This window comes from Alligator mississippiensis, chromosome 1, assembly GCF_030867095.1.
Source record: "Alligator mississippiensis isolate rAllMis1 chromosome 1, rAllMis1, whole genome shotgun sequence".
NCBI lineage: Eukaryota > Metazoa > Chordata > Crocodylia > Alligatoridae > Alligator > Alligator mississippiensis.
In genome coordinates, this window is record NC_081824.1 from 245,758,850 (window position 1) to 245,903,028 (window position 144,179).

General features: G+C 46.4%; 1 protein-coding gene across 6 annotated transcripts; it reads right to left on the minus strand.

Moving 5' to 3' along the window:
* Positions 1 to 1,909: 1,909 nt before the first annotated feature.
* ST3GAL6 (ST3 beta-galactoside alpha-2,3-sialyltransferase 6) lies at positions 1,910 to 83,167 on the minus strand. Of its 6 annotated transcripts, none has more exons than XM_019476336.2 (12): positions 82,949 to 83,155; positions 78,027 to 78,166; positions 61,219 to 61,321; positions 52,427 to 52,517; positions 51,371 to 51,448; positions 45,609 to 45,712; positions 41,536 to 41,599; positions 26,406 to 26,501; positions 21,310 to 21,496; positions 19,890 to 20,027; positions 9,156 to 9,308; positions 1,910 to 7,775 (listed from the first exon to the last, which is right to left on the minus strand). In XM_019476336.2, the coding sequence occupies exons 3-12, from the start codon at positions 61,283 to 61,285 to the stop codon at positions 7,695 to 7,697; spliced, it is 1,059 nt and encodes a 352-aa protein (XP_019331881.1). In that variant the 5' UTR covers positions 61,286 to 61,321; positions 78,027 to 78,166; positions 82,949 to 83,155; the 3' UTR covers positions 1,910 to 7,694. The 6 variants fall into 6 exon arrangements, with proteins under 6 accessions (XP_019331881.1, XP_059576425.1, XP_019331882.1 ...); XM_059720444.1 differs by lacking the exon at positions 1,910 to 7,775 and adding an exon at positions 19,671 to 19,753 and having other exon boundaries at positions 82,949 to 83,167; XM_059720442.1 differs by lacking the exon at positions 78,027 to 78,166.
* Positions 83,168 to 144,179: the final 61,012 nt, after the last annotated feature.

A 144,179-nucleotide genomic window follows, 5' to 3' on the forward strand; every position in this document is an offset into this window, starting at 1 on the left:
CCCCTCCACCACCATCAAGCATGCCTAGGCCTGCCCCATCCCTGGCATATCTGGTCAAAGTACATTTGCAGGGCCAGGTCAAAGGACAGGGCACATGTTTTACCTACACACAGTTTAGGCGCCCTGAGAGAAAAGGATAGACAAAAGAAACAAAGTTTGCAGGATGGCACCAGCATGTCTGCTGTGCAAAGCTTTTACATCAAAACCGGGGGGGCGGGGCGGGGCGGGGCGGGGCGGGCAGGGGAGGTGAAACGTTCCTGATTCCTATGGTCTATGGTTACTGTGATCTTGTGAAAAAGGTCCTGTAATGAAAATTGTTATATATTGCCTGAGATTTACAAAGGTGAAGAGTACTGCTTCTTGATAATGGTTACCTTGACTAAAGTGTAACGGTTGGTTGCTTGTTTAAGCAAGTTGGGCTTAATAGATCAATCCCTGTTAATTATGTGCACCCCCATGACCCTTATAACACCCACCCATGCAGCAGGAGGTGGATGCAGAAGGTAACACAGGTGGTGAATTTGCTACTGACAGAGCGTGCCCTGGTCCATCATCATGTTAGTGGTAACTTGTGCTGCTCCTTAAAATTACAATTGCCTTCCAGGCACACCATGCACAGTGGACTTGTTTTCCCAGACCCCTCCCCCGAGATATGCTGCTGCCAATCCCCAAGTGACAAGCAGCAACAGCATGGCATGGCACATGGCAGGGGGAAAGGAGTTTTATGAGTGATGTGCTTTGCCAGGGCCAAAGGTGCCTAGATTTGAATTAAGGCAAGCAGGATGAGATGAGACTGTGTAATTGTGACTGGCACAGCAGTGCAGGGGTCCATGCTGATTATGAGCTGGCTCCACTCAGTGCTAGGAGCAGGCAGGCACGAGTTGCTTTAAGAGCATCTCATCTGCTGCCATGAGTCTGACTTGGTGGGGAAGGGGCTGGCCTTATGCAATCATGAATGGTGTGGCAGTCAAAACAAAAAGGCAGCTATGGGCTGCTTGCACTCATAGCTGTGAGAAGCCGTGCACCATTTATTCGGTCTTCTGACTGAAAGTCAAATGAAAGCAGTCCATGGCACCCCCCTGTAGACATGCAAGCAGTTCATTCCTGGACTGAACCTGAAGCAGACTGTGTGTTAACGGTGCTGTTCTCATTAAGGGCTGCCACGGGTCTGGCTGTTGGGTGATCTTGTGCAATCGCAAATGGTGCAGCAGGCAGCACAAGAAAAAAAAGCAGCAGCTATGGGTTATGTTCAGTCAGGGGCAGATAATGGGGTGATGTCGCCACTGTCACCCTGGCCAGGGCATGGCTGGGATATGAGTGGTGGAGGTGCAGGGGTCCATACAGGAGAATGAACATTGATTCATGTTGGGCTGGGTAGACCACAGCATCTGGCATGTGACACCTGGCATCCAAAGAAACACAGTTAGACCCAGTTATCCAAATAGGGCAGCTAACCTTATGCATTAGTAATACCCCAAGTATTTGAGTGCATTTCTGTTTACACATAATGAATCCATGAACGTGACGCTTTAATTCATAACGACCCAAACTAAACTATGTCTGGACGCGTTTCACTTTAGTGCACAAGAAAGACTTTTACAGCATCAGGAAAGCCCACATGTGCAAATGGTAACACCACTGGAAAGGGCAAAAATCATGAAGTGTACATGAGTCCGAAGAGGCAAAAAAGGCACTAATTCTCATAGAACATAACATTTTTGCACCATGCTCAAGGAATGAGAAAACTAAGACATTTCCTCCCAGCTCCTCTGCCCACCAAGTGTGCTCTGAAATTTGGCATCTCACTTGCTAACTTAATGATAGGCCCACAATACCTGGTTTACTTAGTGCTGTAATGGATCTGGCTTGTGTAGCATTAAGCTTGCTAAGACAAACCTGAAGAGATCAGTATTTTTAAAAGTTTTATTGTATAGAAAATAATCTCTTTACAATCTGCACTACTTTAACACTCCATTGTAAACAACAGTTAGTAGGCAACTGTCGATCCTCTGGATGATGGTGCACCTGTAACAGGTCTAGTCATATGTCTAATGAATCCATTTGTGGCTGACAAGCCCAATTTGAGAGCAACAGAACTTGTTACAAGTTTCACAGATCCTTATGTAGTTTGAGTTGGGAGTCCAAGTTTACAGCATATGCTGCTTTCTTCTTTCTCATTTTGCCTCCATCCTTTGGATCAAAGTTGCTTCATGTTGAGTTGTACCTAGTGCCAGATGTTCCCTCCAGATTGGACAGGATTCTTTGTGCTCCTCCCAGCTCTCTACATTGATGTTGACAATTTCATATTAGTTTTGCACATACTGTAGCCCCACCATAGAGGGTGACTCCACTTTCTGGAGCCATCTTGAACTTCACTATACAAAATATTCTTGGGGATACGGTCTCTTGTTCTCCTGATGCAGCCAATCCCTCGCAACCTCTGCTTCTTGATAGTGGTTTCTAAGTGGGCCAGTCCTGTGCACTCCAGTACCTCTGTGTTTGGTATTCTGTCTTTCCATTTCCCAACAGTTAGCTTACCTTCGAAACATAACTTGTACTCAAAGGCACGTTAAATTCAAACCAAATAGCAAATAAAATTGCCAAATATATCCTTCAGCAAAAATCCCATTGTTTTTCTCATCCTCTTAAAAAGTACATACTTTATGTAAAAACAAAACAAAACAAACCACAAGTATTTTAGGTGAAGAAACATTTTAAATGCCCTTTTAAGGGGATTTCAGATGAAAGGAAAAAGTATATTGTCTATATAGAAAACACGACATATTACACACTAATACTTTTTTCATCATTCTATAGTATAGTTAATACAGAGTCACTTGAAAGATAAAGGTAATCCACTAATGCTCATTAGATACTCATGGATTCATCCTTAATACATTAACTCAAAACCCTCTTCCTTTGTAGGATCCCAGCATCTCCCACACTTGCCACAGCAAAAGAAATTAGGAGCAACTTCTATAATGGAACAAAACTGGTCTGAACATGAAGAAGGGCCTGTTGTTGACTTTAACTGAGCTTAGATTGGGATGTTCAGTCCAAACTGGTTAGTGGAATATGCCACTGCTTTTTAAAAAGTTACGCATTAAATGTAAGATAGCTAATTTATTTTAGTATCTCTCACATGAGAGAATAGGAAATGGGAGGAAAAAAGAATGAGACCTTTAAAGTGGCGTTGCAGTTGACAGAAGGAAAATCGAGATTAAATGTATTTATATCCTTCACCATTATGATGGTGCTGTATGTGGGAATACAGTCTGAAATACCCTAGAATTCAAATAATAAGTGCTGTTGCAACCATGGAAATAAAAAGCAGCTTTTAAAAGACTGGTAAGCATAGATATGGAGTCAAGACCCAGTGGAAATGAAATATGCTCTCAGAAAAGCTGGCCTCATTGTTCAGGATTTCTTTAAAGTAGAAAAACATCTTAAGGCATGTTGGACTAATACTGGCTTATGATGACATTTAAATGTATGTCATATTTAAATCAGACTGCATAGATGTAATCCTTTACTATTGGACACCCATTGTGGTTATCTGCAGCTATGCAAATTTCATGTTAAATGCGACTATGCCAATTTGAAATCAAGCTGTACTGACTTTGAATAGGTGTAGAAATAAATGACTTACAAGATGCATGGCAGCGGGGAATTAGAACTGTTGCATACATAATCCTTTCAAACGTATCATTGAAATAAAACTGTACCAATGATTTCACCTCCTAGTATCACAGATAGAACTGTATACCTGTGGATGATACCTTCTGAAGATATATACCTCCTCCCCCCACCAACACCATGTACAGTGCCTATGGGACTTCTGCAGATTTAATCTTTCTCCTTATATCCCCTCAGTGTCATTTCACTTTCTCCAGTTGTCAACCTTTGGCAAAATGAGAGTATAACCAAGAGTGCTGCAATGCCCAGATATAAAGTTAGATTGCAGACAAAAACACTGACAAGGCATCAAACAAAATAAAAGTAAATAACAACGACAACCCCGAATAAAAAACCCCCCCAAAGCCCTGAACATGGCAGGAATTCGAGAGACAGAGGGATGAGGGTAACTTTATGAAGGATTTTAATTTGAAGAACTAAAGCAGAGGAATGCATTCTATATAGATGCTTTGATGCTCATGATATTGGACCAGCCAGAATGTTTCGAGCTTTATAGGATGGGTTTTCCTACTTTGGCCTATTAGGCCTATACTAAGTACTTTTTGAGAACTGCACCCACAGATTCTTTTGTAATTTCCATCTATCAATGGCTCTCCCACATTAAAATTATCAGTGTGGCTCTGGTGGCCAGAAGTTGCAGCTTTCTTTAAACAAACTTTTTCAATTAAGGGAAATGCATAGATGCAAGCCAGTTTAGAGGGGTGTAGGTTGTAACCCCTCTAAACTGGCTGGCATTTATGCATTTCCCTTTTCATTCCGTCCAGGAAGAGCACACATCAGCTGCTGAAACTTCCTTAGCCTGATGAAGGGTTTTTGCACCCGAAAGCTTGCTTAATAACTATACTCCAACTATTTGGGTCGGTCTAATAAAAGATATCAGATTCACCCAAAGAAAACTTGTCAGCCAGTTTAGAAAGTTTTTGCAAAAAAATTATATACTCAATTTAAGCCCAAATTTGAAGCAAAGCTTCCCTCAAAAGGATGGGAATGTGTACACAAGAAAAAATAGTGGAGACAAGATTCACTAAGATGGAGCACTGACAGCACTGGAAAAAATAATTTGGAGTCCTTAGACTCCCCATGTTCTTGCAGTTTCCTGTGATATGCTTCTTTCACAAGGGCCTAGATCCAATTAATCCAACAAAACTAAATCAGAACTCAGTCATTTATAGTCTTGTACCAGAATCAAGTATCTAAAAAATGGCAATACCCATTCAAATATGCTTACGTATTTGTAACACTCATGAAATAGAAAATATTAGGCTTCTCCATTGTTATTTGCCCAATGATTTGCTTATTAAGTTTATGTCAAGGGAGTCTGATTAATGCTCTACAGCAATCTTCAATCATGTGTTTTATGTTCTTTTTTAAAAAAAACAAAACAAAACAAAACAAAACAACTACTTGCCTGGTATACGCTACTATTAATATATCTAGGTATCTAGATCTATATGCTGCTTTAGAATACTCAGCAATAAAGGCATTTTTACAATGCATTTATTGTAAAAATCACCACCAAATTATTTTACATGCTTTCAAAATAGCTCTGATGCAGACTTTTTGGTGATTTCTCTAGAATATGGGCTCAAATGACCAATACAGAACAATAAAGTGCTAGAAATCTGGGATGACTAGAATGGTATTTACTTCCTATTTCATCTTGACAGTGATGTATGTCATCCAGCAGATTTCACGTAAAGCAGTAATGCTCAACTTCTCTAGCCCCCACTCCTGGGCCAGATGACTGATGCAGGGCTGGACTGTGATTCCTACGTGCAAAGCCAGTCTGCAGGCTGGATCCAGCACAGAGTCAGTGCACAGGTATAATCTGTTGTGTGGAGTCATGTCTTCCTCACCACAGGGCTCCCCAAAGGCCAGAAATTTGACAGTGGGGGAGTGGTAGCAGAATTAACTGCCACACTCTGAGAGCAATTAATGCTGCTATCGCTTTCCTGCCACCAAATTTCCAGGGAACCCTATGGGCCAAATAACATGGCTCTGTGGGCTGATTCCAGGCTATGGGTCAGAACTTTAATATCACTTAAAGCTTTCACAGACAAATTGGAGACAATTAATTCATGACCTGACTGTCCAACCAAACATGCTCCAGCAAAATATCCTGGGTAAACTTTTCAAGAGTATTTGAAGGTCAATTTATATTGCATAATGAAGTGCCACACTGAGATGCCCAAGGTAGCTCTGAAAGAGCTAGCTAAAGTATCGGAAGCAGGCTAGCTGCATTCACTCAGCACTGTTTCCAGGCTACTACCCTGCTTCTCAGCCAGAGGTCTACATGGCACAATGTTATACTGTGTAGAGATATTCAAGCTAGCTCTAAACAAGTAAGCTCTCATGTTGTTAAATACCATAATGGCCTTCTGCTTCTCAGCAGAGCTAAATCTCAAGTGGCCATCATGCTATTGTGGCTAAACTGATTCCAGGACCTAAGCTACCTAACATATCTCTGCACTGCACTGCAATAGACATACTTTAAATGTATATGGAGCCTAAATACTAAATCACTTCTGAACTTGGAGCTTAAGTCACTGAGATGTAGGTGCCTGCGCCCTTTATGAAAATAAAATTTAAGAACATCTGTGATGTTCTAAAAAAATGTAACTGGTTCTTTCAGCTCCCCCCTCACTCAGTTCTGTGTGTGCATGCGTGTACATCCAGAAATATGTGCTTAAAAATAAAAATTAAAAAATCAGGAAAAAGAAAAAGGGGAGAGGAAGACAAAGGACATCAAGCCAAAGACAAGCTAAACCATAATTCCCTGCATTGCTTGACGCAGGGTCTCAAAAACTCCTTTGTATACAAGATCAAGAAAAATGGAAAATGCTTGTGGTGATGATTGCTCCCTTGAGACCCTGCACAGCAGCGGGGAAGAAGGTGTAGGTTTGTGGGCAGGCAGAGGGGAAGTGAGGCAAGGAAATCATGCTAATTTGGAAAACGTATCTTAATCCTTTGAGAACAGAAAAGTATCACTATCCCCTGACAGGAGAATCAAGACATTCAGTAAGTATTATCTTAGAGAAACAGTAATTTGCACACTCATGATTCTGCATTTCCACTCATCTGTGCTGAATAGTGAGACATTGTGGTTTGGGGTTCTTTTGAAAAAGGTTGACAGTTGTGACAAGATAACTCCCGTCTTTAAAATTCTTTAAATTATTCCACATTTTAAAGGACATTCTGCTTAATTCTCTTCGAAGAGTATTTACCCACTTGTACATCGCCAGTGATGGAAAATACTGGGAACTATCAACTCCAGTGCTTTGCACATTAGATACAGCATAAGCAACATCAGTATGACTTTTACACTCTCTGGCCAATGCAGTCTTCAACCTAGGTGTATACAGAATACATTCAATGAATGCTGTCCAGTCTATGAGCTGTTGAACTAGCCTTAAAAACAAAAGGTCGACCTCTGTGAATAGTCGTGGCATTTTCTAATATGCGAACAGCTGACCTTCACATACTATCATATCTATCCAATGCAGTAATAATTATCAAGTGCTGCCATTCTAAATCATTTTCAAACCCAAAATCAAGAAATCAAAGACCTGGTATCCCTTTACAGATTACCTCAGGATCTTGCAGCGCCGTGGACATCATATATAATTCTTGAGGATGATGATGTAGGAAAGGAAGATAGTAAAGAGAAATTATTTGAAAAAAATCTTATTGTTAAATAAAGGGTGTGCATCATATTCTTACATATCCCTGATCTTTTTAGCTGAAGGTTGCAGTTTTCTTCATAATTAAATAAATTTACAGAAATCAGTTCAGTCTGGTTGTATGACATGAGAGAGAAGAGTTACTGTCCTCAGTCTTGGTTAGGGGCCGTCTGCCACTGTCACCTTTGTGAGGCTTCTGTGCTTCTTTTAAATATCTCAATAAACAGATACAGCACTTAAAAAATAAAAATACAGTACAAAAAATACAATTATTTCTTGCTGAACATAGTGATTGCTCTTCAGTTCTCTTATCAGTCTTTATGTCAGGTTGACCACAAAGTTCTTGTCTCTAAGCATTTTCAAAAACCTTTGCTCAGCACTGATGTTGTGGTATTCATTCTAAAGGGGAGGGAGGAAAAAAACACAGATGAAAATGAAAACATTACTATAAGCAACACAGATGCTAATTTCCAGCAATCAAATGGGTTTTTTAGAGAGTGCTATAGTCAGAAATTTGTGGAAATAACTCATTTGTTAGGCTGAGTGGAATAGTTTCCCAAACCCTACTGCTACTGACCTGAGTCTACACCCTAGACTCTATTTTAAAGCAAATACTGCAAGAAAGAATCCCTCAGCAGCAGAGAGGTAGCCTGGATGACCGTATAGATATTTTCCATGACTCACTCCCAGGATTCTAAACTATGCTGCTGAGAAAAATGAATACATATACTCTTAGAATATTTCTTTTTAAAGAGGGAATCCAGAGAGCAATTTATTTTCAAAGCCCTACTTGATTCTCTTCTCCAGCCTGGAAGACAGAGGAGGGAAAGAAGTGAACCCACTGGCAATATCTCCTATTGTAGGGCCTGGGGATAAGGAGAAGACTTTGGTGCTCCATTAAAAGAAATGGAGAACAAATTGAGCCACTAGGAATGCAGAGAGCTGAGGGGAGCAGTGAGACAGGCGCATACATGAAAAACTGGAAGAAGAAAGTCACTGAAAATGGGCAAAACCCTTCCCCCATAGCTGGAGGAGAAGCAGGTCCCACAGTTAATCAATTATTTGCCCCCTACCTCCACAGAATCATACATAAGCATAATTATACTTCATTGCTCCTCAAATAATTGACCACATTCCTCCTCTGTCTCTTTCTGTGGCTTTTCACCTTTTGATACCCATCTCATTTCTGCCTCTCCCTCTCCCTCCCCCATTTTCTCTCTCTGCATTGAGATTCAAGAACATGTTTATGAAATTTGGCAGTTTTCCAAATTACACAATTTTTGCCAGAAAAGCAGATTAATGAAAATGTGAGCACTGCAGGCTTCTGCTCAGAAAACTGTCAGTTGATATGCCACGGTGACAGGAACACTGGATTCTGAAAGCAAAAACAAAGCCAACCAGTACATGTAACCAACTAAAACTAATGCAAGAACTACAGAAGATGAAGCCATGATTATCTTTCAAACATTTATAATAATAATAATAATAATAAGTATTTATATATAATTTTACAACCACTAGCCAATTAGCCCTCTTAACCCCATGTGAAGTAGGCATGTATTAATATTTCTGTTTTGCAGAGAGGAAAATTAAGGAAACAATGAAGTGATTTGTTGAGGTCAACTCTTCATTCAATGGTAGCACTAGAAATGTAACTCGGGACTTTTTCACCCCAATCCAAGTACATTCCTTCAGAATACTCTGCCTCCTAACTTGTTATCAAAATATTTTTTTTTCTTTAAACATTTCTGTAAAAAAAAAAAGAGAACAGTACATTACCTCAATCATTAGAGACATAGTCTCATTGCCATAATAGTGCAAAGAACTGTTTCTGTCAGTGAAGTCATACTTAAATCCTGCCAGGTGAACTTCATGGCAAAAGTGAAATGCCAAAGAAATGGCAATTAGTCCCGTTGTGGGATGCTTGGGTTTCTAAAAAAAGAAAAAGAGGACACACAAATTATAATTGTCATCTTGACAGACAATGAAAACCTGAAAATAAGGGTCTTAATAATAACAATTACCACTAATGACTCTGCAGTACCAACAGCTGGCAAAACTACTGGAAGTAGCTTGGAGCTTTTTTGGAGTAGAAGAATTTCAGACAGAAAAAAATTACTTCATCTGAAGAAGAGGTTAGAGGTGAAATGTTTCATTTCCTACATTAAAAAACCCAACAATAAATATCCGCTTATCTTACAAGATAAGATATCACTTCATGAGACGAGTATCCAGTGTTTAACTGTGCACAGCTACCAGAAATGAAGTTTAAATTAAGTGTATTACCAAAGCTGTCCTATTACTATATGTCCTATCAACTACTACATGGCTAGTTCATATCCATTTCAAAGCATGCAAACACTAAAGCCGTTCCAGTCAAAGTTAAGCTATGGCATAACTGTTTTGGTGGAGTACAGCCAGAACACACAGCTCCCAAGCCTTTGGGAACAAAATTGGTCCACACGGTAGTGAACAATTCTGCACAGGCAGGGAGATAGACTGGATAATGTAACTACTTTTTCTCCTCTCCCATTTCAATGGCTCTAGAAAAAGTTGGATTCGGTGAACCAAATGGTTACACCATCATGTAGCACATCACCGTGGCATATTTTAATTTCTTGAGCATTTGGTTGAGGGTGAGAATTGACCAACCCCGACCCTGCCCCACTTTTTCTGCTTTATAAGATCAGAACTAATGGTAATTTCTTTGAGAGGGTATCACAGTTATTTAATCACCTTTGGGGATTTTTACATCTTTATAAGAATCACAGTGTACCTTGTAAATAACATTGACCAACCACATCAAGAGTATTTGGCTGAAAGGCCCCACAGATTACCAAGATAGCGTTCTGCCTTTGAAAATCTAGGGCATGAGTTCAGTGGTGTGATCCTAACCCCTCCTTGCTATCTACCTCTCATATTGCCTACACCACGTGACACAAGGTGGCAAAAGCTTGCAGCAAGGCAGCAGCCCTGGACTTCAGGAGGGCAGATTTCAATGAGGTAAGAAGAATAGTTGGGGAAGTACTGAGGTCCTGGAGGGGAGGGGAGTCAGGTGTCCAAAAAGACTGGTCGTTCCTTAAGGAGACGATCCTCCAAGCCCAAAGGGAAGTAATCCCAACAAGGATCAAAGGGGGCAAGAGGACGCAAAAGCCCCCATGGCTCACCAAAAGCATACGGGTACGTCTTCTAGCTAAAAGGGAGGCATACACCCAATGGAAGGGAGGGGCCATCACCAGGGAGGAGTATACCTCGGTAGCTCGGGGCTGCAGGGGGGCGGTCAGGAAGGCCAAGGCGGAGATGGAACTGGGACTAGCTACCTGGATCAAGGACAACAAGAAGTCCTTTTTTAAATACATAGGGGGCAAAAAGAAGGTACTGGGTAATGTGGGGCCTCTGCAGGACACGCTAGGAAATCTGGTTGTTGCACCAGATGACAAGGCTAACCTATTTAACGATTTCTTTGCCTCCATTTTCCTCAACAGGGACCAGATCAGCCTGTCCACCGGGACCCACTCAGGCCCCAGGGGAGGCGCACCCAGGCCTAGGGTCAGTGAGGATCTAGTCAGGGAACTTTTGGAGGGGCTGGATGCATTTAAATCAGCTGGTCCTGACGACCTCCACCCCAGAGTGCTGAGGGAATTAGCAGGGGTCACTGCAGGACCCCTGGCACAGCTTTACAAGCACTCGTGGTACTCTGGTGTGGTGTCAGAGGACTGGAAAAGGGCCAATGTGGTTCCCATTTTCAAAAAAGGGAGGAAGAAGGACCCAGGAAACTACAGGCCTGTTAGTCTTACCTCGATCCTGGGTAAGCTTTTTGAGAGAATTATCCTGGCACATGTCCACGAGGGGCCAGCAGGGAAGGTTATGCTTAGGGGCAACCAGCACGGTTTCATTAGAGGCAGGTCCTGTCAGACCAACCTGGTGGCCTTCTATGACCAGGTCACCAAATCCTTAGACGCAGGGGCAGCAGTGAACGTAGTCTTTCTGGACTTTAGGAAGGCCTTTGACACTGTCTCTCACCCCATTCTCATTAAAAAACTAGGGGACTGTGGTGTCGACACCTACAGTCAAATGGGTCGCTAACTGGCTGGAGGGCCGCACCCAGAGAGTGGTGGTGGACAGGTCATTTTTGACCTGGAGGGATGTGAGTAGTGGGGTCCTCCAGGGCTTGGTCCTCGGACCTGCGCTGTTCAACATCTTCATCAGTGACTTGGATGAGGGGGTAAAAAGCACCCTGTTCAAATTTGCTGATGACACTAAGATGTGGGGGGAAGTGGGCATGCTAGAAGGGAGGAATAGGCTGCAATTGGACCTAGACAGGTTACAGGGATGGGCAGATGAGAACAGGATGGGTTTCAACACGGACAAGTGCAAGGTGCTGCACCTGGGGAGGAAGAACCAGCAGCATACCTACAGGCTGGGGGACTCCCTTCTTGTTAGTGCACAGGCAGAAAAGGATCTTGGAGTCATTACTGATGCCAAAATGATCATGGGCCGACAGTGTGGGGACGCGGTCAGTTAGGCCAATCGCACCTTGTCCTGCAGCCACAGACGTATCTCGAGCAGGTCCAAGGAGGTGATCCTCCCCCTCTATGCGGCACTGGTCAGGCCGCAGTTGGAGTACTGCGTCCAGTTCTGGGCGCCACACTTCAGGAGGGATGTGGACAGCATGGAGAGGGTCCAGAGGAGGGCCACTCGCATGATCAGGGGGCAGCAGGGCAGGCCCTACGAGGAGAGGCTAAGGGACCTAAATCTGTTCAGCCTCCACAAGAGAAGGCTGAGGGGGGGATCCAGCGGCCTGTTACAAACTAGTCAGAGGGGACCAGCAGGCACTGGGGGAGTCCCTGTTCCCCCAAGCACTACCAGGAGTGACTAGAAATAACGGTCACAAGCTGGCAGAGAGTAGATTCAGACTAGACATCAGGAGGCACTACTTCGCTGTCAGGGCGGCTAGGATCTGGAATCAACTTCCAAGAGAAGTGGTGCTGGCTCCTACCCTGGGGGTCTTTAAGTGGAGGTTAGATGAACACCTTGCTGGGGTTGTTTGACCCCAGTACTTTTTCCTGGCATGGCAGGGGGTTGGACTTGATGATCTGCTCAGGTCCCTTCCGACCCTACCAACTATGAAACTATGAAACTGTCACAATGTTCTGAGGAGGACCCGGACAGATATGATAGGAATGCCTCAAATCAGGACTGAGGTGACCCAAAAGGTGTCTGGCAAATATTCCACAGAATTTCACGGAGTTATGTTTGGTGCTCTTTGCTTTTGACTTTTATGGGCAGGAAATCCAACTATGATCGGCATATTTTTTTAAAGCATAAATCATATACTATCATGCATTTAAAATGCTCTCACATCCCAGATATACACGAGGGAAATGAAGTACTGGTATGATTCAGCTGTACAAAGTGTAATCTTTCTGTAAGTAAAACTTTTCTGTGGACTTCACGTAGCTACAAATTTTGTCGGTTAAATGATGTACTGGCAAGGCTCAGAATCTGACCTCCACCATAACACTGCTCAGGAAATTCTTGAGAGATTCTAGACTTTGTTAACGAAGTCCACTGAGATCATGACATTTAATGGGAAAAGATATGTAGCCTCTGGGTGACCTGTAATAATTCTGCTTTACTGCTGACAAGGCAGTCATGCAGAGAGAACATATATGGTTTCAAAAAGGATGTTCCCAGAACTGAGCTAACATTGAGGGTGAGACTGATAAACAATTTGTTGAAACGTTCAAAAAGAAAAAGAGGGAATGCAATGATGGCTTAATGGAAAATTCAAAGCTAGTTCACATGAACACCAACAAAAGAGGGACTAAAAAACTGGACATTTAGGGCCCAGATCACTCCCTGTTGCAGAGGTACGGAGGGAAGAGGGCCCGTCTGTGGGATAGAACACTCCAGAGGAAGTCACCAAAGAGTTGTCCTTGGACCATTTTGTCAGAGATGAAGGGTACATATGTTTACTCTCTTACTTTCTTAGAAAGCAAGTCTGTGTTCAGACCCAATGGAACCTCTTGGGATCCACGGAAGACTAGGGCCTTTTGTGCAGAAGATCTGGGTCTCCATATCACCTCCAAGATATCACCCACAGTGGTTTAATTGGAGCACATGTCTTTACTAGTGCTTCAGCTATTGCTTCTTTCCCTGAGTCTTGTGGGGAGGGAAGGACACAGTAGTGGAGGGGATTTCCTATCATGGAGAGTATAAGGCTGTAACAGGGGCTGACAGGATGCCCCTGCTATGGACAGTAGAAGCTGGCCAAACCGGGAGGAAACTTACTTGAGCCCAAGGGAGTCACAAGGCCACTGGTGCACACGGAAAAATGGGTCTGGAAACAAGCCCCAGAGAGAAGACATACTTCCAGGAGCACGTGGTCATGTGCCAGGTGGAGCTTGCCCCCACTGGCCTGACAAGGTAGCAAAAGGGAGAGCTGTAAGATGGCCAGATATCGGTGTGGGAGGGAACCTTTGGGTGCCTGCCACTCAAAGGGCCTGAGTAGGCAGAAGAGGCAGCCTGCAGGTGGCCACACTCCCCAGTCAGGAGTCTCATGGCCAGCAAGAGACTACTTGATTGGGGAAGAGGGCTCAGTTGCTAGAAATAAGAGCAGGCTTGAGCAGTAAAGCCAGCAGCAGTTGCTGCGAACAGCTGGAGGCAGAACACCACCTGTTTGGAACTGCTGCTCAGGAACACCCGGAGGACAGGGTAGGAACTATGCGGATAGCAGGAGGTTCCTGGTCCTGGGGAATGACCTAAAACTACACCCTGCTGAGGTTCGATGGTGTGGTGGGGCTGCTTCTGGCGGGGAAACTTCCAGGAAATGTCACACCTGTGCTTCCTCAGTGAAGGGCAAGTATGGGGAGCCAAAAAGCCTCAGCCCCCACTGCCTTGTGGGTTACCCTGTGGAGGGGAAAACACCCTCCATCAGAAAAGCAACAGGGGCCCAGGTCCATTGCATGGGGCCTGAGGCAGGGTCCAGGTAAGTCGACAGACGCCCGAGGTGCAAAGGGGCTTAATGCCCAGAAGGGTCCAGGTACGTTGACAGATGACTGAGGCCTGAATAGCTGTAGGCTGAGTTAGGGGGGCCCAGGTAAGTCATCAGATGCCTGATGTCCAGAGGCCCTAGTGATGGGTTAGAGTTGTAGGGACCCTGCTGCTGTGTTGAGTAGGGCCTAAGACAATCCAAAGGACTGCACAGGTGCTGACTGGGCTAGCCACACCTGACAGCGATGTAGAGTAGGACCCGAAAACGATCTGAAGGGCTGCACAGAAGCTGACTAGTGCAGCTGGAGTAAAAGCCCCAGTGAGGGGTGTGAGTTAAAGATCCAGGCACATCCGAGGATGCCGAAGGGCTAGTTGGACCAGATGCCACAACGGCACAGAAAGGCACCTGGGGAAGTAGTGGAAAATTTGGGTGCCCTCTGTGAGGCAAGGGACACAGTATAAGGGGAGGTTCAAAGCTGGGTAATACACCCTTGGCATTGGGCTTTAAAATGGGCAGCCTCCTGCTTTAAAAATAAACAACTTATTATTTACATCAAGGTGTTGCAGGAGTGTATAGGTGGGCAAACTGCCCAGACAGGGTGGTAGGCCAGCATGGTATTTGGCCCCGATAGTTACCCTGTTACAATCGGCCTTCTGACAGAGAGGGGAAAATACAGCAGAGCCAGGAAGCTGTACGGTCTACATGGAGATGAAGGGCCCAGATGCCCAAGCCAGGGAGTGAGAAGTGAGACCAGACTCAAGGAGAATCTCAATAGAGGCAGAAGAGAGAGATACGTAAAGTGGGCTGCTGGGATAGTAAGGACAGGGCCAACAGTACCGTGGATGGGAAGAGCTGAGTGCCACATCTCGAGGCACCTGATGACTGCACTGTGATTGTAAGTGCAGGGTGAAAGTACATTACTGCATGAGAAGGGAATGAGCTCATCAGGGGATTGATTTGGGAAAGAAGGAATGAATGAATTTATGGGTATTAATCAAGAAATGAGAAGCAGATGAATTTGTAGATGTTTATGTTGAGAAATAAGTGAATTTACGTACATTTTGAATGAATTTATATGACTGATTAAGCAATAAGAAGTTAATTGATTGGTGGATATTCTGGGGGAATCTGAATGATCAATTGAAAGATAAGGACCGACTTAATTCATAGATATTTGTTTAGTGGAATAAGGAATGAGTGAGGTCGAAAGATGAATTGAGAAATCCAAAGGCGACCAAGACAGGCTTAAAGTGGTAACACAAACATGTGACCAGTGTGAGTCATACACCACACACTTGAGAGGAAAGGGGCAGAGTGTAGGGAAAGTGAAGCTCTGTAAAAGAACAGGCAGTTGAGCAAAACAGACCTTCTCCCTGAGAGCCAAACCTCCCCAAGAGAATTGGAACAAGGCACGGTGAGCGAGCGAGGGGACAGGGCAGAGAATGGACAACTTCCAAGAGAGAGTGGTGGCTTGAGAATTCTTGCCTGCTCATAAAAGCCCACAGACTTTTTGTGGGGGGTTCAAGGATCTTCAGGCTCTCATCTCTACCTGCTCCTTTTTCTCCCACTTGACCTCTTAGAACTGTTTTGTCACACACTGCAGGTCTTTCCAAAGCAGGCAGTTGGACTACCATGCCCAGACTATGATTTGACATGGGAGAAAAAGCAAGAGGAACAGATGCACTTTTTTTTTCATGGAAGTCAAACCTGCTTTGTAAGGGCAATTAAGAAGGTCAAATTAGGCAAATATGGTGGCTGATTTACAAAGGATACCTGTGAATAATATCCAAGGAATGTTAGCTGCACTTTCACGATAAAGCACTCTGTGTAACAGCTGTGATCTCCTGGTAAATAGCCTCATTTTCTGCACCTGGCATTACATTTGCCTGGGCTGCCTACGTAGTATTTTGGCTATACAGAACAGATCTACATGTTAAAATCTACATTTCCCTCAGGGTGTTCTTTAGTAGGAAACTAACAATGTTTATATATAAAAATAACAGCTTGGTCCATATAAAACACTCTGTGTATCTATTTGCAAATAAGACATTGCCATTTTCATTAGAATGTCAAATGGCTACTGGAAAAGTGGAATTTGAAAAATTCCCTTGTGGCAGGACACCACCCCAAATTTAAAATGACCATAATTTTATTGCATACCACATGTACCTTTCCCCAATAAATCAGCTCTCCAAAACTGAAGCGAGTGTCTCAAGTGGGGAAGCTAATTTTCTATGCTGGGATAGAGGCATGGAGATGTTATAAAATGCTTTTCCCCCTTTCAGCCTCATAGGGAGGGGGCAAAGCTCATCCTTTAGGGTCACAGCTATGTGTTAACTCTTTCACAGCTGCTGCAGAACTGGCAGTAGCTTTTGGCTGAGCAGCTAACCCAGGGGTGAGCAAAATACAGCCTGTGGGCCAGATCTGGCCTGCCAACTAATTGAATCTGGCCTGTGGGTGGGCACCTGCCAACTGACTGAATCTGGCTCATGGTTGCCCCTGCAGTGCTCTATATGGGGCCAAGCCCTGTCCACTCCCACCAGGGGCAGCCTGCACCATGCTCCTGTCTGCACCTGCTGGAAGGTCCAGACCCCAGCCCCAGCCAGCATACACAGCTTCCTGGTGGGGCTGGCTCTGGTGCAACTGCAGTCGCCCAGGTACTGCCTGGTTCCCTCTGCCTCCAGCAGCTCATCCCCCTCCTCCTGTTCTGCAGCACCATATCGGGCAGCAGATAATGCAGGGAAGCCATGGGGACATGTGCCCAGCAGCAGATGCCCAGCCAAGTGAGGGGTGGGGTGGGGTGGGGTGGGGTGGGGTGGGGTGGGGTGGGGTGGTGGGGAAGGTGCAGCCAAGGGGCTCTTGCCCAAGTGCATGGGGCTCCAGTTCCAGGCTGCCTTCCACCTACTCCACCCACCTGGCATTACGAGCAGTTACTTTTGCGCAGTCAAGTGGGTGAATGGCCACTGGGAGCTGGAGCCCTGTGCACTGAGGCAGGAGCCACCTGGCTGCAGCTCCCCCCTGTCTGGCTGGGCATATGCTGCCCAACATGCATCTCCATGGCTGCCCTATACTGCCTGGTGTCAGAGTGAACCAGCAGGGGCAGGTGGAATAGGAGCCACTGGAGGCAGGGGAAGTAAAGCAGTGTCTAGTCAGCTACAGCTGCACTGGGAACAGCCCCACCAGAAAGCTGTCTGCACTGGCCGGACATGCAGCCATTGGAGGGTATGAGCAGGGCTCAGTCCCATGTGGAGTGCTGTGGGGACCATCATGGGCTGGATGGGGGGGCACAGACCATACTTGTATCTCCATAAGCTGATGGAGAATAAGTTTAGGTTGGAGATCAGAAGGCAATATATTTTACAGTTAGTGTGGCCAAAATCTGGAACCACCTTTCCAGGGAAGTGGTCCTCGCCCCTACCCTGGGCATGTTCAAGAGGAGGTTGGATGATCACCTGTCTGGGGTCTTGTGAACCCAGCATTCATTCCTGCCTGTGGCAGGGGGTCAGGCTAGATGATCTGTTCAGGTCCCTCCTGACCCTAGCTACTATGAAACTATACTTGCCCTGGAGTGCTCTGCTGCATGCACCCCCTGTCCTCCACTCCCACCCCCAGCCAGCCCCACAAACATCCACATAACCACTCTGCCCCGATGCCTGCACCTACACCAACACCCCCCCCCACACTCCCACGGCCCCCCCCCCCCCCGCCCAACATACAAAAGTAGACCTTATTTTAAACTATTATGGAATCCCCTCTACATACACTACTCAAAAAAATATATAAATCAGGACAAACAATAATTTTTTATATTAAATTGAAATATGTTATAGTAGATATTTGATTTTTAGTATTTGATTTGGTTTTTTATCTCTAATTTGTTAAAATTATATCTTCTGAAATATTTTGTGTGTGTAGCCCTTGATAGCTCACCAAAACTCGTTAAGTGGCCTTCCAGCCAAAATAATTGTTCATCACTGAGCTAACCACTGCTGGCAATTCACTAGTGACTGTGAGAAGGTTATCACTTTAATTTTTGCCTGAGCAGCACAGGTCAGGATTCAGCCCTGTAGTCAGGATCCCCTGCAGTCAGAATTCAATCATGAATCCAGAAAAATCTTTTTTTCTTCACTCTGCCTTCCCAAAACAAAGTTGTGTGTCTTATTTAAGAGTTTGCAGTATGTGACAAAATACAGTACAGGTTTCCCTTGCCAACCACTGGGGTTAGGTTCCTGAAAGTTCCTGTGGTTGGCAAAACCGTGGTTGGCAAGACAAAAGACTTATGGGAAAAAATGGCAGGTGACAGGCTGATGCGTGGCCATGGAAAACCGTGGTTACTCAAAACTGTATACTGTGGTAGCCAAAATGATATATAGAATATTAAGCATGGATACTCAAAACTGTGGTTGGCAAAACTATGGTTGGTGAGGGAAACCTGTACTCACTTTACATTACACTTAAATCATGTATCCAAATTTTGGCCTGGTTTAGCAATACTCTGCATTGCTCAGCCCGATATACAGCTCAACCCAAACAAGAGAAAAAAATCTTTCTAATGCCACTAGCTATGACAAGTTCAGTCTGCATTGCAGACAACATGTATTTTAGAAAAGTTTTAAGCAATCTATGAATTTAAATACACCCTCCCCTCCCCCACTTTTCATATTTCTTCTGCCAAAAAAGCTTTAGAGCCATGGAACTTACCAGGAAGAAAGGAAAAAAACCAGAGCTTTTTGCAAATTCTGCATAATTATCTAGGTAGCTTTTCCCTATCACGCATGGAAGGTGTGATATAGTATCAAGGAACATTTGGAGCTGAAGGGTATCCTATGTCCCACTGAAAAGTTAGGGTAAAGGCAATGGCATAATACTTTTTCTCTAGTCATGTGATAATATTTTGTGTTCAGTCATGAGATGAAGTATAATGCTTCCTATCTAGTCATGAGATCTTAAAGCCGTAATTTATCTTGTTCCAGGGACTAGTGGAATCACCCCATAGTTATTACCAGAACATTTTTATAACCCTTCTGTACTCAAACACTTTTGTCTCTGTAGGTACATACTAAATGAATACATACGTACAAACGAAGCATCTTCACTCTATGATTAAATGTATTTTCATCATGTTAGCTAATGCTGTTGGGCTCACCAGTTAAACACATGTTAAAAATACTAAAATTCTAGTGTAGAAAAGGTAAATTGTACGTGCCAATTAAGATGTCTTAGCTAAACATATTAAATTAGCCGTTTTTCTCTAGTAAAGACAAAACCACACAGTACAAAGTATGGACAGTACCTACATTAAAATATCATGCAGAAGCACTTGAGAGTCAAGAGATTTAGTCTTGCTTACAGAAAATTTCAACACACCAAACCAAGATTCCTATTTAAAAAAAAAAAAAAAAAGATATATAATGCAAATCTAAGTGTTTCAATATAGTTAAATGCAACAAAAGGATGATGGTAACCATTTTCTATGGTCTGCAAATGCATAAAGTGTTAACATCAAAAATACCTACTTCCTTTTTGAAATATCTTGTAGGGAAATGAAGCCATTCATGTGCAGTTTTTCTGATAATACTAGGATCAAGTATCCTGATTTGGTTAGTCTTATATATCATGTTCAAGGCTGGTTTCTTCCAAAAACTTTTAGCATTCTGCAATAGTCAAATACATATTTAGAGTTAGTCAATTTTGCTTTCATAGCCTTCCTAATGTTAACTAGGAAATGAAAGCTGGGGGCACAGTGATGCAGTGGGAGTACTGTATGAAAAGCTGAAGTGGAGATGACAGGAGATGAAATGATGAGAGAGAGAAATGCTTCCTGGAAACCAAGATCAAAAACTAAATTGGTTTAGTTCAACCACTTGTTTTAGGTCAAGGACTGATTAGCTGTGGGAACGGAATGAGACTGATCTGAGTTTACAGTGGGGTCAGTAAAACTGTGACCCAATTAACTAAGACAGCTGTTGCTTTTCCCAGCTGGGGGAAGTAATAGAAGGTGAACAATCCCTTCTCCAGCCTTCCAGCTCTGATTTACATTTAATCAAAATGACCTAAATTCACAGACTACGCGAATCTAGGACCTGCTGTTTGCTCCCACAGACTACTGGGAGGGATATGGTTATCCTTGACTAAGCATTCAAATACAGATACTGCTTACTTTGGTAAAAGTCAGGAATCATGCCAAAAAGTTCACAGAGAGTTAAAATTAAGATTTTTTTTTAAATGAATAAAAGTAGTGGAACCATTGTGACCATGTAGTCCAACTTCTTATATAATTCAGTAAGTATGGAAACAGACCCACTGCCCTCCATCTATGACACCACAACTCCCTTTAAAGCAATTATCATATACTTTATTAAAAAAATCTCTCCCTGAATCTGTAGTGTACTCATTCCTTGATATAAACTATGAATCAAAAGAATTCTCATTTATTACATTTTATAGGGGGAACAGAGAACAGATGGTGGTGAATACTTAAGGAAATCCAAGATCACATCCATAGATTTCAAGTGATGTAAAATTGTGCAGGAAGGAACTAAAAGTGCGTGACAAGAGTATTCTAAAAATATACGTGACAGCTAGAATCATGCAAGTCATACATTTTGCCTCATGCGAATTTCTGATGTCCTGTTGATTTCAGTTATGCTGATTTATACCAGCTAAGGGTCTGAATTATAACATTTTCCAAATTTTTTCTTCAGGTGTGGGCTGCTCTCCAACTATACTGCAGAAATGCAACAAACACTATGCTCACACCAGCAGAAAGCTCCTGTAGACCATTAGTTCTATTTCCTAAAGATATCTGTTCTACTCCTTTGATTTGTTACAGCATGTTATATCTGAGATGATTAGGAACAGCATAGTTTGCATGCTCAGCTATGACAGGCAATCAGGACAATTTGAACCAAAACACAATAAACAAACAAAACTTACTATTTTCTGACCACCCAGTAAGCTCCAGAGCCACTTTAAATCATGTGGTTTGAAAACAACAAGAACAACAGTAGTATTAGGATCGTAGTGAATTGGGTCTGAAAAAACAGACTCTGGATAAAAAAGTCGGAAATCTGTCTTCCTCCCAACATCATCTTCGTACCCTATTATGGGACCATTATTCATTCTGTGGAGGGTAAAAAGAGATATCAAGGGCATTGTCATAAATCCATTGAGTGCTATGGCTGTCATGTCTAGAATTCTGCAGGGCAAATGGCATAGCTGTAGAGTAAACAGCATGACTGTATTCATACTAAATTAATGGGAGACAGACAGTTAGGTGATGGGTCCTGGGCTGACAATTTACCACAAGGACTTCAAACTTGCAAGGAAATTTTGTCAAACTGTTCAAAATAAAAGTGCAATATTGCCTAACTTGCAGCTTTATCTCCCACTGACTTTGGCCCCTAAACACATGATCAGCAGGGATCCTGGTTTTCCCTGATTAAAAAAAAATCACAAATTCTCTGGTAAAAAATTGCAAATTCTCTGATAAAAAAATCCAAAATCTGTGATAAAAATTAAAGACCCCCAATGGACCTCCCCCCCCCCCCAGCCCTGCTAGTTCCCCTCACTCCCCCCACAACAGCCCCCCAGCCCCACACATGCAGGCACAGGGACAGGCACAGGCACACAGACATACACCCCCCCCCCCCAAAAGGTAGGTATGTGTGGGGGGACGGGGGGGAAAGTAAGGGGTTGGGAAGTGCAGATTGAGAATGAGGGGAGGAGTGCGTCTCTGTTCCTGCTCCGGGGGGGGGGCAAGAGCAGGGGTGCCCCTCTGTGGGCCGTACGTGCGCCGCCCAGCCACAGTGTGGGGGAAGCTGGCTGTGGTCTGAGGAAGCAAGGATGTGTTGGGGGAAGACATGGAGTGCCTGCCAGCCAGCAGGCATTCCTGGTGGGGTTTCCCCAACACTTGCCCCTCCCTCAGCCCGGGCACATAGGTGGACAGGTGGGGAGGGGAAGAGAATGCACCCCGGGGCACAGTGGTGGAGGGGCATTGCCAGCCCCCCACCTCAGCAAACTCATTGGCCACTCCCAGGAGCAGGGCCAGGGGGGCAAGGGCAGCAGTGCCCCTCTGCGGGCCACACACTGCTGCCCAGCTGGAGGGAAGGGGAGCTTGCACCCAGCAGCCACCATCACCACTGCACTGCCACCGCTGCACCTGTGTGGGAAAGCCACACAAGACATGGGATGCAGTGGCGGTCTCTGCTCCCTCCTGGCTGGGCGGGCATGTGCAGCTTGCAGAGGGGCACTGCTGCCCTCGCCCCCCTGGTCCTGCTCCGGGTAAGTGGCATGGGACACGGTGGCAGCAGTGTAGTGATGCTGGCACACAGTGGCCACCATGCTGATGCTGGCAGTCATCACTGCACTGCTGCCAGCAGCTGCCCCACTGCACCTTTGCTCACGTGGCGGTGGCCGCCAGCACCACTACCGCTGTGCCCTGCGCCACTTGCCGAGAGCACGGGTGAGGGCAGCGGTGCCCCTCTGCAGGCCGCACATGCCTGTTTGGATGGGGGGGCGGGGGTTCGCACGCGGCAGTCACCACTGTACCCCACATCCCACGCAGCTTTTCCGCTGGCAGCCGCAGGTAAGCTACATGTGAGATCCCCCTTCCCCCCAGCTGGCCAACATACGTGTGGCCTGCAGAGGGGCACTGCTGTCTTCACTCCCAGGAGCAGGGCCCAGGGGGGGAGGGGGGGCAGTGCCCCTTGCCCCTCTGCCACCCCACCCTGTTCCCCCCCAACCTCCCTGCCTGCCCCGGCTGAGGGAGGGGAAAGTGTTGGGGAAAGCCCCACCAGGAGTGCCTGCCTGCTAGCAGGCACTCCATGTCTTCCCCCTGGCTCCCTCAGCTCCCAGCCGGCTTCCCCCCCAGCCCTGCCTGGCAATCCCCAAGCCCCACTTACCTCCAGGAACAAAAAAGACTGATCTTCCTCCCGCAGCAGCCTTCGGTAAGTGATTGCATTGGGTCCTGCCCTATCCCCCTCTCCCTCTCCCTCCCCCTCCAGGCAGGACTGGGGCTTTCCTGCCCCTTTTGCAAACACCACTTGCAGGCTGGAACTCAGCCAGCCTGCAGAGTTCTTTCCAAAAGGGGGAAATTCGTGAGTTTCCCTGCTAAAAGGAAAAATCTGCGTTTTCTCCAGTTAAAATGGGAAATCCGGGGTTTTCTCCATTTTTCCATGGGAAATGGAAAACCCGGATCCATGGTGATCAGCATATTCCATACTTATGTGGCTCCTGAAACACACTGAAAGCACCCTAAGAAGGCTCAAGTTAGAGTTACATGCATCTAAATGTTGGGTGCAGTTTATGTTCTTCTGTGGCTTCCTGCTGTTAAGGTTCAGATTATGTCTGTTCACCTAGTTTTAAACCAATCTAGTTATATGCAACCTTTCCTCTCTTAGAACATGCTGAAGGACTGCTGCTTTGAGAGCCATAGTTAAAAGAAAGATGATCAGGTGAGATATTGGGGGCTGTCTTCTGCCCTGATTAGTGTCAGCAGAAGCAGTATGAATTGCATTCTCACTTTTTGTGGTTTGTAACTGTTCTGCCTTCCTTTGGAACAATCTGGCACCCCCATCTGTAAATAACACTTCCTCTCTTCATTGAAATCCAATGTTTCCATGAAATCACTGCTTTAAAAAAAGATGATCCCCTCCCACATCATTTCATACACTCTCTGAAACTTTATCACATTTCTCAGAGTTATCTTTGTAAGTTCCTAGGCCCTAAGCTTCATCAAGTGCTTTCAATTTTTTTTCTTCAAGAAACTATACAGATGGTTCCTGCATTCAAGGGAACAGACTGTAGTGATACATGACCATTTATTTCTGACCCCAGAAGAACAGCAAATTGAATAAAAATGTATATGCTGCCGTATCTATTATGACTTTAAATCTTTATTGATATTAAAAATCTCCCCAGGGACTTAGCTGATCACTTGGATCTGGAAACCTCGGTCCTACAGATCATTCCTTATTTTTTTTTAAGGTGGGGAGGGAAAGAACAGGTTTGGGTTACTGTGGTGTTACTTCCTTTCTGCTAGTCCTCATCTCACCTCTTTCGTTTTCTGTCTGTGTTCTAGCTTTGTGCCTTTTTTTCTTGCTCTCAGTACTTAGGACACTTTCTGTCAGAGCTCTTAGAGCAGTCTTTGCCCAGCCCCACCACCTCTTCTTCAAATGCCTCATCACAGGCTAGTTCTTCCAGGAATTCTGTAGCCCTCCTTCCCACCTGGGGCCTCTTTCCCTGAATTCCTGCCCTGTGTCTGGTTTTGTGCTTCCCAGGGTCCAATCTTCAACATTTGTTCCCAATCTAATTATCCCTACTACAGTAGGTCCAATTTCTTCTGAAGGGATTCACTATTTATAGTAACAAGTAGTGGACCTTATTTGAAATTGAGAGCCTCTGTTAAGGCCTGAATTTATCAAAACCTGAATCTTTTTAATCATCTAAATAAAAACAATATGCTATTATCAATATCAGCAAGAAATCTAGAGCAAGATAATGAATTGAACCTGAAATTCATAGTAGAGGGAAGCAGTGCTCATCTGATACTACCTTTGCCAAAGACTTAGCCACTGTGCTGTATGCTGCAACAGTGCTGGGCAAATAGGAACATGAACTATGTTCATTTGCCCTAAAAAGCTCACAATCTAATGTATTTAGTTTGCAAATATTTGCTACAAGTTAATTCTTGAAAAGAAAGCACTGTGTAAGTTAAACTAAAAGAATAATTAAAACATCATTTTTATCCACTCTTGATTTCAGACATTGTGGAAAAGCTGTTCACTCTTACACTGGTGAAGTATGAAATGGGTTTTGCATATTATATGTTGATAATATTTTGTCTATGTGTGAATAAAATATCCTCCTGTGTTATCATTCACTGCTGCCCTTGGCTGTCACAGGGACTCAGTCTCTCTCGTAAGAGCTTCCTATACTTGTCTCCATCCTTCCAGGGTTGGTTCTTTTACTGCCTTTTACCTGGTTTACTCTGGCAAGCTGATGAACTTCATGAGCTTACCATCGAGGGTAGGGTTGCCAGCAGAACACTGAGCACTGTTCAATTTAGACTTTTCCCAAAGACAATTTTTTTTTTTCCATCCTTACAGATGGCTGCGGTGGCCAAAAGAAAGTAACATTTTGGCACTTGCTAGTTGCTCAGACATTTTGAGACTAGTTGTCACACACTGGGAAGTTACAAGCTTCAGCCACATACTCTATTTTAGCAGAGATGGGGGACCCAGAAGGAGGGGGAAGCACAGCAGCAGCATGTGCCCTACTGCTGTGCAACTGTTGGTGATGGTGTCCAACTTGCAGAAGAGGGCATGACATATTCTGATAAGTGGATGATGATGCTGGCTCCTCTAGAGAGACTGCCTGTCAGCATTAAATCATCATTTGCACTCTCAAAGACAGCCTTGATGATAAGCTCAGCAATATAAAAACAGAAGGGCTTAATGAATGGACTACATGAGCCAGACCAGTTGATCTGTTTGTGAGAGGGAGGATGAAGTCACTTTAAGGGCGTACATTGTGAACAACTGTCTAGGTGACATGCAGATGAGAGGGAATGCTAGAAGCACTTCCTTTTGCTTCTTATTTCCATCCTATCAAAACATTTTGTGGAGTGACTTGGGTCCTATGTAATCCTAGATTTCACTCAATGCTAATACAATTTATGTTTAGAGAAAGGTAGTTATCTGTGTTAGTCTGAAGTCAGGCAGAAAGCAGCACAGGGTGCCATCTTATAGATAATTCAGAGAAGCACAAGCTTCTGTAAGCAACAACATACTTCATCAGATTTTATAAAAGCTTATGTATCCCTGAATTAGCCTATAAGGTGCCCTGTCATCCTGCCTTCTACAATTTATGTTCATTAATCACACAATAAAATATCATACAATTTACTGTTTGAAATCAGGAGTATCCAAGCAACCGTGTTGTTAAATCAAAAGGTTTGATCTATTTTCATTTATAACCACTGAACTATTCAGGGGGAACTTTGGCATAAATGAGAAGAGAATACAGCTTACCTTATTACCACATGATAAGAGTTAATTTTTTCCCCTAGTGTCTTGTTTCGAAGAACTCCTCCATTACCAACAACAATGCACTTTTTACAGGGCTCACTGTTGAACAGATATTAAAGATTTATACATTTCAAAACATGATGAGTTTATGATGTTTCATTTAAGTTTGTTCCTGTTTCATGAATGCTCAGTTTCAGAACAACAGAATGTGTCCTGGGGTGGGATTTACTGTTCAGATCTCACTGTTTGGTTCAGTAGGTAGCCATTAGCATCCAAAGCTATATTAGACATTCCATATCATACTATAAACATTCCTAACCCTAGCTGACAGTTTCTGAATTAATACAAAGCTATGAAACAATTCCTTTTTTTTTTTTTTTTTTTTTTATAGAATACTGCACTTACAGAGATCATACTTTACCTGCAAATTGCAAAAAACTTTGCAAAGATGGTCCTTGGAGTTGGTGTTGTGCAATCCCAAGGCACTCCCTTATCCACAAAGGATGAATGAACATCTTCCATACCACTCACAAACTATTGCCTTCATGAGTAGTAGGAAACCCTAAGATGTGTCAGGATTCCCGCAGGTTGCAGCACAGAGCTAACACTGGTCTGCAACCCCACCCTGGCAAGATTTGGATTCAAAAAGTTTTATTCTAGGCATTTTTAATAGAAACATGCAAACCTGAACTGTAGCTTTTCTGTTGAAAAACAAGGTAGTGGTGGGAACCATTGAGGCGTGTCTATACTACACCCCTGGTATGTCTCTGGAAGGAAGCTCCTAAACATGCTCCACCCACCTGCTTCAGCTCAAGCATGCCAAAACCAGAAATGTGGCAGTGAAGTCACTCCAGGCCACACCACCACATTTCAGGGCAGTGCTTGGGATTCTCGCGCCCTGGACAGGCAGAGGATGCAGTGTAAACATGTCCTAAGCAAAAGCAAATTTCTGATGCTAATTCCTGACAGATAAAATTGAGTCATTTTTGAAAGGCATAACCTCTCCAAGCACTACACATCAGCAGTTAGTCTATCATTAGAAAGCTCTAAGCCTAAAATATAAGATTCCTTTAAAAATAATAAATGATAATCATAATACTATAAGACAGTGTTTACTGAGTGCCAGACTCTCACCTTAGACCAGACTGTGGTATCTTACTCATATTAAATATCAGCTTTCTCTTCAAACTGACCTATTCATTTCATTGAAACCTATCACAGCATATGAACATGAGCTAAGATAGCAGAATCCAGCCCACTGAATAGTGTATCAAGCAGTCCCCTATATGACAATGAAAGTATTAACATAGTAAAAGTAGCACTCAATATGAGCACAAACCATATAATCATGCTTAAAGACAATATAGGTTTCCCTTGCTTTATGGGGGTTCTGTATGTGCAAAATTGCTCTTATGAGATGCCCCTTTTTATATAAAAAATTTGTTATTGTGAGGTAAATTCACTCTTAAGTGATTGCTATGGTAGAAGCCCGCAGTCAGCTGCTTTGTGCAGTGCACTGTGGGAGTGATGTGCACCAAAATACAGTCTCCTGTGTGGATCCATGCTCCTTGCTCATTGTCTGTGACACATGTTTCTGTAGCTGCCATCCCCATTATGATAGTGCCCTGTGCTTGTGTGTACCATCTGCTGTTGGTGAGTCCCAAAACCGTCTTGTAAAAGTGGTAGAAATGGGTCTGGGCGTCAGTACAGTTGAGGTCTTGGAAGGTATCCCTATTTGTTACATTGTAAAGTGGGTTCCCTTTATGCAAATTTAAGTTATGCACCATTTTCCAGGAATGAATGTACAGCATAAAGCGAGGGAAACCTGTACTAAATCAGGAAAGGTGAAACAAAAATCAGTGCTATGACCTTCAGGCCTTACTCAAGAGGTCATTATGGTCACATTTCAAAATAAATTCTGGTCTGCAGGCTTCTCAGCAATAGCTCTGTGGTCACATCTGTACTAAAACATACCCTTTCTTTACTAACAGATTCTTGCTTAGCCTGTTGAAGGGCTAAAATATCATTACACAGGTGCCTAACAAAATTAAACTGGAAGTAAGAAGGAAAGGGCTAGAATACCACTCCAGCACTTATCAGGTGGACCCAAGAGTTTTTCTTACAGAGCCTAAACTCTTATTAAAGAAAAAAACAGAGTTTTCACTCATGATGGTTTTAAGGGGAAATTTCCTGAGTGTGAACTGATTCATGATCACTTCAATCATGTTTATACTTCCGTAGAGGGTGGGACTGCCGGCGGGCACTTCCGGGAACACCGGAGTGCCTGATTGGCTGTTGGGCCAGCAGCGGGAATTTCAAACCGTGGCCTTTAAAAGCCGTAGTTTGACGTAGCCCCCGGCACTCGGGAGCCAGGAGCAGGGAGGAGAGGAGGGAGCTGGGCACACGTGCATCCCGCACACACGTGTGCCCTCTTACCAGACCCAAGGTGGAGGCGGACGCAGCAGCAGCAGAGCCAGCAGTGGGGGCAGCAACAGCTGATCCCCCAAAGGTAAGTGGGACGGAAGGAGCTGGCACAGCTGAGCCAGATCTGGAGGGGAAGCCCCCCGGATCCCTTTTAGCTGAGCTGGTAGGAAGCTGCGCTCCCGAGCCACGGTGCGTGAACAGAGCGTGCCAGCACAGGCAGGAAGGGCCAGGAGGGAGACTCCTGCAAGTGTAGGGCAAAGGCACCATGCAAAACTCTAAATAAATAGCAACTTATATAATGGTGTCCATGCGGAGTGCTGCTAGGGCCCCTGCCTGGGGGGCGCCACCTACCTGGGGCTTGTCTGAGGCCTCCACCCAGACAGAGCCCATGGGGGAGCTGGCATCCCCCTGTCCCTCGGCCTGCAGGGGGCAGGGATTGGGGGTCCCCCACAGCTATCCTGCAGGCGCCTGTCTTAGGGCCTTGGAGGCACAGGTAAGGAAGCTCCAGGAGGAGGTTAGCAAGCTGAGGGGAATCAGGGAGGCGGAGGATGAAATTGATGGTTATTTCCTTTCCCTGCAGGGCCACACACCCAAGGAAGAAGCACCTTGGGAGGTGCCCTCCACTGCAGAGTAGCAGACGGTCACCTCCAGAACCAGGGCTGCTCGCAGCAAAGCAGTACCAGTTACTCCAGTCCGGCTGGAGAACAGGTACGAGGCCCTGGTGACGCTGCAGGAGAAGGAAGAAGAGAAGGAAACCTCTGGAGAGGAGGCAACTCCACACTCTTCATGCTCCGAACAGGCCGAAGGAGCTAAGCAGACCTAGAGGAGGAAACGTTGAGTGATCGTCATAGGCAACTCCATCCTAAGAGGTACAGAGGGTCCCATCTGTCGCCAGGACCCCTCAACACATGAGGTCTACTGCCTGCCTGGAGCAAAGATTCAGGACGTGACGGGGATGATCCAGGCTGTGATCCAGCCCACCGATTACCACCCCATGGTCCTAATCCATGTGGGTATCAATGATGCGGGCAAGAGAAGCCCTGATCACCTGATGACAGACTACCGTGCTCTGGGGGGCGTGCTGAGGGAGACAGGGGCACAGGTGGTATTCTCCTCTGTCCTACCAGTGAGCAGACGTGGAAGATGACACAAGACCTGCATCAGTGACACCAACTGGCAGCTTCGGGAATGGTGTCTCAAGGTGGGCTTCGGCTTCCTAGACAACGACCCGCACATCATGACGAGAGACACGCTCGGGTGGGATGGGCTTAACCTTTCCCCCAAAGGTAAGCATGTGTTCTCTTCTAGGTTGGCGGATCTCCTCCAGCGGGCTTTAAACTAGGCTCATCGGGGGAAGGGGAAGATGAGGGCGGAGGAAGCCTTGGACCACTAAACCAAGCGACACCCACAAGAACAGCCCAGCCTAGATCGACAACGAGCAGAACAAATACCCAGGTAAGCAACAGGGGCCAGGGCAGTACTGAGAGTAGGGGGCCAGTGCACACATCTTCAGGAGGCCTCAAATGCCTCTACACAAACGCTCGTAGTATAGGGAACAAACAGGAGGAACTTACCCTCCTGCTAGCTGAAACCAACCCAGAGCGGGCTCACAGAAACGTGGTAGGACCCAACACACAACTGGGCAGTGAATATCAAGGGCTATAGGCTGTAAAGGAGGGACAGGACAGGGAGAAAAGGAGGGGGTGTGGTGTTCTACATCAAGGAGGAATACACATCCTCATCAAGTAGCACAAGGTCAGATGAGGGGCACTGAAGTGCTCTGGGTTAGAATACAAGGAAGTCGAGGGGAAAGGGACTTAACGGTGGGGGTCTACTACAGACCACACAACCAAGGGGAAAAGCTAGACCGGGAATTCTTAAGTCAGCTCACGGAGGTAGTTTGGTCAAAGGACATGGTCATCTTGGGTGACCTGAACTTTCCAGACATCTGGTGGGAAGAGCAGTCAGCCAGCTCTGACCGCTCACGTAGGTTCCTATAAAAGATACAGGACCTCCGTCTAACCCAGGAGGTGCATAGCCCCAACCAGGGGAGATGCCTTGTTGGACCTGGTGCTGGCCATAGGCGATGACTTCGTGAGGGGGCTGCAGGTGCTCGACCACCTGGGTGATAGCGATCGTTGCCTGCTGGAATTCATCATCCAGCGCAAGGTGGCAAAAGCTTGCAGCAAGGCAGCAGCCCTGGACTTCAGGAGGGCAGACTTCAATGAGGTAAGGAGAAGAGTTGGGGAGGCACTGAGATCCCGGAGGGGAGGGGAGGGGAGGCAGGTGTCCAAGAAGAGTGGTCGTTCCTTAAGGAGACGACCCTCCAAGCCCAAAGGGAGGTAAATCCCAACAAGGATCAAAGGGGGCAAGAGGGCGCAAAAGCCCCCATGGCTCACCAAAAGCATACGGGTACGTCTTCTAGCTAAAAAGGAGGCATACACCCAATGGAAGGGAGGGGCCATCACCAGGGAGGAGTATACCTCGGTAGCTCGGGGCTGCAGGGGGGCGGTCAGGAAGGCCAAGGCGGAGATGGAACTGGGACTAGCTACCCGGATCAAGGACAACAAGAAGTCCTTTTTTAAATACATAGGGGGCAAAAAGAAGGTACCGGGTAACGTGGGGCCTCTGCAAGACACGCTAGGAAATCTGGTCGTCACACCAGATAACAAAGCTAACTTATTTAACAATTTCTTTGCCTCCATTTTTCTGAGCAGGGACCGGACCAGCCTGCGCCTGGGACCCCCTCAGGCCCCAGGGGAGGCGTACCCAGGCCTAGGGTCAGTGAGGATCTAGTCAGGGAACTTCTAGAGGGGCTAGACGTATTTAAATCAGCTGGTCCTGACGACCTCCACCCCAGAGTGCTGCGGGAATTAGCAGAGGTCATGGCGGGACCCCTGGCACGGCTTTAAAAGCACTCGTGGTACTCTGGTGTGGTGCCAGAGGACTGGAAAGGGCCAATGTGGTCCCCATTTTCAAAAAAGGGAGGAAGAAGGACCCAGGAAACTACAGGCCTGTTAGTCTTACCTCGATCCTGGGTAAGCTTTTTGAGAGAATTATCCTGGCACATGACCGCGAGGGGCCAGCAGGGGAGGTTATGCTTAGGGGCAACCAGCACGGTTTCATTAGAGGCAGGTCCTGTCAGACCAACCTGGTGGCCTTCTATGACCAGGTCACCAAATCCTTAGACGCAGGGGTAGCAGTGGACGTAGTCTTTCTGGACTTCAGGAAGGCCTTTGACACTGTCTCACCCCATTCTCATTAAAAAACTAGGGGACTGTGGCGTCGAACCCTACTCAGTCAAATGAGTCGCTAACTGGCTGGAGGGCCACACCCAGAGAGTGGTGGTGGACAGGTCATTTTCAACTTGGAGGGATGCGAGTAGTGGGGTCCCCCAGGGCTCGGTCCTCGTACCCGCACTGTTCAACATCTTCATCAGTGACTTGGACGAGGAGGTAAAAAGCACCCTGTTCAAATTTGCTGATGACACTAAGATGTGGGGTGAAGTGGGCGCACTAGAAGGGAGGAATAGGCTGCAATTGGACCTAGACAGGTTACAGGGGTGGGCGGATGAGAACATGATGAGTTCCAACACTGACAAGTGCAAGGTGCTGCACCTGGTGGGGAGGAAGAACCAGCAGCATACCTACAGGCTGGGGAGCTCCCTTCTTGTCAGTGCAGAGGCAGAAAAGGATCTTGGAGTCATCATTGATGCCAAAAGGAACATGGGCCGACAGTGTGGGGACGCGGTCAGGAAGGCCAACCGCACCTTGTCATGCATCCACAGATGCATCTTGAGCAGGTCCAAGGAGGTGATCTTCCACCCCTATGCGGCATTGGTCAGGCCGCAGTTGGAGTACTGCATCCAGTTCTGGGCACCACACTTCAGGAGGGATATGGACAACTTGGAGCAGGTCCAGAGGAGGGCCATTTGCATGATCAGAGGCCAGCAGGGCAGGCCCTATGAGGAGAGGCTAAGGGACCTGAACCTGTTCAGCCTCCACAAGAGAAGGCTGAGGGGGGATCTAGTGGCCGTTTACAAACTAGTCAGAGGGGACCAGCAGGCATTGGGGGAGTCCCTGTTCCCCCAGGGCACCACCAGGAGTGACTAGAAATAACGGTCACAAGCTGGCAGAGGGTAGATTCAGACTTGACATCAGGAGGTGCTACTTCACAGTCAGGGCGGCTAGGATCTGGAACCAACTTCCAAGAGAAGTGGTGCTGGCTCCTACCCTGGGGGTCTTTAAGAGGAGGTTAGACAAACATCTTGCTGGGTTCGTTTGACCCCAGTACTTTTTCCTGGCATGGCAGGGGGTTGGACTTGATCTGCTCAGGTCCCTTCCGACCCTACCAACTATAAAAAAAAAAACCCCAAACCCCCCCAATCAGTTTGCAGATGATATTATGAGTTTTAAGTGGTGGGCAGCCTCATCCATTTTAATTGAAATGGGATGAGAAGGCTAATACTTATTTTCAAATATTCACAATATTACATTACCTCTCACGGCTGAGCCTTTCAAGCAGGAACATCCATTTTTGGAGCGTAGATGGATCTCACAAAAGTTAAAAGTGGAATAGACCTGTTTAGCTATTTTACTTATCTCCTCCAAGTCTACTTCAGGATTGCTCTCCAGGCTAATTTTTCTATCATTTTTCTAATCTAGTGTTTTGAAGCAAGAGAGTGTAATCTGAATTTTCTTCCAGATTCTTCTGGATTTCTTTACATACTCTTCTAGACTCCTTTGAACATACCAGTCTTCTCTCTCTTACTTTCTGAGATGCCTCCACTACCTTCACCTCAATACTTACATCAGAGGATCAGTGAAGTTAGTGGAGGCATCTGAGAAAGTACGAGAGAAGACTGGCATGTTATAGGTGTGTTCAAAGGAGTCTGGAAGAAAATGTGGGAAAAGAAGTTACCAGAATGGCACTACCAGGAATAAGGAGAAGAGGAAGACTGGAGATGAGATGGAGAGATATAGTGGGGAGGCACATGAGATGGGAGCTGAAAGAAGAGGATATGTATGACCAAAGTCAGTGGAGAGCCCTGATCTTCAACAACAATCCCATTTAGATGGGACAAGCAAAGAAGAAGAGTGCAAGCTGAGTCTGACAGATTGATAGAAACTTTGAGAAGGGAAAATGAGGCTGCAGCTGGAGTACTGCATTCAGTTCTGGGCTCCACAATTTATAAAGGATGTGGATAAGCTTGAGAGAGTCCAGAGGAGAGCCATGCACATGATTAAAGGGCAGAAGAACAGGCCCTATGATGAGAGGCTGAGAGCCATGGGACTTTTCAGCCTGGAAAAGCGCAGGCTCAGGGGTGACTTAGTGGCTGCCTATAAGGGGTGTACATCAGGATCGGGGGAGAGCGCCTGTTCACCTGAGCGCCCCAAAGGATGACAAGGTCAAATGGTCACAAACTTCTCCAAGACTATTTTAGGCTGGACATAAAGAAAAACGTCTTTACTGTCAGAGCCCCCCAAGGCCAGGAATAGACTCCCTCCAGAGGTGGTGCAGGCACCTACTCTGGACTCTTTTAAGAAACGCTTGGACGCCTATCTTGCTGGAATCCCTTGACCATAACTGACCTCCTGCCCCTTGGGTAGGAGGCTGGACTTGATGATCTTCCAAGGTCCCTTCCAGCCCTAATGTCTATGAAATCTATTAAAATGAATTCCTTTTTCTCTGCCCCACTGCTCCTCATTAGGGGTTCAAAGTGAGAATCTAGGTGGTGAGGGAACAGTAACCAAGGGGGAAGGTGAAAGGAAACAGAAATGCAGGCCTTGATAGCACAAAAGGAAGGGAAAAAATATCCGAAAAGGGAGCAGGTTGAAGAGGAAGGTGAAAAGGAAGGAGAAAAGGAAGGGGCACAGCAAGGGAAGTGTATGTAGATTTCCACTTATTGTTCTTCCCTTTAACTGCAAGCAGCACTAGCCACACACAAACAGTTTTAAAACAATCCAGCAAATAATCCATTCTTCAGTCACGTTTTTTCAACAGTCAACTGCAGCCAGGTGTCTGCCAGAAACAACTGCTACTACCATGACACAAGTGGGTGAATGTTACGAGAAACATGGACAGCAGCATGTGCATGAAGATAAGAGCTACTTTTCCCATTGCTGTGTTTTGCCATGCTGGTTTTGCAAACTTATCACCACTCAGAATCCTGACTTGTACAATTCTGGCCACTCCCCACCCGATCACTTAGCCACTGATCATCTTTTGACCACACTAGTAGGTTTCTGTGTCTTTAAGTTTCATGGCTTTACCCTTTATTTTCTTGGGTTGTTTGATGTGAAGATGTAAGAATTAGAGACCTCTGTCTCTGTCCTGTTAGTTGCTTTGTACTGCTCTGATGGGAGGAGGAGCCCTGGACCACACTTAATCTGCCTGCAGCCAATCAATTCTTCTCACGTAAATTCTCTAATGATCTTGACCCACCTAATGATTTCTAGTCTACCCACTTTCCAGTGTTTGAGGGGTAATGGCCAGGACACTTTTTCACCCTAGTCATCCCTGATTGCTGAAATTATGTTAAATGGGCTGGCGTGAAATTAAAACAGCTCTTAGGGCTGCTCTTCTTTACACTATGAAACTGTGTTGGTGGCTGGGTACTGTCAGACTTGCAGGGATGGGAAGCTGACTTTGTAGTTTGGCTACAGCTCAGGAAGCAAACTGATGTGGCTAGACAGTCTGAAAGATTATTACATACTCCTTCACATCACCAGCATTCTGAGAGCTTCTCAAATTCTAAACTAGGAAAGTTTGATTTTAGTTCACATACTTTATTTATTATAAACAGCTCCTTTAAACTGTCCTGTTTGCAAATACATATATTAAAATAAAAGTTAGGACTTTAAATGCCTTATGAGAAGGTCCTTTCCTCAGCAAGGGATTCAAAACAAAGGGAGGACATTCCTTTCTTAAGAAAAAAAATTCTCTGAACAGGACATTGTTGAGAAAATTATATGATTTTCTTTGATGCTATATTCCTTTACCAGGAAACAGTGGAGAAGAAACTTTCTGTTTATCCATTACTGCATATTGCATTTACTGCAGTTACTCGTAATACCTAGTGTAAGCCAAAATTTGATGAGAGATTTCCAAAAACATCATAAACTTTACTGAAGAAACGGAATATTTGCTAGGATGTGCAACGAATCATTCCAGTGCTAGGGCCCAGTTTTGTGAATCTCTCTCTTGTAGATAATTTAATTGATTCTGATGGAAACACTCACTTGAGAAAGTTTCCAAAATTGAGCCTTTACACTATATGCACCCTACGTTGGACCGAGTCTGAAAATTGTATCACTAATAACCCCCCAACCCAAATTTCCATTGGTTTACCCTGTGTAGTTTTACTGGCACCCCATGTAATGTGGCTATTTTATGCCATTTAGAGGTGTGCACATCTTAATGGTCCTGAAAACTTTAAGCGTACCTAGGTCTCAACTAGAATGGGAAAGGTTATAAAAAATATACCCTTTGTGCCCTACACAGTTATCATTGACTGGAGACTAGGAAAACTAAGTAACTTAATGGATGTACAATACAGGGTTTTTATAAGAATTCTTTCAGACAGCACTTACTACTGTAAAACACATCTTGATAGTGTATTTTTATATGTTTACCCAAATACACACAGTTTCTAGGTATTCTAGTGACTCATACTCTATAAATCCAGGCCAGGATCAAGCCCACCGATTATTACCCCATGGTCCTAGTCCATGTGGGTACTAATTATGCGGCCAGGAGAACCCCCGATCACTTGATGGCGGACTACTGTGCTCTGGGCGGTGTGCTGAAGGAGTTCGGTGCCCAGGTGGTTTTCTCTTCCATCCTACCAGTGACCGGACGAGGAAGACGGCAGGAGAACTGCATCAGAGAGACCAACTGGCAGCTTCGGCAGTGGTGTCTCGAGGCAGGCTTCGGCTTCCTGGACAATGACGCGCACATCACGACAAGGGACATGCTCAGCTGGGATGGGCTTCACCTGTCCCCCAAAGGTAAGCATGTGTTTTCTTCTAGGTTGGCAGATCTCCTCCGGCGGGCTTTAAACTAGGCTCGTCGGGGGGAGGGGAGTACGAGGGCAGGGGAAGCTGTGGACCACCAAACCATGTGGCACCCACAAGGACAGCCCAGCCTGAAGAAGGAGAACATTGGGAACCTGAAAGCCATGGGGAGGCCAGCACTACAGAACAGGTAAGGAACAAGAAGGTAAGAAACAATGGGCCCCATGGGACTGGGAGCGGGGGGGCAGCAAAGGCACCAGTTGCAGGGCTCAAGTGCCTATATACTAATGCTAGGAGCATGGGGAACAAGCAGGATGAATTAGCGCTCCTGCTTGCACTAAACACCTATGACTTAGTGGGGCTAACAGAGACCTGGTGGGATTCATCCCATGACTGGGCGGTACATATTGAGGGCTATAGATTGTATAGAAAGGACAGGTCGGGGAAGAAAGGGGGGGGGGGGGGTTGCACTTTATGTCAGTGAGCAATACACATCAACCCTCATCAAGACAGAATCCGAGGTTGAGGAAGTAGAAGGATTGTGGGTTAGGCTACATGGGGGGCAAGGAGAAAGGGATTTGGTGGTAGGGGTCTGTTACAGACCCCACACCAAGGGGAAGAAATAGATGCGGGGCTCCTGAGGCAACTCTCGGAGACCATAAAAGCTAAAGAGGCGGTAGTCATGGGGGACCTAAACTACCCGGACATTTGCTGGGAGATGCAGACAGCAAGGTCCCATCGCTCACGCAGGTTTCTAACTTGTGTACAGGACCTCCACCTGACACAGGAGGTGCATGGTCCCACTAGGGGGAATGCCATACTGGATCTGGTATTGGCAACGGGAGATGACATGATAGCTACCGATCTGGAGGTCCCCTATCTGGGAGACAGTGATCACCTTATAATAGAATTCAACATAAGATGGCGAGTGGGTAAGGTAACTAGTAGGGTGAAAGTGCTAGACTTTAGGAAAGCTGATCTCATTGTACTCAGGCAATTAGTCAGGGAAACACTGCAGAGTAGGAGTTTTGATGGGATGGGTGCCCAAGAAGGGTGGCTGTGCCTAAAGGAAACGAGCCTTTGGGCACAAAGCAAGACGATCCCCGAGCGAGGCAAAAGAGGGAAAGGGGCCAGGAGGCTTCCATGGCTGACCAGAGAGATCCAGGGCAGCCTAAGGGCCAAAAGGGGAGCACATAAAAAGTGGAAACAGGGTGAGATCACTAAAGATGAATATACCTCCTCTGCTCATGCTTGTAGGGAGGCAGTTAGGCGGGCCAAAGCTACCATGGAGCTGAGGATGGCAACCCAAGCAAAGGACAACAAGAAATTGTTTTTTAGATACATTGGGAGTAAAAGGAAGGCCCAGGGAGGAATAGGACCGCTGCTAAATGGGCAGAAACAATTGGTGACAGATAGGGGGGACAAGGCTGAACTCCTCAACGAGTTCTTTGCCTCAGTGTTCCTAAGCGAGGGGCACGACAAGTCTCTCACTGGGGTTGTAGAGAGGTAGCAGCAAGGCGCCAGACTTCCATACGTAGATCCTGAGGTGGTGCAGAGTCACTTAGAAGAACTGGATGCCTTTAAGTCGGTAGGCCCGGATGGGCTCCATCCGAGGGTGCTGAAGGCACTGGCCGACGTCATTGCAGAGCCACTGGCGGGAATATTCGAATGCTCGTGGCGCACGGGCCAAGTCCCGGAGGACTGGAAAAGGGCTAACGTGGTCCCCATTTTCAAAAAGGGGAGGAAGGAGGACCCGGGCAACTATAGGCCGGTCAGTCTCACCTCCATCCTTGGTAAAGTCTTTGAAAAAATTATCAAGGCTCACATTTGTGAGAGCCCGGCAGGACAAATTATGCTGAGGGGAAACCAGCATGGGTTTGTGGCGGGCAGATCGTGCCTGACCAACCTAGTCTCTTTCTATGACCAGGTTACGAAACGCCTGGACACAGGAGGAGGGGTGGATGTCGTATACTTAGACTTCAGGAAGGCCTTCGATACGGTATCCCACCCCATACTGGTGAACAAGTTAAGAGGCTGTGATGTGGATGACTGCACAGTCCGGTGGGTGGCGAATTGGCTAGAGGGTCGCACCCAAAGAGTCGTGGTAGATGGGTTGGTCTCGACCTGGAAGGGTGTGGGCAGTGGGGTCCCGCAGGGTTCGGTCCTTGGACCGATACTCTTTAATGTCTTCATCAGCGACTTGGACGTGGGAGTGAAATGTACTCTGTCCAAGTTTGCAGATGACACAAAGCTATGGGGACAAGTGGACACGCCGGAGGGCAGGGAACAGCTGCAGGCAGACCTGGATAGGTTGGACAAGTGGGCAGAAAACAACAGGATGCAGTTCAACAAGGAGAAATGCAAAGTGCTGCACCTAGGGAGGAAAAATGTCCAGCACACCTACAGCCTAGGGAATGACCTGCTGGGTGGCACAGAGGTGGAAAGGGATCATGAGCCGGCAGTGTGACGAAGCCATCAGAAAAGCCAATGGCACTTTATCGTGCATCAGCAGATGCATGACAAATAGGTCCAGGGAGGTGATACTTCCCCTCTATAGGGCGCTGGTCAGACCGCAGTTGGAGTACTGCGTGCAATTCTGGGCGCCACACTTCAAGAAGGATGCGGATAACCTGGAGAGGGTACAGCGAAGGGCGACTCGTATGGTCAAGGGCCTGCAGACCAAGCCCTACGAGGAGAGACTAGAGAAACTGGACCTTTTCAGCCTCCGCAAGAGAAGGTTGAGAGGCGACCTTGTGGCTGCCTATAAGTTCATCACGGGGGCACAGAAGGGAATTGGTGAGGATTTATTCACCAAGGCGACCCCGGGGGTTACAAGAAACAATGGCCACAAGCTAGCAGAGAGCAGATTTAGACTGGACATTAGGAAGAATTTCTTCACAGTTCGAGTGGCCAAGGTCTGGAACGGGCTCCCAAGGGAGGTGGTGCTCTCCCCTACCCTGGGGGTCTTCAAGAGGAGGTTAGACGAGTATCTAGCTGGGGTCATCTAGACCCAGCACTCTTTCCTGCTTATGCAGGGGGTCGGACTTGATGATCTATTGAGGTCCCTTCCGACCCTAACATCTATGAATCTATGAATCTCCTCCTCCATGACCCAAGATCTCTGGTTGCTGGCAAGAACAGGGGATGGATTATTTTTTTAATTGAGAGTTCCATTGAACTTTCCAGAGGTGAAAAGTGTAGGGAGAGAGAGAAAAACCAGGTACCTTGGCCCAACATATGAAAACTGACCACTCAGAAAATTATAGGAAAACAATAGGTCCTAGAACAAGCTAAAGCTTGGTTTTAAACTCTAATTTCTTCAGTAGGGAGTCCATGATCAATAAATAAATAAATGCAGTTTGTTAAAAATAAGGCCAAGCACAATAATTTCTATTTGGATTGCCTCAAGGATAAGGGATGGCATACAGTTAGATTTAGTATCCTGTGTGGCAAATTTTACAAGGCAATTTGCATGTGAGCTATGCTATATCACTTATCTGTTTGTGTAGCAGGCACATTTTTTTTAATTGTACTTGGTAATTTGGTACTATTGCTCAATTGCAAAACATGCTACCCAACAAAGAAACTGAAGGCCAAGGAACAGTAGCTTCTACCTGGAAAACTGGTGCCTACACTTTCTAGCCCTGTGAACTGGATGAATGATGCAGAACCAGTCCACAGGTCAGACCCAAGTTCACAGGCTTGATTCAGTACAGAATCAGCATGCAAGGTTGGTCTGCAGGTGCAACCCTGTGCACTTGTTCAACCCTGCATATCAGATCTAGCTGTGGGGTGACTGTTTGCCAACATGACCTGGTGCACAGGGCTATGTCATCTGGATCATTGGACTCCCCATGGGTCTGGAAATCCAGTGCCAAGGGAACCATGGCAGCGTTAACAGCCACAGCTCTGGGAGCAATTAATGCTACTTTTCCTCTGCCCCCAAATTTCTGGATCCATGAAGAGCCTGACAGGCCAGATGAAATGTTTCTGTAGGCTGGATCTGGCCTGCAGGCTGGAGGATGAGCACCACTGATCTAGAAGATACCAAAGGACTACACCTAACATACCACAATCAGGCAGGGTACACTCCACATACCCTGTAAACTATAAGTTTATCAAGGATAATATTTTATAGCTTAACCGCCAAACTGGATTAGAGGAATATTCCAGTCACATAAACATGAAATTGGATCTACATTACGGGATTTTTGCTTTTTTGTAAAATATTCCAAGCATAGAAAAGGACACCAAACAGATGAACGCTCCTCTCAAGCACATCTTCTGAAACAGGATTACAATCAATTTAGCCTGATTTACACTAATGTTGGTTGTCAAAAGGGTTTTGGGAGTATCCACAGTTTATTAAGGTTCTCAGGACTTTACTGGGGAAAGGGGCTGGACTTGTAAAGCATTCGGCCTCCTTCAGGAAAAAAAAACAAGCCTCTAAATTCATCTACAGGATAATGATTGAACTGTGATCCTACATATATTTAACACTGGGATAAATTATACTTTGGGATCACTTGCATAGTTCTTTTTGACAGACTGGGTCAGATTCTCACTTTGGTTGTGTTTATGCAAATGCAAGATAATTCTGAATATCTTATTTTCTGAATATTTAAATTAATTTTAAAACAGTAATTACATTTTAAAGCATGACAACTGTAATACAAACAAGCAAACAACCTCACCCATCATCTTTATGGAAGAGTTCACAGCTTTCCAGTCTTGAAAGGGCTAGGTGAAAATTGCTCTCTGAAAAGCAAGGAGCAAGAAAAGGATTTGAAATGAAAACATTTAGTGTTTCGTGCTGCAAAAATAGAAGTGCCACTTTGAATATAGCATTTTTAGCAACAACAAAAAAAGCTTTTATCCATTTACATTTTCTTCCTAGAAAACAAGTTATAGCCATGTTGAGATTTCAGAACCATATGTTAGTCAGCAATCAAACCAAATCAGTCTTATTATAGCTTCTTGAAAATAATCAGCTGCCCTATCCCTCCCACACATGCCTTGGTCTGAGATCAGAACAAGTCATGTTCAGACATTATTGGTCTGAGACATGCACTGCTACAGTAATACAATAAACCACTGTTGTATCAAATGGAGCTAGCATTAGTTATTTTATCTGTCCACCTTAGGCACTTATAATTACTCCCTATTACTATAATACCTGGATGCCTTGGTCTACTCTTTAAGACTCCGATCCACTGAGATAACAGCATTTCCCCATCTCACAAATGGGGAGTGAGGGGCTAAAAGAAACTAAAACCAAGATTATAAACTTAGCGCCATGCAGGGCAACACCTAAAAGGCCAAAGGACCCTAAGGAACCTACGGAAATGTCTATACAAAGCCTTATCTTCAAAAGGTCATTTAGGCACTTAGGAACCTAAGACTATGTCTGGACTAGGAGTGTAGTCCTGGTATAGTAGCAGCATGATACTATCCTGCAAACTGCTTCTTATGTGGATGCAGGTATACAGACAAAACTGTGCTAATTCTTCATCTCCTTCTCATGGAAACAAGTGGTAACCAGCCAAACTGCGATTCTTCTGGTATAAGCTGTGCCTGCGCTGGGAGTTTTTGTCAAAAGAGCTTAACTGGTCACAGACTGCCCATTTTCACCCCAGACCTGACACAACAGTGCAAACATTGATATAGCTTTAGTTCCAATAATGGTGCAGACAAAAATGCAGCTCCCTGCTGTAACTGAGAATGCTTTGCAGGAAGTGCACCAAGTGACAACAATGCTCTGAAACAAACAGAAGTTCAATGTTAGCTGCAGCCTGCAGCTGGTTTCCCCTAGCAAGGGCCCCTGCAACCTACAAGGCTGCAAAGTTTTCGGAATGGGAGGGGAGGAAACGGAGCAGAGGGAGCTCATTCTAAAGTTTCCGCAGCTAGCACTGGAGGGTTGGGTGGGTGAATTGGAGGACCCCGCCTCAGGGGGGAGGGTGGGGGGGAAGGGCGGCTCCAAAACACCCAACCCACCCCACCCTCCAGCGAGGGCTGAAAACCCCCCGGACTGATTCCCTACACTCCCTTTACCCTCTCCCATTCGGAAAACAGCTCAAGGCTGGCAGGCAGCACAGACAGAAGTTACAGAAGATGCTCTTTTTTTAAACCTCTCCATTAAGGGGTTACCCTTATGCACAGATTCATAGACATTAGGGCTGGAAGGGACCTTGGAAGATCATCAAGTCCAGCCCCCTGCCCAAGGGCAGGAAGTCACAGGGGTCATAGGATCCCAGCAAGATAGACATCCTAATGTCTCTTGAAGGTGCTCAAAGTAGGTGCTTGAACCACCTCTGGCGGCAGTCTTTTCCAAACCTTGGGGGCTCGGACATTAAAGAAGTTCTTCCTTGCCAAAGCTACCATGGAGCTGAGGATGGCAACCCAAGTAAAAGACAACAAGAAATTGTTTTTTAGATATATAGGGATTAAAAGGAAAGCCCAGGGAGGAATAGGACCCCTGCTAAATGGGCAGAAACAATTGGTGACAAACAGGGGGGACAAGGCTGAACTCTTCAACGAGTTCTTTGCCTCAGTGTTCCTAAGTGAGGGGCACAACAAGTCTCTCACTGGGGTTGTAGAAAGGCAGCAGCAAGGCGCCAGACTTCCATGCGTAGACCCTGAGATGGTGCAGAGGCACTTGGAAGAACTGGATGCATTTAAGTCAGCAGGCCCGGATGAGCTCCATCTGAGGGTGCTGAAGGCACTGGCAGACATCATTGCAGAGCCACTGGCGGGAATATTTGAACGCTCGTGGCGCACGGGCCAAGTCCCAGAGGACTGGAAAAGGGCCAACGTGGTCCCCTTTTTCAAAAAGGGGAGGAAGGAGGACCCGGGCAACTATAGGCCAGTCAGTCTCACCTCCATCCTTGGCAAAGTCTTTGAAAAAATTATCAAGGCTCACATTTGTGAGAGCCCGGCAGGGCAAATTATGCTGAGGGGAAATCAGCATGGGTTCGTGGCAGGCAGATCGTGCCTGACCAATCTAGTTTCTTTTTATGACCAGGTTACGAAATGTCTGGACACAGGAGGAGGGGTGGATGTCGTATACTTAGACTTCAGGAAGGCCTTCGATACGGTATCCCACCCCATACTGGTGAACAAGTTAAGAGGCTATGTGGATGACTACACAGTCCGGTGGGTGGCGAATTCGCTGGAGGGTCGCACCCAGAGAGTGGGCAGTGGGGTCCCACAGGGTTCGGTCCTTGGACCGATACTCTTTAATGTCTTCATCAGTGACTTGGACGAGGGAGTGAAATGTACTCTGTCCAAGTTTGCAGATGACACAAAGCTATGGGGAGATGTAGGGTACAGCTGCAAGCAGATCTGGATAGGTTGGACAAGTGGGCAGAAAACAACAGAATGCAGTTCAACAAGGAGAAATGCAAAGTGCTGCACCTAGGGAGGAAAAATGTCCAGCACACCTACAGCCTAGGGAATGACCTGCTGGGTGGCATGGAAGTGGAAAGGGATCTTGGAGTCCTACTGGACTCCAAGATGAACATGAGTCGGCAGTGTGACGAAGCCATCAAAAAAGCCAATGGCACTTTATCGTGTATCAGCAGATGCATGACAAATAGGTCCAAGGAGGTGATACTTCCCCTCTATCAGGCGCTGGTCAGACCGCAGTTGGGATACTGCGTGCAATTCTGGGCGCCGCAATTCAAGAGGGATGCGGATAACCTGGAGAGGGTCCAGAGAAGGGCCACTCGTATGGTTAAGGGCCTGCAGTCCAAGCCCTACGAGGAGAGACTAGAGAAACTGGACCTTTTCAGCCTCCGCAAGAGAAGGTTGAGAGGCGACCTTGTGGCCGCCTATAAGTTCATCACGGGGGCACAGAAGGGAATTGGTGAGGATTTATTCACCAAGGCGCCCCCGGGGGTTACAAGAAACAATGGCCACAAGCTAGCAGAGAGCAGATTTAGATTGGACATTAGGAAGAACTTCTTCACAGTTAGCGTGGCCAGGGTCTGGAACGGGCTCCCAAGGGAGGTGGTGCTCTCCCCTACCCTGGGGGTCTTCAAGAGGAGGTTAGACGAGCATCTAGCTGGGGTCATCTAGACCCAGCATTCTTTCCTGCTTATGCAGGGGGTCGGACTCAATGATCTATTGAGGTCCCTTCCGATCCTAACATCTATGAATCTATGAATCTTATGTCCAGCCTGAAACTGTCATGGAGGAATTTGAGACCATTCGATATTGTCATCCCTTGGGGTACTTTGGTGGCCAAATGTTCCATCAGATCCTGATGAGCACAACCCTGATAAACGTATAGGTGGCCACCAGATCACCCCTGAACCTGTGCTTTTCCAGGCTGAAAAGCCCCATAGCTTGCAATGAGGGGGTTGGATTTTCACCCAATCAGTCATTTTGGAGGATGTCTCCAGTCATGCACTTGTGTTTGGTCACAGGTATAAACTGTGTTCTGTGGCCAGCTTAGATGAAAATTGTCACTACTGTCTGCACCCTATGACTTAACTCCTAAATCACTTGTACATTGTACTGGAGAGCAAAGCAATGCCTAAAAATCTGGGTTTATGTGAGCTGCTCAATTTCACAGGGCAAGTGTGGGGCAAAGCCAAGATTAGAACTCAACGTCTCTCAGCTCCCAGCTCTCTACAGCATGTCTCCTCTCTATTAATAACAGATTAAAGCCAGGTAGTATTCCTGAGTAAAAAAGGGAAAGATACATGTAGTAATTGACCATAAGAAGTAGTTTTCATTTAAAATCTGACACATCCCTAATACTGACCTGCTCTCTTTATACCATATGGTAATTCAAATTTATCACTTCCATGGAATGCTGCCACTTTTAAGAAGTCATTAGAGCACAGGAATGGATATATTTTATCAGCACTGAGGGGAGAAAACAAAGTTGACGGTTAATATTTTAAAAACCCCTGCAACTATGGCACATTTGAATCATGCAACAATTCCTGAAATGCCTTTTAACTTTTTAATCTTACTTGAAATAATAGGCAGCATCAGTTTTGAAATGAACACGTGGGAATAGTACAGCCCAAGAAAAGCATTTTGCAATATAATTATATCAAGTGTTCAGAAAAAGGAACAAATTCCCTGCTGGTGTAAGCTGACAGTGTTCATTAAAACTAACAAGAATGAGAAAGTTTATTGCAGCATGGAATTTGACCCAACCTTTGAAAGATTTTTTAAGATTGTGAGACAACCACAACTGCTGGCTTGAAAAGTAATTATTAATCACATTTGGGGGGGGGGGGGGGGGGGTTGGGATGGGACAAAGGACACCTAACAAAAATTTTGAAAAGAGAAAAAAAGAGACAGGCCAGGTTCTAAAAGAGGAACTGGATGCTCTGGTTTGACAGACAAGCTGTCCTTGAATTCATTTTAATACATGCTAAAGATGCCCAGATTACAGGGTGAGAGAGACAGCATATGAATCCAGATTAAGGAAACATTAACCACTCACACTGGAATTCACTTAACTTCTAGAGGTGCACCAATATATCAGTTGCATATTGGATAAGCACTGACAAAAGGAAAATCTATATTATAGGCTAAAGGTTTTTTTTGGCTGGTGTAGCCCATAATGTTCATCAATAAATATAATCAATTATGCCTTCTGACTGGGGTCCCTGGACCCTGTGTGCATGTGTGTGACCGTATGCATGTATGGGGCCAGGTACACAGCTGGGCAGCCAGGAGAGCAGCTCCCTGCAGGCAAGTCTGTGGAGGGGAAGGGGCATGGGGGGAGGGGGAGGGGCCAGATTGAGGCACCCATGGTGAGGGGGGAGCAGGGCAGGAGCTGGGGCAGCTGCTCAGCCGGGGCAGTGAATGGGACCTGAGGCCAAGGCGGAGAGTGGGATGGAGCTGCAGGCAGCGCATCGAGGGGGCATGGGAGGGGCAGCTCCCCGCTGCTGCATGCACCCCCTAAAAGACATGAGGGGGGGCATGTGTCCCCCCAGATTTGTGTGCAGAATGGATGTAGGCTGCTTGCCGTGTGCTTGGGGCTTTCTGCCATGCTGCCTTTCCTTTGGGAGCCCCGCACTGGCTGTGTGCCCCCTGCCCACCTGGCAGCACTGGGGGTGGCAAGTTGTGCCTCCTGCTGCCTGGTGGGCAGGGGATGCATGGGCAGCACAGTGCTCCCGGGGCAAAGGCAGCAGAGTGGGAAGCCCCAAGCCTATCATGAGCAGCCTGCATCTGCCCTCGCCCCATTAGGTTCTGCTCCGGTTAAAAGCATCCCTGTGCTTAAAAATGGTGGCAGTGGTGCTTGAATTAAAGCTCATTTGGTGAGCGCCAGGACACTGATCTCCTCCCACGCTCCCTGGATGAGCCACCCATGGCTCCATCCCACTCCCCACCCCAGCCTCAGGTCCCAATTCACCACCCTGGCAGGGCAGTACCCCCAAGCCCCTGCCTCACTCCCTCCCTTACCGTGGGGGCCTCAATCTGCACCCCTGCCACACCCTTTCCCCTCCACAGACTTACCTGCAGAGAACTGCTCTCCATGCTGCCTGTCTGTGTTCCTGTAAATCAGTTATTGGATCGGCATCAACCAATACGACTAGTTAATAATCAGCTATTGGTACTGGCCAAGAAAATCTTTATTGGTGTACCCCTAATAACTTCAAATGAGAATTAGTCTCCCTATGGAAAGGGACTCTCTGAAAAAAGCTGTCATGTCCAGTCAAATTTGCAGTGTGTTCATCTAAGTCTGTAATATCCACTGACTCCCAAGCACTTGATTTCACTTCAAGGACTAGTTTGACTTCAGTAAGAATTGAGGATACTCAGCACCTTACACAGAACTGACTGAATGTGTTAAAGTACTAATGTGGAAATGATTTATGAAATCATTATACTTGGGTTTAAGTGCATTCATGGGAACATTGTTTTAATTCTAGTCAATAAAATGACTGAAAAGCAAATATTTCACCTTTCACAGTATCCTGAGTCAACACTGCTACCTCTGGAAACAAATACCTCTCACACTAAATTAAATATGTACTCAACAGATTATACTAACAATACATGGAAAACTGGTTAATTTTAATAAGCCACCAAATATGAAAATCAATATTAATAAACTGCTTTAGTAACCTTCCCTGGTGTCAGAGTCAGATGATAACCTTAACTAAGATAAGGCATTTGGGTCTTAATCGGGTAATGAAAATGGGTCCTTAATTTGTCCCTCTGTAAGTCGGAAGGTGCCCGGTTCCCTTGTTTGTAACCCAAAGGTACACTGTACTGTACCTTTGGGTTACAAACTCTTTCCCCCTCCCCCCCAGTAAAGGTAACATCAACCTATAAGGGCTAGATCTTCATCCAGAAGATCAACCTGTAAGGGCCAGATCTTCATCTTTATCTTCATTCCATAATGGGGCTAAGGTCAACCACTGGTCTAGTACCACAGTTATTTTCCTCTTGTATCTCTCAGGCTACAACCAAATGAGACTACTTGTATAAAAACAGGAAATGGGAAATTTTGTGTTATTCTTGAAGTTGGAGTTATTCAAAGTAATGTCCACAAAGGGGTCATAAGAATATCATCCATGGTAAAGATGTCATTAGGAGAGAGAGGTATTTGGATCCTGTTAGTCTGACATCAGGCAGAAGGGAGGGTAGATTTACACCTAATTAAATTACAGATGTATGAACTTTCATAACCAGCAGCCTGCTTTATCAGTTAATATAAAGATGCCATTACCCTTCTTGACTGATGATCTTTGAACATTATTTAAAAATAAACAGGACTGAATCAAACTCTGATTTCCCTGTATGCAGAAGGAATGAAACAGAAGACTTGTTTCTGGCACATGGTTCTCTAAGCCTTGTACAACTAAGACTTAGCATAAAAATCTCTCTCTAGGCTTTTTTTTTTCAAAGGCCATGCTCTCTCTCAATGGTTGTTCAGGCCATGCCCTTGACTTTTTGCTCCTTCTCTGCCTCTTTTAGTGTATTTCTTCAGTGCTTCTCTCTCACAAACATATGCTTCTACTAAAAGCATACTCTGCAAAACCTGTGTCCCTGCCCCAGAAATGCCTTTATTTTGGGTGGAAGCTCTGCTTGTTTCAGTTACCTGATTTCACAGAGGAACTCAATAACTTCTATTATAAATAAGATGACTGTACTGGCTGTTTACAGATGGGGGGGGGGGAGGGGGGGACGGTGGCGGGCAGCACTTTACTTTCAGCTTGGTGCACCCCTGCACCGAGCACAGCACATGCTCAGAAAAGGAATCACATCAATATGACCTGGCTCACCCAGTGTCTATATAGCTCACATGCTTCAATGGGGATTTTTGGCACTTTATCTAATAGCTGATTGAATCAGCTATTAAATAAAAGTGCCAAAAAGCCCGGCTGAATTGTACAAGCTATAGAGATGCTACAGAGTAGATCCAACTGACATGATTCCTTTTCCGGTAAAGCACTGTTTTATTTTTTCCCCCGTGTTTGTCATGGGAAAAAAACTAATAATGCACCCATTATTTTTAAGGATATCCACGACACTGCTTCCTGCCTAGCGCGCCCCCACCTCCATGCCACTCTGCCTCCCTGCTGGCCAGCCGGGGAAGCGGGAACTACCCATGGGGAAATGGGGTTAGTGATGCCAGAAAAACAGGTAGCTGGTGCTCTGCTGGGCAAGAAATCAGGAGGAGGGCTGAGCTGGAGGCTCTTGCTGAGTTGGGAGAAAGTTGAGTAGATTTGAGACTTACAGTCATTTATTGGCAGTAGGTTTTCCAGGATAGCTAATGCAAATCAGCTAAAGATGTGAATTTAAGGGGCATAAATTAAAGTACATGAAGCACCCAGATGGTTGCTCTCATTCAGATGCAAGGTTAATATACAGCCAGTAGCCTATTTTCTATAATACGGGCAGTATCCACAGACAGGTAAAACAAGTTTGGGGAAATTCTGAATAACAATTTACCCAGCAAATTGCATTTGTTTTTATTTGTAACTCTCTGGGTTGATCACAGTCAGCCCTCTCCCAGGACTCACTATCTATCCCAGGGGCAGGCAATTATTTTGGGCAAAGGGCTACTTATTGAGTTTTGGCAAGCTATCAAGGGCCGCAAGACAGGCAGCCAGGGGCAGATAAATACTAATTTTCTCAATTTTTTAGGGGCGTCGCGGGCCGGACAGAATGGCCTGGCGGGCCGCATCTTTCCCCCAGGCCGCATTTTGCCCAGCCCTGATCTACCCATTTCCTAAAGGGTGAGCTGAGCGCAAGGCAGTTATGACTACCCATCAAGTTTATTTCTGTTTCCTAATTGGATAAGCATATTTGTGACGTTTAAAATAGACAAAATTACATGGAATAGCAGGAATTAAAAAAAAAAAGTTATACTGTCTCACAGTATTAGGCTTCTACAAACTGAAGTAATGTCAACCCATTGAACTCAACGGCAATATTCCCACTGACTTCAGGCCCTGAATGCATCAGATTGCCCTGGCTTACTGTATATATAACAGCACAGATCAAATTCTGCCCTCAGATATACCTGTGAAATCTCACTTCAGTGAGGGTAGAATTGCTGGAGAAATGTCAATTTTAGTATATAGGAGCTTGATTTTCAGAGATGCTGAGGTCTGCAGAAGCACTAAATCAGTGAAAATAGGATTCTTTTGAGTCCCTGAATGAAAAAGTTTTAGACATGCACTATATAAAGCCTCAATTTCCTGTACAAACATGAAAAATGGTATGTGCAGCCTCCTTTGAAGATAAATTCATTATTACTTAATAATATACAATTACAATAGCTACGTATAAAATATACATATCCTCATTTACTCACTACAGATACATATGGGAGCTCCTGCTGCTTTGTATTGCCCTGATGGCAAGCAGCCAGAAAGCTGCTTTTTACTGTCAGAGCAGTGTGAAGCAGCTGGAATGTATCAAAGAAGCTGAACCCAAGCATGAGATCTGTTCTACTGGAGAAGAAAAAGGAGAAATAACACACAAATGGTCTAAAACCCAACTCCGACTCCACCTTGGGTGGGTAATAAGCACTCACACAACTAGCTTTAGCTGCATTTGAGACTGCTTCCATGGATTTTAACTCCCACTCCTCACTGTATAACTTACATTGTCCTTCTAAGCAAGTTCAGAAGGGATCCACTCCAGCCACTCATGCTCTCTTGCAGTTCCATTCTACTCATAAAGGCATGCAACTTCACTTAAATCCCTGAAATACCGCTTTTCTGAGACCTGATGATGCCAGAGGAGGAGGCATTACCCCACAACTATTTCATGGAAAAAGCAAAAACACTACTGGGGCCAGTGGCATGAAGCAGGGTTGAAAACCCAACACAATCCCCTTTCCAGGCATTGTTACTCAGTCAGAGAGCCTAGTTCACTCTCGCTTCCTCTCTCTTTACATTCACATAGCTTCCCTCGATTGTCTAGTGGTCAGTTCTACTTCTCTGACTAAAGTGGAGTAGACTTTGGGCCTAAATGTGTAGATAACTAAGAACTCTCCTATAATTAACACATCCCCCACAGCCTCAACACAGACCTTGGACTTACTTCAATAGTGATGCAAAGGCTGGCTTCCGCAAACAAGTGTTTAGTACATTTTTTCTTTCCATCGTCCTATATGACAGCCTGAAAGAAGAGAATTTTAAAGAATCAGTAAGTGAATGGGGCATCTAAAAGAGGTGGCACCAACCCTGTTGCTACAGAAATATTTTGACATAAACTATTAAGTTCTAATAGCCTGTCAATAGATCCTGCGAGTGAATGAAGTACATGTGCATGAAAATTAGAACCCCTACTTGCTTTTGTGTTCATTTTGCTATGCATTGCTGGCAGCACATTTATTATGCAGCACAGCTCCAAGATATCCATCACTATCACCTGCTAGCTATTAAAGCATCTATAACTAAAAATCCTGCACTAGACCTCTCTCCAAGAAAGCAGAACATCTCTCTGCTGCCAAGTGGAAGCTTGCTTAGGTAGATCTTTTTAGGTCTATCCAAAGGCCAACACTGAGTCCTTCTCAGAGAAAAGAGTAAATGAGATCTTATGTAGAAATCACCCTCCAGAATTAAGCTTAAGAGCTAAGGCTTCTACTCATAAGCTCATTCCCAGCTCTGGAGTTTATTCATGTGCAGCACATTGAGCTGGGTCAGAGCAGCCCTAACTGGCCAGGAGTCCGGGGGGGGGCGGGCGGTCAGCCTCCCAACCTGGGGTTGCTCCTCCCAGTTCAACATGCTGCAGAGGGCTGGCTGGGGCACGAGGGTGTTTCAATGCAGGGCTAGCCAGCAGCCAGCCCCACGCTGAAGCAACCTTATGTCCCAGTCAGCCGGGGAAGTGTCTTCATATGCACTGCTGCAGAGTTTTTCATTCTGCAGCAGGATAGTACTCATGTTTACAAGTACTATCCTGCTGCAAAGTAAATTAGTTTACTCCAGCCAAATAGGGGTGCACCTGTAGAGGCACAACGTTTGCTACACATTAAATGTCTCATGTAGATGCAGCCAGTAGGTAGTGGGTCAGAGAGATGTCATAACCTTAATGATCCAGGGAACATACATGAAGCAAGGTATGTTTGGACCAACAGAGACCAGAGATTACTCTTACCAGTAGTCATTTGTCTTCCACACATTTGTGTGAAGCACAGCATACATAAGAACAGCTACCAGGATAATCACCAGCAGGAACCGTTTCATGACTGGCAGACAAGAAATGCAAAAAGAAAACAACAACAACAAAATTAGCTTTCAATTCCAGACTTACTTCCACAAACTTATCCCAAGATGGACAGGAAAGTGCTTATTATCATCACTTGTCACCCCTCACAGCTTGATTGCAACGGTTGCTCTAGCCTTAATATCCCCAAATAAGGTACCCCAGTCTCTTTCAGCGAGTCATTCAAGATGTCAGTGACAACTGAACACTATGCTGCTTTGCATCTATAAATACACACATTTGGTTGTGTCAATTTTATATGTAACCCTGAGCATGACGCTTCCCATGCCTTCACCTGAATAATGGGATCCTGGGGTACCCCATAGCCAGTGGCTCCGCCCAGCTCCCTGGGTAGCTGTTGCAGGGCCCCTGAGCAGAGAGCCTCCCCTTACAGTCAAACAACCTTGCAGACCGTTATAAAACTATTTACAGAATTTAGTTATTTACAAGGTAACATACAACCAGTGCAATAGAACAAATGTTATACCACATGACCTGGTGATGGTGGCTTAAAGGTTAATGCTTCTTGGATACACATTACACAAGGGGAAAGGTATACAAATTACCCACAATAAATAAAGCACCAATACATAAATACATTGATACTCCAACTAATAAACCATTAAGAACTTATTTACACAGTCTGTAACTTGTACACAGGTTACTGAGGACCGTGTCTGCAGTGCCTCTGGCTGGCTGTCTCAGGGAGCAGAACTGAGTCTGTGTCCCTAGCACAGGAACTGTGGGCAGTCCTTGGTGCTGGCATCCCTCGCACGAGTTCCAAGGGTCTCCATGCAGCAGGTGGTGGCTCCTCCCCTGCAGTCCCCACAAGAGAGCCAATTCCTGCCCAGACCCCTTCCTTGGCTCTGCAGGGAGCAGTGTCTGGGCTGCAGGTTGTAACCGTTTCCCCTGCCCAGCACAGCCTCACAGCACCTGGCAAAATGCAGCCTCCCTGGGCCCTGCCTGCCCCAGGGCTTCTGGTGGCTGGAGCAGTCCCCGCCCCTCTAGCCCAGGGCTCCCTTCAGCACCTGAGCCGCCCCTTAGGGCTGTGCAAAATTTCACCAGGTGTTTCGTTTTGAAGCTGCTTCAATGCATTTCGAGCTCAAAACAATGAAATTGAAATGATGCAAAAGGCTTCGAAACAGGTTCAAAATGGAACAAGGGCACTCGAAACATTTTGAAAGCTTCAAAACGTTTCAAGTTTCAAAGTTGGGCTTACTTGGCTTCAGCACTGGTCTCAGGTGGCAGCGGCAGCCTCCTGTCATCCGACGCACAGATCTGGGGGCTTGCAACCCTGAGAGGAGTCTAGCACAGCCCCACAGCCCTCCTGGGGGTGCAAGCCCCCGGATGTGCACAATGGATGACAGGAAGCTGCCGCTGCCAGCAAGTGTTAGGACTTTTGGCTTGATCACTTTGAGGTGCAGTTTCCCAGAAATCTCTATACCTATCTCCTTGAAACCTGGCAGGCTTCAAGCTACCATCCTTGCAATTTTCATCCAAATCAGGCAAGAAATGACAACGTTTTAGGCACTGTCCTGATTCCCCATTATAGCCTCTGGGCAAAATGGCAAAACTCATCAAAACAGCGAAAGTTTCCACGAAACAAAATGGGACAGTGCTTTGAAATGAAATGAAACAATGAAACAAAACACTGTTCCTTTGAAACGTTGAAATGGACGTCAAAATGAAACGATGGCGTTTCGCACAGCCCTACTGCCCTTCCCCAGTGCCTTCTCACAGAGGAAAAACCAAGGCAGTCTCAAGCAGTCTCCGCATGGCCCTGCATCCCCCTCCCTTCCTGCACTCTCCCAGCCACACAGGGGCTTGCAGAAGGGTCTTCCCAGGCTTGGAGTCTCTTCACAGGCAGCTCCTCTCTTCTCTTGCCCCAGCAGGGCTAGGGGAAGGGAGGGATAACGGACACAGTGTGGCCTCTCGCAGCGTAGCACTCTTGGTGCAGCCTCTGCTGCTACTTCTGCAAGGCTCTGCCAGGGGCTCTCAGGGGAGACAGCCATGGAGAAATCCCTTCCGTGGTCTCTAGCCTGTCTCTCACCCCCTCTCTCTCTCTCCCTTGTTCTCCCCACCGGGAAAACTGCTCCCCTCTTTTAACCAAGCCTCTCAGCCAATCCCAGGCCAGGACTCTTTCCGGGCTTTTGCTAATGTGTCTCATTCAAACCCTGCTGGGGTTACATCACCCCTCCCACTTCCAACAGGGCTACCTCCAAAACAGCTTCATTCACCCTCAGGGCAAACAGTGCCTCTCCTGGGAAAAACTTTGTCTCTTCGCACTCTGTCCCTCTGCAGGGCAGCCCTTCCTATTCCTTCAGATGGGTCCATGTTTAATGCTGCTACATGTATTTATGTAGCTAAACAAACAAGTTATTTTTCTGGAAAATATATACTGTTTGATAGGATCTCTTGTTTCCTCACTTTTAATCAACAGTCTTTCACCATCCTTTTTCACTGTTATATGTTGCTAAAGTCGGACTCTGAACAATGGAGGGTTCTAAAGTACATTATATCTGACTATGTATTCCTTTTTGAAGGCATGTTACACTGATGCTCTACTTCCCAAGAGTATATGGAACAAATAGTTGAACAAAACAAAAATATATGCTAACAAGCAATTGTGTCAGGAGAAAAGAAGTGCTGGAGGAAGAAAATGATAGTTTCAAATTACCCCCTCTCTAGCACACCAAGCTGCCTTTTCCATAGTTATAAATTAACTGCCAGTTACTACACCCTATGAAAGTTTAAAATACTTCGTCCTGCCATAAACTGCCAGGGAAATTTGAGAGGAAGTTATATACCCTTTCATTAATTTTACTCATCTCTCCACTATGCAAAATACTTCCTTGCAGGCGGATATGCTGCATATCCTCCCTACCACTGTTTAAATATATCTTTTTCAAAAGAAAATTTAACTTTACTGGCCACAGGGTGAGAGAGGTGGATCACACCAAACCAAAAACACTAGTATATATCCCCATGTAATTGAAAGCAATTGCCTTTGGCTGTTATTTTGTGCCAACTGTTGACTAAATACAGTGTGTTATAGCTTATTTGCGGGGGATGTTTTTAAGCAGCCTTACTCTTAAACCACTGAGCAAAAAGCCCAAGACATCTGAAGTTAGCTCTCATGCCCTGCCACAAACATAAGACAGGTGACTTTACAACACTAACGCATATACTACCACACCTCATTGCCATGTCCAGATTAACAGTGAAGCAGCTTTGTGTTGTTTCATCGTATGTTAAATTTAAATCACAGTCTTGCCATCTGATCCTCAATGACTGACCCATGTACCTGCTTAGAGCCCTATTGATTTCAAGGTACTTCTGCATGGATCTAATTTCAGGAAATTAAAATCAGCATATGCAAAACAAGGTACAATCCACAAATGACAAATTAACACTATAAACATTACACAGCACTATAAATATTATGTAGCACTAGAACGGTACTTTCAATGTTATCTTGATCTGTTATAAGACAGCTATAGCACTGTAAAGTTACTGTAAAGTCATTGCATCCTTCCATTCCAACCTCAGCCTCTCACACTTTCTCTTCCCCCTAATGTGTTCTTCACCAATTTAGCTTGATTGACACTGCACACTTTTTTGCATGTCCCATTGGGGCAGACAGTGAAACTCAGCAGATCTGCACAACCCCTTCCTTAAGACCTCAGAAAAGCTATCACCAACATAGTTTGTTTGTCAACAATGCTTGATCTTGACAAAAGAATGTCAGGTATGGGACCTCTTTCCAAGTAAGTGGACACCTAGTCAAAACAGAGGCTCTCCATACCCATGCATTGCAGAAGACAATGGCACGTGGGCTTAAGAGTATATAAATGAAAAGTTGAAATCTTCCCAGTTTGACCACTCCCAAGCAGGAGTGAAGATAAAGAACATCATCAAATAGAATAATTGCCTAAATTGATTTTACTTATTTCAGTGGAGCTCTGCCAGGTTACATCATCTGAGAATCTGGTTCAATAATCACCACCGCATAAAAGCAGTGCAACTAGAAGGCAAATCAGACCCCTCAATACTTCAGCCCAAGCAGCCAGTGTTTTCTTAAACTGAGAATTAACTTTGGTATGTTTAAAGAACACAAACTGGGGCTAAATTATACATTTTCTGTTGCTTAAAATGTAAACACAGTTTTTGCCTAGCTACTCATTATCTCCTTGCCCTTGCAAAGAAATTCACCCTTACAAAAGAACGTAACTCATTTCATTTTTCAAGTCAAAGACCACGGTTATGATACTTTTGTTGTTACTAACTGTTAGTATTTTAATCCATGTAAAATTCTCTATTTAAAAAAAAATTAAGCTTGCATGTGAAAGTTAGGAAATGTCAGAAGTAAAGGCTGCTCATGTAACTGTAACCTTGTTCTGTGTGTATGTATTTTGATACTATCTTTAATGATAATGCCTACATTTTCCCTCCTCCTCTGGTTCCTGACCTCACTCAGTGAATCTCACAGGCAGTTAACAAGGGAGGTCTGTGTAGTGAATAATGCTGTCCCCTGGAGGAGTATTACCTCATTTTCTGGAGAAATCGAGAGGAGTATTTTTAACACTGATGGCATTTGCGGATTTCCGTCCCCTCCCCTCCACCCTCTTCCATCTAACCTTCTTGACAGCCTCAAGGGGGCCTGAAAAGACCCAGGATAAAGCAGGCCCCAGTACCATTCAGTCAGTTTTGTTCAGCCTGCCTGAAGATTGAAATGTTGTGACCTATTAGCTGAGTAAATGGAGGGCATTGATAATAAAATCCAAAGTTTACAAGCATTTAAAAAGGTCCCTAAAGCCTGAAACAAAATGTAATAAACCAAAGTCTGACATTTTTTGAATTAATTGGTTACAGTCCTTTGTCAAGTGTGGTTCAGCCATGAAGAGAGAATCATGAAAGCACAGAGGCAGAACGGGATCTTGGAGTCATTATTGACTCCAAGATGAACATGAGCCGCGAATGCCAGACTGCAACCAGCAAGGCCAGCCATACCTTGTCATGCATCCAAAGGTGCATCTCAAGCCTGTCCAGAGAGGTGATACTCCCCCTCTATGCGACTTTGGTCAGGCTGCAGTTGGAGTACTGCGTCCAGTTCTGGGCGCCGCACTTCAAGAGGGACATGGCCAGCCTGGAGAGGGTTCAGAGGAGGACCACCTGCTTGGTGAGAGGGCAGCAGGACAGGCCCTATGAGGAGAGACTGAGGAACCTCCAGGTACTACTGCAGAAAGGATCAGAACCTATATTTTGGGCTAAATTCTTAATTGTACCAGTGTAGATTTGGATAACTCCACTGAAGCTAATGCAGTTATCTTGGATTGTTATACCTGAGAAAGGGATTATCTCTGATTTACTGATGCTGCTCAGCAAGAGGAGGCTGAGGAGGGACCTGGTGGCTGCTTACAAACTCATCACGGGAAATCAACAGCAAATAGGTAGAGCCCTTTTCTCCCCAGTACCACCTGGGGTGACGAGGAACAATGGTAACAAGCTGATGGAGAATAGGTTTAGGTTAGAGATCAGAAGGCAATATTTTACAGTTAGGATGGCCAAAATCTGGAACCAACTTCCCAAGGAAGTAGTCTTCTTCCCTACCTTGAGCAAATTCAAGAGGAGGCTGGATGATGACCTGTCTGGGGTCTTGTGAACCCAGCATTCATTCCTGCCTGTGGCAGGGGGTCAGGCTAGATGATCTGTTCAGGTCCCTCCTGACCCTAGCTACTATGAAACTATGAGAACTTTTTAATAGGAGATTAACCAATCCTTTGAAGATGAATTTAACATCCTATCTAAGTTTATTTGAACTAATCTAACAGATGCCGTTACAGTATTAGGATATCTTTCCACGTCTCCAAGAACACTGCAGGTCAGCTCCCACCAGTTTCAACCACAGATACATTCAGGGTGTATCATATACTATACTTTGTAAGGAGGCAGGGCTGTCACTGGGGGGGATAGGGGGGCCAAATCAGGGCAACTGCCCCACACCCTGTACCCTGGGCCCCATACCCTGCTCAGGTCACCTCTGTAAGGAAGAATCTTGTATGTCTTTTGGCTATCCTTCCTCCTTGAGAGAGTGGACCAGTATCTCTGCTGGAGTCATATCTTAGCCTTGGCTTTGCTACTTCACTAAATACAGCACCAGAAGTGCGCAGCTATTTTATGACAACTATGCAACCATTCATGCAGCCTGACACTAATTTACATATACAGTGGTGATAATCCCTTGTACAACAAGGATGCAGGAACAGCTATATTAGCAAAACTGACTAAGAGCATGATTTGGTGGCAACCATCCTGTTCCTTCCTCAACCCTTTTCCCCTTGCACACATTTATTACCCTTATTCATCTCATTATATCTCTACTTAGGTGGCAACATGCACATGGGATAGAAATCTTTCACCTTCTATCCTATTTGTTCTGTAAAGTACCTTTGTGTGCTATTAAAGAATAATACCAGCAGTACCAACTCTCTTGATACTACCATGGTTTTTGTGATGTTTGTGTTCCTTCAGACCCTGCAATTAAGAGACTGTCTGAACCATATCAGACAAATCTCTTCTTGAAAAAGTAAAACCCTTGGGATGGATCCCACTTACCAGATTAAGTCCCTAAGTGGACTTGGTGGGCTTATACTGCGCTGATCAAGTCCCCGGGGGGAAAAACGCCAAAAGGTGGGTAGGTTTACTGCTTTTTTGTGGATTAGTTTTAAAGCGAAGGGGGCAGCATGTTACAAAAGTAGGCAATTCACAGTTTTTCAAGGACTTGCTCAGGCTGGAACAGGATCACACAGGCAGCTAATAGGTGGAAAGGGATTAGGTAGTTTGTGGGTTTGGAGATTCATCTTGAAAATATGAAAGGAGCTACCCTAAAAAAATACCGATAATACTGCTTTAAAATATTTTTGAGAGGCCTGACTCATGACTGTTTTTAAAATGTGTGGGGTTGGCAACACTTTGACACAAAACTATGTGTTGTTTCTGTATGGTCAGAACTTCAGTAAATTTCCAATTGGCCTATTGAATGTTAAGGTAGCAAATCCTGGAAGCACTAATACTAGGATTTATTGACATTCAAAATAAAACCCCAAACACTTCCTCTTATAGGAGATTTAAAAGGATATTTATACTGCCTTACCAATGCACTGTGTTATTGCTAAAATTCTTTTGATAACTGCTGCAAACTGTCTTTGACCAGTTTGGTATTTTCTCTCTGTTTCAAGAAGAAAACACCATGTTGAGCACAGCAAAATAGAACTGTGCCAGACTTAACTTGCTAATTTTGGGTGTGTACAGAAGTGCTCCATGCACATTTTATAGTGCTGTAATTTATAGCACTTTTTATAGCACTATAAAGTTACAGCATCCTTAAACATGACAGAAGTGCAGTGTTTCATGTGGGTAAGGGGGGGGGGGGCACGGCTCTGAGAATCCATGCACTTTCTAGGCTAGGAGGCAGGAGGCGCTCCACAGAGAAGCAGCTCTGGGCAGGCTTCAGTGTACAGAAGTTATTTAAAGTGCTACAGGTTGCTAAAGTGCTATAAACTATAGCACTTCAAATTTAATACCTCATTTAACAAGGGTTAATTTAAAGTGCTGTACCCATTTTTAAATGTGCTGTAAAGCTGTGCACTTCTGTTAAGTCACGGCAATACAGCACTTTAAATGGCGAAAAAAGCAACGACTGTACACACACTTTACATTTAGCCTTGTCCTGTATTCTTTCCTCTTTTTTGCTTTCAGTGCCATTTTCAAAGTTGATTTAGCAAGAGACAGAAGGCTTTTTTTAAAGTTTATATTCAAATGAAGCTGGCAGATGAATTGGATATTAACAATGTGAACAGAAGAGAAAAAGCCCGCTTGAACTCAAGGCAGCCAGAGACTCACCTGCTGTGCCAGAACGAGTGACACTGAAAGAACAAAGGACACCATGGAAACCTCAGACCACCCCGCAGCTGTGCAAATATTTCAAGCCCACTGCCAACAATGCTGAAGGAGCGAAACTGGCTGCAGGAGGAAGATGAGTGGCAGTAGCATAAAGACGTTGGAGAAGAGGCTCTGGGGGTCAGGGAGCAGGCTGTGTGCCTGTGTGGAAGCTCCAAGGAGCTCCAGTGAGCTGGGAGACACTGGTACTGAGCCCACCACAGGAAAAGCAGTGGGAGCTGGCAGGAAGCTTCGTCGGGAGACGAGCCAGCCATGGGAGAAGTGGCTGCGCTCAGTTAGGATTCTGGGTTTTCTTTTTTTTTTTTTTCCTTCTTCATGGGGGTTGCTACTCAGGGGACAGCTAGCTAAGCTGAACCCTGACCCCTGGAACTAAAAAGGGGAAAGGACAGGCTGCAAGCCACAGGAAAAATTAAAGACACTGGCTGGATGCCAGGCACGAGTGTGTGCACGCCTATAACCTGGCAAGGCCAGAAAAAGGCCCATGTACCAGGGGCTCAGACCCAGCTAGGAGACATCAGTCCGGCACAGAAGCTCCAGGGCTGAAGGGATCCTCTGCGTGCTGGCAAGACAAAGCAAGCCCAGCCTGGATTCCTTTATTTTCTTTATCCACAGAGGATGGGCCCTGGGAGGAGAGGGGAGATGTCTGCACCCTCTGAGCCTGAGAGAACAGTGGTAGATAAACTCTACTGGTAAGCTGCAGGGTCCCAAAGTTTAAAGAAACTTACCTGAGTTCAAAGTAAAGATCCTGAGTTCTTTATTTCTTCTGACCACTACCCTTTGCCAGTGGTCCATCTTAACAAGGGAAATGGGACTGAAATGACCACGAGCCTATAAGGCCAAAGAAAAAAGAAAGACGTAGCCTGTCAAGAACCAAGGGCGAGACCAACGCTGCAACATCTGGGTGGCACACAGATGGGGTATAGGTGAGGTTGAAGCCCTAGAAGAAGGATCTAGCCTGTTGTTTCCTTGGCCAGCCATGGCTAAACTAAACACCTCCCGATCAAAAACATCACCTGACATCAGGACATGGTAGGTGAGAGTTAGGCAGCTCCACATCAAAGCTGAGGCAAGTGTATTTGTGCCCCACAGCCCAGCCCAGTCAGGCACAGGACTGCCAAGGCCTGCAGTCCTATCCTATACTGTGCAGACATATAGTACAGTGTATAGGTTGAGCCTGATTTTCTGATGCGAAAAGTTAAGGTTTTCATAGGCACAGTATATAAGTCAGAGCTGGGCTCAGCACTTGGCTGGTGCGGCCCCATCCCCTGCAAGTGGCAATGTCTGGGCCGTGCCAGCCAAATGCCAAGCCCAGTCCCTCACAGGGCACAATGATACAGTGTATAAGTTGAGGTTGAAGTTTAAGACCTAAAAATTGGGCTTCAAACCATAACTTATACACTGTGAAGTGTGGTAAATGTTTCTGAATTAAAATTGCATTTTGTGAATCAGGGGCACAGGAAGACAAAGTTTTCTTGCTCCCCAACTGTCCAGGTCTTATTTTGACTAACTTACAAAATATTTCTAAAACAAACACAGTATCCTAGAACTCTTTACCCTTGGTGTTCTATAACAAGCCAAGACCACTGGAAGGGGCAGTTTGCTTTGTAAAAACATTTTTGTCTTCTTGTTTGCTAAATATTCCCCTAATTGATTGTTCCCCAAACATCCAGCTTTCACCAAAGAAAGTACATGTTCTCTCTGGAGAGGGTTTTTTGCAAGGGAATTTCTCCTAGGGACATATCTGTTTAGTCATTTATTTTGCAGAAATGGAGTGCAGTGCTTGGGAAGATTTCTTAAGCATGAGGTGCTACCCATGGGTACTTTCCTCTCCTTCCCCACAACCAGCAGTGGGATGCAGGTCTACAAGAAAATTGCCAGCTGTGGGGCAGACAATTTCCTTCTTACATTTCATTTGCTCTCATCATCAGTAGCTTAACTGCTTCCTGTTTAGCTGTTCAGTGTATTTGGAACACTCCAGAAAGGACAGCAGAGCACAGGTCTAACCTTGTGCCGCCCTGCCCGGCGCAGCAAGCGGGGGAGCCGCAGCCGCTGCCACCACAGAGCAGCCCGGATGGGCAAGCCCAGAGGCAATACGGGACCCAGGCTGGCTGCAGGGGCGGGTTACAAGCTGGTGCTGAGCGCGGGAAAAGCAGCCCCTCACCCACCTGGTGGCTGGCGCCATGTGGGGCTGCCTGTGCCTGCTCAGGGCAGCCCCATGCAGGCTGCGAGCAGCTGCAGCAGAGAGGGGAAGGGAGGGGCCACTTTTCCCCCACGCTCAGCACCAGCTCATTCCCTGCCGGGGAGTAGAGCGTCGGGGCTGCACGCTGCCCCCAAGCCTATACCGCAGGGCTGGGGGGACACTAGGAGTGAGCGGGTGCATGGGGCCCACACCAGTGTCTCAGAGCCAGCACCGGCAGGGCCCAAAGCAGGGCAGCAGGGGTACAAAGGTCCCGGCCAGCAGCGGCTCTATGAAGCCAGGCCAGATCCCCTCTCTCCCTACTGGTGCAGCCCAACCCAGCTCCATAGACCCCTGCCAACCTGCGCCCCGCTCTGGGCCCCACCAGTGCTGGCCCTGAGACATTGGTCCTAAGTTGGTAACCAGGGAGCGGGGCACCTGTCAAGGGACAGGGCTACCCATGTGGCCCAACAGCTTGCCAAAACTGGGTAAGCAGCCCTCCACCCGAAATAACTGCCAGCCCCTGCTCTAAATTGTCAGTTTCAACTAGCTTGAACTAGGGTAAGACTTAAAAAATGATCATATTCTAGGTTTCAGAAGAATGTGATATAAAAAAAAATACAAAGACTTAAAGGACATAAATCCATGTAAGTATGGATCTGCCTCCCCCAATATGTCAGGACTAATTTTCTCCCCCTCCAGCCTGCCTCCTTCTTCTTTAGCCACTATTCCCCCAAAGCCTTGGAGAATTAACAAGCTTTGCCACATGCTCTGGAGGTCAGGGATCAAGGCAGTTCAACATTTTTTCATAATCTGGCATGCAACAAGCAAGCAAGCCCCAGTCCATTTCAGAAGGTTTTGTCTCTGAATCAACTGGCATTTTTTAAGAGAAAAAATAGGATACAACAGAATAAGTGCAAGTCCCAGAAGCGGATCATTTATTCACACATATTTATGATAAAAAGCTGGTCTGTAGAGCAATTAGCACTTTGGAAGAAGGAAAATGCTCTTAAGGGCAGAGTTGAACCTCCAGTTCAAACAAGCACACTTCTGCTGTTCCAGGGGTAGGCGCTAAAGGGGAAAACTAAACTGAACCCAGCTGACCCCGTTTGGGGTCATAAACCATACAAATGCTCTACACTTCCACCAGAAACCACAAATCTACTGGAGTTCACTCAGGAAGCTCTGGACCCAGGTACTTCTGCCTGATTCCCATGTGGATGTTGCTAGGGCTGTGGGAAAGAAATAGACAAACTGATTTGAAAGAGGACTGTAAAGTTTCTCTTTAACTGTATCTATAGCTGGAAATGTTTTTAAGAGGGCCAAGGGATTTAGACACAGAGCTCCCACTGATTTTAATGGGAGCTGGGCATCTAGCTTCAGCTCTCCTTAAAAGGAATCTGAAAGATGTGGCTCAATCTCCAACTCAACTTCAAATCTCAATTAGAAATTGTATTTGAAAATAAAACAAGAGTGGTGTTAATTTACTTGCCTCTCACTAGCAGGCAAGAAGGTCAACATTGCTCAGCAGCATCAGTAAATCAGAGATAATCCCTTTCTCAGGTATAACAATCCAAGATAACTGCATTAGCTTCAGTGGAGTTATCCAAATCTACACTAGTACAATTAAGAATTTAGCCCAAAATATAGGTTCTGATCCTTTCTGCAGTAGTACCTGGAGGCTTCAGTCTCGGTCAGGGTCCTAAAACAATAGTGCATGCTCCAAATACATATGATGCCAGGTCCTCTTTCGCAGGGAATGCATAGTCCAAGTTTAAATAGGGACATGTTATGCTTTGTTAATTCTGATGGGATAAACTGGCTCTAAGTCAGATGTACTAACATAACCCTCTTTCTGTACAATATTAACCTTTTAAATGGGGTTAACAGGCCTTCACTCAGAGACCTTGGCTGTTGCCATTCCACAACAAATGGGGACATTCATGCAAGGTTAAGCCATATATTTTTTAAACAAGAGAAAAAGAATCAAATAAAAAATAAAGGATTTTGCAGTTGAAATTGCAAGGTTATGCAACATAAAACACAAGACCTATTTGATTTCCTTTGATAGAGAAAGGGTGTTTAGTTCAACTGTCTTATGTTGAAAGGGTTAGTTCTGGCATTGATTTTTGAGCATATTGCTGTAAGCAAGATAATCATTTTTTGCCTGCTTTTGATAAAACAAGAAGAAGCAAAAAGGGAGGAAAAACAGTGTAATAAAAGGTGAGGGACAGTATGGCTTTACGTTGGTATGTTGCTCTGACCCTAGCTCACTTTTCTGGTCTGAAACATTACCTGGCAGAAACTCCCTATTTTTCACTGGTTATTTTCAGGCTCAGCAGACCGGATAACCTATTGTTAGGAGTAGCTGGAAAGACAAAGGGGGATTGTGGGGGAGAAGGGGGGTGCAGGCGGGCAAGGGTGAGAGAAACAGATATAAAAAAAAATGTAGGAAATCCAGAACTCCTGTTGAGATCCCTGCTGGTGATAATCAGGCATCTTCACTGGTATGCTGGTCTAGACTGGAGCTTCCGAAGGAGAGAATCCTTTACCTGGAGCAGAGATTTACCAGCCTTTTCCCTGGTCCCTCTTTTTAAAGCTCTGACAGGGGTGGCAATCACAAGGGACCATGCCCTCCTTCAACAATGAGGCCTAATTTTGCAGTCCAATAATTTTGGTCCATTTGTCCATTTTACAAGTTTCCCTCGCTTTATGCAGGTTCTGTACACGCACATTTTTTCTTATGCAATGATTCTTTTTATACCAAAAATTCATTATATGCAAGGTAAATTCACTCTTATGTGATCGATGTGGTGGAAGCCCGCCGTCAGCTGCTTTGTGCGGTGCACTGTGGGAGCGACATGCGCCAAAACATAGTCTTTTGTAGAGGTGCACTGATACATCAGTCCAATATCAGATCACTACTGATATTAAGAAAAATGTCTATATTGGATATTGGCCCGATGGGGCTGATAAATGCCTGTGCTGCACACAGTTGCAACCCAGCACGGAGCAGCGATGGCAGCATGGAGAGCTGCCTCCAGCTGGTAAATCAGAAGGGGAGGGGGGAGGGAAGAGGTGTGGGGGAGCAGATTAATGCCCCCTGGGATGAGAGAGGGGGCAGGTGCTGCCCAGCAGGACAGTGGGGAGGGGAAGGCGTGCAGGACAGAGGTGCAGCTCATGGGGTGGGGGCAGCTCCCACTGCTGCTTGCGTCCCGGGAAGGCGGTGCCCCCAGATCTGTGTGGTGCAGCTTGGGCTGCAGCTGCAGGGTGGAGCTGGAGCCAGCACTGCACAACTCTTCTTGGCAGGTGCTGGGCTCAGAGCAGACTCTGGCAGCACTGGGAAGAGACTGTAGCCACCCCAAATTTCACTGCAGCTCTCCTCCCAGGCCCATGTCGCCACCTGGCACAGCCCCAGCTTTTCCCAGCATTTGGCTGGAGATGGGGTGTTCAGCTGGGGCTGTGCTGGGCGGCAGTGCAGATCTGGTAGCGGAAAAATGTGAAGTGGCTGCAACTTCCTCCCAGTACCACTGGCGTCCGCTAGGAGCCCAGCCCCCAGCAAGAAGAGCCCTGCGCAGCACCAACTCCACCCCGCAGCTGCAACCCACCCTGCACCGCACAGATCTGGGGGCACATGCCCCCCCATCCCCACCCTCCCGGGGTGCAACACAGTGGTGCGAGCCACCCCCACCCCATGAGCCAAGCCTCCGTCCTGTGCCCCCAGCTGGGCAGTGCCTGCCCCACCCCCTCTCTCAACGCAGGGGGCATTGATTTGCCCCCCATTCTCCTTCCCTCCCCACTCCCGAATTACCACCTGATGGCAGCTGTATCAGATATCAGATTGGTATCAGCCAATATGCCTCCTTAAATACTGGCTATCAGTCTCGGCCCCCAAAATATCTACTGGTGCACCCCTAGTCTCCTGTGTGGATCTGTGCTCCTCGCTCGTTGTCTGCAACGTGTTTCTGTAGTTGCCATCCCCATTAGGGTAGCACCAGCCAACTGCCCATCAAGAATGGTGGGGGGAGTAGGCGGGGATGGAGCCCTGTGTCCCCCCCACCATCCAGCAAGCCTGCATAGGGCCCAGGCTCCACTCCTCCCTTCCTGGCCCTCCCCCCACCGCCACATCAGCCCATGTTGGTGATGGAAGGGGGAGGGGTGGGCCGAAACCAGCACCGGTGGCCTTGCCCGTCCCCACCTTGCAGCATCCTGAACCCACTCCCCACCATGCTGCCACCGCCACCTCCAAAAAGTAATGGGGGGGGGGGGGGGGGCGAGGCCAACTCCAGTGGCCTCACTCCTCCACTCCACTCTATCGTCACCACTTGCAGGGAGCAGGGCAGGGGGGATGAAGCAAATAAAGCATTAAGGGCAGACAGACTAAGCCTTTTATAATATTAGAATTCATCACCACCCTGTGCTTGTGTATACTGTCTGCTGTTGATAAGTACCAAAATTGTCTTGTAAATGTGCTAAAAAGGGGTCTGGGGGTCAGTACAGTCAAGGTCTTGGAATGAATCCCTATTTGTTACATTGTAAAGTGGGTTCCCTTTATGCAAAATCGAGCTATGTGCCATTTTCCAGGAACACATGTACAGCATAAAGCAAGGGAAACCTGTACTCTCTTCTCATTTATTAGACAGGATTTTAACAGAGTCCTGGGGCTGTATGAGTAGACATAAGCACTAGCAAAAAACCCACAATTTTTTTGGTCTTTATTTGCCTCTTCTGTCCGCATTCATTGTTACAGGTCATTGTAATATCTTTTGATCTCTCCTCTACTTCCAGCAGCTGAGCTCACAGTTATGGTAGATTTATAGACCTCAACTATTATAACAATATCCCTTTTTTGTCAGCCAATTCTAATTAGCATCAAGCTCTCTGGAGCAGGTTGAAGTAGAAGTGTTTTAGAAGAAACACTACAAGGAGACCATAAATTTGGCACCTAGGGAAGGCTGGCGCACATATTCTTTTAAATATGCACTGCTGTGACACAAGAAAAGAAGTCCCTCAAACATGCCTGTTTTAGAGGTTATGGAGTGCCAGCAAGTTTACAATTTAAAAACTCTGTGAAAGACAACAACGGATAGTGTCAAGATGGCCACAGCCATACCCCCGCAAACAGATTCCTTTTTCACAGGTTTGGGTTATTTGATCAGCTTAACCTAACAAATCATAGCCACTTGTTGCCAGGCTTTTAAATGGACAAATCAAGCTTGTTAAATCTGGAGGGATAACAGAAACCATTCTTGCGTGCATTTAGTGAGCCAATCCCACTGAGCAGCAATAGGCAACCACCAGCTACAGTGGTGGAAGATAAGGTACTTATATTCTTATCCAGTATGGGAGGAGAGTTGCCACAGGATGTTATGGAAGCTGATAGTACAATTGAGTTCAAAAACAGATTAGACAAGTTTATAGAGAAAAGGTCTATCAGGGGCTATTAAACACAACAGTTAGGGATTTAACCTATTGCTGGTTACAGGACACTGGAGTAGATGAACGTATGGTCTAACCCAGTAATGCTTATGTTCTGTGAATAGAGGACAGTCCAAAGACACTGGAGATAATAAAAAACCACCAATCCTTTCCCATGTGATGACAAAACAGGAGTGAACAGAAGAGGAATTCTACTCCAAGTGTAGCAGGTAACTGAACTCCTATCCACATCAGTGGGGCACAGAACCTTTTGGAGTTCCCTTGTCAACAGACTTGCATTCAGCTTTGCTATGATGGTATACAGCAGGCTGTTCTTCACCAAAGGTAGCCAACCTGCAGCACAGGTGACACAAATGACATGGGCAGCCACTCTGTGTGGCGCATGGCAAATTGGGGAGCATAGTGCCAGACAGGACAGGGAACATCAGATCAGGCAGGGTCACACAGGGAAGGAGGCAGAAAAGAGCAACAACAGGTAAGGGAAAGCGATTGGAGTGGCACTCAGGGAGGGTCCAGGGCTAACTTGTGGCATGTCTGCCAAAAAGACTAGTCCCTACTGTCAGAGTTTGGCACTAGAAAGGTTAGCAACTGTACAGATTATATTTTGCCTTGTAAGCATAAAAGGTACCTATACATGAGCAGGGAGGCTGCTCCAATGCACTGTAATTCCAGCTTGTCAGAACAGACTCGATTAATTGAGTCAGCTGGAGTGGGGCGATTACTGTGCTCCAGCAGCCTCCTGTGTCTCATGAATCAGCGTCCCCACACTTCAAAATAGTGGCAGGGGCACTTTATTTAAAGCTCTGATTAAAGTCCACCCCCCCTCCCACACACACACTCTCCTGGAGCACATGTATGAACACCTGAAGTGAGGTTTCTAAGATTCAGTCATATACAGGCAAAGGGTAGGAAATATGCTGGCGTATCTGCTGTCACATTTTAACAGAAAGGCAAATAGCAGCAATGACTTTTTTATATACCCTCAGTCTTGAAACTAGCTCCCTTGCTCCAGCTGCCAAAATTCCAATTCAAATCTACGTTCTTCATTAACTAGCTCAAACCTGAGAAGCTGCCACAGATCCGAAGACTGGAGGAGGAGCAGAAGAGACACTGGCAGTGTCTAGGGCTAAAGGAAAAACCTGTTATTGGATTTGTGACACAAGAGATACCCATACCTATGGCCCTTTCATTGATACCTAACATACACAAACTTCTAGCAACAAAACAGAAGAAAAGCCTCCATCAAACTGAGCAACCCAAGCCTCTCCTTCTCTAGGATCCATGCTCCTTTAATAAGAACAATACCAAAATATCTAGAGACATTCCCATGGCACACCCAGCAGAAACCCTGGGGGGGGGGGGGGCAGAAGGAGTTGAAGGGGGGAAAAAACTGTCACCAACATTCTTTACCTTGCTAATTAGTCTTAGAAGCTAATCTATTTTCTTTCCTAATCTATTCTCTATCCTAGCAGTGGTCCCTCCAGAACAGGAGAAAGATAAAAGTTGCAGAACACTATAATAGGAGCTTGCATTGAAAGCTTGAATACATTTGGAAAAAAAAATATGCTCCAGTACTAACCGCTCAAGATGTTTCTGACAGTAGATTCTCACTAAATCCAATTTTGGAAAATGAACAGCATCACCATTTTAACTACTAGCCAGCCTAAGCAAGTTAATTCAAAACCCAAAACAAAGGTAATACCAACCTTGCAAGACCTAAATATGTTGTATTTTAAAAGGTGCGCACATTTTCCAAATGCACATGTGGTTTCACTTTCCTCCATGCTAATCTGTGTAAGGACTCCTTTCTTTAAGGCAAAAGATAGGCACCAATGAGCCATTCAATGATAGACAAGCCGGTGTGTATGCAAGGAAAATTTTCAAGCTATAAAAGAACTGTTACATACAACAGTAAGAATGATGTTAGAACTATAACATCATCCCTTGAATACTGTAGGCCAGTGCTTCCCAAACTTTTCCTCAGCATGATCCCATTTTCTCAGTCTGGCCCCTCACTCCCAACCCACAGCCCCCCACCCCCACTCACTGATATTGTGACCCCATTTGGGGTCACAACACACAGTTTGGGAACTGCTTTAGGCTATTTTTACAGCATGTATTACTTGTAGAAAAATGAACATGTTAAAACAGTGCTGAAGATTTCAGGAACTGGAGGATACACAGCAAGGCTACAAATCTGGTTCTAAACAAGAAAAATAATGCAAGCCTTACATATTCAGCCTTCTTAAATTGGCAGTCTTAGAACCCAGAGGGAAGGCACTGATCAGCTTATACCTGTGACTGATCAGCATTAAATCCTTTCCTTCCTTACTGTATATTTTATTTTCACTGTAGGACAGAAAAAGATCCAAAACCAACTTTCAACTCAGATTAATGGGACCATAACATTCATTTTTAATTAGAAGATGTTGACAAGTCTGTTGCAAAGAAGGACTAAGTATTAAGAGCACAGCTGTGTTCATTTTGATTAAAAAAAACTTGACCCTGCACTAAAACTACAAACTTTTACATTTTCTAGCTTACATTTTGCCATAATCTAAACTTTTTCTCACTATTGCATCAGTCTCAAAGGAATATGCTACTATCTTATTTTCTCCAGAAAAAAAATCTTATACATGCAATTAAATGTTTCTATCATATGATCCTACAGCTTGAACCTAAGGATCCAGATACAGCAAAGGACATCTCAGGCACCACCTCAGGTAAAATTCTGTCTTTTAGATCCATCTACAATGCACATAGGTAGAAGGGAGATAAGGGGAGGAGGGAGAGTTAAGCGTCTGAAAGAGAGACTCAGGTAAGTCAAGGCAATGGGTGGGGGCTACCTGAGTCAATCAACAGACTCTTCTCCAGCATTTCCTTAAATACTGTGGCTCCTGGAGGATTTTGTGCCTACATAGAAATTCCTCCCTACAAGCTCAGCAGGGGTCACTACTTTCTTTGAAGAAGAAGCAATGGAGCTGCCCCCTGCCATTAGCCAACAGTTCAGGAATTAGAGCACTTGCCTTGGATATGGGAGACTTAGATCCTGAGGGGATTTGACCCCACATGCACTGGCCCAAGAGCGTGACCCAAGTAGCAAGCCATGGGCTAGACTGCAGTGAGATCATTCTCAACCCCCTTTTGTTGAAGCTTTTGCACTTTGTACAGAATACTTGAAAATTCACTGGAGCAAGCACAACTCTCTAGCCTAGGGGTAAAAGCACCCACATGGGAAGAGAGCAGACCTACAGTCAGTCCACTCCCTACTCTGTAGTGCTCCCAGACAGCCTTTTCTTTTGGACAGCTTTTCTTTAAACAGCCTTTGGAAGTCTGCCCTCATCTCACACTGCTGTTGGATGGGTACACACAAAGAGTACTGAGGGAAACGGTGAGAGCATCCACATGTGCAACTAATTCAAAGCAATAAAAACTCTGGAGTTTATTGTTCCTGAGTGCATCATTTGAACGTGCACCCAGGACCACAACACGTAGAGCCAGGTTGAAGCAGCCTGGGATAGCAGGGGGCCTGTGGGAGTCAACCTGCCAGCCTGGGGCTGTGTTCTCCCTTGGCTCAGCATGCTGCAGAGGGGCTGGCTGGGGCACAAGGGTGCTCCAGTGTGGGGCTAGCCAGCAGGCACCCCCACACTGAAGCATCGTCATGCCCCAGCCAGCTGCATCAGCATTAACACTTGCGCTGCTGAGCAGTAAAAAAATTCCACAGCAGGACAGTACTTGTATTTACAGGTACCATCCTGTTGCAGAGTTTATTAGTTTACTTCAGCCTAATTGCCCTGCCCATGTAGATGCCAGGATGTTTAGTGCTGAGCTAATTAGTCAACTTTGCAATAAACATCTCATGTAGACATGCCCAGTAGCTCCAACTGGAGGCAACAGAGCATAGTGCACAAACCCCAAGGCAAACTGCAACCTATATTCCAGCCACCCAAAATAGGACACAGGTTTCCCTTGCTTTATGTGGGTGGGTTCTGTATGTGTAAATTTGTTCTTATGTGATGACCCTTTTTATATTAAAAAAAATTGTTATATATGAGGTAAAATCACGCTTATGTGACAGGTGTGGTGGAAGTCTGCAGTCAGTTGCTTTGTGCAGTGCATTGTGGGAGTGACGCACACTAAAATATAGTCTCCTGTGTGGGTCTGTGCTCCTCGCTCATTATCTGCAACACGTGTTTCTGTAGTTGCCATCCCCACTATGGTAACATTCACCACCACCCTGTGCTTGTGTGTACTGTCTGCTGTTGGCGAGTACCAAAATTGTCTTGTAAAAGTGGTAGAAATGGGTCTGGGAGTCAGTACAGTTGAGGTCTTGGAACGTATCCTTATTTGTTAAATTGTAAATTGGGTTCCCTTTATGCAAATGTGAATTATGCACCATTTTCCAGGAACATGTGTACAGCATAAAGCGAGGGAAACCTGTAGTTAGAATCTTTTGAAATGCAAACCCAATTTTCCTCAGAACAGTCTCTTCATTAGCCAAGGATCAGTCTGACCTGGCAAATAATGTAGGACTTGAATTCCACTTCATCTTAAAAATGGATTCTTACTTTAGTAAAATTCACTATAAGCAGGTTTTACTCTATCAGCCATAAATGTCTGCCCATTTCTCCATCAACCAGAAGCCTCTGTATCCAACACCACACCTATTCCAGTTCCAGCTCTGATAGAAGTTTCCCCAACCCACCATCCTGTTGATACCACAGACCTCCATTAGTGTAGAAAACCTATACGTGGCCAAGAAATTGATTTTTGTTGTGCAGTGGTGTGGGGCTTGTCAATGTTTGCCTTAAATATTATTTTAGGGCATAGAGCAAACCTTTAAACTTTGAAAAGCTATTGTAATACTGACCAGACAGAGCATCACATTAGGACAAGAATCTGCAAGCTTAAAGTGATATTTTGTAATACAACCAGGCTTTCCAAAGTTTGCAGGACTGCGTTATCTACACAGAAATGTATTTACATATATGAATGCTTGAAGTCAGATATCTAAATACTATTTTTAAGGAATTAGCTGATTAAGGCATCAGATATTATTCAAGTTTGAAAAATAAGGCCCTGAATGATAATCTTACAGACTATTTACTGTGTAATGGGTTTGTGAAGTCTGAAAAATTAGTTTCTTTAAACAGGCCATTCAGGCTACATTTCAAATATAAAAATTAAGTTTTATATTGGCGTAGAAGTTTTCTTGACCTCTCTAAACTGCCAAACAGTAAGCACAAAAATGTAAACACTCACTTCCAGTATCTAGAATCCAAAGGTTTCAGCAGCTCATTAGAGCAGAAACAAGAAATAAAGCTGACTATTCTATTTCATTGCCCAAGCTAAAACATAATACAAAGATTTTTTTTAAAAGCACAAATGATGACAAGTACTATTTTTTTCAGAGGAGTTCTTAATAATAGTTCCATGACTCAAAAACTTTACAAGATAACCTACTTAACAAAGTACCCAATATGAAATATGATTTGGGGTCAAAAGGAATGGTAAAAATCCACTCATGATGTATGATGATGAGTGGTCATTATGCTGGGGAGGAGGCCATTGCCCAGGTGTTTGTTAGGAAAGATGTACAGCCTAACAAGGTTTTATTAGTTTACAGGCTATAATGTTAAGCTATAAGGGTGCCTAAACACATCAGAGCAGACTCTATTAATAAAGTCTGCTGGACTGTTCTAATTAGAATGCTCTGGAGTGCTACGGCATCTTGTATGTTGTGTCCTGTGTTTCACAATGGCCAAGGGGGCACTTTAACTAAAGGTCACCCAACAAGCTTTAGTTAAAGTGCCCCTGTGACCATTGTGAAACACAGGACACTAAATACAAAAGATGCTGCAGCATTTTAATTAAAGAGGCTCCAGAGAGCTGCTCTAATTAAAACACCCCTCCCACACCCTGGAGCACATGTACAGGCAACCTAAGAGATTTAATTAAACAGTGCTACCATGGCCCCTTCCCTATGGAAGTCATGGTTTTTAGAATGTGATAACAGACAGGTCCTGAAGATGACAATTACCTCTCTGGTGCACTCATACTTGAGAAACTATAGTGCAGCAGGGTTTACATACATTAGCTGAGTGGCTGCTCACTCAGTGTGTAGGAGGGCTGTGGTCTGTCAAAAGACATTAAGCAAAGTCATATAAACCATAACTAAATGGGCACGGCAGGGGAAGGATTCACTAGAAATAACAGCTTTGCCTCAGCTGCTCTGGTAAAAATACACCTGGCAGAACTTGATCATATGAAAGGTTCAGGTATCCTCTGAACTTCTCAAGGAACATCTGGTGATGTTGGTGATGTTGGCAAGGTGCTAAAAACTGAGATTCAAACTTAGCACCAGTTTCTCGGCTGGTGCAAATCACTACAGCCCCCTGGAAGGGAATGTTGTGGAATACTTATGAAGCCAGGTCAAGCTGGAGCTTTAACTTAGCATAATGTGAATCCTCAGCTTCTCCCAAGTGAAATAGAAGGCAATAACCAATTGTCTCCACTAGGAAAGTTTTTCTGGACTTGCTACCACATTAGTAAATGCAGTCAAGTTTAGTTAGCACAGTCAAATCCAAATTTGCATTTACTTAATAGGCATAACATTAGGCCTTTAGTTAATCTGATGCAAATTCCCTGCTGCAGTACTCAATCCTGCACATCAGCTACTAACTAAAAGGTGGTTATGCTAAGCTGAACAGTTAACATTTGGATGTTCATAGCAATAAATGTAGGTAAAACTCAGGCTTGGATGAAATTACATTTATTTTTGTGAGGCCTCTTTAGCCCTTATGGGTAAAGCAAAGAGAAGCTGTAGAGTATTACCCATACTGTACAGAAGTGGAAAGTTTCTGAAATAAGGAAACAATAAACTCTGTTCAGAAATGGTTTAAGATGTTAATACAGTCAGAAGATGATTGACAAAATACACAAAGGGTCCAAAATGGATGAGAAGAAAAAATTATGAAAGACGACACATGAAGACTAGGGGGGAAATAACTGGAGCAATGCAGAATCCCTGAGGAAGAGGTATGAGAAAGCATGACCTGATGACCAGCCCTGCCCCTAGATTGGATGCCTGATCATCATTACTTGGTGTCTTAACTGCTAACTATTGTATCTTAAAGGTGATACTCCATTATCTTAAACTTCCATTAAATAAAGCTACTTCAATTAAGTATGCTTTAACTTACTCCTGAATTGTGAGGTTCACCTAATTCCACCCCCTAGGCTTTTTTTTTTTCTTCTTTCCTGTTAAATTATCTTACTTCAGAAATACTTTTTGACCACTCTCTCTATTAGCAGAACAAAGTTGAGGGGATTTCCCCACTGCTAGCCACATGATTTAAAGAAACTGCAATAAAAGAGACCAAAGTCTTTCTACAACTGAACTGAAAAAAGGACAGTTTATAGATTCATAATGAAACAAATGAGCCTTTTAAAGGTCTGCCATGGCTTATCTAATGAAAGTTTCCTTTATGCTCACAAGGGCTACAACTGTGGTTACAGTAAGTTAAACCTCTGCAGAAAGCTAAGGCCTCTAGCCCCTCTTACGCCAAAGAAAGCTTTTTGCTGGCTAACAGCAAAAAAAAAACAAGCCAAATTTTCCAGCTGAGAACATTTGCTTTTTAATAATCTGGTTTTGTATCAACATGTTCCTTTTAAATGAGAGCTTCATTGTTATCATCTCCTTGCCACTGCTTCTCCTATTCTGGACCCATATAGAGCCCTCCCTTTTCCAGTGAGTCTAAGTTAGTGCTAGTTTGACTTATGCTGGGCTTTCCCAAGGCTCCTTTGAGTCCTGAGAAGCTGGGGATAACACTAGTATGCTGTGTTCCAGCTTCAACCCTATGCCAGGGGCTGAGAGCAGAGACAGCATACAGCCTTTATTTATACCAGCTGTACACAAGCAAGCCAGCCTCTCTACAGAAGGGATATTCTCAAGAGGATGCACTTTAATGGTCTTTTTTGTGGCCAGCAGGATGTAAAGGAGGAGCCTTAGTGTAAATGAGACAGGCCTGCAATGTTGCTCAGGAAACCTTATTTTTATTTTTAAAATTAAAATATCAACTGGTTCCCTTACTCATAAGAGCTCTCCTAATAAGATGCACTTTAAAGGAATTTAAAAGGTGTCCTTGTTTTAAGATAGTAGATAGCAGGAATCATGGGTTTGAAATACTTTTCGAATGCTTGAAAACACACTGAGTTGAGAGGTGGCAGCATGGCTTCTCCAACTGCCTGTGCAGTGATCCCATTAAATCAAATACCCCACTAACCTTACACTACCCTATGTTTCTCCAGAACACTACAACTGTTTCCACATAAAGTTACAAGTGTTTGCCCTGAAAACACCCGGGTGTATGCTGTACTGTGTGAGGAACAAACACTGAGCTAGGAGCTAAGAGAGTGAGACTTAGAAAAGTAACTTGCAAAGAAAACCCGTTGAATTCATGCCTTTTTTCCTTATTTTTCCACACAAAAGGGCAGGCTGCATGGTTGTGCATGTGTGTGCATTTTTTAAGCATTCGAAATTCTACCCCACTTCCCTACGAATAACTAGAAAAATAGTTGTACTGTATGCCACTGCAGATACCCCTTGAATTGAAAAGGGAAGATTTTTTTTAGAACTTTTTACTACATATGTAACTCAAACATACAAGGGTTGGGAGGAAAGCTTTGAAAGCTCTTTTGTTATAAATCAGTTACTCCTCAAATTAGGAGTTTCCAATCCACATTTTAGGTCATCTTTGTGACATCTCTAACAAAGAAGTAAAAGGCCACAGACACAAGAGCTGGACAAATTTAATTTATGGCATGGATTTAAATTAATCTAATTAAACCAGTGCTAACCCATTCACGGAAAATTTCTGTGCAACAGTGGCTTGTTTCAAGTACAGGCAAGTCCCGCTTAGCACTCTTAATGCTCGGTTTTTCAGGAACCAATTAAGTGAAATGAGCGTTAAGTGAAACCGAAAGTATTTGACAACCCAAGATGGTGACCCCAATTGTTTTTAATGACCCAAGATGGTGACTGTGAGTGTTATAACAAAACTCGCTGAGCGCTAAGTGAAATCAGGTATCAATTTCAAATGAGCGCTATATCAAAATAACGCTAAGTGAAACAGAGTTAAGCGGGACTTGCCTGTAAGCTCAAGCAATTTAAAGTGATTCGTAGCTGTGATAGTCCAGGAAATGTGTGAGAGGCAAGAGTTTTTTTATGGGTGTTATCTTTATTGGATCAACTGAATTGTCTGGGATGGATTTAGACACACAAACTCTTGCCAATTAAGCTTAAACTCCTTCCTACCAGGCTGAAGCCAGTGTTCCCAATTTTTTTTGGACCAATGGGCCACGGCCAACCATCAACATTTCACAGACCAACTCATACCTTCAGCCTCAAGGTTTTCACTGAGTACACTAATAGGTGTTTAGGGTCCAATGTGATCTGTGGAACAGGGATAGATCACTTATTGTACCCTGGTAGGTCACAATTTGGGAATCACTAGTTTATGCTAAACTTGAGTTTGGGACTCACCTTCATGAGCTTTTATTTAAATTAAATCTCCCATACTTTCCTTGCAAAGACAGCTTTGCAAAATATTAAATAGACGAAAAGGCCTGGGCTAAAAGGAACAAGGTGCTAGACTAGAGGCAATCCTCCACATAGTCCTTTATCTCAAGGAACTCTCTAAGGATATGGATGTTCAAACAATATTCTGTGGGGCTAAAAGGGACAGGGATTTGCTACAGATCAGCTGATCCTTGCTTACTGTCCAAATGCATGCTTCTAACCCACAGTAAGCAAAAGCAAAGCTGTAATAACTTATTCCTCTTCAATAAATGCTAAGTGGAAGCTTAACCAAAGTAGGTTAGCTCTCAAGAATAGCATAGATAGATTAACGAACAGACCAGTGGGGCCTGGGCCCAGGGGCCCTGCTTACGGCTTGCTTCTCAGTGGCAGGGAAGCGAAGGTCGCAGTTTTAAACTTGACGTTGGTTTTGTCTCTGTACTGGTCGGCAGCAAGTGGCAGAGCCACCGGGGCCACTCAGCTGTGGAGACAAAAATGGCGCCAAGGTTAAAACTGCGGCTTTTACTTCCCTGCTAATGAGGGCTGAGCCGCAAGCATGGCCTCTCCACCAATCAGCAATGGGGCAGAGGCCAGGGGAAACCTGCAAGATTAAAGGTGCTGCTGCGCACATGGCCAGGAGCACAGCCAGGTAGCCTAGCCAGCTCCCTGCAGGTAAGTCTAATGGGGGAAGGGGCACGGGGCAGGCAGACTATGGCTCTCACAGTGAGGGAGCGAGTGGGGCAGGGGCAGAGAGAGGGGAAGCTGCCCAGCCAGGGCAATTAATAGGACCCAGGGCTGAGGCAGGGAGCGAGACAGAGCTGCGGGCGGCTCATCCAAGGGGCATGAGGCAAGGTGGCTCCCCACTGCTGAGTGCACCCCCCAGAGGAGATATGGGGGATACATGTCCTCCCAGATTTGTGTGCAGGGTGGATGCAGGCTGATTGCTGTAGGCTTGGGGCTCTCCACCCTGCTGCCTCTCCCTCAGGAGCCCTGTGCTAGCTGTGTGGTCCCTGCCCAGCTGGCAGCAGTGGGGGTAGCAAGTTGTGCCTCCCATTGCCGGGCAGGCAGGGGACACATGGCCGGCACAGGGCTCCTGGGGCAACGGCAGCAGAGCAGGGAGCCCCAAGCCCACAGCAGGCAGCCTACATCCACACTTGCAGCACTCGGTTTCACTCTAGTTAAAAGCATCCCTACGCTTAAAAATGGTAGCAGCAGCACTTTAACTAAAGCTCATTCAACAAGCTTCAATTTAAGTGCCTGGATGCTATCAATGTTAGCCAAGAAAGTCTTTATTGGTGCACCCTTAATAACTTCAAATGAGAATTAGTCTCCATATGGGAAGGGACTCTGAAAAAGCTGCCAAGTCCAGTCAAATGAACACATTGCAAATCCAAGTCTGTAATTTCCACTGAATCCCAAGCACTTGATTTCACTTCAAGGACTAGTTTGACTTCAGTAAGAATTGAGGATACTCAGCACCTTACACAGAACTGATTGAACTTTGAAGGTTTAGGCCTGACATCAACATGTTAAAGTACTAATGGGGAAATGATTTATGAAATCATTATACTTAGGTTTAAGTGCATTCATGGGAACATTGTTTTAATTGTATTTAATACAATGACTGAAAAACAAATATTTTACCTTTCAGAGCATCCTGAATCAACACTGCAGTATTAGTTTCCAGAGATAGCAAATACTAAATGTACTCAAAGGATTATACTAACAATACATGAAAAACTGGTTAATTCTGTCTGGAGGACATGGGGTTGGGGGGGGCTCCCTGCTGCTGCGCATGCCCCCGAGGGAGGCATGGGGGACATATGCCCTCCCAGATTTGTGCCCAGGGTGAGGGTGAACTGCCTGCTGTGGGCTCGGGGCCAGGGGCCACGCCAGCCTCTTCCCAGCAGGGGTGGGGGCGCCGGGCCAGGCCAGGGCTGAGTGTGGGGTAGACGGTGATGGCACTGGGAACGGTGGCTACATGAGGGCTGGCTAGGGATAATTTTGGGGTGGCCATAGCCCCCCAAGCCTCTCCCCAGCCTGTGCTTGGGGCACTGTACTTTGCTGCCTTTCCCTAAGGAGCCCTGAGCCAGCCACACATCCCTTGCCTGCCCCACTAGGGGGAGCTCCCAAGGGAAAGGCAGCAGAGCAGTGCCCCGAGCAGGGGCAGTGCTGGGAGAGGGGGGCTTGGGGAGCTGTTGCCACTCCAATATTCCCTGTAGACCCCCACCCCCAGCCACCGCTCCCAGCCCTGGCCCAGCCCTACCCCCCTGCTGGGAAGAGGCCAGCACAGCCCCTGGCCCCAAGCCCATAGCAGGCAGCCCACCCTCACCCCACACACAAATCCGGGAAGGCACATGTTCCCATGCCTTCCTTGGGGGTGTGCACAGCAGCAGGGAGCCACCCGCCTTCCCCGCACCCCCCAGACAAGCCACCTGCAGCTGCATCCTGCCCCAGGGTCACATTCATAGCCTCGGGTGGGCAGTGCCTGCCCCTACCCCACTCTCTCCCTCCCTGTTGGGGCCTCGATCCGCACCCCCCTATGCCCCTTCCCCCCACAGATTTACGGGCAGAGCATTGCTCTCCCAGCTGCCCAACTGTATTCCCAGCTGCATGTATGGTGGCTGTGCGCACGCACACAGCATTTATTGGTGATATTATTGGCTATGTTGACCAAAAAAAGCCAACAGCCAATAATGTTAATTTCCCTTTTATTGGTGTCAATCCAATATGCCTCCAATATACTGGTGCACCTCTAGAGGGGGCCTCCAATTTTGTGTTTGCCCAGGGCCTCAATAACTCTTAATCTGCCTCTGATTAGGATAGGTTATTGTAGTTTCATTTTCATGAGGTAAGAAGTATGCTGAGGCAATTATCACCGAGCAGCCGAGCAGTGATGTCCCAGCCTTTTTACTGCTGTTTTTATGTCCATACCCTGAGACTCTGGAATGATATTCTCCAGGAATTAAAAATTCCTGCAAGCCTTGCCACCTTCCTTCCAAAGTGCAGGGAGTCACCCTCTGACCTAGGTTTCTTAGAACAGAAACGTGGCAGTGTATTAAAAAAAAGAAAAAGAAAAACCAGGACCATAAACTAACAAAAACAAAACAATGTATCAGGTACCTTCTAGCTCTCTGGAGAAGAGGACAAGAGAGGGCAAACCACTTGTAATGAGATATTAGTTACATAAGCTAATGCACAGCGGCATGCACTTATACAGTAAACACTATAAAAAACTGAACAGAACAGGCATTACCAGAATTGACAGGACCCTAATTTTTTCCTGCAGTAGTTGAGGAACAAGTAGTTTCATAAGCCCATCCAGAAACCACAAATGTGCTACACAACTCTGTTTGCTGATGTTAAGCCGTGTGTGACCGAGGCAGCTGCATGCTGTTACCCTTAGTGTCAGCTGTTACCAAGTGCACTTCCTGTGTCCAGCGTCCCCCAAGAACATACAATGGCTTCCTGAGCCTATTTCCCCAGCAGGCAGTTGGTGATAACAGGAAAATTATCTTCCTCTAACTGGAAGTTGCACAGAAGTTTTAAAAAATCCACTTATACTATTGTTTGGCCCACTAGGTGTGAGAGATACCAAAGGATAAAGAGCATAGCTTCTTTGGATGCTCCTGTTAAGAGGCATCACTCAAGAGTAGCCATCTGTTTGAAAAGGGTTAACTGGTACTCAGGTTGGATGACTCACTTTGCCGAGAGACTTTTCTTCAGGTTTGTTGACTGACTGACTGCCTTTGACAGAGCCACAGGCAGTGAATTTAGCTAAGTTTCTTTGTTGGCGTGGGATTCTCCACACACAAGCAAGAAAGAAAAATAGGTTAAATGTCAGGAAGAAGCATAAAAAAGGGTGGAAGTAGGTCCAGTGACCCACCTAATCTACCATACCTTTTGTAAACACACTAGCTCCCCAGCAAGGGGACATCATCTGTTCCCAAAAACCTTTTGAATTCTACTTGTTTGGGGGTGGAGGGTAAAAAAACAACCCCAAAACACACATTTCCCTTGCGAATAGAGTCATAATGAAGTCAGGATGGAAGGGATCTCCAGAGGTCATCTAGTCCAACCCCTCGCCTGAAGCAGGGCCATCCCCATCCAACCACAATCTAAACTCTGCATAAGACTACCTGCAACCCCAGACACAAAGTACATCGGAGTGACTGTGCCCTGTGTTTTGTGAAAGAAGACTTTAAGATACACAACCTTCACCCAAGAGATATGGTTCACACTATTAAGTACTCTTGTGATATGATCTTATAACTTCTGCCAAGTTATCCTACATACGGATAGCTCATTTAGGTGAACCAGTCCTGAACTACTGGCTCGTGTACAACTGGCATTCTATTTGAGCAACACGAATTGCTTTCAGCAAGATAAAGTATTATATGGACACCTACTATGCACTGCACACAACAGATGGCATTAAAAAAAAAGTTATGCATGACAACAAAGTGCATTTCCAACAACAGTCAAAGCCCCATCAAGTAAATGAATATGAAAACAGTATAAAAATATGGATCCACCCATTCAGTTCCAGTCTGGGGAGCTAAGTCCTGAGGAACCGCATTTGATGGCATGGGGAAATTGCTGGTGGATGGGGAGGGACAGGTGGGTTGCATCTACAGCAGTGCTTCTCAGTCTGAGACTGGAAGCATCAGTCCTTCAACTCCAGACACCCCTCCCCAGCTGTCACTCGGTTGGGGGGGACACACACACCAGAGCAATCCTTCTATTGCAAAGGGCCCACAGCACCTCCCAACGTTTGGAGAGCTGTGGGTGCCTGCCTAGACGCTCCCGTGTAGAAGGGCTTGTGAATCCCCAAGTTGCAGCTAGGGAAATTAGGTTAGATGTGAGGAAAACCTCTCTCCCGGAGCACTGGAGCAGGCTGCCCAGCGAGGCGGTGGGACCACCACCCTTAGAAGTATGTAAGACCCGGGCGGACAAAGCCTTGGAGGGGCCGATGCAGCTGGAGCCAGTCCTGCTCTGAGCCTGCCGAGGGCCCTCCAACCCCTCTGTCTCTGGTGGCGCTAGCGGCCCCCTCGCCAGGCTCCCCCGGGCCGGCGGGGCCTGGCTGGGACGCAGCCAGCCTGCCCCGCGGCCGGATCCCATTTCGTCGCGGGCCCTGGCAGGGGGGTTCCGTGCGGGCGGAGGAGCCGGGGTGCGGGGGCACCCGCCTGCCTGCGCTGCAGCCGGGAGGGTCCTCGGCCCGCGGTGGCTCTCCCCCTTCTCCCCCCGGAGCCGCTGCACTCACCGCGCCCGGCGGGCCGCCGCCGGCTCCGCAGCTGCTCTGGCGGCGCGTGTGCGCGCTGCCCCGCCGGGCTCGGCCCCCGCCCCTTGCCCGCCCGCAGGGCTGCGAGTGCGAGCTGCAGCCGCTTTGGCGCCACGGCAGGGACAGGGGCAGGGGCAGGGGCAGGGACGGCCGCCTCCAGGGAGCAAGAGACGCGGGACCAAACGCCGCTGCCGACAGCCCTGCCTCTCTTGGTCCCGCCCGGGCCCCGCCCGTTTCCAGACCCGAGGCTCCAGCGGCAAGAGCCGAGCTCGGCGGTCAGGTCTACCCGGGGAGGCCCCCCGCGTCCAGGCGGGCATCCCTCCCACCTGCAAGCCCTGGGCCTTGGGGTTCACATGCCCCCAGCCTCGTTGGCCTCTTCTGCTTTCAAAAGCAGCGCCTGCTCCGACACTCAGCCCCGCCGCCGCCTCGGGCGCTCCTTTTAACCTCCCCCACCCCGTTTTTTGGTCGGTAAGAGCAGTTCAAAGTACTACCTATGTGGGTGCAAAAGGCTCTGCCTCACCAAGGCGGAGGCTGATCTCCCACTTTAGCAGCTGATAGACAGTGTCCCAGCAGATAGGTCACAAAGGCCATTTGTTTGCATAGGATGTGCCTTGTGTTGTGTCTGGGTCGCCTGCCTAGCTTCAGTAATAGCTCAGACAAAGGATTTGTGTGGGATGGTTTGCACAGGGATAAAACCCTGCCTCAGACAGGTGGCTGGACTAGTTGATGGTTTGTAGGGGATGGTTTAAATAGGGATGATCCTGCCTCAGGCAGGCACCTGGACTAGATCAGTGGTTCTCAACCTTTCTTGTACCAGGACCCATTTGTAAACGCTGATGGCTAGTCCCGACCCACTGCTCCTCACTCCCAACCTGCTGCCCCCCTGCCCCACAGTGTGTGGGGCAGGGGGTGAATATGTGCTGTAGGGGAGGCCCCGAATAGCCCCTTGCAGGCTGGAGCTCTGCCAGCCCACAAGGGAAAAGCCACAGTTTCCCACGTTTTTCTCCTTTAAAAGAGAAACTATTTTTAAAGTTTGTTCCTGACCCTGTTGCCCCTAGGATTCCTTTTACCAGAGACCCCAAGGATTGACATGGCCCCTCGTCCAATTTGGTATCAAGTGAACTTTTAATAGTAACCCCTAGGCTCATTACAAGTATTCTTCCTTGCAACACGACCTGGCAAGCTGGTCCTTCAGGCATTACTGCAGTGACCTTTGGTGATACTGGCCTCAGATCCTCTGCTGGGTATGAAGGATGTTAGTTTCTGGATTCCGTGTTGTTCAAACAAGAAGTCCAAGGCTGCTCCTGTCTCCCCAGGGGGGCAACACAGAACACACACGCGTTCCTTTGTTTGTCCATCACTTTTGTAATTTCTCTCATCCCAAATTGTCCAATCCTCTGGCTCTGTGCCAAGCATTCTCTATATGGTGCACCAATCCCCCGGCACTGTGCCAGCCACATTTCTAATAGGGAAACGGCTGCCCCTTGCTTGCCCAGTGCCCAATCACAGCACTCACATCTCCCAGTGCCCAGAAGCCACTCTGTCCAATTTTGTTGCTTAGTTCTGGGAAGGCCTGGACTATGGCTAAAAGCCTTAGCATAACTCAGTTTGCCTGCTACACACCCTTCCTTGTTGCCCTGAAATACAGTGGCATCACACAGACATTAGTTGACCTCTTGCATGTGACTCAAGGCATGCAGGTCGCTGCTGCAGCTGAGACATGGATCTTCTCACAAGCAGGCCACCGTGTCTTGTCTGAACTTACTTTATGCCAGTTTCAGACGAGAGCCTTCATCTCTTCCTCCCTTGCTCTATTTTCCAACCTGGCCAAGAGCTTTGTGTCTGGCAAATGGGCACACACTGGATGGTTGATAGTAGGATTCCCAGAGCTAAAACCACCACAAGGGGGTGGAAAGCTAAATTAAGGACGTGGGTTGCAATAGGTGAGCAGCCCAACAAAGTTTCCATGTTTCGGGGATTCTATTTTTTTGCATACTGATCTTGACTACACAGTAGTACCTTGTCCCAGCACATTTTAAAAATAATGCAGCAATTGCCTTGACACTTTTCTGTAAAATCATCAAATCTAAAAACATATAAACAACTATTTTTTGCTAATAACACTAACATATTCTTAAAATGCCATTTTATACTCTAAATACTATTCTATACTCTATTTCATTTACAAAAACATACATGAAAACAAATGCTAAATCAAATAACAACAACAAAAAACAGAATATTGTTTAGGATGGAGCTGTCAGAGATTTTGAATGGTGCCTTGATCAGAAGGACCTGGCCCCCCCCCCAAGAGCAGCACCGGAGACCGGGTCTTCTGCATGCCACATATTGCGTGCCCCACCGCAGGATGGGGATTCAGTGCTAGGCTGCATCTGAAAAACAAAACTAAGAGGAGCTCTGCTCCAATTACTTATTGCCCTTCCACTCCTTCATTTGTGAGGAGTGGTACCACTTGCATATTTTTGCCTTATCATTATGGATGCCCACTTGATTTACAGCAGGGCTGACTTTGTTAATTATATATACCAGGCCTTTCCACACAGGAGAGAAAGCATCCTTAGCATCCTGGGCTCAATACATTAACTTGATCTCTAAATTACTTGATACCCCACCTGCCATTCTAGGTTTTAATAGAGGGCCCAATTGTTTGTCCATCTTAGCATAATTTCTTTTCAAAGTGGCTGCAACCTGATGGTGAGTTCCAGAAATGGTTGTTAACAAGTTGCCCATTCAAGTGTCATTTAGAACATGAGGTTGTAAAGAATCTGGAATGGCATCTCCCAATTATTGTTCAGGAAGGAGCAGAAGGCATCCTGTCATGAGCAGAAGGCATCCTGTCATAGCGTCATGTGGGGAAAATCCGTGGGCTGCTTGAGTTCCTCTAATAGCCATTAAGACCAGAGGTAACTTTTCATCCCAGTCTTTGCCTTGTTGCTCAGTAACCTTTTTCAAGGCCAGTTTCAAGGTGCATTTAGTTCTTTCAACTTGGCCCGAGGATTGAGGGTGCCCTGCGGTATGAAATTGCTGTTTTATACCCAGGGCCTCACAAAGTTCCTGCATTACTTTCCCCACAAAGTGAGGACCTCGATCAGAGACAATTCCATCAGGGAGCCCAAACAGAGCAAAAATGTCCGCCATTAGGACTTTGGCAGTGGTAAGCACATCATTTTTATGAGTGGGAGTTGCTTCTACCCACTTAGTGAAGGCATCCGCTATTACCAAACAGTACTTAAATCCTTTTCTGCTCTGGGGTAACTCAATATAGTCTACCTGGAGGTGGTTCCATGGTCCTAAAATGGGGTGGTGACCTAAAGGTCCCTTTACAATTTGTGAGTCTGGGTTATTTGCTGCACAAGGGATGCAACTGTAGATGTAATGTTCTATATCTTCCCTCATGTTTGGCCACCAGCCAGCATTTGATAACCTTTCAAGGGTTTTATCTACCCCAAACTGGCTATCTTTGTGGGCTAGCCCCACCATTTCCCTTCTTACTCCCTGTGGAACTACAGGTCGAGTTCAGGTTGATTGGATCCTGTTTTAGCTGCTGCTACTGGGGTAATCTTATCAGGCAGTGTCCACAAAGGACCTTTTAGGGCTCCTTCCTTAGCTGCAACATCTGCTTGATTATTTAAATCAGCAGCCCGAGACCTTTTTTGGTGTGCCTTTACTTTCCCTATGCTAATAGGCACCTTGAGTTGTTCTGCTAAATTTCACACATACTGCAGTAGCTGGGCTGGGTAATTTGTTTTCCATCTGAAGAGACCCATCCCTCAATTCCCATAAGGGTAACCAGTCTAGCAGTGCATGCACTACCAAATCTGAATCAGAGAAAGTGCAAACCCAATCAGTGGTGCTTCTGGACTTTTCCAGTGCCACTGCAACAGCCACCACTTCTGTGGTTTGAGCAGAATGGGGTTCACAGGATGCTTTATAAACCATTAGGTGTTCCTGCTGACTGTCCAGGCTTGTGCTGGAATTTGTTTTCAGCCACTTTAATTGCTGCAAACCCAGTATGGGGCTTCCCTTCCTGATAGTAACTAGACCCATCAATAAACCACACTAAAATACCCTCCACACTTTCTAGAGCTGAATCATAAGTGCAAAAAGCAAATGGGCTTGGTTTTTCTGGTGTAATTTGTAGTAGTGGTCACTCATGAGTGGCTCCATTAGGTGTCTCCCCTCCTTCCACTGGCTGCGCTGCTAGGGCATATGGGACAAGGCATGGGTGGGGGACCTTTTGTAAAGTCACATTTCAGTTTAATAGAGCCAAGGTCCACTTGACCTGTCGAGGATTAGAAACCTTGGCTTCATTGATTTTACCTGACAAAACATATTTGACGGGAGTGTGGCTTGTTTGCAAGACCGCTGGGCTGTTGCCAATTGTGTATTCCCAGTGCTGTAATGCCCAAACTAGAGCAAGTACTTCTTTTTCACAGGGGGCGAATGCTTGTTCAACTTGGCTCAGTATTCATGACACATAGGTGTGGTAAAAATATAGCATAATCTATACATCCTGCTTTTGTAATCACTTCCACACTTAACACTAAGGCACGTAGGCTACTGATTGATTTACGAGCAACACTAAACTTCTGCAGACAGAGCCAGGAACGGGTGCAATAAATAACTCCTTACGAGAGATAAGCGAAGAGGGACAGGGAAAAATGTTGATGTAAAGAAATCACACCCTGACCGAAGGATGACCGAGAGGGGCTTAAGAACTGCCCCTGGGAGGGGATCTAAGATGTAAATAAGACAGATATGTAAACCATCATAGAACATGTAACTGCTAGACATGCAATGCAAGATGTAATGCTAAGGCTGCCAATAATTGCACGACACATTGAAATCTATTGTTTATGTTAGCTATAAAAAGAAAGCTCGGACACAGTTCGAGGTTGACTCTGATTTGAGCGACTCAGCTCCCTTGTCGATCTGTTTGCAAACAATAAACTTGAGGTGGACCCAGCCTGAGTGTGTGTGACTCTCTCCTAGAGGTAAAATTGGACAAGCCTCCAGGGGCACGAAACTAGCAGTTTGTACAACATAGGCTATAGGCCTTAGCTCAGTGCCATGGTCCTGTAAAAGCACAGCGCCTAAGCTGTCTTCTGAACCACCTAAACGTAACTCAAAAGGTAACTCTGGTCTAGGATAGGCCAATGCTGGGGCTTGCATCAGGGCATGCCACAATTTATTACAAGCACTTTGCTGAGCAGGGTCCTACCCACCCTTTTTTAGTAGCTAATATAGCGGAGCAGCTTTTTCAGTGTAAAACTCAATAAATTAATGTGAAAACCCTGTCAGGCCCAAGAATGAACGGAAGGTTAAGTCAGTAGGAGATGGAAGTTTGCACAGAAGTTTAATTCTTTGCTTATCAGGGTTATGGCCTCTGTTCCTAATTCAGTGCCTAGATACTTAACTTGTTGTTGCACCAGCTGTGCCTTCTGTGGGCTGATCTTAAATCCAAAGTCACATATAATAGCCAGAACTGTTTGAGTGCGTTCTAGACTCTGTTCTCTGGTGGCAGCAGTAATCAAAATATCATCTACATACAAGATAACATGATCTCAGTCAGCAACTGGAAGCAGGTCCCACATTTTAATTACATGTGAATGGCAAATGGCTGGTGCATTATAAAACCCTTGAGGGACTTGGGTAAATGTGTACTGCTGACCCTTAAAGGTGAAGGCAAACTTATACCACGAGTCAGGGTGCAAAGGGATAGCAAAAAAGGCATTTGACAAATCCAGAACAGAAAACCATTTAGCATGCCCCGCTATGGAGGCTATAACCTCTGGATACTTAGCAACCACAGCAGCTTGTGGAGGGGTACATCGATTAAGGTCACAATAGTCAATAGTGAGTTGCCAGGTTTTTCCATCTGCCTTTAAGACTGGCCAAATTGGACTATGATTGGTACTGGGTTGTTCAACTAGGACTTTTTGTTGCATGAGGCTCTGAATGATTTGATAAATACCAGGTTCAGCAGCTGCTGGGAACCTGTATTGTTTTTGTGGGAATGGAATGACCTGCTGGGTGGCACAGAGGTAGAAAGGGATCTTAGAGTCCTAGTGGACTCCAAGATGAACATGAGCCGGCAGTGTGACGAAGCCATCAGAAAAGCCAATGGCACTTTATCGTGCATCAGCAGATACATGACGAATAGGTCCAGGGAGGTGATACTTCCCCTCTATAGGGCGCTGGTCAGACCGCAGTTGGAGTACTGCGTGCAATTCTGGGCGCCACACTTCAAGAAGGATGCGGATAACCTGGAGAGGGTCCAGAGAAGGGCAACTCATATGGTCAAGGGCCTGCAGACCAAGCCCTACGAGGAGAGACTAGAGAAACTGGATCTTTTCAGCCTCCGCAAGAGAAGGTTGAGAGGCAACCTTGTGGCTGCCTATAAGTTCATCACGGGGGCACAGAAGGGAATTGGTGAGTATTTATTCACCAAGGCGCCCCCAGGGGTTACAAGAAACAATGGCCACAAGCTAGCAGAGAGCAGATTTAGACTGGACATTAGGAAGAACTTCTTCACAGTTCGAGTGGCCAAGGTCTGGAACGGGCTCCCAAGGGAGGTGGTGCTCTCCCCTACCTTGGGGGTCTTCAAGAGGAGGTTAGATGAGCATCTAGCTGGGGTCATCTAGACCCAGCACTCTTTCCTGCTTATGCAGGGGGTCGGGCTCGATGATCTATTGAGGTCCCTTCCGACCCTAACATCTATGAATCTATGGATCAGGACCCTCTACCTTTTCAGTGGCGTCTAGCCTGCCACATTCCTACTTATTGCATGCCCAGGCTGTAGGAACTGTGTTAACAATGGCCTGGACATCTGCAGGCCACTGTGGCTGTACCAAGTTTTCCTCAGCCTTTAAAGCAGCACAGCAGTGTGCAGCTGAAATGACTTGCACATCTGGATCAGTGACTGGCCAGTCATATTCTGACTGAACTAAAATGACATTGTTGGCCAAATCCATCACTGCATGGAGCTGGTGCAGGGCATTCGCCCCTAAGATGCCTTGCCCTCCTAGTGGTGTGAGAGCAAAGGCACACTGGGCCTTAAGCGGGCAGGCATATTTTCCCACCCAAAATCACAGGGGGTTGGTTAAAGGTGCCACACTAACCTTGCCATTAAATCCTTCTAGAGTTTGTGTCTTGGGCCTTGTAGCTGGGAAGTTTGGAGGCCCTCACAACTAATGATGGAGATGGAAGCACCTGTGTCTATCTAATAGCAATGTTTGCTGCCTCAGCGTCCCCTGAGGTGTTGGTTCTTCCCAGAACATCTTAACCTCTGGTCTACCCCACCAATCAAAAGATACAGGTGCCAATTTATTCAGGGGTCTTACTGAGGACACCGGGCAGTCCTAATATGACTCGTCACTATGGTTATGTGCTTCCCTCTCATGTGACCTGTGGCTCTTCTCTTTCTCTTCGTGATGGCGTGCCAGCTAGTTAAGCAGCTCTGATGTGGAAAGTCCATCATTGCCTCCCAGGGCTCACACCTTAACAACTGCCTTCACACCTCTGATCACCATAGCGACAGACCGATGGGCCTCTCAACCCCCCCCGGGGGTCTGTATCCTTGGCCTCTAGGCGCTCCAGCATAAGCTGCAATCCTTTCCTTTCTGGGTGAGGCTGAGAACAAAACATTAGTAGCCATAAACACATCCCCCTTCAATCCTAGCCAATGGGGTAGTCTCAGTTAAATCTCCTGCAGCTACCCTCATTTCACTATTAAGGGACTGCAACAATGGAACTTTGAAATCTGGGCCATCCCAGTTTGCATATCCCCGCTGTGGGATTGGCACCACTCCAGATAGCATGGCCCAAACCTTCTTTTTTGCCACAAATGCATTTGGGTGCTCTCCTGGTTTTTGTTCTACTGAGTAAAACAAACCTAACAAATTCTCTCCAGGGAATGTAAAATGCATTGCAATGTCTCCCTCTGGCCTCCTGCATATCCATGCTTAAGGTCAGGTGGGAAAGCTAAAAACATTGGAGGGCTGCATGCTGCAAAAGCATAGGGGTGTTTAGCTAACAGTGAAATGCAGGCAGGTTATGGACTCCACTAACCCAATCTACGGCCATCTCTTTGTTAAGATGTACCAGAGTTTTTACAATAGCCTCAGCCTGAGTGGGTGAAAGGGGTGCACGCTCAGTTCTTGTGTCAGTGCCAGTTAACCCTCCCTGAGCATTCATCCTTTGGGTAGACTGCACAGTCACCGGTGCCATAGGAACAGTAGGTTCTAGAGCTGCCATGCCTTTCCCCTCCTGGAACAGCTGGGTACAAAGCAGCTACCTTGCTTTTCCCTGAGACTTCTATGTTTATACAACAGTTATCCTCATATGGGGGTGGGTATAGATGAGAATCATCCTCAGCAAAGCTAGCGACCTGAGGGTGAATAGCAGCTACAATCCCAGGGCTGGCCTTTAGCTGAGCCTGCAGGCGGGCAATTTTCTGCTGGTACCCTGAGTGATCTGACCGACCCTTTACATCCTGCTTTGATTGTTCTAAAAGGGCAGGAACCCCACCCTGGGCATCCTGTTTTACTTTTCCATTCTTTTCCTCCTGAATGGCTGCAACCAGCTCTCTTTCTGCTCTCTCCCTCCTTTCCTTTTCTTCCTGAGAAGGAAAAACTAAGCAAACTTAAATTCTGGGTGGTAACAATTTATGCATTGGTCTTCCGATTCTCTACCTCCTTTACTAAGGCTACAGAGTTAGATTTCTCCTCCTCCTGCCACTTTCTCTTTCTTAGACAGTTTTGGTTTCATTGCCATGGCTAACAACTCCCAAGACTTGCAAAAGTTTAACCATGCATCAGGGCCAGAAAATTTCAGTTTGCCAACGGTCCTTCTTATCAATTTTCAGCTCCTTCACAAAATGCTGCAATGCTTCTGGAATCAGCTGTGTAGGAGCAGAAACAGAATTGGGCATAATGCTTACTTTTGTCAACTTGCCCAGAACTAATCTGATCAAGATTAGCTCTCTCTAGCACTCTTGTGTGGATAGCTAAAAGGGCAATTAGGGATTCAGGTTGCCGTCCTCGATCCCTAACCCCTAAAGATTACCTTTGCCCACTGGCTATAGTTCCCAACTTGCTACTATTAATCCATCTCTGGCTCCTGCTTGGCTCACCAATTGTTGCCCCTAGGTTTCCTTTTACCAGAGACCCCAAGGATTGATATGGCCCCTCGTCCAATTTGGTATCAAGTGAACTTTTAATAGTAACCCCTAGGCTCATTACAAGTATTCTTCCTTGCAATACGACCTGGCAAGCTGGTCCTTCAGGCATTACTGCAGTGACCTTTGGTGATACTGGCCTCAGATCCTCTGCTGGATATGCAGGATGTTAGTTTCTGGATTCCTTGTTGTTCAAACAAGAAGTCCAAGGCTGCTCCTGTCTCCCCAGGGGGGCAACACAGAACACACACGCGTTCCTTTGTTTGTCCATCACTTTTGTAACTTCTCTCATCCCAAATTGTCCAATCCTCTGGCTCTGTGCCAAGCATTCTCTATATGGTGCACCAATCCCCCGGCACTGTGCCAGCCACATTCCTAATAGGGAAACGGCTGCCCCTTGCTTGCAGAGTTCCAACCTGCAAGGAGCTGGGGGAGCAGGAGGAGGGTAGTCAGGCAGGTGTGGAATCAGAAAAAATATATGCCTTAAACTTTGATTATTTTAGTTATAAGATGACATAACCGCTTTGTGTAGAATTGCTGGCTCGGTACAGTAGAACAGATAAGGGCAAGTGTTTGTTCTTTGTAACTCTTCTGCAAATGCTTCACTCACCGCGGCCTTGAAGGTAGAAAAAAAAAGTATGTACAAAGTAGATTTCCAGGTGCAAGAAGGAGGTTTGTGAACTAACCCTATCTCCCCCATAATTCCCATCCTGATAACAGCAAAGAAATAATGAAGTAATATTATAGCCGCTTTTCATGCTAATTTCACTATATGATCGCGTGAGTTGTAAGCGACTGTTAAAAAGTATATAAGCCTCCTGATTTTGCTCTTGGGGGGGGACCCCTTCCAAGTGCTTGGGAAATCCATGTCACTTTGGAACTCCCCCTACAGTTGTAGTTTCTTTTGAATAAAAGCTTCTGCTGACCTGACCCAAAAGTACTCTGTGTGTGTTTCCACGACAATTCCTGGTGCCGTGACTCGGATCCAGAACATAGGCTGAGGAAGGAGGACCGCAGGCTACCCCCCCCCCCCCGAACCCTGAGGCGCCAAACTTGAGAGGTAGGAGACCTAATTCAAAATCTCTATTGGGGTTTCGGAGGAGGACTGCCTGTAGGCTCCCAACTTGGCCGTGGTAACTGGATCTGAACCTTGTTAAAACAGGTCAGTCTGAACCTTACTGCCGGCTAAAATTTTCTGTCTGGTAAAGGATCCCATTTTGTGTCTGGTAACGTACGTTTTAGGGAGAAACTGTTTGAGGCACCTTCATCCAACAGCACATCGGGCTTGTAGTTAATTAACTAAGGCGGTGTGGGGTAGGAGGTCTGGCTGACTGAATAAATGTGCATGTGTGTGTGTATTTAGAAATATGAGCCACTGACCAGGACTGAGACTACGGTTGGGCTCAGCCGCCCCAATTCTGCCTGACAGGGCAGTTTTGAAAGCAAGGGGGCCCAACTGGAACCTCGTGACCCAGTGGACAGGGCTTATTAAATGAATGTGTGTGTGTATTTAGAAATATGAGCCACTGACCAGGACTGAGACTACGGTTGGGTTCAGCCGCCCCAATTCTGCCTGACAGGGCAGTTTTGAAAGCAAGGGGACCCAACTGGAACCTCGTGACCCAGTGGACAGGGCGTCTGAGTGATTTTGTCTTTTCCAAACCCCTCGTCCCAGTAGCTTCTGCCGAAAGCAGGAGTGAAAGGATCCCTCTAGTGTTTCCCTCCCCATTTCCATTTTATGAGCCGGTGTCGGGTCAGAAGCCTTTTGTCTGGGCAGTGAAAAACTGCGGGGCAAGGCACTGAGCGGCCCGGACATCCTAAATAAGCCTCTCCTACGTCTCCCTGTGTGACTGAAAATGGGAACAAGTCAGTCTAAACAGGTTCCTGTCCCCCCTAAGGGGACTCCGGCGTACTTTATGTACACACACTATTCTCCCGAGACTTGCAAGTACCTGGATAAGTGGAACTGGTATACTAGGGATGATCCTGTGAAACATTTTCCACAGGAAGGAACATTTGATCAGGATAAAATAGTGCACTTGAGAGGGGCGTTAGAGTCCCGTGGATCCAAAACACCACAAAACCAGTGGGACGCGTTCTTTTATTGGTATGATGAAATGTCCAAAAGGCGGACAGAATCTCAAACTAGGAGCCTAAAAGACTCTCAAGAAAAATTAAAACAGCAGTTAAAAGCTGTTCGGGAGAAATTGGCTGCTCCCCCAAATTACACGCTGGCCACCGCTCCGATGTATCCAGCATTGCCCGGGGCGCCCCCACCACCGGAGCCAGCAGAGGATATCCTTGACCTTTGTTCGAACCCTGCTCTCCTGGGACTCCCACATCAGCAACAACCGGTTCAACATCAGGCTGCAGCCCAGGCTAGTGACCCATTAGCTGAAGCTCCTTCAGTAAATCCATCCACGGAGCTTAATAGTCCGGACTCATCCACCATATCTGCCACTCAATCATCACCAGTGTGGCAATTTACTCCTGGGTCACAACCCACCACAGGTGTATTTAGAAGAATGGGAATAGGCATGGAAAGATCTCCCATCAATCTGAGATCCCGAACTGCACAAGTTTACCCCCTAAGACAAATGCCAGGCATTGGCACCGACGGACAAAATATAGTAACTGTGCATGCACCCTGGACTCCAGGTGATCTCTACAATTTAACTCAAAAGTTCCCAAAAATCAGGGAAGACCCAGAAAAATTTCAGGAAGAATTGCAGACTGTTATAAATTGTTATAATCCAACATGGGCTGACATTAATCAGCTCATGCGATCCATTTTGCCCAAGGAGACTATGCTACGTCTGTATGCTGCCTGTACTTGGCCAGATCAAAACCCAGGGATCAGCCAAGACTTTATTGACAAGAGAAATGCTTTGGTTCAGGCAGTTCTCACAATTTGCCCAAAAAAGGCAGACTGGACCAAAATAAATACCTGTAAACAAAACAAAAATGAACACCCCAGTGACTATTTAGAATGCCTCAAACAGGCATTTGAACGATACTCAGGAATGGATAACCCAGTCGGAAATGCTAAACAAGCAATAGTGGCAGCATTCGTCCAGGGACTTAACCCTAAAATTGCTGAGAAAATTCAAACAGTAATTATTGGCTGGGAAACTAAAGATTTGACTGAAGTCCTTGCTGCGGCTAACCATTTTCATAACAAATTGGAACGGTCTAAAGACAGTGCCGAGTTTAAGTTAATGGCCTTACAGATTTCTCAGTTGCAGGGTCCAGGTAGAGGAAGGGGACGAGGACGGGGAAGCCCGGGTAGATTCAGGGGAAGAGATAGATCCTTGAGCCCACAAAACCCAGGCTATGGGAACCAATGTCATTATTGCAAGCAAGAAGGACATTGGAAATCAGAATGCCCCAACCGCCCCGGCCAAGGACCCAGACCCCAGCTCCCACCTCCACTTCCTGTCAATTTTCCCAGTGTTGAATAGGACAGCCTGAGGGACAGTGACACCATTGCTCCTTTGCTTGCTACTGACCAATCTGGTCCGTTTGTTGAATGCCTTATTTCTGGTAAACCTGTCTCCTGTCTTGTCGACACCAGAGCGTCCCGCTCCACGCTAAAGGCTGCTGAGTTTCCTTTTCTACCTTATTCTCCTGAAACTGTAAATGCTGTCGGTATAGGCGGACAACCTATCCCACATCCCGTCTCTGAACCTGTCTCCATCTCTATTGGCCCTTTGTCTGAAAATCATGCCTTTCTTCTTAGCCCCTGTGCACCTGTCAACCTTCTTGGTAAGGATTTGCTGTGTAAACTGGGATGCGTGATTTATTGTAGCCCAGATGGTGTTTACCTTGAGGTACCGGAACATAGGGAAACCGAGCTTGTGGCTTTGCTAACCCAGGAGTACTCTGATTCCGACACTTCCTTCTTGCAAGAGGAACTGTTGGCACGAGTACCTCCACAGCTGTGGTCCACCCATGCGAATGAAGTGGGGCACATGCTGAGTGCTGAACCAATGCGTATCATCCTGAACCCTGCCAAGCCACTTCCTCGTGTCCCACAGTACCCCATCTCAAAGGAAGCTGAGAAAGGGATCAAGCCTGTCGTTTCCTCACTCCTTGAGCAAGGGATTATTGTCCCAATACGCTCCCCTTGCAACACACCTATCCTACCTGTCAAAAAACCTGATAAAGATACGTATCGCTTTGTGCAAGATCTTCGAGCTGTAAATGCCGCTGTGTTACCCGCTTTCCCCGTGGTCCCTAACCCTGCCACTATTCTTTCCTGTATCCCTTCAGATGCTACATATTTCACAGTAGTGGATCTTTGTTCTGCTTTTTTCTCTATCCCCGTTCATAAGGATAGCCAGTATCTGTTTGCATTTACTTATCAGGGATTTCAATATACCTGGACAAGACTCCCTCAGGGATATACAGAGTCCCCAACCCTGTTTTCCCAGATCCTAAAAAAAGATTTGGATCCTATCACGTTCAAAGGGGGGTCCACCCTTGTTCAGTATGTTGATGATCTATTGTTAGCCTCACCCACTTTAGAGGCCTGTGAGCAAGATACTTTGACACTCCTCACAGCTTTAGCTCAGAAAGGCCACAAGGCCTCAAAATCTAAATTGCAGCTCTGCAAGTCTAAGGTACATTATTTAGGGCATGATATCTCAGCAGGAGAACGACACCTTTCCCCTAGTAGAGTTGAAGCTATCCTCAACATTCCCAAACCTATGACTAGAAAACAGATGAGGGGATTCTTAGGTGCAACGGGTTATTGTAGACAGTGGATCCTGGGTTATGCTGCTTTCGCAAAACCCTTGCAAGCATTCACTCATGATACCACCCCGGAACCCCTCCCTTGGACTCCTGAAGCCGAACAAGCATTTGTGGTCCTTAAGCAAGCCCTCACTCTTGCTCCTGCTCTTGGACTTCCTAATTATAAGAAACCCTTTACCTTGTTTTGTCATGAACGGGAAGGAATCGCTTTAGGAGTACTCACTCAGCTGCATGGTGAAAAGCATCGCCCAATTGCATATTACAGCTCTGCCCTTGATCCCGTAGCTGCGGGACTTCCTCCTTGCCTCCGTTCAGTTGCAGCTGCTGCCTTGTTGGTTGAAAAGGCAGATTCTCTAGTTTTGGGACACTCTTTAACCGTTGCAGTTCCACATGCTGTGATGGCCCTTCTGCTCAAGGGCAAAACTCAGCACATTTCCAATTCCCGTCTTACTAAATATGAGAAACTTCTACTGTCAGCTGCAAATGTAACCTTAAATCGCTGTTCAATTCTGAATCCTGCGTCACTTCTGCCTATTGCCTCTGATGGTGAGCCTCATGATTGCCTGTCTATCACAACTCAATTGTTAACCCCTCGAACTGACCTCAAGGACATTCCTATCCCGAACTCTGACCTTGTTTTGTTTGTTGATGGTTCCTGTCTTAGAGATGATGCAGGCAAATTAGTTGCGGGATATGCAGTATGCACTCAGTATGCTGTTTTGGAAGCCTATTCTTTACCCCAAGCTCGTTCTGCTCAAGTTGCTGAACTCATTGCTTTAACACGTGCTTGCATTCTTGCAAAAAATCAAACCACAACCATTTATACTGACTCTAAGTAAGCTTTTGGTGTTGTTCATGATTTTGGACAAATCTGGAAACAAAGAGGGTTCCTCACTTCATCAGGGACCCAAATCAGTCATGGTTGTTATGTAAAAGCGCTCTTAGAAGCTGTTCAATTGCCTCTTGCTATTGCTATTGTTAAATGTAAAGCTCATGAGAAACCCTTTGATGATGTCACACGAGGAAATGATCTGGCAGACCGTTCTGCCAGAAATGCGGCCCTTTCTGGCCCACAGGCTTCTAACTCTGTTTTTGTTTGTTTTTCAGCAGACCAGTCTCCTTTGGCTAGCCTTTCAAGTCTGGCCCTTCTTCAAAATCAGGCCCCAAAAAAGGAAATAAATGACTGGCTGCGTGCAGGATGTTCACTGCACCCCGACTCTCTCTGGCGCTCCCCGGACGGCCGCCTGGTGGCGCCTAGAGAGCTTTTGCCACATCTTGCTCGTTTAACCCACTCTGTGGCCCATACGAGCAAAGGAGGAATGATTGCTACAGTACAAAGAAATTGGTTTGCCCCAAATTTTCCTTCCATGGCACAACAGTACTGTAGCTCCTGTCCCATCTGCTTAGCTCACAACATTGGGCAACGGGTAAAAACGACACCCGCAGCCCATCCCCCTCCATGGGGACCGTTTGTAAATCTGCAAATTGATTTTGTGCAGCTACCTAAGTGCTGTTCTTATGAATACATTCTTGTTATTATTGATGTGTTCTCTGGATGGGTGGAAGCCTACCCATGCGTACGTGCTGATTCCATCACTGTAGCAAAGAAATTGCTCCAAGAATTCATCCCTAGATTTGGATTGCCCCTCACAATAGATAGTGACCGTGGCACCCATTTCACAGGACAGATAGTAAAAAACATCTGCCAAGCACTCAACATACAGCAACACCTACACTGTAGTTATCATCCACAGTCAAGTGGTGCTGTAGAACGTAAAAACTCTGATTTAAAAACGCGCATTTCGAAGATTTGTGCTGAAACAGGCCTCAAATGGCCTGATGCACTGCCCATTGCTCTTATGCACATTAGAAACACTGTTAACAGAAAACATGGCCTAACCCCTTATGAAATACTCATGGCATGACCCATGAGGATGCCAGCTACACCACCTGTTGCCCCTCACCAAACAGACCTACAATTAACTGATGAAACTATACTAAATTATTGCAAGGCATTATTGAAGTATGCCAGGTCTGTTCATTCACAGGTCCAAGAAGCCTTACCTCAACCACCGGATGTTCCCTGTCACAACCTCGAACCAGGGGATTGGATCTACGTAAAGGTCTATCAACGGAAAAACGCACTTCAACCCAGATGGAAAGGACCTTTCCAGGTACTTCTAACCACTAATTCTGCTGTTCGTTGCCAAGGTCACCAAACGTGGACTCACGCCTCGCACTGCAAGAAGGTATCACCTCCATTGGATCCTGAAGCAGCTGTATTCCAACCAAGGTTGGGATCTTTCCCTGAGGCCAAGGACAAAGACCCTCAGGACCTCACTCAGGCAAGTGAGGAGCATCAGGGTGCAAGTGCTAGTAACCTCTCCCCTGCACCCAACACCTCAGCCCAGCCGGATTCATCAGTTGAAGAACGAAGATATCATCTTCGGCCTCGAAGAAAGTGAATGCTCCCATTCGGAAGATCACCACCTCGATCAAGACCAAGAGCCGACATTATCAGTCCTTTAGGTAACTTGAGCCCAGAGGACGAAGAAAGACTTTGGCTGCCATCCTGGGTTTGGCTGGTAGTGTTCTTTTTCTTACTGGTGCTGGTTATGTTTGTTGTTAAGATTCTTTGTCCCTCCTGTATCTAAAAATGGCACTGATATCCTTATATATCACACTTGGGTATCTCAGTATCACCCAAGGGGGGTGGGAGAAAAATTTGTATTTGCAGATCTCCCATGCGGTGGCTCAAGCTGGAAATAAAAGTGACTGCTGGATATGCTCTCACAGCCCAGCACACCTACACCAAGGAATCCCAATGATCGGAGTACCAATATCCCTCCAGCAATGGGGAACAATAAACGGCGGCTTCGTTAGACACTACTCGTTAGCTGCCCATCGGTCCGCTCCTAAAGAATGGAGGGCCGCCCCTGCTAACTGGATAATCTCCCCAAGAGTAGAGGCGCCTTTCTGTTACAGATCCAACAACACCGGAGCTTATAATAAAGCCACACCTGTAGGACACTACCCTCATTGCCTAACTACTCTAGATTATAGCCCTAGTAGCACCAGTGGAATCCTGTTGGGTAACGTACCCTCTCTCAATTGTACAGGATTCATGGTCTACAACTTTTCTAAGGAACCTCATGTTGCTCTCATTGCAAACAGATCAGAATTTTACATTCACTCCAATTTTACTTCTTGTAATATATCTCGGTCCAGCAGGATAGCAGCTGAACGTGGACCGTCCTATACGATGCATATCAATCGAAAGTGCCGGATAGGGCACAACAACTGTCGAGATTTGAGTACCCTTTCTGCCCCAGGCCTTTACTGGCTCTGCGGAAACAGGGCTCATAAAATCTTGCCCTGGAATTGGGTGGGGGCATGCACTCTTGGACGTGTTATCCCTGGTTTCGAAATGCATAGTGCAATATATCTGGAACAAGTAAAAAATTTCAACCATCACATGAAAAGGGCGGTTAACCCCTTAGCTACCAGAAACACAGGGTTCCATCGATTTGTGAGAACCTTCATACCGTGGCTTGGAGTAAGAGAATTGGAACTAGCCATAATTAACATTTCAGCCACAATGGAAGCTATGGGAAATGCCACTGCGGATGCAATTCAGGCTCTGCAAAAAGAGATCTCCCAGATCTCACAAGTAACTATACAACACCGCATAGCCCTAGATTACCTATTGGTATCCCAGGGAGGAGTATGTGCCTTAGTAAACTCCACCTGTTGTGTCTATGTCAATCAGGACATGCGAATCGAAACTGACATTCGCAAAATCCGAAATCAGTTAAGGGTCCTACATCAAGTGGCCTCAGAAAATACTGACTGGGGTCTAGAAGAAATGTGGTCTTGGCTAACCTCCTGGCTCCCAGATTTCGGGGCCCTTGGCAAGAAAATCCTGTATGGAATATTGTTTGTCTTGATAGTTCTGATAATGTTCTATGTCTTAATGCAACTGATCCTCTGCTGCGTGAAAGCCAGCAGGGGAAGCTTTAGCAAGGCAAGAAAACCCACAGCAGAGTCTAGGTGTTACAAAAGTGTGAGCAGATTGAAAGAAAATATGAAAGGCTGCATGATGAAATAGAGGGGCTCATGAGAATGGAAATTTAAGGCTAAAGTGAGACTAAATAGTCTCAAAGGGGGGGGCTGTGGAATCAGAAAAAATATATGCCTTAAACTTTGATTATTTTAGTTATAAGATGACATAACCGCTTTGTGTAGAATTGCTGGCTCGGTACAGTAGAACAGATAAGGGCAAGTGTTTGTTCTTTGTAACTCTTCTGCAAATGCTTCACTCACCGCGGCCTTGAAGGTAGAAAAAAAAAAGTATGTACAAAGTAGATTTCCAGGTGCAAGAAGGAGGTTTGTGAACTAACCCTATCTCCCCCATAATTCCCATCCTGATAACAGCAAAGAAATAATGAAGTAATATTATAGCCGCTTTTCATGCTAATTTCACTATATGATCACGTGAGTTGTAAGCGACTGTTAAAAAGTATATAAGCCTCCTGATTTTGCTCTTGGGGGGGGACCCCTTCCAAGTGCTTGGGAAATCCATGTCACTTTGGAACTCCCCCTACAGCTGTAGTTTCTTTTGAATAAAAGCTTCTGCTGACCTGACCCAAAAGTACTCTGTGTGTGTTTCCACGACACAGGGGTGCCATGTGCTTGTGCACATGTCCACATGCACATGGCCACCAGGCAGTCTGGAGAGCAGCTCCCACAGATAAGTATCGTGGGGAGGGGAGCAGGGATTGAGGGCCCCATAGGGAGGGAGGAGGAGTTGAGCTGGGCTGGGGCTAGGGCTGCCCAGGCAGGACAGTACATGGGGCTTGGGCCTGGAATACATGGCTGCAGGGCCCAGGCACAGAGTGGGATGGAGCCACAGCAATACTAGGGGGCAGGGGTTGGCTCCTTTTCACTATGTCAAACATCTATTATAACATATTTTATTTCAAAAAATATTTTTGTCATGATTTATGGTTTTTTGAGTAGTATATATAAAGATGATTGCATAATAACTCAAAATAAAGGTTTACTCATATATTGTGTGTGTGGGAGGTATGGGGTTGTGCACATGTGTGGGGGGCTGCCTGCATACCAGGTGCTGGGAGTTGGCCAGGGGTGTGGGGATTGGGGGGGGGGGGGGGCGGGGAAACAGGGAGCACATGCAGCAGAGCTTGCCTGGGCAGTGCAGTGCTAGTGCAAGTGTGGGTCCTCTCTCCCCACAACCAGCCTGTGCCCATCCCCACAACACTCCACATGGAGTTGAGTTCTGCTCGGGGCAGCCTGCACTGTGCTCCTGCTCACACCCACCAATGGCACTGCCCTAGCCCCAGCCAGTGCGCACAGCTTTCTGGAAGGGCTGCCTCGCACCCACTTGGCTGCTGGCAAGTGGCTGCTCATCACGCCAGGCTGGCAGAGTGGGTGGGAGGTGGCTGGGAGTTGGAGCTGGTGCCCCATGCACTAGGGCAGAAGCTGCTCAGTTGCAGCTTCCCTCCTACCTGGCTGGGTATATGATGCTTTCATGGCCATAGCACTTTCCTACAATTCCTGCTGCCCAGAATGGTACAGCAGGGGAAGGAAGAGGAAGAGGTGGAGCTACTAGACACGCGGGGAGGTGAGCAGTAGCCAGGCAGCTGCAGCAGTAGTGGGAACAGCCCCGGTGGGAAGTTGAATGTGCTGGCAGGGGCCGGGGCCACTGGTGGGTACACGGTGAGTGCAGTCAGAAGCATGGTATAGGCTGCTCCAGGTGGGAGCAAGGAGGGGTTTGGCCCCATGCAAAGTGCTGTGGGTGGAGTCAGGAACAGATGCAATTAATTGGTGGGCTGGATCTGGCCCACAGGCCTTATTTTGCCCACCACTATTTAGGGCCTGTTATTCTTATTACCTACTACTCTCTCAAACACTCAAATTTACCTACATATTATAGACATACATGTCGTTATAAATGATGCAATGATGCAAAGCCAATTCAAGCATTTAGAGGTTACGAAATATCAGTCTTAAGATCACCCTTGCACCTTATCTTCAGTCCCCTTCTGTGCATGCTTCTTGATACAGCCTTTAATTATTAGCCCATACACGGTAGTTGGGGTTTTGGTTTTTTTTCCTTTTACCCTCAGAACCTTGATTCTTTCCATAGCTGTATGTATAAAACAAGCCTGCCTAGGGGGGAGGCTGTTGCCCATATGACTTCATTTCACTGGTGGAGAAAGCTGGTGAATAGTGAATAAGGCAGAGGCTTGTATGAAGAGAAAGTATGAAAGGCTTGCTTGAAGAAAAAGTATTTTCCATGAGAATTCTGGAGAGCTGGAAGCAACCCCCGTCTTTGTCACAGAGGGTAGGACTGCATTGTGGACAAAACATCTGTTTGCATCTTGTGTAGACATATCTGATCTAGCTTTAGATACCCAAACTAGTTAACTTACTCAACAAGATCTGTCCAAGAATCTGGACTGAAATAAAATTAGCAACAGGAATCAAGGGCAACAAGAGTCCTCCTTTAGGTATGTAGGAAACAGGAGGAAAACAAATGGGAGTGTGGGGCCACTGCTCAGCAACTCAGGACAGCTGGTTACCAGCACTCAGAAGAAAACTGAACTCCTGAATGACTATTTTGCTTTGTGTCACGGCGGGGTCCTCGCGGAGGGCCGTGATCTCCCTGAGGCCCTCTCACTGCGCTACTCCGGCCCGAGGGCACCCTCCATTCTCGCCCGCCACGTCTTGATGGAATATATAATAGGGAGGCTGCCTTGTGTTTCCTCGGGCCTGTCAGCTCCTGGACCCCTCGTGGGTCTCCCCGTATAATGGGCGCTACCCAAGCGCCCTAGCCTTATGGGCTATGCGTGGCTCCTACCAGCCCCTAATACCACGCCCCAAGCCTTGCAGATGTAAAGGACGTTGTTCGGTCTGTCTCTACTGTGGCCCACCCTGGGCTCCCTCTCTCATGCCCAGCCTCTTGCTGGGACTCTCATCTGGCCCACTCTGGGCCTCCCCTGCCAGTGTGGTTCCACTCAGGGACTCTCTAGCGGGCCTCTGGTCCTATGGGCCAACCGCACGGACACCCTCCCTGACTCTGGCTCCCTGCGCTGCTACTCCCTGTCTTCTCAGGGGCAACCGCAACGCCCTGCCTTGGTCTGAGGGGTATTACCGCACTAGCCTGCGGCCGGGCTCGCTATGCCCGTGCGCCCACACTGGGCTACTCAACAAAGCACAATGGCGTTCCCCCTTTCTGGGGCTCGCCGCGCCCACACTGGGCTACTCAATAAAACACAATGGCGTTCCCCCTCTCTGGGGCTTGCCGCGCCCGCACTGGGCTACTCAATAAAACACAATGGCGTTCCCCCTTTCTGGGGCTCGCCGTGCCCACACTGGGCTACTCAATAACGTACAAGGGTGTTCCCCCTCTCTGGGGGCTCGCCGCGCCCACACTGGGCTACTCAGTATGGCCCCACTCTCTAGGGCTGCTCAGTATGGCGCTCCCCCCTCCTCTGGGGCTCGCCGTGCTCACACGGGGCTACTCAGTAATACCGCCCCTTTCCTGGGGCCGGGGGCTATGTTCCCCCCACACGCAATCCGGGGTCTCGGTCCCCGTCCGCAACCTACGGGTTGCGCCCGTGACCCACTGGCCGCGCTCCTCGCCGCCAGCTGCTCGCGCAGTGGCATGCGAGCTGCGCCTTCGGGGTCTATGTTCCCCCACACGCAATCCTGGGTCTAGGTCCCCGTCTGCAACCTATGGGTTGCGCCCGCGACCTACTGGCCGCGCTCCTTGCTGCCAGCTGCTCGCGCAGTGGCGTGCGAGCTGCGCCTTCGGGGTCTATGTTCCCCCACACGCAATCCGGGGTCTAGGTCCCCGTCTGCAACCTACGGGTTGTGCCCGCGACCTACTGGCCGCGCTCCTCGCTGCCAGTTGCTCATGCACTGGCGTGCGAGTAATTGAGGCCTCCTCCAACCCCTACAGCCTCGCCCAAGCCTCCGGGTGTAATAATACAAACACAAAGCAAAACCACAAGCCCCTAGGCTGTAACACAAATGCAAGCCGCCTGGCCATAACTCCTCATCATAGCTCAAGCCTCCAGGGCTATCATGAGCTGTACTTGCGACTTAGGCTCCTTCCCATATCTCGGCCAAGGGAGCTCCCGCCTCTCCGGCTGCTGGCAGAGAACTCCCAGCCTGGCCTCAGCCCTGGGCTTTATAAGGGCCAGGCCCTGCCCCCTACAGGCAGCTGGCTCCACTTGGTTGCTCCGGCAACCCGCAGCTGTGCTCACTTGGTTCTGCCAGGGCTCTCTCCCTGGCAGTTTCTCCTCTCATAGGAGCAGGCACTAAGGTGCCCTGCGACACTTTGATCTTTCACTAGGCCAAGAGGAAAAATCACACCCAATAAAGTACAGAGTGAGCAGGGCAGAAATGACTGCCTTTGTACTATTGCTGTAGAACTGGTGTGCGACCAATTAAAAATATTAGACATATGTAAGTCAGCAGGACTGAATGAACTTCATCCAAGAGTGCTGAAGGAGCTGGCCGAAGTCATTGCAGAATCCTTGAAGCTCTTCCACAATCATGACACTCTGGGGAGGTCCCTGTGGACTGGAAGAGGGCCAATGTTGTGCCCATCTTCAAGAAGTGGAGAAGGGAGGACCCGGGTAACTATAGGCCAATTAGCCTAACTTCTATCCCAGGGAAAATCCTGGAAAATTCACTAAGGAGTCTTTGTGCGATAAGCTTGCAGAAGGTAGGATTCTGAAGGACAGCCAGAATGGCTTCATCACAGGCAGGTCTTGTCCTGACAACCTCATCTCTATGTATGATCAGGTAACCTGCCACCTGGATAGGAGAGGAGGTTGACATTGTATACCTTGACTTCCAAAAAGCTTTAGATCTGGTATCCCATGATGTTCTCACAAGAAAATAGGAGGATTGTGGGCTTAACTGTAAGACAGTTAGGTGGGTAGGAAGCTAGCTGCAGGGTAGGACTCAAAGAGTCCTAATGAACAGAACTGTGTCATCTTAGCAAGGAGTGGCCAGCGGTGTCCCACAGGGGTTGGTGCTTGGTTCAGTGCTATTCAACATCTTCATCTACGATTTGGATGTGGGGGTGAAGAGCTCACTGGCTAACTTCACAGATGACACCAAGTTATGGAGAAGCATGGTCACATTTGAAGATAGGCTGCAGATACAGGCAGATCTAGGCAGGCTGGCAAGTTGAGAGGATTGGAACGAGATGAAGTTCAACAATGAGAAATGTAAAGTGCACTGCTTGGAAATGAAGAATCCCTGCACAGCTACAGGCTTGGCAACACCAATCTGACCAGCACTATGACTGAAAGGGACCTGGGGGTAATAATAGAACACAGTATGAACATAAGCCAGCAGCGCAACGCCGTAGCCAGTAGGGCTAATAATACCCTGGCATGCATCAAGCGATGCATCTCCAGTGAAACCAAGGAAGGGATTCTTCCACTCTACTCAGCATTGGTGATACCGCAGATGGAGTAGTGCATCCAATTCTGGGCACCGCGCTTTAATAAGGACATGGTAAAGCTTGAGAGAGCCCAGAGAAGGGCCACCCGTATGATCAGAGACTTGCACAGCAAGCCATACGAGGAAAGGCTGAGGGACCTGGGACTCTTCAAAAGGAGACTGGACGGTCATCTTGCTGGGGCTACCCGACCCCAGGTGTCTTTCCTGCCTGGTGCAGGGGGTTGGACTCAATGATCTTCTGAGGTCCCTTCCAGCCTTACAATCTATGAATGTAGGTCAACACTTAGGCCATCTGCCCCTGCTGAAGTCTGCTCTGCTGTAGTTAGGCCACTCTGTAAATAGAGTCATGCCATTGATGGAAATACAGAAATACCTTAACCCAGTGATTCCCAAGGGGTGTGCATTGCACACTAGTATGCCTCAAGAGCAGTGGAAGCGTGCCAGGAAAAATGGGCTGGCTCAGGACCCAGCCAGACCAGCCCCACCCAAAAGGTTTGAGCCCAGGGACTGGATCAGGCCCATGAAGTACAGAGTAAAGTATGCCACCAGTTTTAATCCAGAAAATAAAAGTGTACCCTAGATGTCAAAAGTTTGGGAAACACTACCTTAACCTCTGATGCTGAGGTCACATAAACCACAACAACCACAGATAACACTAGGTCCCACGTAAGACAGCTAGTTTGCAGAAGCTCTGAGTACCTGCAGTCACAGCTGAAGACAATGGAAGCTGAGCTTTGAACCTATTCAGTGCTGTAGAAATTCTAAGCAGCTGAAGAAAAAAATAAAATAAAATAAAATAATCAGGTTTATGCACCTCAAACCGGTCACTAGAATTAGCTGGTGCTTTTGATCTTATTCCCTTGGCAAATAAAGCCTTTGACATTTCTGGGGCACTTCAATAACAGTGAAGAGCATTCTAAAAGTGCCCACCTGAAAAAATGAACAATTCTTTATTTCAAAGCAGGGTTTCAATGTTCTGCAGCAAATTGAGCATAGGGGCCACACACCAAACAAAAAAATATAAACAAATTATTGAATAGTCACTCTTTTAGCGTACCTTCATTCTGGTGCACAGAGTAAAGCACAGGTTCCATCAATTAAAAAGAAGAAAAAAAAGCAGATGATCATGTAATGAAAGAACAAAAGCCAACTTGTACATGGGGTGCAAAATAAGCTTGCATATGACATTTTCATTCTGGCATTTCCTCACTTTTGAGCACTTAAATTTGCAATGTCACGGTGCGGGGTCCTGCAGGAGGACCATGATCTCCTCAAGGCCCCCTTCCCGTGCCAAATTGGCCCAAAGGCACCCTCAAATTCTCACCCGTCATGTCTTTGGTGTTCAAATATATTAGGGAGGCTGCCTTCATGTTTTCTTGGACATGGTTTAGATATGCTCCGAGCCCCGTGGGCTCCTGGACCCCTTTGTGGGCCCTGTTCTATAGTGGATGTTTTGGGGGCACCCTAGCCTTATGGGCTATGTGTGGCTTCAACCACCCCTTTATCACGCTCCAAGCCTTGCAGATGGAATTGATGTTGTTCGGTCACAGCCCTGTTATAATGTGGCCCTCTTGTCCTCTCCGGGCCCTGTGTGACCCTGGTCTCACCCTGCACCCTCTCAGGCACTCATCAATGCTACCCCCCTTTTTGGAGCTCGTCACTGCCCCTTTCCCTGGGGCTCCTTAATAGTGCTGCCCCCTCCTCTCTAGGGGTCCTCTCAGTAGTGAGAAGCCCCAGAGGAGGGGGCAGCACATGTGGCCCCCTCTCCTTGGGTCAGTGCACTCCAAATGCTGCACCATTGCTGGCACTGGGGTCCCCACACTGCTGTGGGTCCCCTATGAGGCCTCACCCAAACTGCTGTCTTAAACAGTAAACAAAATGTGAGCATCTTGGCTATAACATAAATGGAAGCCGCCCAGCTATAACAACATTACTCAAAACACCCCATGGATGCTCTGTCCTTTACCCAGCTCTGGGGTTGTACCTGCCATTAAGCTTTGCTCAGGGACAACTCTTTCCCCCCTGACAGCTGGTAAGAAACTCCCAACATAGCGGTAGCCCCTAGGGTTTATAAGGGAGCCAGGCCCTGCCCCTTTCAGTTAGCTGACCACTGGCAGGTGTGGGCCGCTTGCTAGCTCCCATTGCCCTGGCAACCAACAGCTGGGCTCCTTACTCACATTCTTTTAGTACATGTTCTTGCAAGCAACTTCTTAAGCTTTTAAAAAGATGAACTAGTAAAAAAGCCTTTCTCTCTCATAATGACATCCACATGGATCCTCAGCAGGGTTAGAACCTTTGAATTCAACACAGACACTTCTGCTATTGAGCTAATCTATTACTTTACAGCAGTAGTAGGTTGTTATCCTCTTTATGAACCAGTTATCAACAGCTGCCTTCTGAACATGTGCAAAGAGAGATTTTTCAAAGACTGGATAACTTTTCCAAAGATTGGATAGGTCAGCAGCAGGGACCAACATTTTTGGTAGGCATACCACAAATTAGCCCTGTACCTTCCCTAAGTGCCACTCTAATCATCTGCCCCTGCCTTATGTACTATTTTGCTTTCTACCTCCTGCCCTGCACTCCTTGCCCAATCTTCTGTTCTGTTTTTTACTCCCTGACCTATCTACCATAGTGCTGCCTATTCCCTTCGTGGTCTCCTGTGTGCCTCACGCAGAGCATACTCCAAATTGGCTACCCTTACCCTACAGGAACAGTAAAAGGCACATCTCTGCCACCAGGGCAACACCATTGCTAATCTTCAGGCCCTTGTTTCAGGGCATAGAGGTACTAGAATAGGGGTCAGCTACCCCCAGCACATGTGCCAGAGCATGGCATGCATGGCTGTTTTCCTTGGCACACTACAGCTGGTCCAGGCTCTAGGCAGCTGCTACCAGCCATCAAGCCTGGACTGCCTGCAGCAAGCAGCTGGAAAGCTGCAAGCCCTCCTGTGAGCAGTCCAGGCTCCATGGCTGGCAAACAGTTGCACTGGGCTCTGGAGCCTGTGTTCTGTGGTGGTGGCAAGTGCATGCATGGGTCCAGCCCTCTCTCCCACCATCCACTTGGAAGTGTGTGTAGAGCCGACAATGCTCTGGAGCCTGCTACAGTTGTTTGCTGCCTGTCGGCCCCCTGCTATAGAAGCAACCCTTGTGTATCACCATTTCGCTATACCGTTCATTTTAAATTGATACCTGATTTCACTTCGCAGTCAGCCAGTTTCTCTATAATGCTCAGAGTCGCCATTTTGGGTCATTAAAAACGCTTGTGGTTGCCATCTTAGGTCATCAAACACTTTCAGTTTTGCTTAATGCTCAGTTTTTCAGGAACCAATTAAGAGCACTAAGCAGGGGTTGCCTGTAGCTGCCCAAAGCCTGGGCCAGCTGTGGCAGGAAGCCAGGAGGTTGCAAACAGCTGCACTGGGCTCTGGACCCCTTGGCCAGGTTCCATGCTGGCAGCTGCACATGCATCTCTGGGCAAACGGCTGGAGAGAGGCTCGGATTGCACTACTTGGCCCCTACCCTGCCATCCACCTGGAGGCATGTGCACCCACCACTGCCATGGAGCTGGTGCAGGGAATCTGGAGTGCAGTGCAGCTATTTGTAGTCTCCTAGCTTCCTGCCACAGCTGGCCTGGATTCTGGGCAGCAGTTGCAGCTGCAGCAGGTGGTGGGCAGGTTGCAAACAGCTTCACTGGGATTCAGAATCCTGGCACCAGCTCCGTGCCAGCGGTGACTGCATGTACACCTTGAAGTACAGGGCGGGAAAGGAGCTGAGATAGCACAACCCTGGTCCCTCCCCTGCTGTCCTTCTGGAGATGTACATGCAGCCACTGCCAGCAATGAGGATTGGGCCCCTCACAGCTTCCCTGCAGTCTGCCCTTGGCATGCTAAGTTGAGGTGTGGGTCAGGGTTGAGGTGTTTTTGCCACTCTGGCCAAAAAAGTTGCCAACCCTTGTACTAGAACTTCCTACAATTTTACTGAAAATGTTCTTCATATGGGCAAAATATCACTTTCCTCTAATCTCCTTCTTGGAAGCAGCTAGACAGCTTAAGCTGAAGCTTTCAAATAAATAAGCAGACATCTGAGATGGGACATTTTAGCTTAAATGGCTAAAATCTTAATTGTAAGTGACACCTACCAGCTCCCTCTATAATTAATGATAAGTAAGTACTTCTATTTCTCAGTTCACTAGTTATATTACTTATCCTGTACCTTGTCTAATATGGTCTATACAAAACGTTGTTAATCAGTCTCAATGTTTTTTTTCAGACTGCAGTTCCTTTCTGTTCCTTTATTTGAAATAGGGCTTCTATTAATTTGACTTGAGTGCCTGTAACACCCCTCTCAGCTCCCGCCATTGAAAATCCAAATTTCTACCTCCACTGCTGTCAGCAGGGAATAGTTCCCAATCTTTGCTGGCCCGTGGACAACAATACTGAGCAAGTAATGTGGCATGAAGAATGATGTACTGCATTTCCTGTTATCTTCAGTTTGAGTGAAGAGGATTTGTTTGGTAATATTTTAATTGGGTCAACTATAGAATGGGGAGATACTTTAAACTGTTGGTCCAATAAACGATATTACCAAACAAATCTTGCTTTTGCCTGTTCCCTAGATCAAGATGGCTACATCAGCATTACAACACTACAACACCAAACCTAGAAACCTTAGTCTGGACTTCTTAATTTCCTGTGGCTACAAGCAAACTTGGAGGGTCTTATAGGCAACATATTGCCCATGAGCCAGGGGTTGGGAACAAGTGCAGTAGCTTATGTAAACAGAAACCCACATAACTGGATGTCTCGCTGGAAAGAGGTATAAAGTGGGGTTTTTTAGGGGTCTGACTTGGGTCTGGTGGTGATCTCCATGATTTGGACAATGGAACTGGGTCCATGCTTAGCAAATGTGTAGATGACACCAAGTTGGTTGGAACTGCAGACTCTTTGGAAGAAAGGGCTAGGATTCAGAATGACCCTGGTAGACTGGAAAAAATGGTCTACAGTCAATCAGATAAAATTCAATAAGGATAACTACAGAGTCCTGCACCTGGGACAGAATAATTGTATGCCCAATAACTGCATGCCCAGTACTGCAGAGAAGGACCTGTGGATTACAGTGGACCATAATCTGAATATGGGCCAACAGCATATTCTTGTTGTAAAAAAAACCCAACAGCATACTGGGTTGTATTAACAGAAGTGTATCTTGAAAAAAATCAAGGGATTCTTCCACTCTATTCAGCACTTGTGGTGTACTCACCTGGAGTATTGTGTCCAGTTTTGGGCCCCACACTTCAAGACAGATGTGGACAAAGTGGGAAGAACCCAGTGCAGGACAACAAAAATGATTAGAGGCCAAAGAAGCATGACTAATGAGGACAGGCTGAAAGACCTAGGGTTATTTAGTTTGGAAAAGACTGAGGTGGGACTTGACAAGTCTTCAAATACCTGAAAGACGATTACAGAGAGTATGGAGATAGTCCTATCTCTGTCGCTGTAGGCAACAGGACCAGGAGTAATGGCCTCAAGTTACATCAGAGGATATTTAGATTGAAGAGAACCTTCTGACTATGAAGGGAGATCAAGCTCTGGAACAGGTTACTTAGGAAAGTGATGAAATCTCTGTCCCTGGAAATTTTTGAGACCTGGTTGGACAGACACTTGGCTGGGATGGTTTAGTCAGGAAAGATCCTGCTCCAAACAAGGGGCTGAAGTAGATAATTTCATGAGTTCTGTCCTGCCCTATTTTCCTATGATCCTGTAAGTGCCCAATCTTCTCCTTACGTGCACAAGAGCAATTCCCATTCATGTTAGTGTTATATCCATGTGAGCAAGGGTAGGGGGTACAGAGCTAAATTCTACCTTTATGTACACCAGAATACAGAGGCAGATCCAGGGTGGGGAGCTGAGGTGCACTCCCTGCTCCAGCGAGTCTGGGACCTGTGCTACATGTGGCACCTGTGAGCAGCGTGCACAGAATGGGTCCCAGACCTCCTGGAACAGAAGTGGTGTGTGTCATGGATTCATAGAGCAGGTGTAGGGTGGTGCCATCTAGCTGCGGTGGGTACTCCATGCAGTGTAGCACCCACTCCAGCTGGTCAAGGATCTGTGCTACATGTCCCCACTAAACTGTGCTGCATACAACACCCATTCCAGCTGCTCCAGGATCCACAGTGCGGCTTCCAGGCCATTTGGAGTGGGTGCTATATATGGTATACTGGGAAGGGAGAGAGGGGGAGGTTTGTAAGCACAATGGCCCATTCCACTCATCTAGCCTGCAGGGCTGAATGAGCTTGGCATGCCTGGTCTTGATGTTGCACTAAACACTATCCTTTCTCCTGCAGTTCTGCTAGCTATTAACTGCTTCTGGTAGCATAGCTCCCATTTCACTGCTTTGCAGGCTGTTTTTACCTCTAGCTAAAAGCATTAATTCAAGTGTGGAAATAATTTTTAGTGAAGCACTGGATGCACTGCCAAGGTGCTCAAGAAGGCTAGATTTTATTTTATGAATCTGAATAAAGAAAAAAGATGTGCATTTAATTCTAATGACTCCAGGACTAATGAAACAGCATCTTTTAATTAGTTTTGCCTAGTTTGTTGTGTTTTTGTCTACAGAATATATGATAAAACAAATTAATTCCCATTCCAATAAAATATATTTGTTTTTGCTTTGATCTTAAACTAAATATATCCCTAGGTCCCCTGGCATATTAGTAAAGCTTCTAGTTTCTTGTTAACTAGAGAAAAATGTGATGTGTTGTATGTGATGATGCAGCATACCATCTGCACCACCCTTTTCAAAAACTTAGATCTGCCCATGCCAGTGTAAATATGGAGTAATTCCACTGACTAGTGAGTTACTCTGCCTTTACACTAGTTTGTAAGAAAAATATATTAGCTGTGGGTTTTAAGCTGGCATCAGCCAGTGTCTCTTTAAATGTAGAAATCTATAACAATAGTTTATCCCATCCAAGACTTGGACTCAACTACCAAGAACCCTACATGGGGTCTCAAAGAAGATTTGATGCAAACTGTTAGCATCATGTTAGCTGAGTACACTTCCCTACTTAAAACTACACTCATTTGTTCTGTCCTTAATGTTGCAAAACATTTATAAACTTCTATCCCTTTGCTGTTCACATGGCATGTGCCAAATCTTAGGAACCTGTACACTCATCAAGTTTCAATTCACATTTTTCAGGTGTAGGTTTTCCAAAGTTCTTTCTTTATACACAACACATTTCCCTACATACTAGGTTCATGTGTTTCAATACTAATGGATGACTGAAATAATGTATTATTGTGTTAATTTAAAAATGCAATGTACAGGATAATACAGAAATTGCTTTACATTTGCCACTGAAATGCAGCATCTTTGGAATGCAACTTTGTTTGAACAATGCAAAGGAACTGCATGTTAGAGTTTAAGATGACATAAATAACATAAATATAATAAATATATAAATAGAACAGCAGAAGAAATTTAGCTTGGCAGGATGTATATGTAATCACTCCATGTGGCACAGTGTGCCCACCAGGATTGAAGCCCTTTTCCTAGCAAAGAAAGGCCTGTGGGAAGCTTGCAACTAAATACTTCAAGCTGTTAGTAGGTTTTAATTTTACTGGAATAGATGAATTGGTTCTGTGCTCTCACTATGGCCCTGCCTACACTGCAGGACCATGTATGAGATAGTTTTAAGCAAACCAGCTTTGGTACTAGAAGCAAATGAGCCCAGAGCGCCATACTAGCTAATTTGCTTTTGGAGCCAATTCCCCGTCACCCTGCCCTTACGTCCTCTAAAACATACATTCCAGTTTTCTTTGAACATCATCTTCAGCTGAAACAGGGACATTCATTCAGCTTGGAGGCATTCATAGGCTTGATTCAGAAAGGTCTCTCGGGCTTGGATGGAGGGTCCTACTCATACACTTAGGTGCAGTGGCATGGATGCACCTCCCTTTAAGACTTGACCATGCCCAGGGGGCCTCTGGGGACTTTTTTTAAGTCCCCAAAGCAGGTGAGAATCCCCTCTTCCCATCCATATCAGTCACATTCCTTCCCCTCCATTTCCCACTGCCCCTACCTCCTGCTGCTGCTGCTTTCCATGCTGCCTCAGGAGCGGAAGAAGTTTCAGAGCTGTTCCTGCCCCCTCCAGCTGGGCTTCATAGGGCCTGGGCTTGGCTGGGACAGTGACAGCAGCAGTGGCAATGGGGGAGGAGGCTTCTCCTCCCTGCGCCTACTCCTGGGGCACCGGGCAGGGTCGGGGAACCCACCCACTCATCACCACTGCCACTATCCTCTTGCATTCCCAGATGAGCCCAGCCCCTGTGCAGCCCAGGTGGAGTGGGCAAAAGTGACTCTGAAGCTTCCCCTGACCCTAGGACAAATAGGAAATCAGCAGAGAGGGTGAGGACATAACTCTGACCACAGTGGAAGTGGAATGGGACTTTTAGCTGGTTTGGGGACTTCAAAAAGTTTCTAGAGGCACCCCCAGCCTGGTCTGCCCACACCAGTGGATGCAGGGGAGGTGGTAGGGGGTAGGGAGCCTGGCAGTTGGGGGAGGATGCAGCCACTCCTACAGCATGGATTGCTGCTCCTGCTTGCCTCCTTTGCCAAATATTGGAACTGCCCCTGTATATGACCCTGTAAAATTCCTGAATGCTGAGCTTTTGAATTGGGGTACTGGGTGAAGGGGTATGTAGCAATTAGTAGGGAAATTCTCTCTCCTCATCCTGGTCATCTCATGGGGGAGAAGGTAGAACTTTTTATATTCTCATAATGAAACAGGATAAAATGAGCATACCCAACTCCATCCCCAGAATCTCCTCCTAACTGTAATAGCCAGTGGAACCCCAAATTTTGGATTAGTAGGTCAAGTCAAAGAGGTAACAATAATCTACTTCCTTAGGAGATCTCTCCATCTGTAACAATGTACCCACATATTAAATGGGAAATGCCTCTGCTGGACCTCTAGGCTGGAGGCCAGAAGCTGGAAAAATGTAGGAGCACTACATCATTTAAAAACTTCCAGTTCAGCCAAATTCAAGCATGTCATGGATGTGATCTATAACATGGTGAAAGACATGTGCAGAACTCAGTTCAGCTTCTCCATAATGGTCCACACAAAAGCATGGGATGCAAAATTAAATCCATGTCACCGAGCATTTTATTTGATCCTGTTAAGTGTCAAGGAGTCCTGAATGATCTCCTTTTCTGACTACTGCAGGGGTTGTCAACTGGGGGTATGTGTAGTGTACCCCTGGGGGTACTTTGAAAGGTCCCAGGGGGTATGCAGGGGTGGGCAGGGACTGAGCGCTGCCACCCTGCACCCCTGCCTCACAGGAGCAGGGCAGGGGTGAGGCGAGAGCAGGGCCACACAGGTGCTGCGCTGCCGCCACTAGCCACGCTTCCCCCCCACTCCGTGTCAGGCTGCTCAACACCTGCCACCTTCCTGGGTGTACAGTTATTAAAAGGGGGCTGCCAGTGGTACACTTATTTAAAAAAAAGGTTGAAAACCCCTGTACTACTGCATCACAACTGAATTAAATGCCTGCTCACACAGATGCAGGAGACAGGCTCTTTGCGGGATCAGCAGACCCCCTCTGGTGTCAGGTAACAGTCACTGAACAGGTTTTTCCATGCAAACTCATTTCTCCTTTCTTTCTCAGATTTTTTTGAGGGGGGAAACAGGTGCGTTCAAACAAGGAAGAAACATTCAAACAAGGAAGAAGCATTCCTATTGCCATTTTAAATAGGCAGTCTGGAGACAGTTCTACCGTACTTCATTTCAGATAAGTGATACAAAACTCAAATGTGGGACCCTGGGGACTCTGCTCACATGAATATATGCTGTTCTCCACTCTTTCTTCCCCAAAACCTGACTGGGTGTGGCTCATCTTGATCTCCTTCACACTAGGGACAACACTTCTGAGTCCTATCTGGCTGCCCCTCTCTGCCAGGGAGCTAAACTCTAGAACGGAGAGCACTACAGACCTGTTCAGTCCTTGTAACACTCCTATCCCCCCTGCCACCTCCCCAGCACAGTAAGACTCACTTGCTGAACTCATTAACACAGAATACAGTCACTGCCAATCTCCCTGTGGCCTGTTCTACCACCAGTTGTAATTCTGTGTTGTTTCTGCCAAATACTTCTTGTCCATAGGCAGCTTGCACATTCCTGCAAGAACTTTTGAAAATAGCATTAGGTAATGAGACATGTCATCAGAAACAGAAACATCCTGCCAAATGCACCTGGCTCCTTTAGTTCAAGTCCAGGTTTGCCAAAGACCTAGTCATGCCCATTAGTTGTCTCCTACTTTGTAAGGAAAGCTTGTTCCTTAAAGAACTGGGTGAGCTGTACACACAGCACTTCTCCCAGCCCCTTCACAGCTATAATGGTGTGGGCATTTGTTGTGGAGTTCTGTGACAGTATGTATAAGACCAGATGCAATCAAGCATAGTGGGGCAGGGAGCATGGTGGAGGAAACCCAGCTAGCCTGGCATTTTTCTCTCACTCTGGGCAGACAGCCAAATAAAGGTATTCTAAAACAGTCAGAACCGCAGCATGTACCAATGGCCCAGCTCCAAATGCTGGGCAGAGTGAAACCTCAAAAAACATTCATGCGCAAAAAACAGCATGCACAATCCCCAGGAAGAAGGGTATGATATAAAAAGCAGCAACTTTTCACTGCATCTGCGTGCACACAGGGGAGGAAAAATTAAGGTTTAACAAATAAGATAGTCAAAATGACAGGAAGCAAGTGGCAGAGGAGTTATGTGTGATGAAAGCATGTCCTTTCCTTGCCTCTGCATGCTACACAGGCTAAAACACACAGCAGACTTTATAGAAGAATAGGGCTAGGGGGCCCTCAGGACATCTAGTACAACCCCCTGCTTAAGGCAAGATTATCCCTGTCAACTATTCTAGACAAATGGTTGCTCAACCTGCACTTTAAAAAGTAACCTGTTTCCTCAAAAATGGGACAAAGGCTGACTGTTCCTTCCTTTGGAGTGGAATGCAGCCCAAAGGCCAAAGACAAGGCTTCAAGGCTCAGAGAAAAGTCTAGGAAGCCATTGTGCAACAGTGACTCTCCCCCTTCTCCTGTTTGCCTTGTGTGCCTGTTTAAGACATTTTCTTTTGTGTGTGTGTGGAAGGGGGGGGGGGGAGATACAGCTTTCTTTTTGTGGCACTCCCATTGCTTCATATGGCCAATGTTACGCCTCAGTTCTGTATTCTTGGGCAACCCTGGCACAGGATGCAGTCTGTCTGACTCACAAAGGACTCACCCCCCCCCCTCCCTCCCCTCCTCTACCTAAACGAAACTGATTAAGATGCAGTGAGAGACACACCTAAGGCCCTCAAGATAAGGGTGACAAGAGTGAACCAACTGCCCTAGGTCTCATTTACATCCGAGATGGAACCAAATGACCATTCATTTACATGGGAAATGGAGAACAGAAAGCCTGAAGCAGAGACTGCAGTGAATTCTGGGACCAGAGAAGCAGGGGAGCCCTGCATGATGGGGAATCTGTGCTTCAAATGTTAATCAACCCATGTTCACACACACCCAGCTCAGCATTTATCAGACCAGTTCTAATCTGGATTTACTAAGGACTTTTCCCCCCCAGACACACACACACAGCTCTAAGTTTAATAGGCATCTCAGGCCGTACATTCCCCGGTCCCACTATGGGAGGCCTATTTAAACTTGATTGACTAAAACTCGGTTGCCGGGTTAGGGAATGCTGAGGCAAGAGACCGAGTCAGAGGGGGGATGGGCAACATTTGAACAATGGTTAAGGGTTCATCACAACGTCCAGCCCGTTGGAGCCCTAATCACAGGTGGTGTCATACCTTTCCCGAGACGACTGGCAGGAGTCCTCTCCACAAAAGGTTATGAGCACCCCAATAATTGCTTTAAGTCTGTTAAAAGACTATAGTAAAATCTGGAAAAGTCATGCTAAGCTGAGGCTTGTGCACAACAAGTAAAAATCCAAAATCCTGATGCTGCAAGCTATCTATTGTTCCTGAAGAAAACATGAGATATCCCATCAGTATATCTGCCATCCATAGGAATCTCAAGCTGGCTCCCAAGTATTTGGTTACTCCCTAATCTTAAGTGTTTCCTGATTATCAATCAGTTTCCTGAGATGTTCCAAACCAGATAACCCCTTGTCAATAGAAAAGACAATGATTTACACAATTAAGGATGCTTCGAAGCAGCTGAACTGAGGGTATAAAAATCTGTAAAAAGTGTGTGTGCTTCAAGAAGAAGAGAAGAAGAAGAAGGAAAGGAGAAGGAGAGGGAGAGGGAGAGGAAAAGGAAAGAAGAAGAAGAAAACTCCTGTGCTGACACCATCCCCTGTCGTTCTTGGGGCGCTGGAAGAGCAGATCGTCTCTCTCTTCAAGGATTGTGCTATGGACTGTGCCTGTCAGCTTTGCAGCCTGAGATCCCAGCGCTCGCTCTCTCTCCCTCTTCTCTCTAGGCATAAACTTCTGAACCTGAACTGTATTAGTTAAGCTTGAGCTAAGTTTCCCCAAATACTTAGTGAAACCAGGGTAGTATTGTCATTGTTTGTGTTTGTTTTTCTTTTGCATGTCTATTACTACTAGTACTATTATATATTTCATATGCTTAGCAATAAATAACTTTTATAGTCAAACTGGTAGTAATTGGGTATATTTTTCCTTCTCTGCTTCTCTTTCCTCCCGTGCTCTGCAGCAACGCTTCTTTTACCTAAGCTAAAGATCCCTGTAAAGCCCAAAAATATTGTGGGGTCTGCTCATCAAGAGGCCAAAGATTGGGACGTGCTGAGTTTGAAACACATAAGGGGATCAGCTTGTACAGGCTGATTGACCCAGTTTGACTCAGACGTGCCCTTATGAACTGAATGCTGGCCCATGAGGGTGTCAGCTGGACACCCAGCCGGATTCAGAGGGATTCTGTTTACCTGTGTGCTTGTGTCTGACTGCATTTTATTGTTGCTCTTATGAACTGATTCTTGGCATATGAGGGTGTCAGCCTGTCCATGCTGATCCACCCGGCCAGGTCAGGCATGTCATGTTAATTTGTGTGTGTTTGTGTGTATGACTGATTTGGTGACTGGAGGAACCCAGTCCCATTGAGATTGAGTCCTGCAAGATAGCTCCACTGGGGGTGAGGGCTTGCAGAAGGGAGAGATACAGCTCCGTATAGTAACACAAGCAGCACATTGACAGAATCACCAAGACCCTAGAAACTATCCCTAATAAATGAGCACACCCCAAAGTAATGGGCAAATTTGGTAACACCAATGAGCACTCCTGGCATATTCCATGCTGCTTCAAGGAGTGGGTAGTCTGTCAAATGCTGCCACCATTTTGAGTACAGTTCAATGCTCAGTTTCAGCACATCTGTCTGCATGCGGTGGGGAAAGAGACCCTCCCCCTGAGTTTCTCCCTGCCTCTCCCCATATTGCCCAGCTTACCTTGCTGTCCTCCTTGCTCTGTTCCTCTCTTTTCTCCTTGCTGTTCCTTTCCCATAGGAATTGCCCTTTGGTCTCACCTGTGTAGTAACACAATTGCTATAAGCCTCCAACCAGTTTATACAGATCTCAAAGATATAAGTACTCATATTTTGTCTTGAGTCTTAGCAGGCTCTGTACTTTATGAGCATAGTAACAGTGCTGGGGGTAGGAGGACTGTAGAGAAGTGCCAGAAAAAGGCAAGAATGAGAAGAGTAGGTAGATGAGAGCCTCTTTTTTTTTTACCAATGTAAGTCAGAGGGAAATTCTAGAGAAGGCAATGAAGTTACACTGCTTTAGGAAGGGAGGGCTCTTCATCAGCTATTCTGCAGAGAGCGAAGTATGCACCATGGCTCCTTCAGCAACCTTAATGCAGAATGAGCCTTCTTGGTCTTTCCAGCCCTCCCTCACAAACAGATTCACTGGATTTGACCTTTTGCCCTTCTCAGGTCCCCTCCCAAATAAAGACAAGCCTTGGCCCACGTGACTTTATCAAATGGCCTACACCGAAGACATTTACGATCAGAATACTCTACTACTGTTGCAGAGTATTTGTTTAGTCGAGTTATCAGGCAAATGTAAAACCCTCAAGTGGTACTTTTGACTTATTTAAATGCCACCCTAATATTTTTAACCAGGGATTTAGCACCAGTCATCTGCCAGTCAGTTTATTATCTCAACTCTGTGTAATCCCCATTTTTTCACCAGCGGTAAGCTACAGGTCCAACAGAGTCTAGCAAGCGAAGTCCCTGTCCCTGTCCCTGTCCTTTGTTCATTTAAATATATATAGATATATAGATATATATATATTTGTGAATCTGTGGCATTCCCAATTGAAGTATGTCTTCCCTACCTACTGCTAGGATGTTAATGTGAGCGAGAGGTTACTGCTGTCCCTTGGGATCCTGGTTGGACAAAAGGCTAGGTCTAGAGGTAATGGAAACACTAGCTAATCAACAGAAAACCATCTGTAGTGGATGTGCACTGGTGCAGTTTACATACCGGAGGGATAGAAGAGTACATGTATAACAAGAAAAGCAACTCGTTGGAGAATGAAAGATAAAGAGCCCCCCTTTCACCCTACATGTGAACTTTTTGCCTTTTCTGTCACCCATCTAGCCTCCTGCATATAAAACTGTTTATTTACCAACCTGCAACTGGTACCACTATTAGCACATCCTACATTTGGCATAATGTCTACAGTCTCTTTGGGTTCTCTGGACAGTTTCTTCCAGATACTTCTGCCAAACTTGAACTGGAGCATTATGCAGTAGCCTCCTGTGCTGCTGCTCTGCCTCACTTTATTGGAAACCTCTCTGCCAGAAGACTACATACTGAAGAAACCAACACCATCTGCTATCATGGGAGAGGACTCACAGGGAGACATCTTCCCCACCTGTTGAGGAAAAGGGGACAAAGTACCTTGAGACCTGCACACAACTCTTCTCCCATTTCATCCTCAAGACATGAGCCAGAAGAGAACTTTTTAAGGCCCACAGATGGAAACTGTGGTAGCTGGCAATCCCTGGGGCACTCAGGGGGCAACTAACCCCTTCCAAAATGTCTTGATTTTCCCCTTCCTTGAGCTACAAAGAAAAGTAATGTTGCCATGCTGATGTTAGCTCCCCAACCAGACAGGATTTCAAAAATTTGGAAGAGGTATTACTGCACTGAATGCTGTAGCTGTTTCTCCCTCTAGTTTGCTATGTTATTAAAACCGTCAGGGCCTCTCCTGAGTGAAAGAAGGTGTTGCTGCTTCAGATCCATTCCCCTCAAACACCTGGATTTACTAATGTGAGGGTTCTGTTCCTTTCATCCCTTCTACATTGAATATCAGCAGTCCTTGGTCCAGCAGAATCATGACTCAGGCCCCCAAAATCGTGGTATTGCTATAAGAAGTGATATTTTTCTCTTTTAATTGTAGTTTTTGGAATATTTTTGTCTTTTGGTTCTTGAGACATTTGAGTCCACATTTACTGCCACTATGGGACCTAGATATGTTATTTTATATGAAAGCTGATGCAATTGCCTGAATTACAGAGAAACTACAAATAGTGTAGGACTCAGAATAAAGTCATAAGCACTGGCAAGGCTAGTTCTCACACAGAAGAGGAGATGCAATATTTTTAGAGGCTATACTATTGGGAATTGTCACAGGGAGATTTAACTTTTCAGATCCAAGTTGGAGCACAAATGCTACCACAAATGACAGGACCCAGATATTCCTAAATGTGATAGATAGTAGATATCTTCACCAAATTTCTTCACCGAACAAAAAAAGGTAATGATATTTTGGGGTAGGTTTTAGTAAGTATAGTGAGGACATTCAGGAAGATATGGTCATAGAAAATAACCTTGGATTGAGTGACTGTAAGTTAATTCAATTTTAATTAAATGGAAAGATAAATAAAAGTAGGCTTGAAACTAAGTTTTTTCCAGCAAATTCTAGTATTCTGTTTTATTAGTAATTTATGCTGTTTCTTCTCAAAAGACTTCACCAGCTGCTACTGCTGCCCTCCAGGCTGGTGTTCTGCTTCTCTTGCAATGAGGCCCACGCTCTGACTAGAACATTAATTTCCTCAATTAATGAAATTGTCCCCTCCCCCACTAAGATACAATGCCTTACTAGCTGCTTGAATAGAATTCGAATGGAACACATTGAAAGTTGTAAAACACTGTGAGTTAGCACTCCTAATCCTCACATTTCTCTCAGAGGACGAGGAGGAAATTCCAAGGTGATTTTGGTATTCTCTCTTCCACTATCTTCAGGTTCCCAGCTGGTGCCTTGGGAAGTTCCTTTCCAGAAAAGGTTGTTTTTTTTTTGTGGGTTTTTTTCTGTCTACAGTATTTTCAAGAGGATATCCAGCAATACACTCCCATCCCAAACAATAGCAACTTCTTTGGAAGCCTAAAATTGGTTCCTTACATAAGTCAACCATTCTTTAAAAAACCCCACCAATAATATATGCTAACATTTTTAGATTAATTTTCATTACCAAATTATTAGATTGGATTTTCCAATAATTTATGTTAGGAATTCATAAATCATTATTAGATGAAAGATGAGGGCTTTGACTATGTATGTGAGACAATATACTCCTTGCCCAGTGATGTATTCCTGAGACCATTTAATGCTTCACAAAGTACCATGAGTTAGACTGATCCTCCCAGCCCAACATTAGCTGTTGGGTTGAGAGGGTGGGAATTCGAGTTCCAATTTGAAGCCAATCCAGGGACAAAGGCTACATCTCTGCAGCCTCCTCCCCCAGCTCCCCCCCTCCTCAGTTCCTGTTCTGTCTCAGGATAGGAGGGGGAAAAGGCAGGGGAGGGAGGTCCATTCTGGGGTTTCCCCAGCTGTGCTGGAGGGGGGAGGAGGGTGGATTGGAGACCCCCACCTCAGGGGGCCTCCAATCCACCAACCCCAACCTCCAGCAACAGCTGGGCAACCCCCAGAATGAGCTCCCTCTGCTCCCTTCCCCCCACCCCCCATTCTGACAAGAGTGCTGGGAGCAGTACTGGGCTATGTCAGGTGAGCCCTGCTCCCAGCCTGCCCAGACACAAGTTAATGAAGGTACTCTACTTTGGAGTTCATGGGTTTGGCCCTTTTAAAACACTCTACAGCTGTGCATGTATGTTTGGTCACAGCTGTAGAACACATTTAGGGACCAGATGGGGTGAAAATTGTCACTTCTTTCTGCACCTCCAGTGTCATGTTCATCACTACATTGCTTGGAAAATGGATGGCTGTGTATTTTAGGAAATAATGATAGATCAATACAAGAACACAGCACAGCTTTGCTTTTGTCTTCAAACACTGTTGTGCCTAAGCAAAGAAATCAAGGATGAAAAATGCTCCATTTTGGAATAGGAAAACAAAGTGTTCCCATTTGGTATTTGTGCCTATTAAAAAGAGGCAGAAAAAGCCATTGTCAAATGGAAGGAAAAATGAAACACAACATAGGCAAATAGCACAAAAGGAACATGTGTCTACTAGAAACAAAGCATAAAGAAAACAAGCGTAGACAGAAAAACCAAGTCAAATGAGAAATATATCACACTCTCACTGCTGTGCAAATAAGTGGTAGCCTAAATCAAGTTAACAAAAAAAAAGCTATTTCTTAAAACAGTATTAGAATAGATAACCTGGAAGGAAGAACTGACTATAGAACCTACTAGGACTGCATTAACATCCAGGAAAAATAATGGGGTCTTGGAAATTTTTATACAGAATAGCATAGGCCTATTTGCCATACAGCATTTCTTTGTCTTTTGAACATCTTATGTACATGGAAGTGCATTAAATCTTGAGAGCAGGAGTACAGGATTCATAACCTGAAGCAAAAGAGTCAGCCCTCTATCACATTAACATGAAGTTTTGTAATTTTTTTTTAATGTTTCACAAATGAAATATACTTACCATCTTCACTACTGGTTGCATAGTACCAAATCTCTAACAATTTCATGCAGGCCCTGTAAGCAGGTTGCTTAGCCTGCTGGCCTCTGAAGGTGAATTCCTTCCCTAAGGAACTCCTTAGTCAGCCCTCTAAAGCAAAGCTGAGCCTTTTAAATGAAAAAAGGAAAATCCCTCTGCCTTGTCCCTGACAAAAGGGGTGCTGACAGACATGAAAAACAACCCCCCACCAAACAGTGCTTTACTGAAAGAAGCAGCATGTTAATTTAACCCAGCCCTGCAGTGTCTATATAGATCCGGTGCTTCAGTGGGACTTGGCGCTCTTATCTAAAGCTGACTCAATCAGATTAAAAGACCAAAAACCCTGCTGAAGCATCCAATCTATATAGACATTGGGCAAGCTGGGTCTAACTAATGCAATGCCTCTTCTGGGCATGCACTGTGCTTGGTGCAGGGGCACACCGAGCTTAAAGTAAAGCACCAGTTTTTGGGGGTTTTCCCCATGTCTCTAAGCAGCCTAGGAGGGGCCCTTGTGCTCTGGCCCCAGCACATCAGTCTAGCACACTCTTGTAGCAAGCTTCTATTTCAGAGCGGGGGAAGGAATGTAGCATCGGGGGGGGGGGGGGGGGTGCAAACAGAGCTCCTCAGATGCATGGGCCTGGTCCAGCTACCCTTGCTCGGGTCTTGGCAGGACCTGGATTGCACCTGTGAAGTAGGGGGGGCTCTGTCTCCCACCCCAGCTCCGGGAACAGCAGCCACCAGGCTGCTATTGTGAAGATGCTTACGCAGGGTTGGGGGAAGGGAGCCCCTGTTGCCTCACAGGCCAAGCTTGGCTCCCCCTAACACCCCTGTTGCCAGCTGGCAGGGGGGCAGGACTGGGGAGAGGGACAGTCCAGCAGCCTCATGGGAGACTGCTGGAGTGCCCCCACCTGCTGGCTTGGGCCAATGCAGGCAGGCTCCAAACTCCCCACCCCCACCCAACAGGAGAAAACCTGTTAGGTTCGATGTCACTCTAACTTACGGTGCTTTGTGTAAAACACCACAATTAGAGCACCTCCCTGACATGCTACCTAAACGTTTGTATCCAGCCTGTATCAGTGTTTTTGATGTCAGTAATGAGAAGGTCCATTGATGCTGCAATATAGTGCATGTAGCTAAAGTAAAGGCTTCAGCTGACATCAATAAATGTTTCTTGTATGTTTTTCCGTTATTGTAAACTGGGAAAACAGAGCATGAAAGCAGACTCTGTACAGTATTCAGAAAAACACATCTTAACCAGACAGTGAGTAGGTTCAGGGCACCAAAGATGACCCGAGCAGGGTACAGGGCCCAGGGCAAATCAGCCTGTGCGGGGCCCTGCCCCCAGATGCAAGGCAGCCGGAAGTGGATTTGGTGGCGAGGTGGGGGGTGCCAAGCGGCTGGCTGGCCGTGAAGCCAGCAGCAGCGTGGAGTTGCTGCAGTTGCTCCACCTGGCTCCGCAGGGTCCCCAAAAGTGCAGGGCCTGGGGTGGTCTCCCCAATTTACCCCTACCCACCCACCCAGGGATGGCCCTGCAAGGCACAAATACAAATAGATTTACTATGGAGTCAATGTACATGACTTCATAGTAAAAGTGTTGTATATATGCATGGCATGCAGCTTAGGCTACTGTAAGTCAATCCATTTAGCAAGTAAGGCAGGGGTGGGCAAAATGTGGCCCGGGGGCCAGATGCGGCCCGCCAGACATTCTATCCAGACCATGAGGCCCCTAACAAGTTTAGAAAATGAATTAATCTGCCCTGGGCTGCCTGTCATGTGGCCCTTGATAGCTTGCCGAAACTCAGTAAGAGGCCCCTGCCCAAAATAACTGCCCGCCCCTGAAGTAAGGAGTAACTGTACACAGGTATAAGTTACACTGCTGCACTAGTGTGTCCACTCACTCAGCTTCATCCCTGGCTACTTTCCTGTGCAAGAGTTCTCCTTGAAGCTTTTAAGAATAAATTAGATAAACACTTGACTGGGGTGGTTTAGTCAGGAATGATCTTGCCTTGAGCAGGGGCTTGGGCCACATGACCTCCTCAGGTCCCTTTAAGCCCTACTTTTCTATGGTTCTATGAAAACAAACTCAATTCCCGCTCTCATGCAGGCAGCTGGCTTGGGACAGCTGGTGGTATGCCTACTCCTTACTACATCTAAGTTTATCCTAAATACAGAGTGTAGTTTATCCCAACTACAGAGTTTATCCCAACTACCTGTGGCAAATTGCTCTGTAGTAATTGTGTTGTGTGCACCCTCAATAACTGAAAGGAAGTACAAGAGAAAGAACATATACAAAGAAAAATATCTTTCACTAAAAAGATGGTGACAAAGAATAAGCAGGAACCAGCAGGCAAAAAACAAATAAACGAACAAAAAACCAAAACCAAAACCCCTTTCATTACATTCCACCACAAGGCCTGGAAAGATATTCAGGAGAGAAAGTGACTTTTCCTTTGCCTATATACAACAGCACTGAACAGTAGGCAGTCTCTTTCAAGTGTATCCCACCATTACCATTATGCTGTAAGTCATGAAATGCCTATTAACCAGGGAGCATTGTTGAAAACTGGTTCAGAAATGCTAAAACAAAGTTTCTAAAGATGCTGAGTTCCACTGAGAGCTTTAGCATTTCTGGAAATTACTAAAGATGCAGGTCAGATTAAGTTCTGGGGAACTGCAGTAAGTACATTACACAATAGAAACAGGAAGCAGGCATGCAAAATGAAAACAACCCACACTGCCACTGATGTAATACAAGGTAATTCAGTCTCGTCTATCAACACACAAATGTTAGGTGAATGTATCTGGGTCCCTCCCAGTGCAGCTGCAAAACTAAAAATAGTGGTGGTTTTCTTTCCAGTGACGTAGCCAAACTAAAAAAATCCAGGAGAGAGTCACTGACATCCACAACAGATAACCTTGTAGCTATTCATAGACTCATAGATTCACAGATGCTAGGGTCAGAAGGGACCTCAATAGATCATCGAGTCCGACCCCCTGCATAGGCAGGAAAGAGTGCTGGGTTCAGATGACCCCAGCTAGATGCCTATCTAATCTCCTCTTGAAGATCCCCAGGGTAGGGGAGAGCACCACCTCCCTTGGGAGCCCGTTCCAGACCTTGGCCACTCGAACTGTGAAGAAGTTCTTCCTAACGTCTAGTCTAAATCTGCTCTCTGCTAGCTTATGGCCATTATTTCTTGTAACCCCCAGGGGCGCCTTGGTGAGTAAAGCCTCACCAATTCCCTTCTGTGCCCCCGTGATGAACTTATAGGCAGCCACAAGGTCGCCTCTCAACTTTCTCTTGTGGAGGCTGAAGAGGTCCAGGTGCCCTAGTCTCTCCTCATAGGGCTTGGCCTGCAAGCCCTTAACCATACAAGTGGCCCTTCTCTGGACCCTCTCCAGGTTATCCACATCCCTCTTGAAGTGCGGCGCCCAAAATTGCATGCAGTATTCTAACTGCGGTCTGACCAGTGCCCGATAGAGGGGAAGTATCACCTCCTTTGATCTGTTCATCATGCATCTGCTGATGCACGATAAAGTGCTGTCGCAGAGCACTGGGGTGCCCTGCTCCTAGAAAGGGGAAACTGCCAGGGAGAGAGCCCTGGCAGGACATAACGAGCACAGCTGCAGGTTGCCAGGGCAACTGGAGGCAGCGAATGACCCACACCTGACAGCGGTTAGCTGGCTGTAAGGAGCAAGGCCTGGCCCTTATAAAGCCCAGAGCTGAGGCCAAGCTACCAGTTCTCTGCCAGTGGTCAGGGAGGCAGGAGCTTGGATGTGAGCATTGCAGGAACTGCTCTAGCTGAGTGAAGGAGGGCAGCTTGAGGAGGTTTTATCACCATGGTTTAGCCAGATGGCTTATAGTTATGTTGAGGCCTAGGGGCTTGTGGTTTTGTTGTTGTTGTTTATTACACTGGTGGCTAGGGTGAGGCTATAAGGGGTTGGAGGAGGCCTCACAGGGACCCCCAGAGGAGTGGGGGCCCCAGCGCCTGAGGAGAGTACAGCGTACTCATTGGGGACTCACAACAAAGGGTGAGGACCCCAGCGCCAGAGCAGGCACAGCATACTCAGGGGGAACCCCCAGCGGTATGGGAACCCCGGTGCCAGGGAGGGCACAGCTAAAGGGGGCTTAGATCCCAGCCCCAGAGAGGGGCAGTATTATTAAGAAGCCCAGCGTGGGCACAGCGAGCCCCAGAGAAGGGGCAGCATTATTAAGGAGCCCAGCGGGGGCACAGCAAGCCCCAGTGAAGAGGTGATAGTATCAGGAAGCCCAGTGCGGGCATGTAAGGCCCCAGAGAAGGGGGGCTATTGAGAAGCCCGAGACGGGCGTAGCGAGCCTGGCTGTAGGCTAGTACAACAATAACCCTCAGATAGGGGCAGGGTGCTGCGGTGGACCCCGACAGAAGGGGATAGTGGTGCGGTGAGCCTGGATAAGAGAGGGTAGCCGTGCGGTAGGCCTAAAGGACTGGTGACTCGGTAGGAAGTCCCGTAGTGGGCTAGATTATTTTAGAGGAGGCCCAGAGTGGGCTCGACAAGAGTCCCCGTGAGGGGCTGTATATTGGAGAAGGCCCGGGAGTGGGCTAGACTACAGAGGAGGCCCAGGGGAGCGGGCATGTATTTTGACGGACCAATGTCCAGTACATCTGCGAGGCTTGGGGCGTGTATTAGGGGTTGGTAGGAGCCACGCATAGCCCATAAGGCTAGGGTGCCTGGAATGCACCTAGTGTACAGGGAGACCCCCAGTGGGTCCGGGAGAACACGGGGGAAAAAGGTCCCAGCTAACCATGCCTAGAAGATGTAAGGCAGCCTCCCAATTTAACTCAAGATCAAAGATGTGGTGGGCGAGAATAGAGGGTGCCCTTGGGCCGAATAGGCACGGAGAGGGGGCCCTAAGGAGATCACGGCCCTCCTGAAGGACCCCGCTGTGACAAGTGCCATTAGCTTTGCTGATGACTTCGTCACACTGACGACTCATGTTCATCTTCCAGTCCACTAGGACTCCAAGATCCCGTCCCGCTTCTGTGCCTCCAAGCAGGTCCTTTCCTAGGCAGTAGGTGTGCTGGACATCTTTCCTCTCTAGGTGCAGCACTTTGCATTTCTCCTTGTTGAACTGCATTCTGTTGTTTTCCGCCCATATGTCCAACCTGTCCAGGTCTGCTTGCAGCTGTTCCCTGCCCTCTAGCATGTCTACTTCTGTCCAAGTTTGCGGATGATACAAAACTGTGGGGAGAGTAGACTTCACTCCCTCGTCCAAGTCGCTGACGAAGACATTGAAGAGTATCGGTCCAAGGACCAAGCCCTGAGGGACCCCACTGCCCACACCCTTCCAGGTCAATACCAACCCATCCACTACGACTCTGGGTATGACCCTCTAGTCAATTTGCCACCCACTGGACTGTGTAGTCATCCAAGTCACAGCCTCTTAACTTGTTCACCAGTATGGGGTGGGATACCGTATTGAAGGCCTTCCTAAAGTCTAAGTATACGACATCCACCCCTACTCCTGCGTCCAGGTGTTTTGTAACCTGGTCATAAAAAGAGACTAGATTAGTCAGGCATGATCTACCTGCTATGAACCCGTGCTGGTTTCCCCTCAGCATAATTTTTCCTGCCAGGCTCTCGCAAATGTGAGCCTTGATAATTTTTTCAAAGACTTTGCCAAGGATGGAGGTGAGACTGACTGGCCTATAGTTGCCTGGGTCCTCCTTCCTCCCCTTCTTGAAAATGGGGACCACATTGGCCCTTTTCCAGTCCTCCGGGACCTGGCCCGTGTGCCATGAGTGTTCAACTATTCCCACCAGTGGCTGTGCAATGACATCAGCCAGCGCCTTCAGTACCCTCGGATGGAGCTCATCCGGGCCTGCTGAGTTAAACGCATTCAGTTCCTCCAAGTGCCTCTGCACCATCTCAGGGTCTACGCTTGGTAGTCTGGTGTCTTGCTGCTGCCACTCTACAATCCCAGTGAGAGACTTGTCATGCCCCTCGCTTAGGAACACTGAGGCAAAGAACTCGTTGAGGAGTTCAGCCTTGTCCCCCCCTGTCCGTCACCAATTGCTTCTGCCCATTTAGTAGAGGTCCTATTCCACCCTGGGCCTTCCTTATTCATGTGATAATTAAAAAGTGTCTATCACAAAAAGGGACCTATTTCACAACACAGGGGAAATGTTGCTAAGGTTACTCGTGTACGGGCTGGGAGCGGTCTGAGGCCTTCGGGGGCGCGTGGCGGGCTGTGGCCAGCAGCCCTGGCACGTGGGTCAGGGAATGCAGGCCAGTGGACTAGAATTAGGCACGGACGCTTAGCGGTTGATTAAAGATTATTTTACTTACACCGTAGATGGTCGCGGTGCAGGCAGGAGAAAACTTCGCTTAAGTTGCAGTTACAAAACTCGTACGAACAAGACCCATAGAAGAACTCAAGCCTCTTGAAATAACTCGGAAAGACCTCCGGATACACACACACATGAAGTTTGCTAGGCTCCGTGGAACGAGCGCGTGGGGAAGGGTACGTCGAGGGATTAGGTGGCGACGGGGAGAGGTTAGAGGTTGATCAGGCCCCTGTATCCTCCTCTAAGGCACACGCGGGGTTTGTTAAGCTCCACGGCGCACTTAGAGTTCTCCAAAAGATGGTCATGGAGTCTTCCCTTGCGGGGTTCTCCTCGGAGTTCTCCAACTTGGGCAGAAACCGCTCAAGCCTCTTATACAGCTAGCAAGCCAATCGCTAGCCGCCACGTGGGAATAATTTAGAACTGGCCAATAGTGGGACACAAATCTGCATACGGGTGGCGGGAACTCCTTTGCACTGGGGTTTTCTCTTTGCAACTGAGAATTGCACCGTGCAAAGAAAGCTCCTCGTGGCGGGAAATAATTCTGCAGTGCCGAAGCACATACAAAATCATACCCTTGGGTTATGACAACTGGTACTTAAAGTAAGCAAGACATTTGAAAACAACAGCTGGAATGGAGGGAAACAAAAATTGTTCCCACAGGCTAAATAATTTACCAAGGACTGTGTGGATCTGCTGCGGAAGGGTAGGACACATTCCTACCCGTTTTCTCTAGCACAATGCAGTGCTTTCCCCTTTACCATAAGAGGCATAAATATCAGGTTTTCTGCTTTGGGGAAGTCAGATTTGAAAAATCAGAGTTGTTGATTTATTTTCAGCTGCTATGACACAATTTTCTTGGGCAATAGAAGACAAGAAATCCTAGAATAGGCTGGCTGGGCTGGTCTTCCCTCTTATTCTTATCCTCAAGGCAAATTGCAGGCTCAGCATTTCCACAAATGAAAAATTGTCATAGACCTGCCACACTGGTAACTGGTTCCTCTGAGAGAAAAGGAAGCAACAAATGCTTCCTGTCTGTGGGCACATCTACATTTGTGCATTTACTGTGCAGTAACCAAAATTACTGAGCAGTACGGGTACCCGTCTACATGTGCACATCTGTACTTCACAGTAAATATGGTGATTTATGCCAACTTGAGCATAAATTTGATACCTGCATCATGCAGGTATCATATTTACACCTGATTTGTTACTGTGCAATAACACATGTGTAGATGCCTTAGTGCACAGTAACACTGTGTGTATGGACTGACTTCAGACTAATTTTAGTCCCAAATCAGTTGACTTGCAGCGTTACTGCACTTTAATGCTTGCATATGTAGATGCCGACCTATTCCCACTCACTGTGCAGTAAATTTAAGCCGATGCGAATGCATGTGTAGACACGCCCTGTATACTGTAAACTAATTCACACCTATCTGTCTAACTTAGCACCAGCCATGATCACCAGCTCAACTGAGACTATTATCTCTATGTCAGAAACAGTTAGAACACTAGTTTCTAATTCTAAGCCTGGGTTCAGTCCACGTTTGCCGTCTATTTTTTTTGCTTTTTTATAAGGTATAAAGGGAGCCTGAAAAAAGAGTTTGTCCATACTAGTCCCTTAGAAATATCAGGAATGTCAACTTGTGCCTTCTCCTTTTTTTGCTGGAACACTTCTTTAACGGCTTAGAAATATGGACTGAGTTTTTCCATAACATAAGAGGAAGGAGCTCTCCATTGGCAAACTAAGAGAGGGGACAACCAAGGCAACAGCCCAGAGTGTTGCCTCTGTGAGCAGGTGAAAAACAGCTATGACTGCAGTGAAGACTGAAAGTGCCTCTGAAATCAACACTCTGACAGCTGGCACTGCCCTGGGCATTACCTAGCTATGACTCTGGAGCTGTGAATCCCTAAAGAGGGATTTTTCCCCCAAGTGTTTGGGCTATATGCATTAAGAACCTCAGTATAAAATACTTTGAAAAGCTTCACTAAAATTACTTTTGCACTCAATTATATATCACTTCCTTTGTACTTGAATTATCCCACTCAATTACCATTTGTTCAGGAAAAGCAGGGCAGACAAGAATGGGATGTCTAAAGTGAGGAAAAAAACAAGTTTAAGCCCCCTCTTTGCTTATCCTGGGACAGCTGTCTTGGGAAAGTGAGGCATGGAAGCAGCAGGTGACTTGAGGAGGAATGTCTTGCATTCTAAAGTTCATCTAAGTGTATCCCAACTACAGAGTTGGTCCAATAAAAGATGGATGTTGTTGATGTAAGACAGAGCTCATCACACTCTTTGTTCATCTGCATCCTAAGAAGAAAGATCCCCCAGGAGTTCAGCTGCATTGGGAATAAAATGGTGGGTGCCCTAGGGCCTCCAGTCTTTAAGCTATCGCAACAACAATAGTTCCAGCTTATCATGACTCCAGCTCTTTTCAAAACTGGCTTAGCTGAATATGAGTTGGAATATTTAGAAATTTTGAAACAAATGGGCCCTTAGCATAGACAACTCTTCTGCTTCAAAAACTGTTTCCTGCACCTTGTCAATGACAACTGCATCAGTTGCACTTAATTAACAAAGTGCTGAGAACAACTCCAACAGCTATACATTTAGGCTAAGTACAGACAGTCAAAAAGCCCACAGCTGAATCAATCCAATCTTTGCAGTTTAATCTAAACTGCAAAGATTGAAACGAGAAGCAAGTGAACAAACATTTGCTTTTGATTTCAGAAATGCAAGCACATGCCTGCAGTAGCTCAAGCTAGAAGTTGGGGGGGACACTAGAATGAGCCTTCCTTTCCCTTCCACAGTGGCCTGAAGGCTGGAAGGAAGATGCGAGAGAAGTCCTCCAGGCTTTCCCCCCTTCCCTGCTGGAGCTGAGGGTGGTGGGGTGTGGCCATGCCCCAGCAGACCCACTGAGTATGGTGGTGGGGGGTGGGGTTAAACCTTCATGGACCCCAGCCAGGATGTCCCTGGGGAGGGGGGGGGAGGGGATGGGGGAAGCAGCCCCTGCCAGGCTTTTCCTCTGCTCCCTGCAGGGGGTGGGGAGGGGGGCGGGGGAACGACACAGACCGACCCTGGCCTGGGCCCACATGGCAGAGGGGAGGTGAGGGAGGTTTAAATCCCCTCCCCTGCCCTCATGGGACCCCAGACAGGTTCTTCAGCAGCCCCTGCTGGCTTTGCTCCACTTGCCACTCCAGCAGCCAGCACACTGGGGTGGAGGTGAGGGAGCAGGGTTTAAATCCCCTCTTCCACTGGCACAGGACCCCAGCTGGGGTCTGCTTGGCATGGGCACTTGCCACTGGAGCAGAGGGAGTAGGGGATACGGCCAGATGTCAGCCCCAGGCCAGTATGCTGAAGCAAAGGGGAGAGACAGGGGTTTAAGAGATCAGAAACCTGGTTATGCGCCCACCCCCCTCCATGCCCCCTGACCATGTCCCCTGCCCCCTCCACTCCAGCTGTGATTGGGGAAAAGCCTGGCAGGGGCTTCTTTGCCACTGCCAAACAGACCTAGGTTGGGGTCCTGTACAGGTGGGGGAAGGGTTTAAATACCCTTCCCTACCCTCCACCTCAGCATGCTGGCAGTGGCCCCAGTCAGCATCTGGCCATGCCCCCCACCCCCTCTGCTCAAGCAGCAAGTGTGGGAAAACCTTGTTGGGGTGGCTGTGTCCCTACCAGGCAGACCCCAGTGGGGGTCCTGCATGGGTGAGGGAGGGAATTTAATCCCCCACCCCCTCTGCCTCATTCTGCCAGCCTGGCCCAGGGTTTGGCCACTGCTCCCCACCTCCACTCCAGCGGCAAGTGAGGGAAAAGCCTGTGAGGGGCTGCTCCACCCTGACAGGCAGACCCAGCTTCAGTCTCTAGCCAGGTTTCCCACCCTCCCCATTTCACAGCCAGCTGGAGAAGTGATAGTGGTTAGGAAGAAGAGGGGGCAGGTACAACCCTGCTCCACTGGAACAGACAACACAGCCCAACTCAGGGCTGCAAAGCATCCTGGGATGTGGGGGGACTGTGAGTTAACTTGAACCAGAAAGGGATCTGGGACAGAAGTTCAATAAACCAGTTTGACCTAAATCAGTTAAGTCTGATACTACATTCAGCCACATTTATCTTAAACCAGTTTCAGCCATTTTGAAAGTGATTTATGTGCACTGAACTTCTGTTCTATTACAGGTTTGAAACTGGTTTCTGATCAGTTAAACTGATTTATGTGTAGCTTCTGTCCCTAGCCTTAAGGTTTCTATTGTTGCAGTCCCAGTGCAGCTGAACTGGCTGTAATAATGATGGCAAGTGTTTTTAAAAAGTCTACAATGTAAACAGAGTTCCAAGATGAAATATTTTTCCATGTTTCTAACAGAACCAATAAAGTAGCAAACATTTCTTTAATTACATTTAAAGGAGGAAGAGTTCTGTTGCCACAGCTCTTGCCAACATCCATCATTTTGTGCCAATAGTTGAACTTAAAACTTTAAAAAATGTTCTTATTTAGGCAGCAGTGTGCAGTTGCACAATGTGTTTTTATAAACAATTGTACAGCCAGACAGACTGATTTATCAATATCTTCATTTTATTTCTTGCAAATGTTGGATGAATCTTAGAGAGTTATCCAATATATCATTAAATGTGAGGGAAACGACAAGAAATAGACATAAGCTTTTCATATAAAATAGAGCAGTCACTGAACATCAAAGGAAAAATGCAAAAGTGGCATAGTGAATTTCAATGTTGCTATTAAAGAGCTGGATCTTACAAGTTTTAAGGGAAAACTAAGTGAGATGGACCCTTGGCTGTTGGGCCACTTAAACCTTTGTATTATGAAGTCGATTTCTGTTGTTTACAGTGTGTGAAAAGTTTGCTACCAGTAAGGTTTGCTATGAGCAGGGATCCTGTTTTTGCTTTTGTTTTTGTTTTTTTAATCAGAGAAAATAGAAAATTCTCTGATAACCCCCTGCAAATCCATGATTAAATTGAGAGGCTGCTATGTATATAAGTACCAGTTGAACACCATGCTTTATTGATATATTTACAGTTTTAAAGCAATTTGGAAACCTGCTCCCCTGGCTTAAGTTCTGTAGTCCAGACCTACCTCGGCTCTCCATCCTCCTCAGCCCTCCTGGGGCCGCTCATTCATTCCAGAGACCCCTGGGCCTACTGCAATCTCCACTTGTCTACAGTCCTGTCCACATTCCACCAGATATTACCTGGCCAACAACAAACTGTTTGCTCTGCTTTCTGGCTGGGGCTTATAGACTGCTAGCCCCAAGCACAGAAAATGTAATTGCTTTCTCAGTTACTGGTCAAATGGGGGTCACCAGTTATCCCGCCAGTCAGACTGAGGTGACCAGTTCAGTCTTCATTAAAACTGCCTATAACAATTTATTTAAACTATAAAAACCACTGGCTGACATGAAAATACACAAAAGATAAAATGACATACTAGTTCTACCACAAAGACTCATCTCACTGCTCTATTGCGAATCCTGGGATTTTCTCTGATTTTGCAATTTCTATCATACTTTTTTTTTCTCTTTCACTTCTTTATTATATGCTTAACAGAGAATGAAGTTAAATGTATGTAAAAAACTGTAAATAAATACTACTTCTTTCTTAGTGGACTCTTATTCTTACAACTGCTTAAGGACAACTAGTTCCAAATGCCCATTTCCAAAGCCTGCTTAATACTTTATGCGGTTGTAGCATGTAGAGAGGGAGGGGGGCAGACAGGCTCCTAGGATCTGTGGAGCAATGAGAGACTGAGGGCATGCCTGCAGGGGCTGTGAACAGGTGGAAGGCTTGGGGGAGGCTCCCTGGCTGGGAGGTAGTGAACTGTGAAGAAGTCCCTAGGCAATCCCACAGGGTGCGGGGGATGGGGTCACAGATGAGACCACTCTACAATCTAGAGAATTATGTGCAGGAAAACTCAAAATTATGAAAAATTAATTACTTTTGGGGGGGTTGTTTTTTTTTTTCAACTTAAGCTAAATGTAACACTATTTAAACCTTCTTTAGAAATATATTCAGGTACTTTGTATGGGTGAGGGCTTGGTGTGCGGTGTAGGGGAAGACTTGTGAAGGTGTTGGAGGTGGATGTGGGGTCTGTGGGGAGGTGTGAAGGGGTGTGGACATGAGAGTGTGGGGTGTGTAGGCAGGTGAGAGTGTGTATATGTGGGGGGAGGGGGGTATGGGAGCTGTGCGCTATCGGCCCGAGCGGGCTCCGTGCCTCCATATGCAGCATCCTGCAGGAGTGTGGGAAGCTGCACACAGAGGCACGGAGCTTGCCAGCCCACCCCACAGTGTGTGGTCCAGAAGCTGAACGCTATTGCCCCGAGCAGGCTCCATACCTCCATGTGCAGCATCCCACAGGAGCGCAGGAAGCTGCACACAGAGGCATGGAGCCTAGCCCATGTGTGTGGACTGGGAGCTGCCAAGCAGGCTCTACACCTCCTTGTGAGGCTTTCTGTTCCCTTGCCCCGACTGGTTTTGGCTCAGCAGTCCAGGCAGATAGCATACATGGGATCATCTGCCAGCTCAAAATGATCCCAGACCACAGTACCCACTCGCTTTTGGGGTGTGGGTGCACCTGTGGAGGCTGCTGCACTTTCCTCCTCCTCAGCAGGCAAAGACACAGCAAGAGGAGGAGAGGACTCATCTGAGCTGCTTTTAACTTCCTCCAAAGTGCCTTCTGGGGAAGGAGACCTGGCTCTAGGGGAAACTTGGGGGGTGTCGCACACAAACTCAGCTGATTCCCCGTCCTTCCCCAGGATTTCCCTTGCTAGGGCACTGAGATCCAGATCCAGCACCAGCTCTTCCTCTGGCACTGGAAGGCTCAGCATGGGAAGAGAAATAGGGGTGGAGTAGGCTGCTGTTCTGGTGCTGCTGCTTGTTGTTGCCATCATGGTGGTGGTGGGAGTTATGGCTGGTGCGCATGGAAGGTATGCAGTCTTGGGCACAGGCCGTGGCACTGGCACTGCTACCTTGTCCTTGCTGCTTGTAGCAGCCACATCCCTTTTAGCTGAAGGAAAGAGCCTGCATCTCAGTTGGTGGTGTGGGAGGAGCTTACAGCTCTCCCTCTACGCCCTCTTCCGCCCCTCCCTGAAGGCTGGCCAGTGTGGCCACCTGCCTTTCCACCATGTTTCATGGTGTGTTTCATATCTTCCTTTTCTACAAATATATAAATGTATTTGCATTCCTATATAAGTTTTAAAATTGTAGATGTCTGGTGCAAATAAGAAATGTTAAATGGCAAGTATATGGCTTAGCCCCTGTATAAATTCAAAAGTGTGGGTGCAAGAGTGTAGGTAAGTGTGTGGTGCAAATAAGAAATGTATAAAATAATTATAGAATTCAAAAGAATGAATCAATGAATATAATAAAATAAAAGAGCCTCAAACAAAAAGGTATTCTGAATCTGAAATTCCTCTTGCTAGCAAGTAGGGAATCCTTTAGAAGATCAGTGCTGCTAGCCATAGTTGTCTGACACTGAGCTGCTGGAACAAACAGCTGACTGACACCAAGGCAGAAAGCAGGCAGTTCAAACAATGCTGACTTTTATGCAGTTTTTCCATCCTTCCCCCAGAGCACTGGGATTGGAAGGAACCTCAGGGAAGGATGACAGTCATTGGCCAGCTACACAGTCAATAATGAGAACACTCCTCCCACACCCTTCCCCCCTCTTCCCCCTCCCTCTCCTTACTTTAGTTTCTGTTTCCCTGCAGGCAAATCCATCTTGAGCTTCAAAACTCAAAACGTTTCAAAATTTTTGAAACGTTTCAACTTGCCTCGTTTAATTTCAAGGCTGTTTCGAAGCACTCTGTTTCATTTCCATTTTGCTGTTTCAAGCACGAAACGAGTCGAAACAGCCTCGAAATGAAACTGCTCGTGAAATTTCACACAGCCCTAATGCCCATATAATGAGATGGGCCCTGGCCCTACAGCCTTTTAAATTCAATATTGACTACAAGCCAGAAGTTGATAACAAAGTAGCTGATTTTCTGTCAAGGTATGGATGTGATGTGAGCAATTTGAAACGGATGACCACTGAAAATGAAGACAAGGATGTGACAAGAAAATGAATGGATAAAACTACAGGTACACCAAATGACAAATTGGATGGAGGGGGGTTGTGTGGGAGTGTGCATCTCTTGCCCCAAGAGAATCCCAAATGGGGTCCAGCATAAGGAAAACTTCCAGACCCTAAGAAGAAAGCGGAGGGCCCAGGAAGGGCCGTGGGAGCTCCTCACCAGCCAGAGAATGATGCAGTGACATCAGAGGAACAGCAAAGGAGCTTCAAACAGCCACCAGAACACTTTAAAAGACTTATAATAGAACTTTGAGCCTTTCTTTTGGAGTAACAACTGATTGGTGAATGGATGGGATGAAAGGGGAGGTAGGAGCCCTGAGAAAACAGCCATTAATTTCACCTGAAGATATTAACCTTGGTGAAGTCTTCTGATAAGTAGCTAACATCAAAGTCATGGCAGGAGAGAATGGAGGCCTAGCATACAGGTGCAGATATTAAGGTCAGCATTGGCTGTTGAAAGAAGCTCCGGGGAGTGAGAATTAGGTCCGGATGAACTTGTGTTACATGTTGCTAATGGAGCACTGTTTACAACCATCTACACCCCACTTACTTCACAGGCTCCAGGAAGTAAAAATGAGCCTGAGCCAAGCCTTGGGTGACTGAGAGCCTCAGGCCCTGCCCTTTCCCCCTCTCCCTCCCCCTCCAGACAGGGTTGGGGGTTTTCCGCCCTTTTTTCAAGAAGCTCTTGCAGGCTGGAACTCTGCCAGCCTGCAGAGCTCTTTGCAAAAGTGGGAATTGTACAGGTATCTCTGCTAAAAGGAAAAATCTGTTTTTTCTCTGATAAAGGGTTTTCTCTGTCTTTCTCTGTTTTTCCATGGGGAATGGAAAACCCAGATCCCTGGCTACGAGTAAGTATTTTTGTGAAGCTTCAAGTACAAGCTTTAGGATGGCTAGCCCTTTTATAAACCCTCCTGGCCAGAATAAAACAGGCACAAAACTATAACAAGACTTCATTTTGCTTACTAGATAAACATTTTGCTCAAGACCCTGGCTATATGTTTGCCTTAACTTGTACACTTTGTTTTATCAATATGAAAGCAAAGATCCATTTCTGAGTTAGACGGCAGAATAAAACTATGATTTTTATTTCAGGTTAAGTATGATAAAACCCAGATGATTTGTATCTGGGGTTGTCAACCCACTACATTCTCAGCAGTTTTCCAAACCAAGAGGACTGATGTCTAAGTCCTGGTACATACATTAAATTTGCACTGATTTGACTACACCGATTTAGTCAAATCTCTGCAATCTTCTAATGTGGACAAGCTGAAATCAGTTTATGAATAACTAATATGGTCAATCAATATTAGTTATTCCCATCCTGATCTAAAAGTGTCCACACCAGGAGGTAGCACTGATTTAATGGAAATAGTGCATATGTAGTAATCCTCCCTCCAACCTTTCAATCCTATGTACTGTAGGCAGGACCTTGCATATATTTTTTCTTTGTAGAAACATATAAACAATATCCTTTGCCAACTGTGCAGGCTTTTTTTAATTAGCTTCTGTGTGAGGATTATCTGGAAGATGTTAAGCAAAATTGGAATTAAGACAGAAGAGATGAAAGCCATTACAGTCAAGTCATGACCATCAAGGAAATGGTCACACCCAACTCATGTGGGTCTCATAGGAGAGATCTATGCTGCCTCCATAATGTGCCTAGGAGAACCATCAAGGAGTATGCCCTTCTCCTCTCTCATACTCCACATGCACCGACTCCTAGGCACAAGGTCAAGTAGTTGCTTTAAAGCCATACCGCATGCCTGCTCAAAGCCACTTTCAGGGCTATCTCAGACATGCTTATTGGCTCAAAAGCAGCTGCTTTGACTTAATTCCAGGATTTTGTGGGCCCAGAGTGGGAACAAGTACATTCCAGGCTGTTCCCAGGCTCAGCCTGGTGACAGAGTAGACAGGGCCTTAATTAACTACTCTTCAGCACCTGGTGTATCATATAATGCTTAGTGATACATTTGCTGGAAGGATTCCTGATGCACTGGACATTTTCTAGTTTCCTTGTGTCAACAAGAGATGCATGGGTGGCTCTGATGGAATTATGATGAAGGTGATAATAAACAAGCTCATTATAGCTGTGCCCAAAGTAAAAATGTGAGAAACAATGTGCTGGGTCAGACCACAGGTCCATATAGCCTAATATCTTGTCCCTCATAGTAGCAGAGAGTGGATGCTAAGGGGGAGAGTATTTATGCAGGGCCTCTCTGGACTGATCTGCCTTCTGTCCTGCTCCCCCTACATCTTCCAGCAGCCAGAGGCCTAATAAGCCCTAATTTGGAGCTGACACACCTATCATGTTTAAAACCCATGAATGACCCAGGAATTGGTCCAGTCCCCTTCTGAACCTGTGTGAGCTCATTGTGTCTTCTGCCAGCTGGTTTAGTGCAGGACACCATCACACCTCTGTCAAGATTCAAACCCTGACCCTGGTAAGTCCTCCACTGCTGGGAGGCTAAGTGTGGGTCGAAAGTAAGACCTATAGTTGAACACAATGACCTGCTGCTCCTGGTGGGGAGTGAGAGTCCCCGTGAGACTCCAGAGCACCAGTTGTGGTATGGGTTAAGAATACCCCAGTGAGGGGTGGCCCTAGAAAGCGGGCAGAGAGGAGGGACCCCAATGGGGGGGTGGGGGGGAGAGAACCAGAGGGCTGGGATCCCAGTATTACTGAGTGTACAGAGTTGCCCAGGAAGGGGCCAGGGCAAGCTTAGCCCCAGTCAGATAAGTGGCTGGCCACTACCCCGGTGAGAGTCGCAGGAAAGGCCCAAAGATGGCCACCCAAGGTATGAGCTAGCTAAAGCCTATGGCTGAAGGGGCCTGCTCCAGGAGGGAGCAAGGCAATACAAGTTGTCAATGTGTGAAAGAGACCCTGTGAGAGAGGGTGGAGTATGAGAGGCCCTAGTGAGAGGAGGGCAGTGTGAATGTGTGTGTGACTAAGGCCTGACATTGAGGCCTAAGCTGGGAGCATTGTCATCCTGTTGCCATCTGTGAGGTTTGGGTTGTAGTGTAGGGGAGGAACAGAGCTGCAAATAGCATGCCCTGGCATTGGGGCAAGAATGGACAGTCTCCCACCTTAATTAACATCTTAATTAATTACAACAAGGCATGGCAGGTGAGACAGGTGGGTGGCGTGGCCAAAGGCAGGTGGGGAAACTAGCACTGTGGCTAGTTGGAGATCCCCACTTTGCCACAGGTGGGCAGAATGCTCTATGCCACGAGCAGCTGAGGTCTGATTCCCCAGGGCAGAAAACACTGTCTTCCTCCTCTCCCCACTTCCTGGCATTTAACACTCCCTCCATCTAGCCCAGCAGGGCTGCCCAGAGCATAACACTTTCTAGTTACATCTCTGCTTCCAATGAAGCAAAATGGTGCTGGATCAGAAAGTTGAAACCAATTTCTAGTAGTGCCTACTTTTTTCATTGGAGCCTTAAAACTAAGGCAATGGATGGGCATTACGTGCATCTTGGCCCAAAAAGAGAGTGTACAGCTGTTCAAGGGTTCCTTGAAGAAGAGAACTGACTCAAAAATAGAATATGTCTCTCCTGCTACACTAACTTGAACATCTGTACACTCCTTTCAAGTGCTGCGGCCAGTCAGGCCTCTGCGTTCCCTTTCTCTCTCCAAGATGCACTTTGATAGTCTGTCCAGGAGCAAGCTGTCAATGAGCCCTGTGGGGGCCCTGCCTTGAAAAATCCCACCTTTCCCACCAATCAGCTGATTAGTGGAGCAGAGCCTTCTCCTGCAGTGGGAATTCCCCAGATTCCTAGGAAGGCTGCTGCTGGGGAAAATGGCCCCCAGTCATTCCCCACATACCTCCAAGTCAACCTGGAGGCATGTGGGAGGTGGAGGGGGACAGTGGGGACATAAGCAGCTGCACTATGGCAACAAGGCTCCCAGGCTTCAGGAGTGCCACTACCACAGGTGAATGCCCTGCCTGCACCTCCCCTCCCTCCCTCCCCTCCCCCATCCCCATACAGTCCTTTGTGTTGGCCCAGAAGACTGTATGCAGAAGAGCCAATTGTCTCACAGTAGTAACTGGAGGGGTTTCTACCATAGAGGGAATGCCCCCACCCCTATCCCACTAATCAGCTGGTGAGCTTGCCTATGCAGCTGGCTAGCCAGGGGACTGGAATGCACATACACAGCAGGAGGTTCTACACTCCTTTTGCACTAATGGTCTTCATGGACAGTAACATGGCCAATCACTCTTAGGATCATCAGTTCTGTACTACACAGACACCCATTTATTGGAACGGGATTTGGCCCACAGTGCCTCAAGTCAGGCAGCCCAGAAGGGAGCTGTACAAAATTAATAAATTTGTCTGAGGATGCTAAACTTTCCCCTTCTATATTTCACTTCCCCTTTCCATGAAATGAAGGAGGTCTTTGGAGGTGAAGCAGTTACTGATGATCATGTGTTGCAATGATTCTTGTTATGACTGTACCCATCTTTTAGGTCCATGGTAACCACTCAGGTGGCACAGAACCTATGTGTCCCAACACCTACAGGAATAAGAATTTAAGTAAGCCTCTTGCACAATCAAAAAAAACATCAGATGCTGCCCAGGCAAGAAAGTAAACAAAACCAGTGACGATCCATTATAATGAGCCATAGAAATAAGCAATGTGAAATCAAACATGCAGAAAGCGCCATGATACTCCAGGCAAAGTGGGGAACATATTTGATCTAAATGCCAGTACCAAGTGATGCAAGAGGATGGAAACAGTTGCATCTGGGATGATCTTTTTAGATTTTTCATAACAGGATGTAAGTGTTGGACCCAACTTGTCAAGCAGAGAGCTGCTTCATTGGGAGTAACTTTATGCAATGCCCTTAGGGATGCTAGAGCACATCAGTTTATTTGGCCAAGCCCTGAAATTCTATACAGGGTCAAGCCTATCCAGAGAAAAAGACACTAACATCAGTGGGAGCTTTGACTAATCACAGAAATAAAGCATTACATTGTTTTCTCTGTTGTACTAAGGCTTGTTTTGCCCCTTTCCAGGCAATGGTGAGAGAAGGAACAGGAGTGAAGGGAGTTGGTTTCTAACTCTTATGCATCTCAGAGTCCATACTAAGTTTTACAGTCTGTTGGAGTTTCTAAAGTCAGCCATTGGATCCATAAGCTATATGTATTTGAAACTAGCCTGCCAGAGTTTCAGGCATATGGGGGCACAGAGACCTGTGCCCTCCAAAAGCTGATGGTGATGATGGAGCAGAGCAGATGCATTTCCCACTGTCCTGCTTGATAAAGGTTAGATATTTAGTAGGGCTGTGCAAAATGGCAGCATTCCATTTCGACTAGCGTTTTGATGTTTCAACGGAACAGTGTTCCATTCTGAATTTTGTTTGATTCGAAACTGCTGTTTCATTCTGCTCTGTCAAAACAGTTTTGCCGTTTCGA

What these genes read in the sequence shown, in the direction of transcription:
- ST3GAL6 (XM_059720442.1), bottom strand. Translation starts at nt 61,285, where the DNA reads ATGGACCACTGGCAAAGGGTAGTGGTCAGAAGAAATAAAGAACTCAGG. An exon ending in GCCTTTGCATCACTATTGAA is followed by an intron (nt 45,713 to 51,370) that starts GTAAGTCCAAGG and finishes TTCTCCCCTCAG; the next exon opens with TGCTGATAAAATATATCCAT. An exon ending in CAAGATATTTCAAAAAGGAA is followed by an intron (nt 9,309 to 19,889) that starts GTAGGTATTTTT and finishes TTCTTTTTTTAG; the next exon opens with AAACCCAAGCATCCCACAAC.